Raw genomic sequence first — 144,179 nt, forward strand, 5'->3', positions numbered from 1 at the left:
CTCTTTCTATGTGTTTTACATTTTTGTTTCGTCGTTAAAAGTCATTGGCGTACGCAGCGGGGGGGGAGGGGGGGGGACAAATCCCCTCCCCCCAAAGCCAAAAAATGTAGATGCCGGATATATTTTTCAAAAATATTTTTGTTTAGAGTGTTGTGCAGATTTAGTTTAAACATTTCCATATTTTTTAATTCGTTTGTAAATAAAAATTTTAACTTTTAAAAATTGATAAGAATATATAAATATGTTATTTTAACAACTTTTTACAAGTCAAATAATTTTATTATCAAATAAATTAATAAATATGGAAATGTTTTGAATTAAATTTACACAGTACATATTAATTTATATTTGTTAATATTTATTCCTATCTCATATTAAATATATATTTAATTACATTTATTATCACATTCATAACTAAGTTTATCAATTAATTTCGATTTCAAGTTTTCCGGCATAATATTATCTTATTATTTTCAAATTTTTAGTGGCGTAATATTTATCTACCATTTTTAAATTTCTAGTCAAATAATAATTATTCTGAAATTGTCCAACGGGGAGAAAGAAATTGCAACCTTGTCTTACGAGATAGAGTCTCCGCCATCAAGCAGTAACAGCTTTTATGGAGTTAAAAGAGCCGATTATTTGCTATTACTGACATATCACAATGGCCTTAAAGAAATTTTTCCTTAGAAACAAGATAATTATTGGATTCAATGCTTATTCCAAATTATTTTTCTCATTAGAATGTACAACTATTTTATGTATTACTTTTCAAAAACATGATGACTTGATTAAGAAGATGAGAATAGCGGAGAGTTTTTTATTAGATTTCAAGGAAATTAGGGCTAATGTTTATGAAGAATTTCATGTTTTATATGTTATTGTTAAGTCAAAAGCAGAGCTATATGTGTTTAATATTTGCCTCACTCGACTTGCAGCAAGACAAGCTCATAGTTAAAATATTAATATAGGATCAGTAGAAGAGTATATCTTAGATACAAATACATTTATAAACCAAATAAATGAATGGTTTTTAATTCATTATGCAGCACTTACCAATCTGCAAATATTATTTCCATACCCAACCTTTTTCAGATGGTGATAGAAAAAAAATATTTGTTGGATTTTTATCATGAAGATGTTAAAGTATCTTATGATGCCTTATTAGCTGAATAACTATGTTTATAAGATTAACTATGGTTGATACAGTCCCAAAAAATGTTATGGATGCTCTGCATTATTTCAAATACATTTTAGATTATATTCCCAATGTATTAAAAGGGTTTATATATATTAGTAACTCTTCCCAATAGTAAACTAATGAGAGAACATTCTCTTTTTTAAGAAGAATAACAGAGCCCTGCAGAGGTACCATTTTCAGGGCACGACCCGGATTTTTTTAAAGATTTTTACTGCTAAGCTCAATTTTCAGGCCCGGCCCGGCCTTTTTTAAAATAAAATTTTCAGGCTCGACCCGGATTTTTTAAAAATAAATTATATTTATTTTTGATTTTTATAGTTAATAATAACGATTTCAAATATAGGCTGTTTTAAAATATACAGTCCGGCCCGGATCTTTTTTTAAAAAAAATTTTCAGGCCCGGCCTAGATGTTTTTTTTTAAATTCAGGCTCAGCCCTGGTGTTTTTTTTTAAATTTCGGGCCCGGCCATACGGTCCGGCCCGGGGGCCGGGCCTGCAGGTCTCTGAAAAACATACCAAGAAGTACAACTTTTGAAAGTAGATTGAAAGGTTTGGATCTTTTGAATATTCATAGGCATTTGACAACAAGCAAGGATGAGATAATTGAAAAATTAGCTCAATCCCAACGAAGATTGGATTTTACATTGTAAATATATAACATACAAAATACAATTATTCCCTAAGCTTTTTGTGTATTAATTTATATTTCTAACATTTAAATTTTTTATACTTTATATATAAATTTTAAAGCTCAAAAAAATCAAATTTCTATTTTGGGTCATTTAAGTGATTCTTTACGTATAATTTTTTTATAATTCACATTAATTTAAAATTGTGTATTAGAAATAGTTATTAGTCCTAATAAATTTGTGCTTGATATTTTTAAAAAACAATAATATTTCTTAAAAAATTTTATTATCCCCCCCCCCAGACCAAATTCCTGCGTACGCGTATGTTAAAAGTCGTTTAAGATTTTTGACAATACAAATACCAATCTTTCTTTGGCCTATTCATAGCAATACCAATTAATATTTCTCCTTTTTATATGAACACGTCGAATCTTCCTTTTCTTCACCCGTGGAACTCTTTCGTGGGGTCTATGCTCTGACTATATGAAACAATTTTCCATCTACTTCTTTTCATGACTCATTTACCTTTTATGGGATTAATCCGAGTCTAGATAACTGCTACACCATTTCTATGAGTCCTTGTACCGGTGCCATATCTAGCCTCTACCACCCTTAAGCAAGAATTTATACTCCAAATATATTAAATTACATGATTGTGCTATTATTATATAAAATTAATAAAAAAGACATAGATTTTATATATGGTCTCCCTAGATATTTTGTAAAAAAGTTTTGTAAATCCTCTAAGTTTAGGACAAACGCCAGTGCATAGGTGATAGTTGACCTCAAATGACTCTTATTAGTTTTAATTTTGAGAAACTTCTTTAAGCGTTTGCAATGGTTATTGGAATTGTTATATGTTGTATTTGGGTCCAGTATTGTTGCAACATATTTTAGAACAACTTGTGGTTCGCTATCTGGTTCAACAGGTTTTCAGAACAATTTCAGTTTCAAGAAGGTGTAACACATCAATATCCGGAGTATCACTGGCAGTTAATATAATTGCAAAATGTTTACAATATTGAGTAGCATTTTTTGTGTCCAGCCTAACAAGAAATGGCTATTTCTCGAAAACGTGAGACGCAAAAAACTGTAAATATTTTTTATATATATTCTAGAAAATCTAGAAATTAATATGAATAGATACTAAGGAAGAGGTTATTCCAATTGAGTTTTTAAAAATCACTAAGATGGAGATTTCTTAGATATTGCTAATTAACCCAAATGATAAATATTTAAAATATCTTCCCCATTTTTTATATATATAAATCTGATTTATATATTTTTTGGATGTTAAACTAGTCTTTAAACTAAAATTTACATATAATTTAATTAATGGAAAATAAAGGAAATATTATGAGAAAATTTTATTTAATTAATCAAAAAATTACACTATATATATGTTAAAATTTTAAATAATAAATTGCTTACTTCTAAATATCATTTTATAAAAATTCATTTCTAAAAATTATATAAAATTAGTGCTGTAACGTTACCTCAAAGAAGAAACGCGTTACCGTTACTAGTTACATTGGAAAAAAAAGAACGCGTTACCCTTACTCGTTACCTTTTTAAAAAAGGAACGCTCGTTACCTTTTTAAAAAAGGAACGCTCGTTACTGACTTTTCAAAAAAGTAACGTATTACTCGTTACTTAAAAAAATTAAATATTATATACAAAAATATATTTATTTTTTTTTACAATATATAATATAGACAAAACTATAAAAAATAATACATAAAATGATGAGATCTTATTATAAAAATTTTTCATATATAATATATAATCATAAGATAACATTTTTTTGTAATAATTTTTTATTTATTTTTAGCAATAATTGATTTTCAAAATTTTCATCAGACAAACAAGAGCGCTTAGTGTTCAACACAGCCTTCGCCGTGCTAAACACACGTTCAATTGGAGCAGAGGATGGGAGGGTGGTATTATATTTAATAAATAAAAATTTTAATTCGGGGAATTTATTAAAAATATTTAAAGAAGTATCTTTATTTTGAAAAAAATTTAATAAAACATCTTCACAAGGATTTTCATTAATTTCCTCATCAAAAAAAAATTTATCTTTATCAGAAAATATTTTGGTATTTGTTTTGGATAAGGGAATCAGGTCTGCTCTTTCTCTATCAAGATCTTTTCTCAAAATGGAAATAAGATCTTGCATTCTTTGTTTATTCATCTCTGATTTTATCCAGGGCCAGTCTAATTTAAAGAGTGGGTGAATCATTGCTGATAGTATATAGGGTTAAATTTTCTTCATCAGAAGAATCAACTATTATAGAGTTTGGCATATATTCTTAAAATAAATTATAATATAGAATAATAATATTAATATATACTTTGAGTTTTGATTGAATATTAGTTAGATTAAAATTTGATTGAAAATAACGAGCGAAAATTTAAATAAGAATGAAAGGAATGGTGGTTGATATGAATTAAAAACTCGGTTTATTATTTATATTAAAAATAAATAAAAGTAATTTTATAGCACAATAAAATATGTTTTTTTTATTAATATTTTTTTAAGAAAAAATTTAAAGTAACGAGTAACGTTTTGCGTTACCGTTACCCAAAAAAAAGAAACGCGTTACCGTTACTCGTTACTTCTAGAAAAAGGTAACGTATGATGTTCCTTTTCTTCAAAAAAAGGTAACGTCGTTACTTTTTTGACGTTACCGTACAGCACTATATAAAATACTTATTTCACATTTACATAATAATAATTTTCATGATCAGAATCAGAATCAGACGAAGTAATTATTATATAATATGATAACAATTTATTATAAAATTAAAAGATAGTAAATTTTATTTATATAAAAGGTTTTGGAGATAGAAATAATTTTTACATTTTTTTTAAAAATTCTTTCCTATCTTAAAATATGAATAAAAGAATAAACAAAAACAAGATGCCTTTTAAATGTATGATTGGATTAAAATAAAAAACGATAGCTTAAGTTTCTGGTTAAGCTATTTTTAATTATCTTATATTTTAAAAAATTTATAAAAAAAATCGGGAAAAAGCGTAAAATATCGGGAGAAAACGTTAATCAATAGATGGCATGTTTGGCATAAACTAAAGTAAAATAATAGGGTAATTATGCCAAAAGCGGGTGATCCGGCAACCCTGCTCATATCTAGGTTGTTAAACGGCTCAATCTTTATAAATGGCTAACCCAATATTTTAGCAAAAAAACTTAACGCATGCCTGGATATTTTGCTCATAGATGGCATATTATTTTGACTAAATCTTAATTTAGAATCGGCTAAATCGAACCGTTTAACAACACTATTTAGAAAAATTTTATGAGCTAACCAATCATCCAGCTTGTATTGTATTTTCTATAATATCCAAAATATTAATTTTCAAATTAATTATTAATATCGGCAATTTAAATAAAAGATTATAGCGTTGTTCATAATTATTCTAAAAAAAAAGTTATATTTTTTGTTGTAATAAACAACTATAATATGTAATATAAAATATCAAATTAATTAATAATTATATCCTATTTCTACCAAAATAATAGTGATTTAAAAAATAGACAAGGGGAAAATGTTTTAAAAAATATAGTATATAACAAAAAAATAAGTATTTTCGTGCTATTATAATTTTTTATAAAAGACAAATTCCTCTAAACAAGACTAAATATATTTAAGAAATATTAATGGATTTCATGATTAATATTTTATGAGTATTTTGAAGTAATTATGATGGCTTATTTTATTTTATTTTATTAGAAGATCATATCCTTTTTAGATATAATATATATATATATATATAGATAGATTAATGAATTATATATCCGCTGGCAATAGCACAGTGCCTATCAAGAAGACGATAAATATTTATATTTAACTTATAACATTTTTTATAAATGCTGGGCAATTTAGTTTTTATAAAATCGATGAAAATTAAATTACATTTTATTCATTTAAAGTTTAAAGTTTAACATCGAGATAGGAGAATTCAAGCCAGCCATCAAATTTGAAAACAAAAAGCGAATTACCTTTCAAATGAATTGAGGAGTAAAGATTTTATCGTTTCTATATTGTTCAAAATAAATATATTTATTGGATTGTTTTTATTAACATAACCTGGTTTGTTAGATAAAAAACTTTAAAAAAAAAGAAAAACAATTAGAAATGTTTTTGAAATTCAATAAGAAGAAGATTATCTTGTCTAAATTCTTCATTGCTATTTGTGAATAAGTAGTAATTACAATCTCAAAAATATAAAATGTGCAAACATATCATCTAAGTTGGAATCATCGGTCATTATAGTTTAGAAGTGAACAATAAATTGTTATAATATTTATCCATAATTTTTCTATTTTTACATTTTTTAAAGTAGTGGATAGGGTTGGTCTATATGAAATGCTTAATGATATATTAATATTAATTATAAATTTTAAAAAAATTAAATTTCTACCTAAAGAAGGTGTATAGAGTATGACTATAAATTCCTGATGTGAGTTAGGTTTGGTATATTTAAAAATTGCTTAAATTTTTCTAGAATATACGCTAAAGATAACAAGCTTATATTATATATTTTTCAAAAACCAAAATAAACATATTTAATATTATATGTTATTTTTAACCAAGGCTGCATCCTCGCTCGTCTTTTTTTTAAGTATCCTAAAAGGCTTACATAAATGTTAGGACTAAAAAATAAGATTAATTAACCCTTAAACAGCTTTTATTATTTAGTGAAAATTGTAGTATATTGAAATAATAATTATAAATTAATACCATATTTTGAATTTGCATCATATGTCAGTATCAATCAATGATTGTCAACTGTCAATATAAAATACAACTTATTTCTAGAATGAATTTTTTAGTTATTTCTAATTTTTATAACAAAAAGTTCAGAATACCTGACATAAATGTTCTGGACATAAAGACCCGGAGAGAGTACCCCTGGAAAAAAACACTAGACAAAAAGACATTGGAGAAATTTCTCAAATTTAGAAAAAAATTTAAATACTTAAAAATGACTAATTTAAAAAATTTACTCTTTAGCATTCATTGTAGGAATGTTTTATCGCTACATTTAAAATTATTTTTATTAAATCTAAATCTTTCTATTAAAAATATGAGGATACAATTCAATCATAAGTCAGGGATGGGCATAATTATAATCAAAAATTGTAATTAATTATAAATACTTCCTTTTCTAAAAACGGTAATTAATTTTTAATTACATGATCGTGATTTTCTAGAGTAATTAAAAATTCATAATAACAATTCCTTTTATAGTAAAATTAAAATAGCATTTGATTGAAAATATAAAAAATAATTATAAACTTTATTAAGTAGCATATAATTTTTTTATTTTTTGAAAAATAAAAAAGGATTATTCGTTAAATATAAAGTAGAGACCTGCAGAGGTACCTGCACGGGTGGCTTGGATTTTTTTTAAAAAGAATTTTTCGGCCCGGCTCAGGTTTTATATTTTCAAGCCAGATCCTGATTTTTTTATAATTAATAATGGCGATTTAAATTATTTGATTTTCAAATATTCTTCCCGGACAGATCCGGCTATTTTTTTTAAAAAAATTTTAGACCCAGGTCGGATATTTTAAAAAATAATTGTAGGATTGGCCCGGGTATATTTAACAAAATTAAAATAGAACCCGGCCCGTGTACCCGGGACGGGCTAGACTTATAGCCGAGCCTGCAGGCCTCTGATATCAATTATAATATCATAAGATATTTGCATATAAATATTATAAAATTATATTATGTTAAGAAATGCAATCAAATACAAGATGGAATATCATTTATGTATCTAAATATAAGATATTATGGGTGTTAACATTTGATAGCCGAGCCTGCAGGCCTCTGATATCAAGTATAATATCATAAGATATTTGCATATAAATATTATAAAATTATATTATGTTAAGAAATGCAATCAAATACAAGATGGAATATCATTTATGTATCTAAATATAAGATATTATGGGTGTTAACATTTGAAGAACTTTTTGTACCCTAATCAACAGATGATATTGAATTTATTTTTAACTAATATTTAAAAATAATGGTTTAATTTTTTTAAACAGTTAGCTATTTAAATGAGTTATTTTATACTTATTTAGCAAAGTTTCAAAACTAAATAGTCGTTATCAAAAACATTTTTTTATCGTTTTTTTAACATATTAATTAATATAACTTCTATCATCTTTTAGATAAGTAAGCACTTCAAGTTCAATATCATTTAATAAATTTAGGATAGGAATAAAAATACAAAATTTAAAGAAATTATCATATATATTTTTTTATAGAACTTTTAGATTTAGAAATGATTATTAAACTTAATGATTTAGAAGTGTTTATTAAACTTAATATTTTAAATCATCTTGTTTAGCTATTAATTCAACCCCTCTAAGCTAAAAATTTGGGTGTGAATAGTCGCTAGAAAACAGATTTGTTGCAATCAAACTCAAAATCTGAAAATTAATCTTTTATTAAATCCAATAATTATAGCCTTTAAAATGATTGCACTATGAGGTAGGGAAGAGTTTTGCTTCTTATATTTTTTTAGTACGAAATAATATTGGAACTAGCTCCCCATTAGCGAATCTCTAGGTTTACATAATATTATTTTAGCTAAAATCTTAATCGGGTCGTTTTTAAAAAATAACTCAAATCGGGATGGTTAATAACACTACTCCCCATAATAACAATCCTTTTTCCCCTGTAATTTATATATGGCAATTTTGTATATTTTTCTTTAACATAAAAATTGTATTAATATTGACAATTAGATTTATCTTCTTATGAATGTATAATCGTATTTGAAGAAAAAAAGTTATCATCAGAGGAATTCACTGTGTTTTCGTTTAAGGCCAAAAATATGAATAAATGATTGCAATTATTACGTGCTTTTCATAAAAATTAAATAATAAAAAATTATAAATTTAATTACGAATTATACATGCCAGAAAAAATGTAATTAATTATAATTACTACCTTAGTAGAATTAATTACAATTATTAATTATAAAAAAGGAATTTATAGAATTAATTACATATACTCATAGGTGATTTTTTATTATGAATTCTAATGATTGTGATATTTATTATTATTCCCATAAATTAATAGCTTAAGAATCCGATAAATAAATGGATTTATAATTTGTATTTTACAAGATCATGGGCAAAAGTCAACAAGGAAGGAAATAAACAGGATATATGGTAATAGGTAGAGATTAAATGGATTGCATTGACATAAATATATGGCAACTATCGGGAATTGAAAGCTACCAATATTTGGGTAACAAAAAATAGCACAATTGAAAAATAAATAAAATGAAACGATGATTAAGGTGGAGAAATTTATTAGGATTGCTCTTTGAAATTCCAAAGAAATTAAGGATAAAGATATACAGTTTCATAGTATTATCCTATATAGTTCAGAAACATGACCAGACAATGAATCAGGCGAAAGAGATTTACAAATAATGGAGATGAGAATTCTGCGGTGAGAGCTTAACCAAAAGTGATGAGACGAAGTATAAATATTCTAAGAAGTTAAAAGGTAATATACTCATAAAGCAAAAATTATTTTAAACTGACTAAAATAGTATGGATTTACAATGAGATGGCCTAAAAACTATATCAGTAACAAAGTTAGAAGTTTAAAGTGATGGGTAATGGGAAGAGAGGCAGGCCAAAACTTTAATGGACCCATAAAGTAAACGCCAATATCGCAAAATATAAATTAAATATGATGGATTGTATAAACTGTCGAATACGTGTATTGAAAAAGAAAAGTTAATTATAATTTTAAAGAAACAGTTAATTTGATATGTAAATTTTAGTATTAAAAATAGTATAATCGAAAATATATCAATTGAAGAAGGAAAAAGAAAGGAAACTTTTATAATTTTTTAGTTTGATTTTATATTTTTACGTTTAATTCATTGGCGTACGCAGCGAGGGGGACAAATCCGCCCCCCCCAAGCCAAAAAATGCAGATGCCGGATATATTTTTCAAAAATATTTTTGTTTAGAGTGTCGTGCATATTTAATTTAAACATTTCCATATTTTTTCATTCGTTTGTAAATAAAAATTTTAACTTGTAAAAATTGATAAGAATATATAAATATGTTATTTTAACAACTTTTTAAGTCAAATAATTTTATTTTCAAATAAATTAATAAATATGGAAATGTTTTGAATTAAATTTACACAGTATACATATTAATTTATATTTGTTAATATTTATTCCTATCTCATATTAAATATATATTTAATTACATTTATTATCACATTCATAACTAAGTTTATCAATTAATTTCGATTTCAAGTTTTCCGGCGTAATATTATCTTATTATTTTCAAATTTTTAGTGGCGTAATATTTATCTACCATTTTTAAATTTCTAGTCAAATAATAATTATTCTGAAATTGTCCAACAGGGAGAAAGAAATTGCAACCTTGTCCTACGAGATAAAGTCTCCGCCATCAAGCACTAACAGCTTTTATGGAGTTAGAAGAGCCGATTATTTGCTACTATTGACATATCACAATGGCCTTAAAGAAATTTTTTTTTAGAAGCAAGAAAATTATTGGATTCAATGCTTATTCCAAATTTTTTTTCTCATTAGAATGTACAACTATTTTATGTATTACTTTTCAAAAACATGATGACTTGATTAAGAAGATGAGAATAGCGGAGAGCATTTTATTAGAATACAAGGAAATTAGGGCTAATGTTTATGAAGAATTTTATGTTTTATATGTTATTGTTAAGTCAAAAGCAGAGCTATACGTGTTTAATATTTGTCTCGCTCGACTTGCAGCAAGGCAAGCTTATAGTTAAAACATTAATATAGGATCAGTAGAAGGGTATATCTTAGATATAAATACATTTATAAACCAAATAAATGAATGGTTTTTAATTCATTATGCAGCACTTACCAATCTGCAAATATTATTTCCATAAAAGCCTTCCCAACCTTTTTCAGATGGTGATAGAAAAAAAATATTTGTTGGATTTTTATCATGAAGATGTAAAAGTATTTTATGATGCCTTATTAGCTGAATATCTATGTTTATAAGATTAACTATGGTTGATACAGTCCCAAAAAATGCTATGGATGCTCTGCATTATTTCAAACACATTTTAGATTATATTCCCAATGTATTAAAAGGGCCTATATATATTAGCAACTCTTCCCTAAAGTAAACTAATGAGAGAACATTCTCTTTTTTAAGAAGAATAACAGAGCCCTGCAGAGGTACTATTTGCAGGGCACGACCCGGATTTTTTTAAAGATTTTTACTGCTAAGCTCAATTTTCAGGCCCGGCCCGGCCTTTTTTAAAATAAAATTTTCAGGCTCGACCCGGATTTTTTAAAAATAAATTATATTTATTTTTGATTTTTATAGTTAATAATAACGATTTCAAATATAGGCTGTTTTAAAATATACAGTCCGGCCCGGATATTTTTTTAAAAAAAATTTTCAGGCCCGGCCTAGATGTTTTTTTTTTAAATTCAGGCTCAGCCTGGGTGTTTTTTTTTAAAAATTTCGGGCCCGGCCATACGGTCCGGCCCAGGGGCCGGGCCTGCAGGTCTCTGAAAAACATATCAAGAAGTACAACTTTTGAAAGTAGATTGAAAGGTTTGGATCTTTTGAATATTCATAGGCATTTGACAACAAGCAAGGATGAGATAAATTGAAAAATTAGCTCAATCCCAACGAAGATTGGATCTTACATTGTAAATATATAACATACAAAATACAATTATTCCCTAAGCTTTTTGTGTATTAATTTATATTTCTAACATTTAAATTTTTATACTTTATATATAAATTTTAAAGCTCAAAAAATTCAAATTTCTATTTTGGGTCATTTAAATGATTCTTTACATATAATTTTTTTATAATTCACATTAATTTAAAATTGTGTATTAGAAATAGTTATTAGTCCTAATAAATTTATGCCTGATATTTTTAAAAAACAATAATATTTCTTAAAAAATTTTATTATCCCCCAGACCAAATTCCTGCGCACGCGTATGGTTTAATTTATTTATTATTATAGAATGATTTTGATTAACTATATATTTTAATAAATTAATTTGGGGTCTTCAATTCTGGATCTTAATAATCACTTGTGTGTTAAACATAAACAATATAAATTAGAAATAAACTCTGAAAGAGCTTATTGCCTTTGAAAAGGTGGTAGCTAAAATAGAAAAAAAAACTTAAATATCTGAAATACTTAATAATGATCTGCATCGGACCTAATTTTTCAAACCCGGTACGGCCCACAATTTTTCAAAGTTTTCCCAGCCCGACAAGAACTTTTTTTTAAAAATTTTTGCCGCCCGAACTCTAATTTATTTTTTATTAATCCCGAAATAAAAATTATTTGTCCGCCCGATAGAAATTAATTTTTTTTAGTTTTTTACTGTTAACTATTAGTTTATTTTTTATATATAATTTTGTGTTATAAATATCTCAATAGACAATTTATTTAGTATTTTATTTATTTAAAATACTACTATCCAAAATAACTATAAACAAATAAATAATTATAATATTAAATTACACAACTATAAATTAGCTTCATATTTATAATTATCATTTAAAAATAATAAAGCATCAACTGGTTACAATCTATTTCTTCTTTCTTCTAATAGTCTTTCAGTCTTTGAAAAGTTCGCTCGGAAGTTGTGGGCGTTGCTAGAATCTTTCCAGCCATTGTCATCTCTAGTAATATAATTTCATTTTTACTCCACCATTTTAATATATCCTTTTCCGGATCTATATTTTCTGTACTTTTATTTTCAATTCATATAAACTTCAAGCTCATCTGTTTCCTTATTTTGATATTCCTCCTCACTGTCCTCCTCTTTTTCATATTTATTATCTGATATATAAAAATAAGATAGATAGAATAATTTTAAATTAATGTACCTTTAGATCTTTTAGGAGATTCCACAATTTGAGAAACGCCTTGTATATCCAATTCTATAGTATCAATCAAAGATTTACAATATTCTTCAGAATTAATTATATTCTTTACTGAGTTCTCAACTTCTAATCTCTCCACATGATAACATTCTTAATTTTCTATATTTGGTAAAAATATTCCTATTTTATGCAAAATATCGATTTTAAATTTAGACAATAAAATATTTTTTAAATTGATTTTTATTTGTTTTATTTCATTGTTATGATAAAAAGTGTCATTTAAATCTTCGTGAAGAATATTATTAAGCAGTAATTTATATAAAGTAGGATTAATATCCTAGTTCTTTAGTAGCATTATCAAAAGGATGTAAAATATCTCAAAATTTTAAAATAGTTTTCTCCAAGTTTTCCATTTTATTAAAATCTCCCTTAGATGATAAAAAATTAACGATATCGTCATATTGGTTATAAATAGATTTCAACATATATGTTTATTCCATCTTGTTTCAATATCTTGCTGTAATGTTTTGTCTAAAAATTGATTCATCATGTTTTGTTTAATACATGGTTAATTTTTTAGCAGAAATAAGTGTTTGCTAAATATTAGGAGCGATAATTTTCAAGGATTAATCCTTACTATTTCGAAGAATTGTATTTAACAGATGTATGCTGCAATTTAATCTGGTATATTTTTCTAGGGATTTAATTATATTGGCTCCTTGATCAGATATAAATATATTTCACTTAATCGGGAATTATTCCAATTGCGGCAAAATTTTGTAGAATTTCTTTATGTATGTTCTCAGCGGTTTTTTTCTTTTCATTAAACTTATTAGTAAATAAAACATGTTTATATAAAGTTTCACCTTCGATATAATGAATAGAAACCATTAAATAGGAAATCTTTTTGAAGGAATTTGTCAACATATCAGTTTTAGCAGAGCAGTTTTATCAAATAGTGGGTCATTTGTTTTATTCAATAAATTTGTTTCAATCTGTCATAAATAACTATTACATTTCTTGATAAAGTGGTTGGACTGGGAATAATCTCACTAGTCAATATTACCATAAATAGAGCCAATTCGAATAAAATGTTGAGCTATTTATATAAAAGAATACCCAGTTATCGAGTCAAAAGCACGCATGTCCTTGGCGCAATAGTAGAACATGGTATCACATTTTTTTTAATAGAAGGAAATTTTTAGAATATACTGAGTTATTTTAGGAATAGATGAATCGTCATTTTTAACGCACTTGTGACGTCTTAAGTGAGAATTACCAGATATATTTTTATATTGTAATACACTTTTACATTTTTTATATTTAATAAAACATAGATTTTTATTTTTATCATCAAAAACATCTTCCAAATTTTCCTTGTATTTTGCTTCTGCCTAAATAGGGCATACAATTATATGTCCCATTCTTTGTGATTTTGAAATTTTGAAATTATATTTTAAATTTTATAAAAAAATATAATTCAAATTTTATAAAAAAAATTTTTTTAATTATTATACCCAAAATTAAATGTATATGTCATATGGCGCCGAGTTTCCAAATAAACAAAATTAAATATTTTTATTGAAGAAATAAAAAATGTTGGCGCTTTTTTTCTTAGAAAAATTAAAAAAGTTGAATGATATTATACCCAAATTAGAAGATACATGTCATATGGTGTCTAGTTCCTACAAATAAAATTAAATATTTTTATTTTACAAAAAAAATATTGAATTGATTAATTAGATTTAAAAATTCTTCCAAAACCTAACCCGGTAAAAAATTTTTAAAAATAGGTTGGGCTGGGTTAAGGCCGGGCCTACTTTGCAGATCTCTAATACTTAATACTCGTAATCGATTATGTCAAAAAGTCTTTTATATATTTTACAATATAGAAATAAATATAGTCTAATCCGCGAATCGAAAAAAATATAATTAATTTATTGATAGCAAGGAATTTATCAACAGATATTTTATTTTATTTAATACATATATATTTATTGCATGAAAAATTAGCAAAACTCTTACACAGACAAAATATTACAACTTTATTATGATGAATATGCTTATTAAATATTACCTTAATAATTTTATATAATAGTAAAGTATGCAATAAAGTGTAAATTTTGAAGTTTATTTTAGTTTTTTTTTATTTATAAGGTAAAATAAACCGTTTAAAGCACTTATATATACAAAGATCACACATCAAAAATATAAAATTTGAAAAAAAAACAGATTTAATAATGTTCTTTGTTTTAAAACATGAATCTAAAATTGTTTCATTTAATAAAAACCACTGTGAGATTTAAAAAAATAGCATACCATTAAACGATATCTTCATTGTTTGAAGAAAAATAATTAAAATAACTATCAGCAACTATCAACATAAGTAAATTTTAATCATAATGTTTACATAATGTGCTTTGTTAAGTATTCAAGCGATACTCCAGAGAGAATTATATATTATAATAATACTAGAAGATGATGATCATCATGAATTATGGGGGTTATTTTAAGTAAGAATATTATACTATAATCTATCTATATTGTATATTTATTAAGATATATTAATTTTTTAGGAAAAATTGCTTTCAAACCTTCTTTTAAACTTAGTGATCATTTCGATGATTATATGATTAACTGTTGGGTCTAGAGCAAACTTAACATAAACACTGAGAGCGTGATTAGCGTACCATAAGATATATACAATTGGCGCAATTTTATAGTTGGATTGAAGGGTAGGATTTTCGCTTAAATAATCATATTCACTGTTAAAATATTGGGAGCTATTAACATTGAACTTCGACATTAGTTGCAATGAGGGCACTTCTGCAAAATATATAGAATTGAATTTGAGTATTTGGAATAAGTTCGGAGGGGGGTAACCAATAAATATCGTGACAATCAATGGCATCATTAGCACGAAAAATTCAATACTTAGTCCTATCATTAAAAGAATGATTTTGAGATCTTTTGATTTCAATTGTTTAATACGACCATCGTTACTATTTCTGAATATCTTAATTTTGTTGAAATACAAATTTAGTTTGGGGAACGACCCAATTATAAAATTGCTCTTCAGTGAAGAGACAATTTGGCTAGAATAGGTGCTAGTTGAAGTTTCATAAGGTAAAATTGAATTTTCGGGTATAGGCGAATTATTTTTAATGATTTTGGGGTTTAAAGGTCTCTTATTTCTTACAAATGGGTTATTTGAGTGCAATTTAACACATTGTAATTCCACTTGATCACTGGCAGATGGTATATGGTGATTAGGACTAGAGTTATCAATAATTTCGCTTTTTGTTAAAGTATTTGACGGAAAAATTTTAAGATGTTTTAAGTTATTCTGTCTTAATATATATATAACACTCATATTAGCAAAAGTGGAAATCACCATTGGAAATATGAAGAACAATATATTTACTATTTTATTGAATATTTTAAAAGAATTAAAATTACCGACTATAACTATGGAATTGTAATATTTATGGAGATATGGAAGTGATATTAGTAAATCAAAACATTTTTGATTTAGATAAAATTTGTTCATTTTTTTGTTAAATTCAGGCATTCCTTCAACTAATAAACTTTCGCGAATGTTCAAGACATCATTCGTTAAAAAATATTCATCTGAAAATGGTAACAGAGTTTTAAAATACTCCAAATTGAAATAAAAATAGTTGAGAGGTATGAATATTAGAGTAAAACCAACAATGCCCGATACCAAAAATTTTGGATAATGATTTTTAGCAAATCTTTGATATATAAAGGGCCACGTCATAGCAGTTAGACGATCTATAGACATTGCCAATCTCAGGCTATTGCTACAGTAGATAAAAGTAGGTAACAAAGCATTTAATATTTGTAAAAATGAATATGATTTTGGATCGAAACATATATTATGCAATAAAGTTTCTTTTCTTAGATAATTGGATTGGGCATTTTCTAACGATTTACTATAATTACTTTGAAGTGATAAATTTACTAAAAATTTGTGCAAATTATCCTCGTCATAGGTTATTGTCGTATTATTATAACATCCATAACTAAGAAAATTGCTGGATATGGACCAATTTTTAAGCGCATATTTAGAATTTAGAGACTCCATGAGCTCAGAATTACATTTCCATATCCAAAAAGGAATGATTATCAAAGTAAAACAGACGAAAAAGTCCATAAGTGAAAGGGTTCTGACATATATAAAAATATTTACCCTATCTCGCATTTTCATTTTTATCGTACAAGCAAAGTAATATAAATTTCCTGTCAATCCTATAATGATTAAAAGAGGCAATATTACGCCATAGCATATCAATCCTATAATGTTTGGATGAATCAGTAACCTTAAGGTCCAAAATTTTGCGTTCTGCATTATAACGAATGACATTATTATTATTATGAGATAAAAATTTTATGTAGATTTTATGGTTAGAAAAAATATTGTCTTTTTTTCGATAACAATTATTGCAGTTGATAATATACTAAAATTACAATTGTAATAAAAGAACAGAGGAACAAAAAAAATGACAATGAATTTTTAACAATAATCGTCAAAAAAACAATATTTTATAAAAATATAATATAACGGTCTTAGGTAGAAATATTTATATGATTTTGGTGCGTTAAGTAAAAATTCATAACTTATGGATTTGTTATTATTACAATATTATATTGATTGTTTTATATAAAAAAGTATATATAATATTACTTTACATTACTAATAAATTTGAAGGATTCACCTTTCCATTTAAATGATAAAAAAGGATATGTGGAAATAATATTATGCTTGTTTTTTTTATTAAATTTAATTCGAAATACATGAAGTTATATAACCGAACGAAATAAAATTTTTAGAATGCACAGAAAATTTTGCTTAAATTATAGTTTGTTGTATTTGAACTGTAGAAAGTCTGGAATACATCAGCTTATATTTACTCCTATAACCCTCAAAATATTTTTTATATCCTACCTCCCATAAAGATTCACAAAGGCTAATAGCCATGTAGACTAGGCTATCCAATTCACAATTTTTCCACCGACCGATACTTTATTGTTTGTTAATGTTATAATTTTAATTTTATTTCAAAAAGAAAAAGAATATTTCCTTATTAACAGTGTTGTTAAACGTTACTTTTGAAGTAGCGCGCTACTGTAACCTTTCAGAAAATGTAGCACACTCCGCTATTTTTCAAAAGTAGTGATATAAAAGGTACAATTTTCAAACAATAGCTTTGATACTTTATAAAAAAAATTAAACTCGAAATTTGATTTTTTAAGCAATCATTGATTGAGAATTTTTTCCAATATTATACGAGAGCATTTTAAAAATTACTTATTATATTTCTTATAGGAAAAGACATAAAATTTACTTTTCCTTGCCTTTTATACTTTTTAAAAGTTGAGATGGAACAATGCTAAATTAATGCCAAAATTAATGCAGACTGTTTTCGAAAATAAAATATAATAAAAAAACGAACAGTTTTAAAAGCTGTTTTAAAATGTTAGGGTCTTTAAAACGCACCCTGTGTTTCCATATGGCTAGGATTTGGTCCCTATTAACTACAATTTTCTTATCGAACATGTCCTTGTAGATTTGAGAAATCCAAGTAGTAGCCTGCCTTTAGTTCAATAGCTGGTAACTTTAAGATCGAGAAACTGCCGATTCATTAGTTGAGTCAGTCCTTAAAACATGTCCATACCATATCAGTTTGCTCTCCTTTATCTTCCGACTGGAGGGCTATGCCCATCTTCGTTATAGGCTATCACTGGTCATAAGACCAAGTGGTGTACAGTAGGGTTCATCTAATCATTCACATTTTGATTACATCCAACATCTTGACAATTGTTTGATAGGCCCTATCTAAGATTAGCATGCAGTCAGATAGCACCCTGAATATGCTTTTCCATTTCACCAAACCCATCTGTAACCTAGCGTTGACCTCGTCATGACAATCTATACTTTGATGTATTGTAGACTAAATATAGTCTACACTTTTTTAACTTTAGAGTATGGAGCAAATTGCACAGTTCCTTGACAACGATCTGTAGCGTTTGTTGCCAGATATATTGTCTTAGAAGAGCTATCGCGAGGTAATATTCCTCAAACCCAACCACCAAGACACTGCCCACTGTGCAGCAATTTCTTTTTCCTCGAATGTTACGATGCCATCTGCATACAACATTGACCATGATACTCTGCAAGTCTCGATTCTAACGAGGATGAGTACGAAGAGAAAGGAGCTTAACGCTGGCCCTAGATGTAGCCCAACTTCTATGAAAATGTCCTGGCCAAAAGCCGTTTCTTATCATTGAAGCGGAATACTCGCACATACATCTAATGAGTTGCAGATAACTCTCCGAGATTCCTCTTTTGCGCATACACTGCCATATCAGATTTCTGGACATGGTATAGTAAACCTTTTCCAGGTAAATAAACACTATATGCAGCTCCTTTCTTATCTCTACAAATTTTTCTATCAGTGTTCTTAGGGAAAATATTAGATCAATGGTTAAACAGCCTTGTACAAAACCGAATTTCGGATACTGGCACTTCATCCCATAGTCTAATTGCAACGATTTTTCCAAAAATCTTCCAAGTATGGCTTATCAACTTTATCCCCTTATAAATCAATCATTCTTGGTGGATCATCTTTACAATTGTAGATGAGATTGATAATGCTTTCCCTCCAATCAGCTAAAATCTTGCCTTCCATCATGATTTTATTAAACAATCATGGAAAGGCTTCTATTCCTGCTCCTAACCATGCTTCAACCAATAACTTCACCCTTCTCTAGCTTTTGGATTATACTTCGTTGGCCATAAAACAGCTGATCATGTTGGGGAACCTTGGAAATGGAACTAACTATCTCTTAGATTTTAAACGTTTCGAACCGTCGCCACCTTTCGATCACCTCTTGCTGTTGATATTCACTTATGTTATCTTTCTTTTTAACGCTGCCAGGGATTTTATATTCCTACTTTTAGCTTATTTGTACAAACTTTATCCCCCCCCCTTTAAGTTCAATTTTTTAGCCATATAATCTCTGTTCTTTGCCATTTACTACTCTTACCCTTTTACACCCTGCTAAACTTTTCTGACGTTAGGGTCTTAATAAACTTACCGTACCTTGTACAGTCATTTCTTCTCGTTGACACAATTTAACCTTCTCATTCTACCATCCCAGATCTCTTTCTTCATCGCCTTGACTCCTTTAGTTTTACAAAATATTTACCTTTTATTTCCGATGCCATCTTGCTCCAAATATTGTTGCCAGTCAATTTTTCCATACAATATCCTTGCTGATGTGTGATAGAGGTTCTCCAATTTCTTACCCTTTAACAGGTGGAATTAGTGTTGTTAAACGGCTCGTTTTGAGCCGATTTTTAAAAACGGCTAACTCAATATTTCATCTAAAAAAATACCACGCAAACCTGAAGATTTTGCTCATAGAAGGAACAAAGGTCTAGACATACATTAACGAAATCTCGAGGCTTAGGCAATATTTTTCTGGCTAAAATATTGAGTTAGCCGTTTTAAAAAATCGGCTCAAAACGAGCCATTTAACAACACTGGGTGGAATTTTAAAAGAATGTTATTGGTAAGGTAAAAAAAAAAAATTTGCATCTTGTTAGAATAAAAAATATAAAATTAAATATTTCTAATATTTAGTGTCTTTTAATTCCTCAACCGCTTTGAGAACCCCTAAAAAAGAAACCGAGTTATCAAAATAATGAAAACTATAACTTCACCCTTTAAGCGTAAATTGAGTCAAGCTTTTGAAAAAATTAATTACATTGGAGGTTTCTTTTTTTCGATTGAAATTATTTTTGAATCTTATTTCTCTTGCGATTTTTATAATTATTTGTTCTTTCAATTTATTTAATAGATATAAAATCGAGTTAAATTTTCGAAAATTGAACATGGACACAGTGGCATCGCCAAGATTTATCTAAAAAAGGGAGGAGGGTGTAAAAGGTACCCCCATTACTAGCATGAAAAAAAATCAGATTAGATATTATTAATTATCGTGGTTGTTTTTATTTTGCTTTTTAAATGTATAATATATAATATCCTTATATCAACTCCGTTAAAGTTGGCTGAACAATTGGAATAACTAATTCTAAAATCTATACCAATGTTTCGTGCTTGTAGTGACTCTGAGTGCTTTGTCCTATACTAGTCAGTTGAAGAAAAAAATTATTAGTAACAAAATTTTTGCCAACCTTACGATTAAAAAGCGACGGAATGCATTCGGATATTACATCCATTTTTATTCGTTTGGTAGACAGTATTATAACGAATAAAAGATATTAGCAAAATATTTAAAAAAAACTACCAAAAGGGTATACCATGTTAGAATGAAAAATGTAATATCTGCTTTGCGCTTATATTTAGCGCCTAACTATCACATTTAATTTTCCAATCAATTTTGAGTATCACAAATAAATAACCGAATTATAAACAAAATGAAAACAAACTGTGTTGCTAGGTAAGTGAGCCAATTTTTGGAAGCATAAATTTCTTATACCAAACCAAAGGTGCTTTATTATTATATTTAAATGGCCTTATTCTGTTTGGTAGATGGGTAAATGGGAAATAAATTATTGTTAAAAATTTATTTTTTCATTATTTATCTCAGAGCCGTGAACCCGAATCCTGACATTTTATTGATCCAAAACACTTTTTAAATGTAGGGTTCAGGAATTTTTAAATTTTATTTCATTTTTTTAAATTATGAAAAATTTGAACAGCTTTAACAAAAATAACATGTAAAAACATATTAATATTTAAAACATCAGTTTTTTTTATTTTCAATATTTAAAACATCAGTTTTTTTTATTTTCAATATTAAAAACATTTGTGAAAATCATCTTCAATCGTTTTTTTATATTAGTTTATCCATTTTATGTAAATTAAAATTTTTCCGAACACCCCCTGAACCCAGAGATTTTTCATTCCCAACCCCGAACTCTTTTTCTTAGGAGGGTTAACTCTGATTACATTTAAATAATCGTTAATAATAATTGATTTTTATGTTTTATCTATTAGGAAATATTCTTAAAAAATTAATAGCATATATTTCCCACCCTCTGATATTATTAAAACTTTATTCATAACTGTGATATCAAAATTTAATTAACTCATAATATTTAAAAGCACGAAAGTTATGTTTAGTTATCACATATATTATAACTGTTTTGTTGTATACATAAGGTGTAAACCTGTGAATGCCGCTACATCATAAATTATATTAAGTTGATAGCTAGATAAATTATCAACAGTTACAAAAACGATTTTATATTGATCACCCTTTTAACCTTGAGGTAAAAAGGTACAGTTATTTATGAGGTCATTATTCATAAATACAAATTACATTTTTTAGTTGATGATAATTTTTATTCTGAAATTAATAGCAATATATAAATGAGTAACGTTATATTATTATAAATTATATTTCAAATTATACAAAGGTGTTAATAATTGTTTTTTTTAAAAAAGCTAATATTATGGAATTTTTTAAAATCGAAATCAGATTTTTTTAAAAAACAGTTTAATTTTATATGATCAAATCTTTAAACTTGGGGATTTATAAATTAAATTTTATAAGATCAAAGCTTTAAACTTGGGGATTTACGAAAAAATTTGTATTTATTCATATTGAAGAGGGAATACTTTCAAATTTTTATTTAAGTACACGAAAAAGAATATTTTAAGCATTTTATAAATATAAGAAAATTAAATTTAATAATCTGAAAAGAAGGTCTCATTTTAAATTAAAAAATGATTTTGATTGAACGGTCATAGATGTAGTTGTGAATAATGCATGATGATGAAGATGATAGGACCACTATTAGTATAAATTCTGATTTTGGTAATGTTTTAACTAATAGATACGCTTTGATATTATATATTTATTCGACTAATGATTTAGAAGTAATTTTAAAAATAATTTTATCAGGTCAGCGAAATTGTTATCGCGAAAGAATTTTAAGTAATGCCGAGTATATTAAGCAAAAAATCCCATGAAACATGTACAACGAAAACAATATTTAGAATTTATTTTAACGAAACCTTAACTGCCAACACCTTGAAGTGAATATATTTTAGTGAAACTTTTATCGCAAACCCATTTCAGCGAATCGTTTGGTTGCTATTTTCTGTAAATTTTGATATGCTGATGACGGTTAATTTATTTTAGTAAAACATTTTATAATATATCACATCCACATCTATTCGCAATTCGTTTGAAAAATATAAACTATTTATAAATTTTAAAAAATCTAATTTTTTAATTTTTTTTACCGGTCATGGGTTACTTTATTTGAATATTTACTGATAAACGATTTTATTATTCGATTCATACAAATAGCCAAATTATTTCAATCAAATATGAATAATAGAATTATTCGATTCGATTGGTTTTTTATAGGCCTAATTGATAATAGTTTTCTCTGAAATGCTTAAAATTTTCTCCTTATTTACTCAGAAATAAAAATATTTTTTATATTAAATAAATTTCCATTGTCGAATGTTAAAATGTAAATTATTTTACTAACGTCTAAAATGATATATTTTAAAACAAGTTTCGTAGAAATTTATTTTTATACCACTTTTTGCATACATTCCAGGTATTATTTTGTTTTTACATAGTGTACATCGATGCTGAAATAGTATACTCTAATTCATTTGAAGATTTTGGCAACACCACTCTTGCTTCTTTCTGTATTTCAATAAATAAGTGCAGGTATTTTACAAATATTCTATTGAATAAGATACAATTGTAATTGTTTATGAAGAAAGAGAGAATTTAGGATATTGTGAAAAATAAATCATTCAGTTATATTATTTTAAAAACATTCACATCGAATTATATATTCTAATATAAGTCCTTTAAAATAAGTGTTAAAATTTTTATGTAATACTTATAATATAATTTTTTAAATACAAACTTTTATGCGCCAAAAAAATATTTTTCAATTAAAATGGATGAATACATTGAATCGTTAAAAGTCATTTTATGATATCAATTTATTAATACTCTAAGAAATCATAAAGGGTTATTGTAAGGATTATAACCGAAAATCTCCTAAATAAAATTGTATTTTTTTAGAAATTTAATCGAATATAACCCAAATGACGAAATACCTTAAACATTAAAAATGATATTAAAACATTGATAAATAGATTATTTTATAAGCCATATTTATTCTTTTTATTAAGTTTAGAAAAAATAGAAAGTTAATGCTCTCTTTATGCGTAAAAAAGATTATAATATTATTTATAGAGCTCAATATTAATTGTATAAAAAGCTAAAAAAAATATATTATTCCACTCTAATAAGTTGTAATGAATGGAATCCGCGCGGATTCTGGATTTCTCAAGTATATAAATGATGGGCCAATCAGATTTTTTTAAATTTAAAAATCGTTTTCTTTAAAATTGAATGATTCCAAATCCTTATAGATTCCATTTATGACATTAAATACAATAATCATTTTTTATTGGGATTATAAATAATGACTATATTTATAAATTTAGCTAATTCTTGCATATACCCAGGCATGATAAAATTTAAATAACAATTCAAATTATTATACATAGCTTGAACAAAAAGGAAATAAATTATAAAAAAAGGATGGAAATGTATAAACTAATAAGAAAATTTAAGCTTCCGAGGGGTCATATAAGCTTTAACCATTTCATCTGTTATTTTGCTCCTTTTTTCTTGATGATCTTTAACAATATCTTGAATGATTTGAATTAATTGTTTCTTTATTTCACCGGATAACATTTTACCTATTGTATAATCCTGAAATAAATAATGAAGGGTAATTTATTTTAGATATCACGAAACAGTTAAATTGTTAAATATCATTTAGTAATAAATAGGGTTGGCATAATTATATCAAATTGATTTAAATTAATGATTTTAAAAAAATCACAATATAAATTTCCCGCCTAAATTCAATTAAAATAAGAAAAATCCTTTAGTCACATAATTTTTATCCCCTATTTTGTGATAGAATTAAAATTACATAAAATATTTCTAGATTTTCACGATAATATTGATATACAATATTAAAAATGATGCAATACTCTTTCAAACTTTACATACCTAAAATCATAATAAAAAAGTTTGATTACTTCTTTATTAGTTTATTTTTTATGAGGTGTGATAATTAAATTTGATTATATTATGTAATTAAGAGATAAAAATAAATAATCCATGACCGATAGATTGTCCATAGATATAATGTCACGTGATCTAATTTAAAAATATTTACATAACAAATGATCCATGACCTGTAAAATGGGAAATTAGTCTCAAAGATATAATGTATAGGACAATTTGTTCAATTAAAATACGCTTAATATAATATATCTTATTAAAAAAAATATTAAATTTAATTTTTTTTTAAAGTTGGTTTGATCGGATTATATCTGTATTTTATAGCAACAATAGATTTATTGAATCATTTCAGGCAGACCCAATATAAGTTTCATCTTTAGGAAGAATTGGTGTTAAAATTATTTTGATAATATTTATACATTACTTTATCATTAGAACTTTTTCCTATATTAAAAGGAAAAACATGCAAGATGAGTAAAAAAGATTTATTATTTTCACTAATAATATAAACAAGGCATTGGGGGTTAAATTTTTAACATAATCATCTATGGTAAAGACCTTACATATGTGAGCTAGGAGTGGTCTATATGAAATGGCTAAGGTTAAATTAATTTAATGAATAAATATTTTAATAATTCAAATTCTCAGGAATCTGAGCTCTCTTTGCTTTATACGTAGGGATGGGCATCACTTTTTAGCCAATGATACTTAAACCGATACTAACACAGAATCGGTCTATACTAACATGATAACAGTCTATACTTAATACCGATACCAAAAAGTAATAATGATGAATATTTATTTAAAAAAGCAAGGACATAATTAATTTATTAATATTATCATTTTTTTATATATTGATCATTTATAATCAATTTATGACATTCAAAAAACTAAAAGAAATAATGAATAGGATCGTGGATAATTTTCAAGCCCGAAATTATTTTTAAAAATTTGTCCGGCCCGCTCCTATCCCAAACGAATTTTTTTTAATTGTCACGAGATCCGAAATAAAAACTGGGCGGGTAAAAATTTTTTAAGAAAAGGCAGGCGGGTTAAAAAAAATTTTTAACAATGGGCCGGTGGGCGGGCGGGCTAAGAAATTTAAACAATGGGTGGGCGGGCGGGTTAAAAAAATTAAAAAATTTTATTTTAATTAATAAAAAAATTGTTCTTACAAACTTAAAAAATAAAAAGCCTTTTTCTGGTATAACTTTTTATAAAATAAATCAACTTTTTTCTTCAATTAAAAAAACTTTTTCTACAAATAAAAACAAACTTTTTTCTATAAACAAATTAAAATCTCCTTTTATGGTAATGAAATAAAACTTTTTTCTTTAAATATATAATTTTTTAGATATTGAAAATTAAAATTTCCTTTTTTGGAAATAGTGAAATTACTCCATTGTATTATTTTATTTTAGTAATGATTGTTTATCTTTATATTGCCCTTTTTATTTTCATTTTTATTTTCTTATATAATATGTTGTTGCGTTATTCCTTTATCTTATTTTTTGTTTTTTGCATTTGAACTTTTATTATTTTTGTTATAATCTAATTTTATTTTATAAACGGCGTAACCTTACTTTTTTAATATTATTTTACTTTTTTATATTTGTTTATATTCTAATTTATATTTTATAAAAACGTATAAATACTTTAAGAAAAGAAAAAGAAATTAGTCAATAAAGTTAATAAAATATATTTTTACTGACTCGAACCTCGCACCATATCGTCACCACCCATATTCTTTGCATGGTGCCCTTTGGGTGGTGGACTAGAAAAAGATGACTACCTAATCTGCTGAGATGACCATCTAATCTATGACGATTGCTTAATCCATTGAGATGACTCTATTTATATGACTACCTATTGTGATGATTGCTTAATCCATTGAGATGACTCTATTTAGACTACCTATTGTGACGATTGTTTAATCCATTGAGATGACTCTATTTATATGACTACCTATTGTGTTGATTGCTTAACCTATGGAGATGACTACCTATTATGACTCTACCTTGTGCTTAACCTATGGAGATGACTACCTATTATGACTACCTTATCTATTGTGATGTTATGACTACCTTATCTATTGTGACTACCTAAACTACTGAGATGACCAAGAATCAAACCTTAGTACGTTCTTTCATGCAAAAAGCTTCTTTCTTTATGGTGTCCCGGCTCTGGATGTTGGACTGGAATATAATAGCCAGCACCTAACCTAATGTGACAACCTAGGAAGAACTGATATGGAAGTTGAACGATAGGTTATGAATTCTATTTTGTGAGACCAATGATGGTTACTTATTATTCTAATCCACGTAAGAAGTATTATAAATTAAAATTTTATGCCAGGATAAAGGCATGTTATAAATTTTTAAAATTACTAAAATGTAAAATCATAATGGATAATATTGATATTTTTTGATTTCTTGAATGATGACCAATTGTTGTAAATTAACATAAACCTAAAGATGAATTCTTAAATATAATTAAAAATATTAAAAATCCTAAACAAGAAGATAAAACTTAATTTTAAATATGTTAAAATGTAATTTTTAAATCACATGATTGATTCAAATAACCCTTATAAGTAATACTTAATATGATAAAAAGTTTTTGAAATTACAAGCTTTGAAGACAAAAAGTTATGTAAAAAAACATTCATTTTAGAAAAATATATTTAAATTGTGAATTTTCAAAACATCTTATGAAGAATTTTTTTTTTTGAATTAAAATTAGGGTGTGAAATTTAAAATTTTATTTAAAGAGAGGGAAATGTGAATAATATATTATTTGCATATTTTAACCTGGGACATAGAAAATAAACAAAATTAATTAAACACGAAAAATTAAACGCTTATAAAATATAAAACGCTAAAAATATAAAACGCTAAAAGTATAAAACGCTATGATTAACTTAAAAATAATATAATAATTATGATTTATCGTTCCTTATTCTGGATTAAAATTTTATTCCTTATTCCATAAATTATCATTCCTTATTACATATTTTATTGTTCCGAAATTCAAAATGTTATTCGTGCATATTATTCATATATTTGATTTGATCAACTATTCCAAATTATATATTCCGATTTATTCCAAATTCCAATATTCGACTGGATTAATTATGAAATATGAGAAATACGATAAGGATATCAAGCTAACGATAACGTTCAACGATTTCATCAAACCTACGAGAACATTTGAGACTTATGCGCTAACCAAGAAGAAACCGAATACAATCGAAACGGGAAAAACTTCTAGAACAACAAACTTTCTCCGATGAAATTATCAGAAGAGGGAGAATGTTGCGTTATTCCTTTATCTTATTTTTTGTTTTTTGCATTTGAACTTTTATTATTTTTGTTATAATCTAATTTTATTTTATAAACGGCGTAACCTTACTTTTTTAATATTATTTTACTTTTTTATATTTGTTTATATTCTATAAAAAATAATTTTTATAAGATAAAAAACAATGAAGATAATAATAATAAACTTAAATCGCCAATGTGGAAACAATTTAAAATTATTTTTGATGAAAATGACAAAAAGCTAGATTGGATTCGCTGCAATGATTGCGAGTCCATCTTTAAATATAATAGCAAAAGTGGCATCTCCTTCTTCTTCATCTGCAAATTATGAAGATTTGATAGATAATAAAAAAATAACTGGATATTTTGAAAAAGACAATTCTCAATTAAACAAAACGATAAAATCTGGTCTATAGCGAATTTTGTAGAATATTGCGTTAGAGACATTAGGTATTTTAATTTAATAAATTATTCTTTTATCTTTTTTAGGCCATTTCAAGCAGTTCAAGGACCTGGATTTATAAATATTTTACAAAGATTTGCCGACTTAGGGGCAACATATGGTAAATTGGATGTTAATAAGATCATCCCTTGTGCTACAACAGTTAGCCGCAATGTATCCAAAGTTACTGAGGATCTTAAGGAAATATTATTTCCTAAAATTGTAGAAATGATAAAAAATTCCATTTGCTCATGTACTACTGATATGTGGTGTGAAGAATATACCAAAACCGATTACATATCTCTATCAATCCATTATATACAAAATTGGAAATTGGAAAAAAAAATTCTTTTTATTTCAAGATGAAAAAAAGACGGGAGAAAATATTCTTAAAGAATTATTAAAAAAATTTTAAAAATTGGTGTTCCCCGAGAATATTTTTCCAAGCTCATCTTTGTTACGGATCAAGGAGCAAATATTAAAAAAGCTTTGGAAGGGTATATTTTTTATTAAATAAAATTTAATTATTAGGTAGATATTATAATAATTTCTGAGAGATTTTGTATACACCTAAAGAAAAAACATTCATATTTAAAGAACTATATTTTCCTTTTATTTTTTCAAATATTAGGTTTAATAGACTAAACTGTTCAGCACATATACTGAACACAATACTTCGTAATACCTTCCAGTCAACTTTTATTTTAGAAAATGTTCCCGAGATTAATAATATTTTGTCATTGACGACTTATTTCAAACAAAGTGGCAACGTAAAATATCTAAGCAAGACGTTACTACAAAATATTGATATAAGATGGAATACAAAGCATAATATGCTACAAAGCATTTATATAATGTATGATGAGATTTTTTTATTCTTACAATCTCGTGATATGACTGAAAAAATGGGATCTATGGGAAAGGAAGATTTAAAAACACTGATAGATTATTTGGCATATAAAGATGCAACTAATGCGCTTGAGGGTGATTGCAGGCATACACTACAGAACGTTCTTATATGGTATGAAAATTAATATTTTGGGATTTATGCCCATTTTTTCTTTATTTATAAAAAAATTAGGTATAATCTTCTACATGAGCATAATGAAATAAATATGAATATAATGGAGAGAAAAACAAAATGCGAAAAAGAAATAGATATAATAAAGAAAAGAGCTAAAAATTTTATAATTTAAAAATTTTAAATTCATATGCTCCATAAAGTTTCAACATTTTTAATACCAAAGTTCCGACAAATGAGGATGTTGTCGTCGGAAGAAATTAATGAAGTAAAAAAACTTATTGAAAACTTGTTAGATTTGATTTGCATAGAAGAATGTAACATCGACGTTTGATTTTACCCATTTCCCCAAAAGCAAAGAGAATCCAATTAAAAGGTATTAATAAATTATAAATTCGTTTAGCTACTTATTAAATGTAATATTTGAAATAAATAGCATCCACATCAAAATTAAACCCCAACAGATGGGAGGATGAGGTTGTTACTGAGGATAGTACCGTACATAATGACATAACAAAATATTTAAATCTTAAAGTAACCATTTTTGATAAGTATAATTTAGCATAATTTTAAGATGCATATATTACAATTAATATAAATTTAAATTACTTTTATAAATTTATTATTGGTTCACTTTTATTTAAAAATTTCAATTGAGGAAGAGGATATACTTCAAAAGGATGTCCTACTTTGGTGGAAACGACAAGAAAAAGATTTGCCAAAGCTATCAAGATTAGCAAGAAAAATATTAGCAATTCCTGCAACTGGTGTTACTTCTGAAAGAGGATTTAGCATTGTCGGAAGGTTTTTAGAACAAAGAAGAACGTGTTTGAATCCCGAAAATGTGGATTCATTATTATTTTTGCATTATATTACTTATAATATTTATTTTATATTTATATTTTATAAATATTTTATTTGATAAAATAAATTATCCATGATTTAAATTGAATATTTTTTAAGCTTAATATAGTAATTTCCTAAATTATAAAACTTATAGAGATGTAATGTTGAAACTATTTTCATTAAATGCTTAAAATAGCGGGCTTGGGTAAAAATTTTTTTATAAATAATGGGCGGGCGGGTAAAAAATTTCTGACTAATGGGCGGGCGGGCAAGAAATTTTAGACTAATGAACGGGCGGGCGGGCGGATAAAAATTTTTAGATTAATGGGCGGGCGGGCATATTATTTTTGAAAACTATGGGCGAGCTAGGCGGGCGGGTTAAAAAATTTTTTAAACATTGAGTGGGCGGGCATATTATCCAAAAATCCGCCCAATGCAGACCTCTAGTGTAGGCCGATACCAATATCAATTATCGAAATTAAGTGCATCTCTACTCATAAGAAAAATAGATTCCACCCAAAATGGTGTTCAGTGCAGAAAAACAATGACTATGAGTTAGAACTTGTCATAATAAACATTTAAAAAAAATTGTAACTTGATAAATCTGCTCCAACTTCTTGTCATCTTCCATGAAAAACTTGAGATATTGATAAGGAATATCAATTGAACAGTCTCCACCCTTTTCTCGGTGTTCTTCGATCGTGTCCTTGCCACCAGAAAAGGCGAATTTATTGATCTTATATTGTATAAAATGCGATTTTCATAATTTTTTTAAATCTATGAATAGATGAATCGAATACTATCCTAATTTTAAAAAATATTAAAGAAAAGATCATTCAAATAGAAATCTTATATAAAAACTCTAAATAATTCAGGGAAATTTTTTTCCCCTTTAAATTGGTTATTAAAATTATTCTTAAATATTATATGGTTCGTCACTTATATTTCGCTTTCTAATGAATGGATTGAGTTAACTTTGTAATATCCCATTAAGGACATGTATATAGGCAGGCGACAGAATAAAATTTTATGGGTCAATTTTTACTCATTACCATTTATTTCTATCATATTTATTAGAAAATAAATAAAAACTTTCAGGACTCTAAAAAATGACTGTTGCACTAATGCAGCATAAAAACAACATGTTAAAATTGATAATTTTGACGATTTAATTAATATTTGCATAAAAGAAACATTGCCTACCTTAAATCTCATTCCAAATACATTATTCAACTCGCGTTATTTTAGTTTAAGGAGGATAATGAAAAGATATATTTTCAAAAATTTTCATTTTTGAATCATAATTATTTTCTAACACATTATAATTTAATCTTATTCAAATTAATCTATTAAATGATAAAAATTATCATTATAAAATTATTATATTGCATATTTTTTTATTTTCACCTCTTTTATTATACTCAATCTTAGTAATGAAATTATCACAACGCTCTAATTGTCTATCAGTACTAATTATGAAAACGTGTTACTTTAGGCATGGCTTTATATTTTTAAGATAATTATGGATTCAAAATAGAAATTAACATCTGAGGCTTGTTTTAAGTACATTTTTTTGCTTAGTAACTATAATTAATTATAACGACCTATTATTAGAAATGGTACTTTCAATTCTGCCATGCTTATATTAGAATTCCTTTAGATTATTTAGGGCTGCATATACTTTTTTCGATATTATTGTTAAAATTTATACCGGATATTTTAACAGTATGATTCGAATGAGGGTGATTATTATTTTAGAAATTTTTTTTCACCATTTGTAGATATCATTGATTTCGTACAATATTATTTGCAATTTTAATCCTCACTAATGATATTGAGAAGAGATAATTTTGCGTTTTTGTAAAAAATGACAAAAGATACATATGGTGTGGCAACGTCAAAATAAAATATATGACTTAAGAATGTGATCTATCAAGCAAATTGTGATTAACAAAATTTTTTTTTAAAAAATACAACTATAATTTTTTTTTAAATTTGACATCATAAACGTTATAATGGTGTGTGATTCCATAACAAATCAACAAAAAAAACACGATTTTCAACCCGACTATCTCAGATTTTTGTAGCTAGAGTTTGAATAGATTATAACTAAGAAAAAAATTTTAACCTTAAAAAGCGGCTGAGATACGGGCCTCTAAAGGTCGAAATAGAGCTTTTTGGGCAAATAACTCTCACTTTAATTTTAAATATCGGATATAATTGAGCTAAAAGCGTTATTTAAATTTCTTTATATAGACCTATGGTAGGCCTTTAAAGTTATATAATATTAAATATTGTTTAAAAATTATAATGTCAATAACCGGAAATAAAAAACCGAAGTATTTTTTTTTCTCTAAAATTTGTTTTTGCATAGATATAGAAATAATGAATAAATGAGCAATATGGCATTGTAATCATTAGTTTATTGCAAATATTCTTAACAAATTGATATTAAACATTATAAGTCAAAAGCTCTCAAATATTTTATGTTTAATATTTAAAAGAATAATTATTTATGATCTGGATTTTTTTTGGGAGAGGGGGGGATTTTCTCCTCATAAAATAACTAAACACAATTAATTTTTGATCGTAATTTACTAAGACAAAATTTAATTTTTATATATTATAAATTCAATAATTTCCACATTTTCCTTAAGTAGCATAAAAGAATGAAAGTTTTGTATTCCGAGACCGGGTTTGCCCAAGATATTTTTCCAATAATATTTATTTTTATAAAAATTAAATTAATCTAAGGTGTTTAATATTTGATACTTATATGGATGCTGAAGGTAGCTTTCAACCTTTTGGTAATGTTTGCCATGGGCTATTACGAAAAATATCACTTCACTTTGAAATTAAAGTTCATGATGGCTTAGATTATGAATTTTATTCATATATCAATTACTACAACAGAAAAAAATGCATTTATGATAAATTTTTAAATTTTGATTTTAAGAAAACTACAGGGATGTGAACCCTTCGACAAAAAAAAGGGTCCAGGTCCGGGTACAGTAATAAAATTTAAAAAGGGGTCCGGGTTTAAGGTACGGGTTCATAAAAAAATGACTCAAAATAAGGCCTTTTTTTTATCCATTTATTATTATACTTCAATATATACACATACATAATTTACAAATATTTAAAAATGAAATAATTTATATTTTAAATGTTTTATGCACAATCATAATATCCTAAAATATCATCCTTGAGATTTCCACGTAAATTAGACAATATATATTTCAAAGATGAGAATCCACATTCTACGCTGACCTAAAATAGATAGTTATCCCTATAACACATAAATTATTGTACTTGTGTCGCCGGTATAGCCATGCCGATTCTAGACAAGATATATATAATTCTGGATATATTGAAGAATTTTCTTCCTAGAATTTTAAAATATTTGTATCCTTATTTATTCTCTTAACACTGAGAAATTTTCTATTAAAGATTTAATAGGAATTTTTTGATCCTCCTTTCTATTTGATGATTATTTGATATTTTTCCTCTATCTAAAAGTAAAATTTCAAGATCATCAATGTTGCTATCATTATCATTATTACCACTACAACTAATAGATCATAGCCTCCAATATGTTGTAAATAATGGAGTTATGCGTATGACATAAATTCTTAAGACGGGTTTTAGCCATCTGTTTTTGCTCAATACTTAATAAATAAAACTTGATATCGAGAGTCTTAATATATAGAGGTGCATACAACACTATTTTGCAAATATTGTTGCTCTAGAATTTTCATGTTTTCTAATATTTTGTATGCAAAAGGATTAGTAAATCTATCTAAATCTAATCGGCATCTAATCCATAGGCCATAAAAATCATATAAACATAATTGTTCTGATTGTAATCTTAATGTTGTTATTTTTAAGAACTAATAAGGTCCTTTATTTGGCAACAATTATCTTCCGACAAAATGCACATGCTCCAATAATAAAATCATTACAGAAATTTTTCAGACTTAATAATCGTTCTAGCATCATATAAATTTAGGATCAACGTGTTGTGCAATCTAATATTACCATTGACCTTTTCATTGATTTTATTATTCTTACAATTGTGGGAGTTCTTAAATATTTTGCAACATCGAGTTTTAAAGTAAATGGAAGTCCAGGAAGAAAATTGAAAGAAAAGTATAGATAAAATAAATGATTCCACAAAAAAAGTTAATAAAATTTTAAAAAATTATATTATTTTTTATGACACCTAGAACCCTTGGACCCTCCTCTTTTAAAAAGGGTCAGGGTTCAAGTACAACCAAAATACGAGGGTTCAGGGTCCGGGTTCACATCACTGGAAAACTAATCATTTTAGTTAAGAAAAAAATAATTGGTCTTAAATCTGTAAATTTATTAAAGCTCACTTTTATATCTATATGAGTTTCCTAAAAATTAGAATTAAATTAGTATTTCCTTTAATTGATTTTCTCTTTTAACCTTTATTGATGAAAAACGGTTTTTATTTTACCAGGCATCATACAACTCTTTTAATATGAATTAAGAAATTTTCGAATAATATCTATAAATAATCTTGAAAATTACTTACAACCTTTATTATATTTGGATAGAATATAACTCCCTTTCCCTTGACCAATTATTTTTCTATCCTTGCCATAGATTCAGTCGTAGAAAATTATTCTTGTTTTGAAAGTCCAAGAATTTGGTAAACCGCCAATGTCTGAATTTTTTCATTTCGAGAATGAGTTGTTTCCAACTTGTTTTTCAATTGCTTAATGATTTCACATTCATCATTAATATTAAAATTGCCTTCTGAAAATATTTCTTAATTTTTTATGTCAGACAATGCAAATTTTATCGTTAATGATTTATTCTGGCTAATTATCCAAGGAAGTACATTTCTTATGCCTTCAAAACGTATTTATTTATCCAAATTGTGCGAATTTTAGAACGAAGTAAATACCAATAATAGCACACCCTCCTTCTAAGAGACCTGCAGGCCCGGCCCTAAACTCGGGTAAACGGGCCCTGCCGTGATTTAATTTATTTAAATATACCAGGGTCAGGCCTATAATTTTTTTAGAAACCGGACTGGGCTGAATATTTTAAATCATTATTAAAAAATCCAGAACGGGCTGTGAAAATGGTACCTCTGCAGGCCTCTGATTTAAATATCAAATATTTAAAATTTTAGCTTAAATATATTACAATTAATAATTTATCAAATATTTATTACAAATTTTTACAATTTACTAATGATTAAAATGCCATATCTTTTAAACCTGAGCTCGGCCCAACTTAAGATTTTGCACATTTATTATATAGTTATATACCTATATATAAAAAAAATTGAGAGAAAAAAATATCGATTTGATTTATGACATTTCCGGTTTCTTATATTTAAAAATTTAACAATGATTAACATTATATAAATTTAAAGGTGTACCATTAGGCTATATAAAAATATTTAAATGACGCTTCTAGCTATATATCCAAAGATATTTAAATTAAAGGGAGCGAATTTTGCCCAAAATGCCACACTCTTTCGACCTTTAGAGGCTCGTATCTCAGACGCTGTTTGGAGTTGGAGGCTAAAATTTTATTTTTTTCTTAGTTATACTTAACTTATAATATATGCAAACTCAAGTAAAAATTTTATAAAAATCTGAGTGGGTCGGGTTGAAATCATGTTGATTTGTCATGGAATTCACCATATATGTCCTAAGCTGGGTTTAAATTTGTAAAGTGATGATGTAATATAAAACTCATAGAATAAATATAAACTATATAACATCACTAACGACGCCACTAGGTTAAATATTTTATGAAAAAAATACTTTGTTCTTGATTTGGTTAGGAGTATCTGTTAAATATATAGAGGTCATTTCCTCACTAGCACTCATTTTCGTCTGAGCCCCTTGGAGGGAAGGTATAAAGGACGAGTATATCATAGCGGGCTTGGCGTAACCTAATTTCGGAGCTACGTCACGGGTCATACGGAAGTAGGGGTCCTGATTTAAATTAATAAGGGTAAAATTATGAAAGAAAGCTAAATAAATGGGAAAATTTAAGAATAGATCGATGACATATTACTAACTAGACTGATGAATTATTTATTAAAATGTATCTAAATATGGTTCTTATATAATAAGTGAAATTTAAAATTTATGAAAATTTTAAAAATCAGTTTTATTTAATAATGAATTTTTCTTATATGGGTAACAAAAATGGCGTCTCAACAGTTGATTTATATTTAATGACTCTTAAAAATTCATAGGTCATAGGTCATTATATAGATGGGGTATGTAGCAGTTTCAAGAATCTTAAGAGAATAGCTTAATTTCATGAAAATTTTTTGATGCAATCGCTTCAAGAAGGGGGTAAAATTTTAATTTACTTTATTAAAATTATTTCCTTCAACACTGTGTTACAATTGAACTGATACCATTTTTGTTTTAGTAATAGATTTATCAATTATAAGAATAATTTAATAAAATTTTAATCGAGAGAAAGATATATTATTAATGTTTTCTGCAAATTTTATTAAATTCTATCAACAGGGTCTAATATGCACATACAAAGTTGTACAACAAAATTCGAACTTACCCACATTAAAAATTTATTAAATTCTACATTTAAGTTGACGACGATTTAAAAAAAGGTTATCAGTAAAGATGACCTGAGTTTATTTAAAATTTTAAGACAAGAAAAACATTATAGAGCCAAAACGTTTTTGAAGGAAAAACTGGTCTATAGCAGCCTTGATGCAAAATTTGATGTTATTGGATGAGCAGAAAAACAGTATGGTGTTGGCAGACCACACACAGCTCGCACTATGGATAGTTTTGATTCTGTTACCGACTTGACATTCACAGAACAACTCGTCATGTATCCCAAGAAACTGGTATTTGGCAAACTTCAGTACATCAGATTATTCATAAAAAAATGTAGCTGAAATGTTTAAAAAGAAAAACGCCCAGTATCTAACCGATGCGAATAAGATTGCTTCTCTGGTACATACCAAACAATTTATACGAAAAAATACTCAGAAGTTAGTTAGTTTCATATGGTTCACGGATGAAAAGCTGTTTAAAGTAACTCCACCAGTAAAAAAAACAAATTGCCGTCAATCGATTGCTAGGACAACAACTCAAATTAATTTAAAATGTTAATGTTTACATTTTGTCGAATTATAAAGTTTAATAAACAATTAACTTTTACATCTTAAAAAGTTCATATTTTGTTTGTCAAACTTTGAATGTGCATAAATTTGAACCCCGTTTTGAATTTAAATAAATTTGCAGGAAACATGTAGTTTATCCCATAAAATTATATCGAATTATTTTTAAACATTAAAAATTTGGGATATACAGTTCCTTTTAAAAGTAATCCAACAAGGAATACAATATTATTTAATATATAAAATTCTATAATTCTCTTATATTATGGACCTTAAATTTTTTTACCTGATCAATGGCGCATGGTATGAGACACCTCATTTCCTTAGTTTTTGCATTTTCAACACCGAATATATGAGGGAATGAACCGGTGAAGCATGGTGCCGCCTCGACAGCCGGGAACTGAATTTTACCTATGGAATCCGATTCACCTAGCCCGAAGATCGATTTGATTTGATTAAAATTAACAAGTTTTTGGATACGCAATATATGGGAATAGAAGGCCCGGCTTTGGCTTTAACATTTGATTATTTTAAAAAAAATAGTAATTAAAGTATCGAAATAATAAAATAAATATTTATTAAACAATCCTATAATTTTAATTAAAAGAAACGTAACAATACTTAATTTGATAAATAAATTAAATTAAATATATTAAAAAAACATCTAGCAATATTATTTTAATTTCTTTTTCAACTTGTCACGTTCCGAGAAATTAAGATTTACGATCATTGGAGCATTATTGATTTTAAAGGAACCGGAACAGAAGAGATACGCAATTGTGTTCCAGGTTCCTGATGTAATACAATAAAATGTTTATAAAAAGGTAGTATTTAAAGGCACTGTAAAAATTAGTAGTTTATACCTAATATAATCAAGATCACTAAAAATGAAAGTTTTATCGAGCTCGAACCCACAAGCAATTATATCTTTAGCGTTTTCTATGGCTAATGTGTGAGTTTGCTCCAAGGTTAAATCTTTCCAAAAAAATTTTTCGTCATCTGTCATTTGAATTACCATGGGAACATCAAATATGTCCTGTAACCATCTTTATAAGATTTTAAGGTTAATTTTTTATTTATTTTAAAAATGTTTTAAAGAAATATTTGGCAAAATCATTAAAAAAAAGTAGATTTAGAATTAATATTCTGGTTTAGCTAATTATCCAGGTAGAACTTATTTAAAAAATTAACAAGAAGTTACCTGATTTATATATAACTTCTAATTCATAGAAATCAATTAGTAAATAAATCATGCTCTTTAACAAAAACTATAAGATATAATTAATTAAATATATTTGGCATATCTATTTTTTTTTTAAATTATTACAATATTTTTTCTAAAGCAAGATTTTAAAAAAGTGCAAAAAGAACCTGTAATAGAAACAATTAGCCTCAAAGGCAATTAAATATATGATGAATTTTAAATATATATTATTATTAATTGTGTACGACGATTAATTGTTTGTTTTGTAAAAGATATATATACTGCGGTACAAAATATAAAAAATAGTTAAAATTATAATAAAATTTGGTATCACTACAATGGCGCAGTCGTTTCAAATGGAGAAATATAATATAAAGGAGTGCAATATGGAATTTTATTTATCAAAGATGGAATTCATATTTAAAATCGCAAAAATAGAAGACAAAAAATCATTTTTATTAGCGAAAATAGGATTAGAGGTTTATTCTAAATTATTTAATTTGTGTTTGCCAAAGACATTAGAGGAAATATCATATGATGATATAATTAAACTTTTAAAAAATTATTATATGAAGAAGACGAATTTCATGTTAGAAAGATATTATTTTTTTAAAATGGAACAAGAAAAAGATGAAACCATCGTAGAGTATATTAATAAATTAAAGATAAAGGCAAAGACGTGTGAATTTAAAGATATGTATAATACAGTATTGCGGGACAAATTAGTGTCAGGAATTAATAATGGAAAAATATTAATGAAATTAATTAACACGCAGGACTTGACATGGGAAAGTGCAATACAAATCGCGACCGCAATGGAGACTACAGAAATGATGTCGTATGAAAAATTATCTGCAGGGAAGGAGATAAATAAAATCTCAAAAACAGTAACAAGGGAGCAGTATGACAAGTACAAACCAGTATCAAAAATTATTTGCTATTGTTGTGGATTAGGAGATCACATAAAACCTAAGTGCCCTAATTTGAATGCCATCTGCCATAATTGTGGGATAAAAGGACATTTACAAAAAGTATGCAGAAGGAATCGTGGGAAGAAAGAATATATTCGAACGATAGATGTTCCAGAAAATGAGCGAGAAAGTTTTGAGGATTGGGAATTTCCAGAGGAGTCTCGAGAAAAATTTGAGGTGAAATTATTGATAGATAAAATTTATATTAAATTTTTAATTGACACAGGATCGGCAGTCTCCATTTTGAATATAGAAGACGTTTACCGTTTAAAAATACCAGTAACAAAAACGGATATTATTTTAAAATCTTAAAAATAATGTAATGATCAATATTAAAGGTAAATGTATATTACCCGTTAATCATGAATTTATTATTGTAAACAATGGGATTAATTTGATAGGTAGAAACCTAATAAACAAATTAAAATTAATAAAAATAAATCAATGTAATAGTTAATGAGGTTTGGGAGAATAATATTGTACATAAATTTTCCTTATTATTTACTAAAAAATTAGGTTTACTAAGAGGGTTTAAGGCCAGTTTAGCGGTAAAATCCAACCCTCAGTTTCAATGTATGAAAAGTAGACCGATACCATTTGCGTGGAAGGCAAAACTCGAAACGGAATTACAACGACTGGAATCCATGGGAGTTTTAGAAAGACTAAAATACTCGAATATAGCTTCTCCAATTGTGCCCGTATTGAAGAAAGATGGATCGAATTTGCGGTGATTTCAGACAAACGGTTAATGCAAATATTTTGATAGATAAATATCCTTTACCCAGAATTAATGAATTATTAGCCACACTAGGTAATGGGTGTAAATATACAGTATTAGATTTATCCGAAGCGTATTTTCAAATAGAGCTAGATGAGGAGGCAAAAAAGCTGTTAGTAATCAACACGCCTAGTGGATTGTATCGCTTCACAAGACTTCCGTTTGGGGTAGCCTCAGCGCCAGCGATTTTTCAACAAGCAATGGATTCATTATTAAAGATTACCTGGAGTAGAGGTATATTTGGACAATATAATAATTACGGGGGAATCAATTGAGAGTCATAAGAAAAATTTAATAAATGTATTAAAGATGTTAGAAATAAACGGTATGAAATTAAATATAAAAAAATGTGATTTTTTTAAAGAAAAGATTGAATTCTTAGGTCATACCGTTAGCGAAGAGGGAATTACGACAACAAATAAGAATGTCAATGCAATTTTAGACGCACCGTTACCTAAAAACGTTAAAGAATTACAAGCTTTTATCGGTATAATAAATTATTATCAAAAATTTATAAACAATTTTTCGACTATTGCCGCTCCATTATATAGGCTTTTAAGGAAAGATGTGCCATGGAAATGGACAAATAATGAAACAATTGTAATTAATAAATTTAAAAAATTAATATCAGAAGCACCAATTTTAACACATTATAATCCGGAAAAACCGATAATTCTAGCTGCTGATGCGTCTCAACATGGAATAGGATCAGTTATATCTCATATCATTAACAACGAGGAAAAACCGATTGGATACGCGTCTCGAACATTAAATGCTGCCGAACGAAATTAGAGTAAGATAGAGCGTGAGGCTTTAGCAATTATATTTGGATTAATTAAATTTAAACAATATTTAATTGGCAGACATTTCATTATCATTACTGACCATAAACCCCTAATATCGTTACTTAATCCATATAAAAGAATAACAGATATGTCATCCAGATTAGTAAGATGGTCATTACTACTAGCAAATTATGATTATGAATTGCAACTTCGAGGGACAAAAAAAAATAGTAATGCGGATATGCTTTCCCGGTTTCCAATTGTCGGTAAACCATCTGCTTGGGAAGAGTTAGATATTAATTTAATAGTATCGGATGCTCCACAATTTATTTCAGCGTTAGATATAAAAGCACACACAAGAAATGACCCGGTATTATCAAAGGTTTCACGTTACCTTACAACTGGATGGCCAAAGATAATAGAGGAAAATATAAAACCGTTTTTCAGCGCCGAAATGAACTCACGATGGAGGCAGGGTGTATATTATGGGGATTAAGAACCATAATTCCAAAAAAATTACAAGTAAATATTTTGTCTTTTTTACATATGGGGCATCAGGGTTATACTAAAACAAAATTATTGGCACAAGAGAACGTTTGGTGGCCGAATATTAACGAAAATATCGAATTACACGGTAAGAATTGTGAATTATGTCAAACAAATAATCCTGGCAATAAAACGTTCATAGGGAAATGGCCCTCCGTAAATAAACCATAGGGAAGAATTCATTTAGATTTTGCCGGACCAATTAACGGAGATATATATCTAGTAATAATAGTTTTAGTAAATGGCCTGAAACACAAAAAATGACGACGAATAATTTTACTGAAGTAAGAAAATTGTTGTTAAGACTTTTTGCTATTTTCGGTTACCCCAATACGATTGTTACGGATAATGGCCCCCCATTTCAAAGTAGAGAATTTAATTTATTTTGCAAACAATTATCAATTAAAAATGTATATAGTGCCCCATACCACCCTAGAACCAAGGGAGAGGCGGAGCGGTTAGTACAAACTTTTAAAATTTTTTTAAAAAAACATAATGATTATAATAAAATACAAGATTTTTTGTTTAATTATCGAAATACGCCACAAATAACCACAAAACAATCACCAAGTTCAATTATGCTTAAATTTCAACCCATAGGACCTTTACAATTATTAAAACCAATTTATCCTCATCCATATATACCTCAGTTACCAGGTTTTTTTAATATAAATGAAAAAATATATGCAAAACATTTTAAAAAAGATAATTGGATACCAGGTATCATCGTTAAAAGAACAGGACCAATGACGTTTTTAGTTGAAACTAAATTAGGGGTAAGGAGAAGGCATATTAATCAGTTAAAACATAGGTACGACAACTCCGATTTAAAAAATAAAGAGGAGGGAAGAGAAGAAGAAACGATGCAAACGATCATATACAAAATTCGATAGCAAAAGACATTGAGCCTATACAAAACTCAATGACCAAAGACATTGATCCTATACACGAATTGGTGACCAAAGACATTGACCCAATACAAGACTCAATAAACAAAAACACCATCATAAATGATAAGATGAAAATCGACAGTAATGAGCAAACGGTGGTAGAGAACGAAAGTACAAGCAGCCGTTATCCAAAACGGATAAGAAAACAATTTATACCGTTTCAAATCGAGAGCCCAAAAAAGGAGAGAATAGATGTAATAGAAACAATTAGCCTCAAAGGCAATTAAATATATGATGAATTTTAAATATATATATTATTAATTGTGTACGACGATTAATTGTTTGTTCTGTAAAAGATATATATACTGCGGTACAAAATATAAAAAATAGTTAAAATTATAATAAATTTGGTATCACTACAGAACCTTATAATCAAATTTGTTGATTGGAGTGAAAAAGCGTTAAGGTTCATACCGCTAGTAAAGACATAATTTCGTGAGTAGGCCGCATTACAAAAAGCTAGAAATATAAGTTAAATATAATCTAAAAATGAAAAATTAAGTAAAATCATAGGGGTGGGATGGGGGCAGAGTATAAGAGTCAATCAAAAGGGGGGAAAGAATAAAAATAGAATCATTAAAATAACTTAAAAATTAGAGATACAAGTTAAGGTAAAAATTAAGACACAGGGTTTCCCATCCAAAAAAAGTGTCAATCATAAAAGGAAAAGGTCCGATCAGAAAAGGAAAAGAATCAATCAAAAATGCAAAAGTACCAAAGACTTAGAAAAAAGTCTGATTAAAAAAGGAAGTAAAGAGGTTTAGGAAAATTGTCATTATAATCAATTTTTTTTTTGTTGTCAATTTTTCTTAAATTTTTGATATTTTTAAATTTTCCTTATTATTTTATTTCTAACTTTTAGCGATCTCTTTAAGTCATTTTTAATTTTTATTTTTCTTCTCATTTTTGATCATTCTTTTTTGTCATTTTAAAAATAATTTGTTTATTTCCCCTGTCATTTTTTTTCAATTCTCTATTTTTATAGCATTTTTAATTATTCTTTTTCCTATTTTTTTAACCCTGCATAACAATTTTTTGACTTTTCATTATATTTTCTTCTAACAAAAAAATAACTCGTTTATTTATATTATTATATATTCATTATAAATATTAATTTTGGTTAATTGCTAATATTGTATAGAAAGAATGTTAAAATTAATAGTTATTTATATAAAATCTATTATAATAATTATTTATAATTGTAATCAAAATATGTTGCTATATGAGTGAATATAATAACTAATGTTATAAATTATTAATTATAAATTTAGGGGAAAAATCAATTTAACTCATACAGAAATTTATATTTGAAAAAAGAATTTTTTTTTTATATATCAGAATCCCGAATATAAATGAGAAAGAAAGGTACATATATATCTTAATTTGAGAAGAAGAAAAATGATTCTAAACAATGAATGGAAGGGGAAAAGATCTAGATCATTCCGGCTGATCGGAAAATGAACCCATAAAGAATATGAAATTAGATTTTATAATTTGAATTTATATGCGTTGACCTAAGTAGACGTCTTCTTTTGGGTCTCCTGATTTAATCCTTATGGCTCTGCCAGAGCCTGGTTTCCAAAGGATGTTAAGGTTGTAGTGACAACTGGCACGAATTTATATTCATCAGGAATACAGAGATATTTGTTCGTTTTAAAATCTTCCGTGTATTTTAAGATGTCCTTATTGATGTTGGAGGGTGAGATGGGGTCAACACAGGAGCAGTTGGCCAGGTTTGAGTAAAAAATTTTTAAATTATAATAGGTCGGGCTGGGCTTGGAAAATATTTTTATAAATTGTATTGGGCTGGGCTTTTCAAATTATTATCAGCGTGGACTCTTGGGAATTTTTTTAATATTAACTATGGATCAAACATTGACCTATAACAAATTTTTTTTGCAGGCCTGGGCTCGGCCTGATCAAAAAACCAAGGCCCATATTTTATTCCAATTCTCAACTACCAAAATTATTATTATCTTTGGTTTGGGTTGGGGAAATTTTTTCAAAATTATTATGGCCTTGGACCTTGCTAGGAATTCGTTCAATATTAAATATTAGGCATAAGTGATCAGAAATATTTTAACAAATAATATTGATATTCAAGTGAAAGCTTTAAATATATTTAAATCAAAGCATAGCATTTACACTTAGCTTTAATGGATTGGACACGGCCTTTATGGGGGGGGGGGGGGGTTTATAAAGAATAAAAATTGGAAATTATTTTTAAATAACAGGTAACAACTATCATAAAAGTAAGGAAAATTCTCGTACCCCGTCCTTTTTGACGGGCTCTGCAAAGCTGACTAACGGGAGCTCTGGTACTCTTAGTTATTATATTATTCATTTTGCCCATCAAGAAAGACGGGTCATCATACTTTAAATTAGGGCTGTGGTGATCCACATATTTTTCACCGATCCGATATTTTTCGATATTGGTTTAAAACCGATCCGATATTTATATTGATTTTTCACCACCCTCTTTGAACCAAATGTAATTAAGAAATCAATATTTTTTATGAAAAAAATCGAATTATGCAATTAATTTAATTTTTTTATTTCTAGAATAATTTTTAAAAGTTTACGGATATTGGTAGTATTAAATAAATTTTTCATTATTCCCACCCGTGAAATTAGAATTCCGCAGATAACGCATTTTGCAAAATTATCTTTGTCTTTTGTAAAATATATCCATAATCCAGATAACATATTTAAAAAAATTCTTTTATTTAAAGTATAAATAATAATATTGGCATTATTTTAAAAAATTTAAAATAAATAATTGGGTGTTCCTTTATATTTTTATAAAAAAACTTTTAAAATACTATAAATCTATTTTAAAAAATAAATAAAATTTAAGAGGTGTTGTGCATTTGCATTGTTTAAAAATGATTATTAAGAAAATATTATTAATAAATATACATAAAATAACAAAAAAAGAAAAGTAAAAAGATCGGATCGGATTTTTACGAGTATCGGCCGGATCCGATATTTTTAGAAAACTCGAGATATCGGTGCCGCTCCGACCCGATATTTAATATCAGCACAGCCCTACTTTAAATTAAGAATATCTTATGATGTGTGATTCACAAATTTACCTATTTTTCTCCTAAATTTTAATATTTTTATAAGATACATTAAGGACCACCATATGCACAAACTAATTTAATCACCCTTCAACCCCGTCATTCTTGAAGGGTTATTAGGTAGTTTTTTAATATTTATGATAATTGATTAAAATTGTAATTTAAATTTTATTTAAAAAATAACGACTTTTGCAAACGCTAAATTATATGTAATTGCAAAAGAGAAATTATTATTGTATATATATTACATAAAACTTTAGACATGAAATTGAATGAACTAAATCTTTTAATTTAAAATCAAAAAAATATTCCATAGTTTAAATATTTGTCTAGATTGTTTATAAATTAAATTAACATTTAATTTTAATTCTTATCAAACAATTCAAATATTATCTTTTGAAATATTTAAGAAAACAAATTGAATAATATATTATTTGCATTCAGTGTGGAGTATATATAATACAATATTCATATTAGTTTCAAAAATTAACAATGACCAATTTCAAGTAATATTAGTTGATTAGTCAGCTTAAAATTAAATGTAGAGTGGGAAAAAAGCATAACCCAGCACACATTAGCTAATTAAGATTTGAAAAAGAGCTTTAGGTCACGTAACTTTTTTGAAGGAAGAAAAAATAAAATTCCGAGCAAGTCCAGCCTGTAAAAAATAATTTGCACAAGTGGCTCAGCCTGAAAAAAATTTGTCATAAATTTCCCAGCCCTAAAATAAATCTCTGAACCAGACAATATAATAATATTGTATTATTTCAATATTTTAGCCAGAAAGATATTGCCTAAGCCTTAAGATTTCGCTAATAGATCTCCAAACACTTGTGCCAAATATGAGTAAAATATTTAGGTGTGTAATATTTCTCAATATAAAATACAGAGTTAGCCGTTTATAAAAATCGGCTCAAATGAATCGTTGCTCATTATTATGTCTCTGCTGCACTTAGGCAAGAATTTTTTTGCCAACTCTTACAAAAAAAATAACATAAATATTTTGCTATATTTATTGTATATAATTAATGAGAAGAGATAGATTTATATATTGACTTTCCTAGATTTAATTTTGTTTCAAAGTTGTGGTCAAAATTTTCTAAATTTAATGTTATAAATTTTACAGATAACATAAAATGCATAGGCAATTTTCATGGTTGGCCTCAAATTTAGTTTTACCATTGAAAAACTTATTTCAATACCTGCCATAGTTACTGATAAATTTTCTAAAAGAAAATTCCCAGTATTTTTTGTAAATAATTCTTAGAGCAAACAATTTTAGTTCCTCATAAAGATGGTAGTTCCTTTTCAAAAATGTGAAGTGCAAAAATTTGGGAATATTTCTCACATATTATAGAAATATTAATGATAATACTTATATTTCAATCAAGTTTTAAAAAAATAGCTAAAAATAGATATTATTTCAATAAAAAATCTACCCCATTTTTAATAAACACTTAGAAATTCAATTAAAATAAAAGCCTCACCTTCCCTAACAGATATCAATTAATATTATTATTAGATTTTCCAGAATATATAAAAAATATTCATAGTTATTATTATTAAATTTTTTTATTGACCTCTCATGGCAAAATTTAAATTTTATAAAAAAAATACTTCAGATTATACTCTTTTTTGTGAGATGACCTGTTTGAAAGTCAAGCCAGTGAGCTGGGCCAGACAATTTAAAAAAATTATAATGGGTAGGGAAAAAAATTAATGGTCATGTTGGTCTAAGTAATTCATAATAAAAGATGAATAGACCAAGCTATTCATATAAAAAATATGAATTTTTATAAGATAATGGACTAACTGGAAAATTTAAAATTTTGATATATTTTCTTGAATTTCAAGCTAATAATTTGATTAATATTAATACCATTTGAAAATAAATTACGATATACTTATTTCTTTAAATTTTAAGAGTTGTCAAACTAAAATGTGAAATTAAATAAAATAGTATTCACAAAAAAATGAACAAGTTATTTATGCTAATGCAATTACAAATCAGAATACAGATATCAAAAAACATAATTGATTTATAGAATAGTTGTTATTAGATTAGTATAGAGTAGATATAAATGCCTTAATTCTTATTCTCCATTTAATGGCGATTTCCAGGTTTACCCAGGTTGGCTAGTTTTCCCTCTGATTTAATAATTAGGAAATTTTGTAGCAAAGTTTTTACACTAGGATGCCCTTCCTGATATCAACCCCTCTAGGTGGTTTTTACACCCCATCGAGGAGGCAGTGAACCTATTCTAGACCCAGACCTACCTTTTAGACCTCCATTAGCTGCCAAAAGACGTTGCTACTTCCTGTCAGCACAGTTTAAATTAACTGCCCAGGTTGGGCCTGATTTTCATAAAATGTTAATGGGCAGCCAGGAAATTAGTAAATAAAATAATGGGGCATAGGCTAGAAAAATATTTAAATAATGGGCTGGTCAACTAGTGGAAAACATCTTAGTGGCCAGACTAGGTTTATAGGGAGTTCTAATATTTATTATATATATATTGAATATATTTTGTTTTGTATATAAAAAAAGTAAAGTACACACAATAAAAAAAATCAAGATATGTGTCACCAGCCTCATTTATAATAAGCATGAAATACCATAATGTTGCTGAAGCAATGCATAATTCAGTACTAAACAATCATGGTTGTATATTTTGAACATTAAGATAGTTGTATAATTTAGCATTATGCATTTTGAACTATAGCAAACTGGATTATTTAGCTAATGTATTTTGAACTTTAATGTAGCTGTATTAATTAGCATAATATATTTTGAACAATGATGTAGCTGTAAAATTTAACAGTATGTAATATATTAATACATTGCTTGAGTAACATGGTAGCATTTTGAATTTACAAAAAACAAGTCTTTATGCAATGTCTAAGGTAGGCCATAGAGATGGAACTGATAAGAATATATGTATATACTTGGTAAATATAAAGGGAATTAAATGTCCAAGATGCATTGCTTCTGAAGATGGGCCTCTTCCAGTATATAAAAAGAATGGCTTTTTCTGTACATACATATCTAATATGATATCAAAATCTCTGCAAATATAATATTTTTAAAAATTAATTTTTCTAAAAATAAATACCTATGAGCAAAGAATATCCCTCTTGTCAATAAATGATGAGGGTCTTTATTGATTATAGACTTAACCTTTTTAATAAGTTCACTTGTAATTTTAGTGCAACCAAATTTTTCTTTATATTATTGAATTGATTGTAAAATAAAATCCGTTACTTGTTAACTTCTCGTAATCGACACCAGTGGCACGTGTTGAAGATACATTCCATGGATTTACTATATCTACATCTTCCGTTTTATTTATAATAACCCCGTTAAGTCCCTCCGTTAAAATTTCATCATACATTTCACACATGCTTACAAATTTTAAAATGGTATTAAATGCGTCTTACAGAATATAATATTTCTTCGTTCAATTTCATCACCCACCAGGAGTTATAGCGTGCACCATGTATATTCACTAATATATATATCCTATACGTAGACATGTGGGACGCCGGTCAAATGCGCCGCCGCCGATGATTTTAACCACGCCGACGCCGCGCGCCAAAAAATTGTCGTCGCTCAACACGCCGCCGCCGATGTAAAAATTCGGCGGCGTGGCGGCGTGATACATATTTTTTATTATTTATTTTATATATTACTTATGAATATAAGAAAAATATTAAATATTTTTTGAATTATTAAAAAATGCGATTTTATTTTTTAAAATTAATAAATATTATTTGATATAAATTTGATTTGTAACAATCCTTATTCGCTCACTTTGGGCAAGTTTGTGACCAACGTGCTAGATAAAATAAGATTAGGACATTAAATTTGAAAAGGTAAATCTATATTTTATTCTTTTATTTTGATTCAAATAATTTACAACTCGTTATATAAAATTTATTTTTTATCATAATAGAAATTTTATTTAATGATTTTTATTTTGTTGCCATTATAACATATATAAAAATACCAGGACTAAAACAATTATAATGGATGCAGCATTGCAATACCTTGTAACAAAATATAGTATATCCTTGCAAGCAAAACCTTCTTTTGCATGGAAACATTTTGGATCCTTAATATTAAAAATGACACAAATAATAAGAGAACCAGTGTTGCTACAGATAAAGTCTTTTGTAATATATGCTTGCAAATAGCACTTGATAAAGATGGTGAGGATGAAAATAATTCTTCATTTTCAGAGTAAATTTTTTGATTATTTTATAAATATTAGTAAATTTTTTAATTAGTTATCCAATCAAATCTTTTTCAAAAAATATCAGCACATCAAATATAATAAAACATTTACTTGACAAACATGATTTATCATGTAAAGAAGAAATATCTAAACAAAATTTAAAGTTATTTTTCAAACCCATTGTAAAAGATACAACTGACCTTATAAAAGATAAAAAAAATGGATTCTGGTAAGGAATTATGTTCTCATTTGTTGCAAGGATTTAATGCCATTCTCTTCTATAAATAATACTGGATGCAAGATTTTCTAAAGGTTATTTGTAAAATCATTATAATTTTTTATAGGGCAATCTTAATTTTTATTTGTTAAGATATTTAATTATTTTATAACATCCCACATTTAGAATTTTTTATGGCATAATATTTTATTATTAACTTTTTATTATGTAGAAATATGGCATTATTTCAGATGCCAAAGAATTACCTGACAGAACTACACTTAGCCGGAGTGGATTAGATGATGTTTATTTATCAATGAAAGCATACATATGCCAACAAATTAATGTAGGTCCTAAATTTTGGGCTATAACTTTTGATATGTGGACAGACAAATATAGACGGCGAAATTATATCACCTTTACTTTTCACGAAATAAATAATAATTTTAATCTTGTATTTTATACATTGGCGACACATCATGTCACCCAAAAACATACCGCTGAAACTATTCTTTCCGAAATAGAAAAAGTTGAAAATGAATTTGATTTAGGGTCCAAGAAAATTCAAATGGTTACGGATGCAGGACCCAATATAAAGAAAAGTCTTTGTCTAGGAGAATATGATCAGCATTTATGTTTGGAGCATGGATTACATAATCTAGTGACAGTCGATGGAATAAAAAAAGTTAATAAAATTGAAAATCTCATTAAAAAAGTTAGAGAAGTTATAGTTGCCTTAAGATTCAAAACAGTGGATTTTGAAAATATAAACGATATAGAAAATAGAAAATGTTTTGAATCGATATCATATACATCGGATATTTTAGATTTGGATGATAATGATCCTTTTTATGAAGATCGTTTGGGGTATGATGATGATAGTGAAAATCAAAAATCATATGAAAAAAAACATAAAACCTTAAAATTAAATGTGCCTACACGTTGGCATAGTATTTTAATAATGCTGGAAAGTGTGACTGGCAATAACAAAAATCCTATAAATATTCTATTAAATATAATGGAGAAACCGGATCTCAAATTATTTAACTCCGATTGGGACTTGGTGTATGAACTTTTAAATTTTCTTAAAACCTTCAAATAAACTGTTAATTTTTATCTGTCCAAAAAGGAGTTACTATAAATTTAGCCTTATTATTTCGTAGTGAAATTAAAAATCATATAATTGTAAAAGAAAATGATAGTCCACCCATAGCATCCCTTAAACAAAATATGCTTACTAAATTTGATCATAGATTTCCAATAACCGATCTTCAGGTAGTATTTTAAAATACATAAATTATTTTTTATACATTATTCTTTCTTTTATTTTTTTTACTTAGGTATTAGGAGCACTTTTGGATCCTCGTTTTCAATCAATAAACATAGTAAATGAATATTTAAAGGAAAAAAATATTACTCCGGTTGAATTTTTATGTCAACACGCTACCTCTCTACGGTCTTACACGGACGAATTAAACGAATGTAAAACGACGGAAGTTGCTTCAAAACTCGATTATCTTAAGTCATTGGCTACGAAGCATTCATCTATTCAAAACAATAACCTGGAACAACAACACTATTTAACTAGTTTAGAAAAAGAGTGTTATTCATTATTTTCGCCTTATAATTTGGAGATAAAAGATGTCTTAGATTTTTGGAAGATAATAGCATTGGATCTTCCTAAACTTTCAATATTAGCTAGAAAGGTCCTGTGCGTTCCAGCTACAAGCACACCCAGCGAGCGTGTATTTTCTATAGCTGGGCTCACTCTGAACTCTAAAAGATCATTATTATGTCCTTTAAATCTTAATAAAATAATATTTATTCATGATAATTATAACTTAATAAAATCATTAAATTATAGTTATAAACATAATAAAGTATAAATTTTATTTTAAAAGTGTTTCCAATGAATTTATAAATTTACTTAAAAAAATTTAAGTTAGAAAAATATTTGACGCCGCCGCCGATTTTTGTGGCGGCGTCTAAATCGATTCGCCGCCGCCAGCCAATCATTTTAAAAAAAGAAACGTCGCCGCCGAAAATGCTGTCGGCGCACATGTCTACCTATACGTAATATATACCCGATTTATTATAGTGGACGGCACAACTATGTAGTCAGCTAGCATAGTGAAGAAGAGAGGAGTAAGAAAGAGGTGATCTATTATTTATTAGGGGCAAAATAATGTTAAAAAATTGTAAGGCTATATAATACAACAATAACAATATTAATAAATGAATCTGACACCTTGTTAGAAAGTTTAAGAGAGAAAAAAAATAAGTTTTATGTCCGGTAAACATATCCTTGGAATATAACGCTATGTCTATATAGTAGCGTGTTATGTTACAGAGGCATCAAAGTTCCTCAAAGTTGGTCCCTAAAAACCATTATCCTAAGAAGCTTATTATCGTTTATTTATTTTTTCCTTCATTACTCTTTGTCATCTTTTGGAGTCAATATAGTGTTTCCCCATAAATCCTTGTCTCTGTACTATGCAAGCGATGATCGGAATCAACTATCTTACAGAGTCCGTTTTATAAGAATAGAGAACACACACGGTGATAAATTGAATATATAAGAATTGTAAAAAAATAGATTAAACTGAAATAGATATTTAAAAATTTAATGAATATTATATGATACCAACCAGTGGCGTCGCTAGGGGAAGGGGGGCGCGGGGGCTTGGGCCTCCTGAAAAATTTGAATAACCCTTGAAGCAAAAAAATTTTTTTAATGACTCCTTAATCCCCTTGAACTAAAAACAAATAGTTTTAATTGCTCCCTGAACAATTTCTTTTATAATTCTATTGAGTAATATATAGATTTGATTTTATTATTTAAAAATTAATAAGACTACATAAATTTTTATATAATGGATACTATTTTAAATATTAGATTAGATTAGATTAGATTAAATTAGATTAGATTAGATTAGATTAGCTTAGATTAGATTAGATTAGATTAGATTAGATTAGATTAGATTAGATTAGATTAATACATATAAATTATATTTTCACTATGTCAGCTTGCGATCAAATTCTATGTTAAAAATATATCAATATCACTCACTAAATATTAATTTAGCAATAACAGTTTGACTTTTATTATTTAAATTATTATATAACCCTAATTAAATTAATATAATCATTTATTAATTGAAAATTAACAAATTTAATTGTATTTTGCCGAGTTTAATATGACTAATCAACTATTATTGATTTTTAATGTCTCTTTCTAAAATTATTTTCAAAGTCCAAATTCAAATAAGCATAAGAGATTTATTTATAAAAAGTTAGTAGACTAGACATGTAGTTTATAATCCTCTATTCTATTATATAAAATTATTTATAAAATATTAGGTAAAATTCCACTTTTGCAGACTTATTTGACAGTTATATATTAGCTAATATTTTTATAATTTTACTACAATGCTTTTGATAATAAATATAAGAAACAACTTGCATTATCTATTTATTAAAATATTATTATAATTAAACATCTTATTATTTATCCCACAATGGAATAAATTATATATCTTTTCTTCTCTTTTTTACGTGTTTTTAGGAAAACTATTTTTTTCTTCTTCGAAAACAGTTTTGAGTTAAATTTTTAATACGAATATATTTTAGATATTCTTACAAATTTCTATTATTTTAAGATATAATATACCAACTAGAGATGGTGCGACAATAATATATAAAATTTTAATTGCTTTCATGATATCACTCTGGTTTTTATTTTTTACATGTTTCATTTCTAATATTTCATCCTTGCCGTGTAAAAACTCAAGCATAGGCGTAGCCAGGGGGGGAAGGGCAAGGGGAAATCCCCCCCTTCAGAAAATTATCACTTTTTGTGAATATCATTTTAGGCTAATAAAAAATATCCCATTTAGTCCTCCCCCTACTTCCTGACCCTTAAAAATGTATGCATATAACTTAAACAATAATTTGAAAGAAAGAATATAATAATATTTTTTTATAAAAATATTCAACATAATTTATACATTTTTGGAAAAAGCATATATATATATATATAAGTTAACCAAGAATGCCATTTAAGAAATGGAATATAAGATAAGTCTTAAGACAAAAGTGAAATGTATTATAATTATTAATTATTAATAATAGATCCATAAAATTACTAAATAATATAATATATCAAATATAATTTTTTATAAAGTGAGTAATTTTAATTTATTTATCTTGTTAAAAGTAAAATATATTTATAAAACTTTTGATAAAATTTTATAAATAAAAAAAAAAATTAAAGGACAATACAAAGAGTGGAATATTTTTTGTCGTAGATTTACAGTATATTTAATTTTATCAATTATCATATGACAATCAAATTTTTACCAATATAGCGAATTATATATTTTACATAAAACTATAAAATATTGATAAGGACATCAGAAAATATCTTTTAAAGACATTATGAAATAAATAATATGAAAATAAAATTTTATCTTTTATTTAAAGTAATTAGATGGCGTTAAATATTTGACAAATTGTAGCTATATTTATTATCAAGAGCATTGATTAGTAAAATTTGTTTAAATATTAACTGTAATATATTCTATAACTGTCAAATATGTTTGTAAAAGTGGAATTTTGCCTAGTATTTTGTAACTAATGCTATATAATAGAGGAATATCAACTATATGCCTCAATGATATCATTGTTATGCCTACTTACATTTTCTAAATAAATTTATTCGCATGCTTTTATTTTAATGTATATACAAGTAATTTATTATATTTTATATAAACTAATAAAAATATATATCATATGTGTTCCAGGCTTATTTTTTTTATTAAAATTAACCTACTATCTTGATAAAATATTTTATGACTATATATAGACTATGGTAACCCTAGTCAAAGGCCGGACAAATGCGGGCCGAAGGCCCACCCAAAAGTGGGTCTGGGGGCGAAGCCCCAGTAATTTTTAATTACCCCCCCCCCCCACTTAGGAAAATCCTAGCCGCGCCTAACTCAAGGCTTCAATATATTTGCATAATTTCTTCTAAAGATTTTTAGTATTTTTGTTTCATCAATTCTAGCATGATAAATTCTGATATGGGTTATCATTACCATCGTGAGTGTCATGGCTAGGACTGTAAACCAGCATCTATTATTCGTGTTGCTATGAAATTAAAGATTATTACTACAGCTGCTAAGAGCATATGATTGCATATTTTAGATACGCAATAATGGTCAACTGTGTACTCATTTATATATTATGGTAATAGGAATAAAAACCCCCGGAAAAAACCCCATGGAAAAAAACCCACAGAAAAAACCCCCATGGAAAAAATTTAAAAAAAAAAGAAAATCGTTATTTTTTAAAAAAATTTTCTCATCAATTATTCTTAAATTTTTTTCTCAATTTATTATTTCCTTCCCATTTTTGCTTTAAGTCATTGTTAATCTTTATTTTTCTGACCTTTTTTCAATTTTTTTCTTATCAATTTTCACTAAAATTTTTAGTATAACCTAGAAATAATTAATATTGATAAATAATTTTATAAGCGAATGCCACAATCATTATCAGCTTTAAACTCAAAAAAAAAGACAAAATACTTACGAAAAAATATTCGAAGTACAAATAATGTCTAAATGTCAAGAACGGGATTTATTTCCTGATGCATTATATATATAAATGGATTTCGAAAAGTCTGCTATGAGCGCGGTTAAAACTGTCATTGCTATGATTATTAATATGTTAAATAATTTATATTTATTTTTTCAATTAGGGGATGACTCATAATCAGAGGATGCTTTTACCATATGTGTCAAAGTACCCATAGAAAAAATCAAAAGCTATGATAGAACCAGTGGCGAAGCTAGGAATTTTCCTTAGAAAGGATCCATACATGTAAAAACCTGGGGGGGCTTCGCCCCCCAGACCCCCTTAAACGGGCCTTTGGCCGGGTTTATCCTAAAAATCATAACCATATCTTCGATAATATATAATAAATATATTTTTTAAATGCATAAATAATATGTTATTATAATTTAGTAGATTATTCTCAAAGACTTTATAATAATACTATCCAGAATAACTTCAATAGTAATATAATATCCTTCCACAGACATCAAAACCAGAAAAATATAAATATTAATGGTATTTATTTGATATAAAGTCACTTTTAAGTCTTTTGAACGTATAATCTAAAAAAATTGCTCTGGGAGGGGTCCAAACCCGAAAACCACCCCCGTAGCTACGCCACTGGATAAAACCGATGAAGCCCTATCTTTTGTGGCATGATGGACGGCTTGGCATTTGTTCCTTTATGTGATATGGGCAATGCAATGGCATTCCTTAGATCGGTTATTCCGAGCAATGGTCAGTATATTCTTGAATATTTCGATAAAAATTACATCAATGGAGTATCAAGGGAGGTCACAAGAAGCAATTCTCAATCCCAGACAGGTCGAATTGGGCCTCGATTTTCTCCAGAAACTTGAATCAGAGCACTCTATCCAACGAATAACTCATAAAAATATCCCAGTAAAATAACCCATGTATTACTTATTTTCGTAAAAAATTTTGCAATAAATACAATATCCATCCTTAATTACTCTATTAAGTAGACTAAATTTGACAAAATTTGCAATAAGATGTTTATTTTATTGATAAATCATTATATGTACATAATTTATTATTAAATTATATTTTTATAATATTTTTTCTAAAATACTAATTTGTCTATACCTTATTAAATCCAAATAAAAATATACCAATATTATTAGATCTTAAGTAAATTCGAAAAAAAGTTTCGGGTTTTTTTTCCTGGGGGTTTTTTTCGGGGTTTTTTTTCCCGGGATTCATATATTATATATCATTTAAAATGAATGATAATCTTTTAGAAATTTAATATCTCATAATAATTTTCTCGTTTACTTATCTAGCTACCATCATGTCATCTAAAAGGAAGCTCTAACCACTTAATAGTTTTATGATTTGTATTGGTCGTATATACTCTCTTCTTCAAGAATTGTTGATTTGGTTTAGGCCTATAAATTTTTCCTTATTAGTCCATTATATAAATGTGCAAAATGGTAACAGAGAGTTATATTAGTTTGATAACCTTTTGTCAATGTAAGTTGCTAAGAATTATATTATTGCATTATGTGGTTTTTAAAAAGTATCATCTTGAGGCATATGTATGAAATAATTAATCTTTTTTATCACTTGTAATTCTTTAGACGCAAATTTTTTTTATATCAGCAATCGAAAATATTTTATACTGTAATAAATAGATTTTGTATTAAAAAATTTTAGCTTTAGAAATGTCTTGTATTGTTTTAATTATTTATATGTCAGTTTATTTTGTATACATAATATAATAAATGAGAAAATTAAAATTCAGAATAATTCATCAGAGTTAACAAATTTAAAAAAAGTATAATATATTAAAATAAAACCCGGCTGAGGGCTGGGCAAAAGCGGGCCGAAGGCCCCCATAATTTTTTTTAGTTGAGCCTCCTGAGATTGTAAAGGCTAGCGACGCCCCTGATACCAACTAATTTGTTTTCTAGTATTTAAAGTTTGTTAGAGAGAGAGTGTATAACATTTTTCCAGGGAGAGACGAAAAGTTTTTATCAAAAATAAAATTTTAATTTTTTTTTATATATAAATTAATTATTATTAATGAAAAATAATTAACAAAACATTTATATATAATTTTCATTACTATTATATAAAATAAATATAGGATAAAGAATTTAGGATCATAATAATTTACGTGATACGTGATATATAGCTCTTTTGCCTTCTAGCGTTGAAGGTTCAACAGAGCTACGCTAGATTTTCCTCATTACCATCTAAGAGCTAATTTAATTTACGTGTAAAAGTAAAATTATGGGGAGCCCTCCACACGTTTGTGGGCAAGCCTCACGTACTTGTAGGCGGAACATTTCGAAAAATGTTACTTAATCCTCTATAGGCTTATTAAAAAAGGAGTGGGGCAGAAAAAGAGCCTATACCCGAGAACTACAGTATAATTTAATTACTTTAAGGGTGGGTGGTGGCTGATTTTAAGTTTAAATTCTGTATAAAGATTGTTATCAATATTGAGATTTAATGTTCATAGAGAATCTTTAAGATATAATTTAATAAAAAAATTTCCTGATCAGTATGATATAGTATTATTTTTTATATTAATGATTCAACCCATACAATACAGTACTATCACTTCAAAATTTTTGCACCTGATGAAACCGCCTAAATTGAGGATTTAAAAGCGGGCAACAAAAAACCTATTTTAATGTCTTATACAACTTGTTATCAATATTTGTATTTATATATTTAGAGCTTATTATAATTTATAATTTTGGTTATTGTAAAGTTATTAGGTTATCCCGCCCTTAATTTTCCCCCCCTTATTATTGTTTTACTTATATATTTTTATTAATCATTTCCTTTTCCATAGTCTTCTATTAAAATAAAAATTTTGTAAAGTTTTACTTTTATTTTTTTATACGCTAAGCTGTATTTTATTTCCCTTCAAATTTTAAATCTTTTCTATTATAATGTCTATGTCAACTCGTTTTCTAAATGTGCACAGAGATATGGAGGTAAATTTTCTCTATACAGTTTTAAATTTTATTTGTTTTTCTGTATTAAACAATCTTTATCTTTATCTTTTTCGTTTTTTATTTATTTTTTTTCTCTTTAAGTTTTTAGGTGACCTCATCTTCCAAAATTTTGGTCTCTTTTATATTAAATTAGTCCTAGGAAACTCTTTCATAATTTTATTTATTCATTTTTTTATTTTTTCGATTGGCTCTCCTTTAGGTAACATATATTTTCCTTTATCGAAATTCCCAAGAAATTTCCTTTACACTATTCCTTCCCTAACATATGTTTTCCTTTTTTATCGGAATTCCCAAGAAATTTCCTTTATACTATTCCTTTCCTAACATATGTTTTCCTTTTATCGGAATTCCCTAGAAATTTCCTTTACACTATTCCTTTAGGTAATTAAGACAATATCCTTTTAAAACCGATAAACCCACAATCACTTTCTACCCCCTTGTTTTGGCATTGCTTTTGAATTACCTCACTTTGTTTCTACTCTTTATCTTCCGAGTTGGTTTAAAGCCTACAGACATCCTTGTCAATTTTTTTTCCTTTTTCTTTTTAAACAGAACTGTAAGAAATAATATCTATACTATGACCACTTGCAATAAATCATGTTATACATATATCCTTTTTATCTGATAGCGCCCGAGTGGTTTGAAAGGAAATTTTATCATGTCCTCGCTTAATATTAATGGTTTAATGTATAAATTAACGATTTTTCTAAGGCTCATGGTCGACGAAAAAATGGATGTGATTGCGATACAGGAGACCCACTCAAAAGATAATAATATGGCTACCTTTAATAACTTTAAAATGTATAGTTCTGGCACCACTTCCAATAATTGGTCGGGGGTTGCTTTCTTTATCAGCAAAAGATTATGCGAATACGTGGATAAATTTGTGCCCATTTTGGAGAGATGCTGTTTACTATACCTGAATACCTGCTTCAGGCAAACAATCTTAGTTAATGTCTATGCCCCGCCTAGAAGAAACGAACGGCTCGCATTCCTTGATGACCTCGAAAACATTGTAAACTCTCTTCCTAGGAGTCGTAATTTGATAATCCTTGGGGATTTAAATACTAGGATCGGAAAAGATGACTCCTTTATTAGAGATGGGGTAATTGGGAATGCAGCGCTCTCTCAATTAAACAGTGATGACAGTAGGAAGTTATTGGAGATGTGCAGGAGTATAAACCTCAAGGTTGAAAATACTTTCTTTTCACACAGCGAATCGAACACCCTAACCTTCAGAAGAAATAATATCAAATCTCAGATCGATTTTATCATCTCGAACATTCATAGCTGGTTCATCGATGTAAAAGTAATGCCTAATATTAATATTTCTGATCATAACTTAATCAGAGCCAGTATTACTGTGAGAAATTTATGGGGAAACTCTCGGCGTCCTTCTCTTCAACCCCAGCCTAGATACCTGTCCTGGAAGAGGAATGCAACACACCTGCAACGTCCTGCAGTCAAACTACAGCTCGATCTAATCTTAAATGATAGGGAGGCAACTTTCTTATCCTCATCGGAGTCTCAATCTGTCGAAAAATGTTGGGTGTCTTTCAAAAACAACTTGTTTGATGCCTGCAATCATCTCCCTAACATCAACAATTCTCCACCAAGACAGGAATGGCTATCTGATGACACCATTCGCATAACGAACAGATGGCGTTATGGCTGGACCACTATATTGGAGTCTTTGATTCTAGGAGGCCTACCTTAATCCCATCCACTAGTCAAAGTGTTGGACAATTGGACGCAAACTTTTCATTGGCTGAAATTGTGGCCGCTATTAAGAAGCTTAGGAATAATAAATCTCCGGGTACGGATAACATTACAGGAGAACACCTGAAAGCAGCTCCCTTAGCGATCTCTCGGTTCTTACTGCATTTGTTTAACAAGATATGGTTGACTGGGATGATGCCAGCGGATTGGAATAAGACTATCTTTTGCAACTTCCCGAAAATTCCAAATCCATCTAAATCCAAGGATTATAGAGCCATCGCTCTCACGTCTGTTGCATCAAAAGTTTTTATGGTTCTTTTAAAAAACCGCATTCTTTCCTCTACACCAAACCTTTTGTCTAAATACATTTGTGCTTACCGTCCAGGTAGAAATATAAACGAACCAATATTAGCTTTAAAGATTATAATGCAGAAATGTCAGAAGTATAAATGACCTTTTTACTATATTTTTATCGACTTTAAACGTGCTTTTGATAATGTTAACCATGATGCGCTTTGGAAGATTTTAACCGAATGTGACATTGACTCTAATATTATAAGGATCCTTAAAACACATTATAGTAGTCTTTTTGCCTCTTTAAAAATCAATAATAAGGTTTCTCCATCTTTTAGGACAAAGAAAGGGGTAAAACAAGGATGTGTTCTTTCCCCGCTATTGTTTAATATACTTATGAATAAAATCATAGTAGATACGCTTGCTACTGCGAATCTCTTAGAATTAAGATCCAGTCAGTCTTTTTTCTTGGAAAATAGGGTGATATGTTATGCTGACGACATAGTTTTGATAACAAAAAGTTTGGAAGAAACCCAAAATTTGATCTCTATATTAAACTCCTTTAGTCTTAAGGTTGGCTTGGATATTAACTTTGATAAAACAGTGATAATGCCCTCGTCTCAGGCGCCTCTTCTGAATAATTTGGTGGTTGGGGGAAAGTTGGTTAAGGTGGTGAAATCCTTTAAATATCTAGGTGTAACCATTGACAATAAAGGTAGTTGCAAAGAAGAACTAAAAATTCGTTTACAAAATGCTAGGGCGGCTTTTTATAAATTTTTTAAACTGTGGAAAGCTAGAGAGATATCCGTTTTCACAAGACTCCGTATTTTCAACTCAACCATCATCCCGATTCTGTTTTATAGCGGTGATACATGGGACAGGGGGGTGGCGAGGTTTGTAAATATGTTTGTTGGTAGAGTCTTTCCGTGAGTGATAGACTATCATATAACAATCAAGCCATAACGCCTTTTGTTAATCCTGGCCAACAATTACTTTTTTATTTCCTAAAACTTACGGAGCTGGTTCCTATTTCTGCGTCATAGTTTCCTTTCTCTCATATCTTTATCATTATCAAAGACCTTTTTCGCTATATAATCTATCTATCACTCCATAGAGTTTTTTTAATAAAAAAACCTTTGTTGTGTGGTGTTCGTTGCTGGATAGTCATAAACCGATTACTGACTAGTTTTTGCCTATTCACTGGAATCTTCACCTATTTAAACAATTTGCGGTAAACCCATTAGCTTTTTCTTATTTTCAAGAATAAATTCTAATCTCAATTGATATGAACACATTCTCAATTATTGTTAGTAACCATCAAGGCTTACATTAGATGTTAAACTTAAAATTAGCCACCACCCACCCTTAAAGTAATTAAATTATTTTTGCAGTTCATGGGTATAGGCTTTTGTTTTGCCCATTTCTTTTTGTTTATTAGCCTATAGACGTTTAAGCAACAGTTCTCGGACTGTTGCGCGTATAAGTACGTGCGGCTTGCCCACAAACGTGTGAGGGCTCCTCATTTTTTCTCCCCTTAATTAACTATCCAGTTTGATGGATTTTTGAGGAAAACCTAGCGTAGCTCTGTTGTATCCACAACCAGAGGGCGAAAACGCTTTTATCACGTATCACGTATCACGTATTCAGCAATTATTAAGCACACATGTTTTGGGATAAACGCAATTTTCTCAATGTCAAAATTGAACTCTCTAAAAACTTGCCTGAATTCCATAACCATAACTAATAATTTTTCTAAGGGATTTTATGATGATTTTAAGAGAAAACATGATTATCTTCGTATTAGTGTAATCGATAAATGCAATTTTAAATGTAAGTTCCAATTATAATTTTACATATATGTTTACTTGATTATGATTGTTTATATTTAGTTTATTATTAGTATCTTATATTAATTTTAAATAAGTTAAATTGATATTTTTTTAAAATAAAGCCTCCTTTTAATAGTTGCATTAATTACAATAGCTATAATATATTTTTAATTTCTAATTTTTAGGTTATTTAATATTAGCTCAATGACATAATTTTCTCAAGCTTGTTTAAAATTTTTTTTTTTTAGCCCTGCTTGTAATTGTGAAAAAACATATTTATATTAAACTCCAGGGTGGCCAGTCCTAATAGCCTGGCATAAAAATATTTTATCTAAGTTACCTATCCTATATTTATTTTAGTTTTCTAATAATCCTAACACAATATGTTTTTAGGTTGATATCATTTAGCACAATGATATTTATAATTTATTATATTTTTTTAGACATATTTTAAATTTTAAAAAGTAATTTGTAATACTAGATTTTGGAGATTAATATATAATGAGTCCCAATTTAAAAAATAATCAGTTTTTTTAAATTAATTTTTTATATTTTACAAAAAAGGGCTTTTATTAACCCTTTATAATTTCCCAATAATTAAAAAATAAAACTACAGGTAACTCAAAATCAACTAAAGTGAATGTAAAAATACTTGTTTAACCATAAAATGTTTAAATCCATTAAAAAAACAATCCTATAATATAGTGAATCAAATTTAAATTTTTTCAAGAGTATTTTTACCAAAATTTTCCTAAATGCCACCATCCTAGTATGCAGGATTGGGCACATAGTTTCAAAAAATTAATGGTGATAACTGTAGTCAATACATGTAATGGTTACGTTACCACTTTCTGGGGCAAAAAAAGATTACAGTTGCCATTATTTAAAAAAATGTTATGGAAGGCTCTTTGTTCATAAGTGTTTTGCGATAAAATAATAAATGAAAAATAAAATAAAAATGATAACTCATTGTGTGTGAAATTGAAATTTTATGTATGCAGAGTGTTAAAAATCCTATTATGTCAATTTTTTAAAATTACCCAATTAAGAATTTAGCCAAAATAATATTATGTGAGACTTGACAACTCCCAAACCTTTTTGCCATCTATGAGAAAAATCTCTAGGTTTATATAATATTATTTTTGCAAAAATCTTAATTGGTTTGCTTTTAAAAATTGACCCAAATCAGGTTTTTTAACAATCCTACATATATCTCTAGTTAGTTTCTTTTTCGATGAATCGTTATGAGAAAAAAAATTCAGATATTTGTGACCCGTTTTAATTGTGTTAAAAATCTATAAGAACATATAATGTTTTAATTTAAAAACTGTAATTATGGAGACAAAAATTACTATAATATGGATAAAAATATTAATATAATATGAATTTATAATTTTTAATTTAAATGAATTAAATGCTAGATTTTGTGTTATTTCTTTTTCATAAGTCATAAATACTAAATTTTGTTTACGTTGATCTTTTATCGATTCTCAAGTGCTCAGAATTCTTTTTATTATAGAGAACGAGATCTCACGAGAAGCTGTTGATACCCCATTGATGAAGGCTGTTGGGTAGCATTACAATTCTTTAAATATGATTTTCTATGCATAATATTTATGATATTTTTAAAATTATGTGTTTTTATAACTTCTATAGCTTATAATCCTTTTGCAATTTCATTTCATTAAGTAACTTCTCCCAATTTAAATAATAATTCTAATGGTTTTTTTTATCTGATATATAATAATCAGGGGTAATGGGGACAATGTATTATAACATGATAGAAGATTATAATCATCTTGTGTAAATCTATCTAAAAAATGATCTACAATAATTTCATAATAATTCTTTTTTAATGAATTCTAGTTGGAGTCCTATTCAAAATCAAGTTGCAATTTGGTATCGCTTAAAAAATCTTGAAGATTTGTAGGTTTATTGTACCCTTGGTTTGACGGGTGAGAATATCATCCACTATATTAATACATATTGATTGTAGATTCTTATTTAGTGGATCTATTGTTATTAATAATAAAGACAAGCGGGAAAGGTCTTGTCCTGTATAATGTTAAAAATCTTGTCCTGATAATTGTTAAATGGGGAAATTTGCTTGTAGAATGAGAATTAGTTGTAGGGATTTAGCTCAATTCAAATATAAGGATGTACATAAGAATTAAATCTGCAAAATGGTATATTTATTTAATAAAACAAGTATAAAATCAATACGATTAAAGTAAAACTGATTGTATTTTTTAATATAAGATCTCTTTTTAAATCAAAAGTAAATTAATTATGTAAATATATATCATAAAATAACGTTTTCTATATCCAATTTACATAATATAAAAGTTTAATTTAATATATCACACGATCGCCTTAAACCTTCATTATCTATAATGGAAAAATATATTAACGCTTAACACAATAAAAAATAAATCGTTACGAATATGTAACAAATACTACATAAATTATACAATATAATATAATTTATATAAACGCATTGAGATAAAAGACTAGAGGCTTCTACTGAATCATGAGGGGAAGCCTATGAGTTAAGAATTCTATTAGAAAAATAAAATAATCCTTCATAGAGAGCCTCAGGATTCTTTTAAATGATACGAGATTCTAAATGACCTGTCCAATTCTGGGCTAAAAGATTATTAAGAGTATGCTGAAAAAGGATACATTAAAAGGCCTAAAAAATTATATAATGCATGATATAAATTAAAAAGATTAGAAATGATGGCAATATTATTATATTAAGGCACATTTTTATTAATTTTTTTGAAGCAGGGTTGGTACTCCTCCATTTCGGATAGACATGAAGTTTGCACCATCATATGTCGGGCTTATTACATACGATGAATTAATATTTAATTCATTAATGTGCTTTAAAAACAATTAATTATGCTTTCAGCAAAAAGATGTAAATTAATGATTACTATTAAATTTTCTTAAACCACAAAAAATAACTAATAATTAGCCAGGTTTAATTAGATGCGTCTTTTATCTCATCAACCTTAAGACACTTTTGTTATATTTTTCTGATTTATATTCCAGCACTATATCTGCCATAATAGATTAGACTTCTTTTTGATTTTGGGGTAGTGTTGTTAAAAAGCCCGATTCGGGTCCATTGTGGTTTTAAAAAACGACCCGATTAAGATAATAACCGAAATAACATTATGGAAGCCTAAAGATTTTGCTCATACCTGGGCAGAACTGTTTGAACATTTATTTGCCAAATTATAATATTATTTTTTCTAAAATCTTAATCGGGGCCGTTTTGAAAAATCGACCTAAATCGGGCTTTTTAACAACACTAATTTGGGGTGACGTTTATTGTGCATTTTTGGGTAATCATTTTATAATTTTATTTAATTCCGGATCTTTTTTAGATGGTTCAATATATATAGTCCAGAAGAATAACTTATGTTTTCATCTTTTCCAGCATCGGTAATTTTTGTTGAACTAGCTCCACGAAAAGGTAATTTCTGCATGCTAAGAAATAGCATTAAATCAAATATTGATTTAAGATGATAACGATTACGATTAATTTACTGGCTTACCAGAATTGTTGTTATCTTAGTATCCTTATTTAAATTAAGATTTTTATCATGCCATATTGTTGTCGACTTTAAATGAGCTTTCATGTTATAAGTCCCTTCTTTGCAGCTAGCGCTTTTTTCCAATTGCTGAATCTTTTTTGTCAAAATATGTATAAATTAAAAAAATAATATTTTTCTAAATATTTTGTTGTATTTTCATTTAGATTTGATTGTTAATTATGAATTAAAATTTAATAAATAATGATCTTTTTAAATTTGGGGGCCTGAACCTGAAAAATTTTGGGGGGCCAAAAATTTTTTCGAGTGGCCAGGTTTGTGGACCAATTTTTTTTTGGTTGATTAAGGTATTAAAACCAAACCCTTTGTCAATGTTAAATATTAGTTTGATTAACTAAAAACTAAATTAATTTGATTAAATTTTATATTTATAACTAAGTCAGTATAATTGATAATTATGGGAAAAACGAAAATAAAAATATTCTTTATACATTTTAAAATTACTTATCTCCAGATGAAAGTTTGAAATTCAATTTTCAATCGAAATTTTTTTCCTCCTGATCCTTTACTATTTTTTTTTGATAATTTCTTCAATAATTATTCGACTTCTTAATTTCTTCCAAAAATATCACAATTATTCATTTATTAAAAACATATAAATGGCGCTATATAAACGTTTCGATACAATAAAGGGTCTTGTTTTATTGTTTATAACTATTTTAGGCAATAATTGATTTAAAAGTATTATCAATGTTATATTTTAAAAATATTTATAAATTTTTTTTGATCCTTAATATGGCTTAAGAAAGTTTTTTTTATCAATATGCATGATTTATTATAAATCAATTATAAGCCTTAAAATATTTTTGAACGATAAAGAAGTCTAGTCTTTATTACATTAAAAAGCTCATTATTATTTATTGAGAAAAATAAATAGTATACAAGCAATAGTAAAAAAATTGGAGCTCCTAATCATTTTTTTGAACTTTCAGATGACATGAATAACATAAAATTTTTTCCCCCTGATGATCAATTATTGACTTGTTTATAAATCCAAAATTTTATATTTAAATTGAGTTTTTAATCTAACTTTAATATATAAGACATGCTTTATTGAAACTGAAAAAGGTCATAAGGTGTTTTATTTGACATTGTATAGCCTTGTTAAATTTTTGATGAAATAGGGCAGGGAAAATTGATATTTAAATTAGTTTTATTCATTATTTTTAAGCACGTGTAGTTATTAAACCTCTCGATTTGAGTCGATTTTAAAAAACGGCTAACTCAATGTTTTCGCCAGTAAAATATTGCCTAAGCCTCGAGATTTCTCTAATAGATTTCCAAACCTTTGTTGAATATTTTTCCGGATAAAATATTGAGTTAGCCGTTTTTAAAAATTGGCTCAACTCGAGCTGTTTAACAACACTAAGCATGAGTTTGCTTAAAATTTTAAATTAATTTGAGACCTAAGCATTGCCTAAATTTTTGTTTAGTTTTATGCCTTTTAATTGAAAAAAAATATATTTACAGCCGTTGTTTTCATGCAGAAACTCTCACAAAATACTTAACATTTTTTATATTTTGTTCTCATTCAATTTGAACATTAGAAAAAAATATAAGAAAAATGATTCCATTATACCCATATTTTTACCATTCCTTCGAACACATTCCCATTTAAAAGAGCATATTAAAAATATATAACTTTTTTATAAAAAAAATTCAAAAAAGTTCAAAAATAACGATTATGACAATTGTCACTTTTCTAGTACATCTTCACTGAAATTTTAATTTAACTTGTTTACAATATATATTTTTAGCTATTTATTTTAAAAAAGTTCAAAAATAACGATTATGACAATTGTCACTTTTCTATGTACATCTTCACTGAAATTTTAATTTAACTTGTTTACAATATATATTTTTAGCTATTTATTTTAAAAAATTCAAAAAAGTTCAAAAATAACGATTATGACAATTGTCACTTTTCTATGGTACATCTTCACTGAAATTTTAATTTAACTTGTTTACAATATATATTTTTAGCTATTTATTTTAAAAAAATTCATAAAAGTTCAAAAATAACGATTATGACAATTGTCACTTTTCTATGGTACATCTTCACTGAAATTTTAATTTAACTTGTTTACAATATATATTTTTAGCTATTTATTTTAAAAACATTCAAATAAGTTCAAAAATAACGATTATGACAATTGTCACTTTCCTATGGTACATCTTCACTGAAATTATTTAGCTTGTTTACAATATATATCAGGGTTGGCAAGTCGGTCAATCGACCAGTCAAATTCAGTCAATTAACCGGAGGAGTATTTGACCTGTCAAATACGGTCAAATACTCTAAAAAATTTAAAGGAAAAATAAATTAAAAATATGTATAAAAAAGGGAAAAACGATGTAAATACATGTGATCACAATGTTTGCTTATTTTTGTGTCCACAATATCAAGAGGAGAACTCACTAGGAGTGAAATTAATGAAGTATGTGATAGGTAGTGATGACCAAAATATTTTAAGTGATATAATTAATTTCAGAAGCAAAAACAGCATGTTTAATATAGCAAATTATGTGGAAAGTAGTAATTTCCAGAAACAATCAATTCATCTTAAGTTAATAGATTAAACTTTGTCCACCCTGCCCATTAAGAGACTAACAATTCATAGTTCTACTTCTTCTTTAGAAAGAAATAGGACGATTTGGGTTAATATTCTTATGAAAATAGAAATCGATTGAAGATCTAAGACATCAGGAAAATTGATTAAAAAATATTAAAGAAAATGATAATATTGAATATGAATCAGAACAAGACTCTGCTACAGATAGCTACACGTTAGTTATTGAATGACAATGAATTTAAAAAATTAATATAGATTCATTTTACTATTATATTCAAAATAAAGTTAATATTAGCTTAAAAAAACATATATTTGAATTTGACGATATTTGACTGGTCAAATATCGGTCAATTGACCGAAACGTATTTGACCGGTCAAATGCACAACCCTGATATATATATTTAGCTATTTATTTTAAAAAAGTTCAAAAATAACGATTATGACAATTGTCACTTTTCTATGATACATCTTCACTGAAATTTTAATTTAACTTGTTTACAATATATATTTTTAGCTATTTATTCTAAAAAAGTTCAAAAATAACGATTATGAGAATTGTCACTTTTCTATGGTACATCTTCACTGAAATTTTAATTTAACTTGTTTACAATATATATTTTTGGTTCCACGTCTTTATAGAGAAACCATTATAGAGAATGTATTTTATAGAGAAACATTTATAGAGAAAACAATTATAGAGAATGCATTTATAGAGAATTGTTTTATAGAGAATGTAATTTATAGAGAATGATTTTAAAGAGAATTATTCTATAGAGAATGTCCTTTATAGAGAATGACTTTAAAGAGAATGATTTTATAGAGAATGCCGTTTATAGAGAATGGTTTTATAGAGAATGCCGTTTATAGAGAATGGTTTTATAGAGAATGTAATTTATAGAGAATGATTTTAAAGAGAATTATTTTATAGAGAATGTCCTTTATAGAGAATGACTTCAAAGAGAATGATTTTATAGAGAATGTTGTTTATAGAGAATGATTTTATTAGAATTACTTTTATAGAGAATTATTTTGTGGAGAATTATATTGTAGAAAATTACATTGTAGAGAATTATTTTGTAGAGAATTATTTGTAGATCTTGATTTTATAGAGAAATATTATATATGGGACAATTATAGAGTTCAAAAATTTTATGCAGGATTTGAAAAAAACACCCCCCCCCCCCCATTTCAACAGAAAAGTTTGAATAAATAATTAGTCCTAATGATACGAAGAAATTTAAATATTAATGATAATTATACTTGCTTATAACCAGATCTATCTACCAATAATAAAAGGACACTTAACCATTCAAACAATGTTAAACAGGACCTTTTACCACAGGGTAAGGGGTTATAATTCAAGTTAGACATTGAAATTAAAAGGGGTAGTTTGTATTTGGAATTCCGTTATGTTTAACAAGTGCAAAAACCCTATAAAAAACATTTTAAACTTTTTGATTCATCTTTCTCTAAACTGATTAGGAGTTTACGGCTTGTAATAAGAATTTTCATTTTACTAAAATCAATTTAGAGAAAAAGGTGTATTATTTTAAATTTTGTCGATGTATAATTTTTAGGTAAGAGTTTGAACTATCATTTTGTATTTTGTAAATTCAGATACAACTATTTTCTGACCTATGATGATTTCGACAGAAATTGATCCAACCCAGTGGCGTAGCTACGGGGGTGGTTTTCGAGTTTGGACCCCTCCCAGAGCAAAAATTATTTTTAGATTATACGTTTAAAAGACTTAAAAGTGATTTTATATGAATTATATTTTTCTGTTTTGATGTTTGTGGGAGGATATTATATTACTATTGAAATTATTCTGGATAGTATTATTATAAAGTCATTGAGAATAATCTACTAAATTATAATATAACATATTATTGATGCATTTAAAAAATATATTTATTATATATTATCGAAGATATGGTTATGATTTGTATGATAAACCCGGCCGAAGGCCAGGCAAAAGGGCCGAAGGCCCGTTAAAGGAAGTCTGGGGGGCGAAGCCCCCCAGCTTTTATATGTATGGACCCCCTCTAAGAAAAATTCCTAGCTACGCCACTGATCCAACCACCCCCTAGTGTTCCCTCCTACCATGTGAATACTAGACAGTACTCTAGTGATCTTAACTTAATTTTGGTAAGGCGATAGTTTGATGGGTCTTGTTTTATTTTTTGTTGTTATTTGCATTTAATATCATTAATTGAGTGCGTTTTTTAAATTTAAAATCTGATTTTGCAAGAAATGCACCTGAATAAGTGTAACATACCCACCCTTAATGTTGCGCAATCGGTTAATTTTAGGCAATTCCAAAACGGTTAGCCAAGTTTTTAGGCCAAAAAATCGGCTAAGCATAATTAGGCTTAGCATAAAAATAGGCGAAAACGAATAGTCAAAAATTAGGCATCGGCTAAGGAGCTCGGTTAATCACTCGTCATATATCGTTACATAATAAATTTATAAAATAATTTTAATAAAGGCTAGGCTTAGTGTTGCATAACGCAGACGGGCGATTAGCCTAGCTCCCAATCCCTACATTTTGTCTAATTAGTTTTAGGCGATTTTTCGGTTAAGCCAAATTAGGTTTAGCTGATTTTTAGGCTACTAACATTACTTATAAATTTCAGATTAATGTAAATTAAAATTTCTTCAGAAGTTCAATATAAAATCTTCTGAAATTTATAGGTGGGTATTCTACACATATTGGAATGCATTTTCGGCAAAATCAGATTTAAAATTTAATAAAACGCGCTCAAAAAAATGCAAAAAATAGAACAAAATACCCATCAAACTATCGCCCTTACCTTAATTTTTACAAAATTATATAGATTTTCATTATAAATTATTAAATACAAAAAATTTTGGCGAAATCGTATGAAATTCCCAGGGTAGATTCTCTTCGGAATAGATTTGGTAAAATCAGATTTATCAGGGAAATTAGAAACGAGCACTATAAATCAGAGACCTACAGGCCCTTTAAATCCGGCCCGGATACACGGACTGGGCTGTATTTTAATTTTTTTAAAATATACCCGGGCCGAGCCTAAAATTTTATTTTTTTAAATGCACGGGCCGGGTCAAAAAAGCTTTTTTTTTAAAAACCCGGGCCAGGCCATATATTTTAAAACCAAATATTTTAAATCACCATTATTTTCTAGGCAAAAATATATATTATATTTTTAAAAAATCGGGGCCGGGCCATGCAGATTAAAATAATGCACAAAGCAACTAAATATTGACAAAATTTTCTAAAAAAATTGGCGTAAGGCTGGCTTTGTTGCTAATAGTTTTTTTTAAAAATTGCTACTCTACTAGTTAAAGCAAAGCACTAATAGAAACTAATGCATATATACATTGTATATAAATATAAATTTAATTATATAATTTAAAAATATAATTTAAACATTTAAATTAATATTGTGAGACAATGCCCTTAGGTAATCTAACATGGGCCTTGAATAGTAATCTTCGACTATTCTATACACCCGTTGAGCTCTTTCTATTAAAAATATATTTAAGGATATTTATTTGGAAAATCTACTCAATAAGAGGCTAAGGATATTTAATCTGGAAAATCTACTCAATTAGAGGCTAAGGATATTAAATCTGGAAAATCTACTCAATAAGAGGCGATAAAGAAGGGAATATTTTCATAATTTTAACATCACTACTTCTAATTGTTCAGCGTATTTTAAAAAAAAATAACAACAGGAAACTTAAAAATATTATCATAATTATTCATAAGCAATTACAAATCAGGAACGTGAATAATTTTTTTTAAGATTATTTTTTCCTTTTTTTTATTCAAGGGTTCCGAGAATTTATATGACGGCATCTGTCTTGTTTTTTTTATGTAAAAATATAAAACATAGAAAATATGGACAAATATAATTCTTGTTCAGAAAAAAAAATCTAAAAATAAAATGGAAATAAAAAAAAATTTATATTTGATTGAGATTTGCTCTATGAAAATACAAATAAATAAAAATTATAATAAAAGTTTTGGAAAATCTACTCAATAAGAGGCTAAGGATATTTAATCTGGAAAATCTACTCAATAAGAGGCTAAGGATATTTAATCTGGAAAATCTACTCAATAAGAGGCGATAAAGAAGGAAATATTTTCATAATTTTAACATTACTACTTCTAATTGTTCAGCGTATTTTAAAAAAAATAACAACAGGAAACTTAAAAATATTATCATAATTATTCATAAGAAATTGCAAATCAGGAACGTGAATAATTTTTTTTAAGATTATTTTTTACTATTTTTTTATTCAAGGGTTCCGAGAATTTATATGACGGCGTCTGTCTTGTTTTTTTTTATGTAAAAATATAAAACATAGAAAATATGGACAAATATAATTCTTGTTGAGAAAAAAAAATCTAAAAATAAAATGGAAATAAAAAATTTTTATATTTGATTGAAATTTGCTCTATGAAAATACAAATAAATAAAAATTATAATAAAAGTTTAAACTTACAATTATTTAAGTTTTATTTTATATATAATAGGATTTAAGAAAAATTATCATTAATTTTGAAATCTAAATTTTTTTTAAAGAACTTATAAATTTTAATGGCTGAATTTATTTTAAGCAGTCAAAACAATCAATTACTAATTTTTGAATCATTTATATTTCAACGAGAAAAGCTTATTATACAAGTTATTGGCGTTGTGTTAAATTCCACTTGGAGGAGTGCAATGGAAGGGCAAGGACAAAATCTGGAGTTATATTTCATAATCAAATGCATAATCATGTTCCAGACATTGCCGAAATTGAAGCAAGGAAAGAAATAAATCAAATAAAGGAAAAGGCAACTACCTCGCAAACTCTACCCAATAATATAATAATATCTACAGCAGCTATGGGGAGAATGCCAAGTTGTTCCTTAATCAAAAGAACAATTCAAAGAAAACGACGCCTAGTAGGAAGGGCGCCTACTGTTCCTGTTAATTTAATTGACCTAATAATCCCTATTGAATATCAAATAAATAATAACGGGCAACAATTTTTATTATATGATAGCGGTCACCATGATCATCGATGCCTAATATTTTCAACAGTGAAAAATATACAGTTCCTATCAACGTGCGACAAATGGTACGCAGATGGCACCTTCAAAACATGCCCTCCACTCTTTCAACAAATCTATACCATCCATGGGATGAAATACGACACGATTATTCCTGCCGTTTATATCCTTATGGCGTCGCGTCGCCATCAAGATTATTTAAATATTTTCGAAAAAATTAAAAATTTCGAAATTCATCTTGATCCTAGGTCTATAATGACAGACTTTGAATTGGCAGCCATATCAGCTTTCAACCAATCTTTTCCGTTGGCTGATAACCGTGGATGTTTCTTCCACATGTCTCAATGCATATGGCGCGCCGTTCAAAAAAATTCAATAATTTGTATGTCATATATGACAGAGCCTAATTTTGCTTTACAAATTAAGATGTTATTATCACTGGCATATGTGCCAGTGGATGACATAATCCATGGATTCGAGGTGCTGGTTGGTTCCGAATTCTATCAAGAAAGGCGGGATATTCTCCAACCTTTGATAGAATACTTCGAGGAGACATGGATAGGCAAAATGATAGCAATGAGATCCCCATTGTTTAGTATTTCATTATGGAATTGCTATGATTCCACTCTGTTGCGAGCTCCAAATACCAACAATGCAGTAGAAGGTTGGCACCGGAGTTTTTCTTCCCATATAAGTTCCCATCATCCAACCATTTGGAAATTTATCAAAAGTATGAAATATATATTATATTAAAATATTTTAAAAATCTTATTTAATTTTTAGCTCTCAAAGATGAAGATAGCCTTAATTGCTATAAATTAGAGCAATATTCTTTGGGACTATTGGCTCCACTCTCAAAGAAACAATATCGGGAAAGAGCTCAACGGGTATATAGAATAGTCGAAGATTACTATTCAAGGCCCATGTTAGATTACCTAAGGGCATTGTCTCACAATAATAATTTAAATGTTTAAATTATATTTTTAAATTATATAATTAAATTTATATTTATAATGTATATATGCATTTGTTATGAATAAAAATTATATATTTTGGATTATGGAACTATTTTGAATTAATTTTATTTGATCGAAAAAATTTGAATAAAGAATTTATGCAATAAAATATTAAGTTATTAAGATTATTACTAACTTAGTAATTATTTATTTTTGTGAATAACTTAATTTTTCTAACTTATCTTATTGCTTTCCAAGTGATGGTGTAGGACATTGCTTTTTTGGAAATTTTTCTTAAGCTTGATGTTTTCCTTTTCTAAATGTATTTGATATTTCGCATCAAATATATATAATAATAAAATATTCTACATTGTAATTAAAAAAAAACTCAAAGCCTCTTATTGAGTAGATTTTCCAGATTAAATATCCTTAGCCTCTTATTGAGTAGATTTTCCAGATTAAATATCCTTAGCTTCTTATTGAGTAGATTTTCCAAATAAATATCCTTAAATATATTTTTAATAAATTATATTAGATTAAATCTGATTTAATAAGTGCCAAAAAAAAGAATTAGACGGTAAATGGTCATATTTGAGAAAATTTATTTCTAAAATAATTCATTTTCTATAAAATCATTCTCTGTAAAATTCTTCAATATAAAATTATTAATCCTTCCCTATAAAATAATTCGCACTAAAACAATTCTCTGTAAAATAATTCTCTGTAAAATAATTCTCTGTAAAATAATTCTCTGTAAAACAATTCTCTGCAAAAATATTATCTATAAAATCATTCTCTATAAAAGAGATTCTCTATAAAATCATTCTCTGTAAATGAGATTCTCTATAAACGACATTCTCTATAATTGTTTTCTCTTTAAAAGTTTCTCTATAAAATAAATTCTCTATAAAATCATTCTCTATAAACGAGATTCTCTACAAAATCATTCTCTGTAAACGAGATTCTCTACAAAATCATTCTCTATAAATGAGATTCTCTATAAACGACATTCTCTATAATTGTTTTCTCTTTAAAAGTTTCTCTATAAAATAAATTCTCTATAAAATCATTCTCTATAAACGATATTCTTTATAAACGACATTCTCTACAATTGTTTTCTCTCTAAAGGTTTCTCTATATTTGCATTCTCTATAAAAGATTCTCTGTAAAGACGGGATACCAAATTTTTATATATCATGTTTATATTTTTACTTAAAAAATTAGCGATCAAAAGATATATCAGAAAAAAATACGTAAAAATAATATTAAAAATTAGCGATCAAAAGATAAATCAGGAAAAAATACGTAAAAAATAATATTAAAAAATATTAAAAATTAGCGATCAAAAATCATTTTATAAAAATATTATATTTAAAACAAATTATATTATCTAAAAAAAATTATAAATTAAGTAAAATAATAATCTTAAAAAATTATTAATAATATAATATTACAAAAATAATACATTGCCTAAATAACTAATTCACCCTGCCTACCATCGTAACACATTGCCTAAAATAATCAGGCAATGTGTACATTGCCGAAAATAACACATTGACGCTAACATATACAAAAGAATTACAAATAAAATTCATTATTGTTTTTAAAACAATCGATTTAATAGCAGGTTTATAAGCAATACTTAAATGTAGGACAGCTATCCTTTCCTCCGATATCTTACATTTTAATCAAATGTCATAATCATGTTTTTAAAACAACAAATTTTAATTATTTTGGATCATTTTATAAATTTTTGAAATAGAGAAACATCTTTCGTGTGAGGCTGGAAAAAAAACAAAAAAATAAGCTAGAAATTATTCTATTTTAGCTTGGCGCTCGAAAAAAATATTTCTACGATTATTTTTATTCGCTCTGATAGATACCACACTGGCTAACTATTAGATCCGATCCTCATATAATATCTAATCAGAAATATTAAAGCTATGAAAAAAAAATTCAATTCTTCTGTGAATAATTGTTAACAGTATTTTCATTTCTTAAGATATTTCAGCAGAGTTTTTAAAAATAAGTTCAAAAATTTTTTATTTTAAAAAAGATTTCTGACAAATCTTACCTAAAAATGTCAAATATTTTTTGTAAAAAACTTTTATTAGTAAATATCTTGTAATTTGCATACATAAAAAAATCTTTCCATATGAAATCAATTTTTTTTTTTAAAAACTTTCTAAATAAATTTTAAGATTTTTTTCAAATGTATTTCATAAACTGGTAGTTTGTTATCTTGATTAAATTAGGCGATAAAATAGCTGAAGTAGATTAATATTTCGAAGCAAAAATTTTTCAATTCCTTATCTTTATTTTCATCCTCTACTGTAAAATCTAATTAATTTTTTATAAGGAATATGAATCAACTATTGATGCGAAAGAAAGTCTAAAATAGCATCCTACTAATATTAACAATATTTAACTGCTATATTAGTTTATCTGTTTACCTTTTACTTTTTAATCTAATTAATATTTTTGAAATGACATAGAAAATACATTTGACCATAGCATATTAATATCCAGGATTATATAAATATGAGTTATGCAAAATATTTTCAATCAATCACTTAACAAAAGCACATAATAACTAGAAAAGTATTTAACGCCATCTATCAAATTAAATAATTATATTTTATCAGTTACATTATTTAATTAGTGTTTAACATAATTAACTTGATTTTTTTTTTAAACTTAATATTATTTTAAATTTACATTTTTCTAGGTTGGATAGTATTATCTACTTGTATTTAAAACGTTCATTCTCAAAGTGAAACCGAAAAAATAATTTTTTTTAAAGATGATGATAGATCTAGAAGATTTAGATTCTATTCAAACCAAGTTATGATTATCATGTTAAGATGTCTTTAGCAGAGTATCTGGAAAATCCTCCACATTCCCTACATGTATTTTAACCAGGGATCCAAACCGAAACGAATATCGGTTCGGGTTCAGGTTTGGATAAAAATAACGATTCAAGGTTCAGGTTCGGTTCGTAAAAATTAAAATATCGGTTCAGTTCGAACCACTAAAAACCGGTTTGAACACTTTTGTATTCAAAGCTACATTCGAATTATGTATAGAGAAAATATTTTTTTATTTTATCATTAATTTAAAACACATATAAAACCTACAATTTTTATTAATTGCACATTATAAAATAAAATTTAATTTATAAATATAAAAATAAATATCAATGATTAATTTTAATATGAACAATATTTTACTTTTTTTTATTAAAATTTTTTTTTATTTAGCCACACAATTAATATATTTTCAAAATTCGTCCCACTCAAATTACATCTATAAGGAGATAGTATAAAAATTGTTGAAAAACATCTTTCCATAGTCAACACTAACTCTGGTAGCCGGCACTGCCAATATGATATCAGATTTGATATGTGATTTATAATATTATTTTGGATTTAATTTTTCTCTAAGCATTATAATTTATAAGCTTAGAGGAAAATGTTGTTAAATGACAATTTACTAAAGTTTACAAAAATTATGACCGACACTTATCAATCAAACGTGATTGATGATAATCTTTAAAATAATTAGAATATAATTGAATTTTTTTCAATATACTAATAATAACTTACATATTATTTTATAAGCATAAAATCATGAAGCTTGAACCGGTTCAGAGGCATTTTAGCGGTTCGGTTCAGGTTCGATTTGAACGATATTATGTGTAAGCTACTTCAAAATATCTTCCTTTATCAATAGTAAAATAAAAGCCCAATGAATTAATTGAAAGTGTTTTTCATATGTTTGTTCTATAATTCTGTGATATAATTCTAAAATAAAAATACCTGTAAATTTTTCTATACGATATTATTATTTACACAATTTTTAGTTGATTATATACATAAATAAAATTGTCACTGGTGATATAAAAATTATTCTTCAAATATTTGTATTAAATCAAAGATCTGCGATATTTTTTGATTAGTTTATTTTTAGCCCGTTAAGATTTTTTGCACAAGTTGCATGGCCCTCCCGTTATTTAGATGCTTGTCCCACCCGTCCAGGCCAGATAATTTTTTTTACCAATTTCCCCCCTCCTTCATTTAATATGAAAAGTCCGGCCCGAACCTTTTAATACTCTATCCAATTTTTCACAGGGTCAAATAAGGCTCTTATACTTATTTATGACTATTTGTTTCTATAACGGCAGTTTTATAAATCAATTTTGTAATTGAATAATATCAATCATAAATAACTCCCTTAATTTTTTATATACTCAATATTTTATTTATATATTTAATATTATTTTGTAAAGAAATTAGCATATTGTAATTTATTTTCATACTCCATAACCGCTCCTTTGATTTTCATTTTTTTAGAAGGTATACGAAACAAAATCATATTTTTATATATATTAAATGATTCATCAAAATATTTATAACCTTTTATTAGCTTTTAAAAGTAATAAATTTTCAAAATTAGAATCTAACAAACATCCACGCCTATACCCTAAGACCTCTTTTGCAATACTAAATTTATAGCTCCACAGGAGCTATAGAGGAAAGCTGGGTATTGTATTTTATAAAGATATTTTTGAATTCAGGGAATTTAAAAATAGTAATTTTGGTATCAATATTTAAAAAATGTTTGTCCAATATATTACCTTCCTGGTGATTAATTTCATGGAATCCAAAAAAATCTTTCAAATCATTTTGTATTTAAAAGAAAGATTTTTTAAATTTAGATGCTTTTTTAGATTGAAGCTGCTCACTTTTGAAAATTAAATAGTTTTATTTAAACACAAAAGGCATTTTGCCCTTAAATTTGTTTGATCATTTGGATCAACATCTTTTAGAAGTTTAAAACATTTTTTGTATGATGGAAATGGAAATTCGATTTCTTCATCTATGATCTCTAAATCCATAATATCTAAAACTATTTTTTATTATATATCTATGAAATAAATATTAATATGACCTACAATATTTTCCAAAAAATTTTCAATATAAAAAGGAAAAACTTGATGTTTAATATTTAAAATGATTAGATGAAAAATCAATATAAAACTCGGCTAAATATTTAATAATGAAATTTAAATAAAATAAAATAAAATTTCATTTTTATTGAATTTTAATTAACAAATATTTTTAATATTTAAAAAATAATTTTATTTATACATTAAATTTAAAGGAGCATTGGAGCTGCGCTCTTCCACTCCAGCCCTAAAAGGAGCTAGCCCCCGCTCCGCATTTTTAAAATTGAAAATATTTTGCGGCACTCCTATAGCGCCCGCTACTTAACAACTCTGATTTTTATATTTGAATACGTTTGTTTGAAAATTTGCCCAACCCTGATCTTACTAGTAGATTTTATAAGTTTGATTCTTCGAAATTAAATTTATATATTTACAAAGGTAAATACTGCTATCCGCAAACATCAAAATTTATCGCAACACCAATGTCTCAATTATTGGGTTACCAAGAGATCCTAAAATTAATAGATATTTTTGAACGTCACGGAGATATCAAAAAAATTAGACTGACTGGAGGAGAACCCCTAATGAGAAAGGATACTATCCGTATAATCGGTTTATTATGAGTTTTATGAAGATATTGACAATTATATTAAATATACATTCTATCATATTTTTCTTTGTTTTCGAACAGAAACTTACATTATGAGTGCACAAAATTTGTACGCAACATTTAAAAATAAATATCCTTATTCAATTCGAACATTTATTAGATAAGAATTATTTAAAAAATGTCAAAATTTCTAATATCTCAACCCTATTTTACAGTGTTTTCGAAAAAGTCCATTTTAAATCGAACATTTTTTTAAAAAAAATCGAATTCTTATTTTTTTTAAATAAATTTCATTTAATAAAATTATAATTACAATTTTTTTTAACTGTTAAACACTTAATTAATATTAAAATCAGGCCTCCACGCATAATAGGATTTTTCTTATAGATATAATAAAAATTATTAAAATCGCACCATGGGTTGAGTTGTACAACCTGGAAAAAAATTACAATTAAATGAGAAAGAAAATTGAAATTTTCTACCAACCCTTTTCAATTTCGATGAAATTTTATATAGATCAAAACAAAATTTTAGCCCATTAGGTTACAAAAATCGACCATTATTTTTTTTTACCCTTTGTCGATGTAATTAAAAACTAAATTAATTTGCTTAAATTTTATATGGGGAAAAAATAAAAATGAAGCATTTGGGTTAGAGGTCTGCATTGGGCGGGGTTTCGGCCCGCTAGCCCATCTAAGTAAAATTTTTAAGAATGGGCAGCGGGAGCGGGTTAAAAAATTTTAAACTCTGGGCGGGTGGGTGGGCGGTTTAAGAAATTTAAACAATGGGCGGGCGGGATAAAAAAAATAAACATCATTTATGTAAATATTATTAAAAAATTGATCCTATGAACTCTTTTGGATATTAAAAATTAAAATGTTTTTTTGGTATCATAAAAACTTTTTTCTTTAGAATAAATAAACTTTTTTGTATATTTAAAACTACTTTGGAGGAAACGACAAGAAAGAGAATTGCTAAAGCTATCAAGATTAGCTAGAAAAATAGTGGCAATTCCTGCAACTAGTGTTTCATCTGAACGAGGATTTACCATTGCTGGAAGGTTTATGGAACAAAGAAGAACGTGTTTGAATCCAGAAAATGTCGATTCATTATTATTTTTGCATTATTAATTACATATAATATCAATTTTATATTATTTTCATAAATATTTTATTTGATTAAATAAATTATCCATAATTTAAATTGAATATTTTTTATGATATAGTAATTTCCTAAAAACTTTTTGTAGAGGTTAATGCTGATATTTTTTTTTATTAGATGCTTAAAAAATTGAAAGAATTGCCATAAGTAAATTTTATAACAGCAGGCTTGGGTTAAAGATTTTTTTATAAATAATGGGTGGGCTGGTAAAAAATTTTAGACTAATGGGCAAGCGGGCAGGTATATTTTTATTGAAAACTATGGGCGGGCGGGTTAAATTGTTTTTAAAACATTGAATGGTCAGGCTTATGGTTCAAAACCCGCCCAATGCAGACCTCTAATTTGGATACATTGTAATCTTATGTTCAGTTGAAACCTTAAAATTTAATTCTCAATCTAATTTTTTTCATACTGCTCGATTGCATAATTTCCTTCGAAAATATCATAATTAATTTATAAAAAACTATAAATGGCGCTATATATAAACGTTTGTATTTCAATACAATAAAGAGAGAGCCTTTTTTAGGCAAAATATTGATTTAAAAGTAATATGTATATTTAAAAAATTTTTTTTTATTCTTATTGATTAAAAAAGATTTTTTTAAAATCAATATCCATGATATTATTCATAAATCAATTACAATGCCTTAACATGGTTTTGAAACTTAAAAAAATCTTTTAAAACGTTCATATATACTTTTTATACATTATTGGCTTATTTTTTGATAAAATTAAGCAACCCCACTAATTATAGAATTATTAAAAAAACATAAGCAAACATTAGGAAAAAAATGTGCACCTAGTTATTTTGAAAACTAAATTTTAAACCTTTAAATGGACATAAAATTGTCATGCAAATCAACAATGATTTATCTTTAAAAAATAAACTATCACTTCAATTATTTAAGAAAATTCATCTAAAATGGCATTTTATCGGATCGAAAAATTTAATAATATTGGCCGATAACCGATATTTATAAAAAGACAAAAATTGGTTCGATCCGATAGAAAAATATCGATATATTCTTACCTATCAGTTTAAAATTAAGTTTTGAGTGATCATTTTTTTTCATTATAATATTAAAAATTAACTATTTTTTTTCTTACAGACCACATAACAAAACACACCGGAATAAAAATAGTGGGATTGACAACAAATGGATACTATTTAGACCAAAAGGTAGGTGATTTAAAGGAGGCGGGGCTTACAAATCTAAACATCAGCTTAGACACGCTAGACCCTGATAAGTTTTCCTATATTACTGGTAGATAAATAATAAAAGTGCCCCATTCCAAAAAATGGAAAAGGTTCAATCAAAGAAGTATAAGTTTGTTATATAAATAACAGTATATAATAAAAAAAAACAATGCAAGAGTTTTAAAGGAAAAGATTCAAACGAAAAATTTTGTTTATATAGCTAAGTTATCCAATTAATATTTTATTTTAAAAAGGTCAAAAATTGAAGGTCAAAACAACCAAAACTATTCATACACTTAACTCAACCGAACGTTTCGAAAAAGTTTATAATACGATGTTATCCTGCGTTCAAAATAAAGATTTTCCGGTTATCAAAGTATTTTTTTAAAAAACAAGTTATAATTATATATAGCCTTAGAGATTTTTATATCCTATATTTTATTCATAATTTAGGAAAATACTTTTACATGAAATGTAATACATTATTTTTTAAGTAACGTTGACAGCGCTAGGCCGTATTTTAATCTTTATATACCCAGGCTTGCTCTAAATTGAAAATTGATATAATATTAAGGCCGGGCCTGAAAATTTGAAAAATTCGGGAGCCTGAATATATAAAACCTGGGCCTGGCCATGCAAATGGTACCTCTGCTGGTCTCTGATATAAATTATGATATTATTTTGTATATTTATAACATCAACAGATTAATTGCGTAATCATGAAAGACTTCAATGAAACTGAGATAATCGATTTTGTGAATTTGACCAAATATCACGTAAGTATGAAATAGATATGGTTTTAAATTATATTTTTATAAAGTTGTATAAAATTTTGAAAAACTGGATATTGTTATTTGACTTGACACTCTAAAGTGCTACAGAATCTAACAAATTTGTTTTTTAAATAAAAAGAAAACTTTTCTGCTGTGTCCTTGCCGTCCTTTTTTTTAAACTGAATTGCTTTCTGAATAGAATGTTGTCTTTAGAAAATGAATAAATAAATTTTAAATTAAGAATATATATTTTTTTAACCAATTTATAGATGATGAATAAACATATTCTAATATCATCTTTTATCAAAAATATTCATTTTATCAAATAATTCTCAACGATCATAAAAATCAGATATAAAACTTAACATATAAAAGCAAATAAACTAAATATAATATGAAAATTAGTATTTACATGATTAATAAATTATTATACATAATCAGAGTTTATAACCTGGACTAGAGTTCTGGTTTCAGTTCTAAATATTTTTTTTACAAATAGATTCCGATTCAAATATTTTACTCGGTTCTACATATGGTTCCAAATTCTGTTATTTAATTTTTTTAAAAATACAATAAATAAATATATAAACCCCATAAAATGAGTCACACATGACATTTTAAAACAATATATATATAATTTATTGCCCTTTTCTTAAAACTGGTTCATGGAAATTTTTAAATGGGTTGTGCTTTATAGATTTATCCAGGTTTCGGCTCAGGTATTAAACTCTACATAATATGTGAGGTAGTGTTGTTAAGTTAAGTTAATTCGAACATAAGTTTTTATTTATCTATCCCCTTTAATCGGACTATAACTCCTGTGGGTTAGGTCTCTTGAAGATTTTCAAACTTGATCCTCTTTATTAATGTACCTCCGAATCTTCTATTGTGTAGTTGGCCTAGGTTATTAAAATCGACTGAAAACTATCTTCATGAACTGATTGACATGTTTTTCTCATAATTTTATTCTTTACCTAAATATGACAATATGAATCTTTTCTATCAATGATTTTCCCAGTCACGCAACTCCTACCATTAATCCCCTTCACACACACGCTTATTTATTTCCAAATTTTTCTTTGCAAAATGTCGTAAATGTTTATGCGATCACAACATCTCTTGAATTTATTCTCAAGGAATAACGGTTCTAATATTTTCAGATGTACCAATATCACTTTTTAGCCGTTACCAAAAATAATAATATAATATTTATTTGGGGGGGGGGGGATATATCATCAATATCATTTATTTTTTATAATTAATTTCTAAAATTTATACAGGGTTAAGATGTGATTTTTATAATACACATTTAAAAAAATAAGACAATGTGTGTTTATATTTTTGCATATTACTTAATTACGATTCGTATATTATATAATAAAACAGATATAAAATTTACATCAAATTTTATATCAATATGGTTAAAATTTTAATATATAATTTTTACATCTGTTTTGTTATATATTATATACGAATCGTCATTTATTTTGTAAGTGCAAATAAACACACATTGTCTTATTTTTTTAAAATTGTTTATTACAAAAATCATATCTTAGCCTGTATAATAGGGGTGTACCGATACCACTTTTTGGAGGCCGATCCGATCCGATATTTCAGATATTGAATTGATATCGGCCGATAACCGATCCGATATCATATCTAATTTTGTATTCTGCAAAGATACCTGTTTTAATTTTTAATATACTTTTTATTAATACAACATCTATAATTTTACTATACCATAACATGTCATTTAAATATATTATAATGGTCAGTTATACTTTATATTCAATTCAATTGCTATTATTTATATAATAAGTAATAACATTAATCTATTTACATAATTAGTAATAAAAAAATATATTATGAAATTTGAAATTAATATTTAAAATTAATATATCAAGATTTCTTTTTAGAAATGCCAAAATTTTCATGATATCAGAGATATGTCTGCGGTGATGGGGACTGTTAATATCACTAGCATCACTAAAAACAGATACTGAAGAGATTAATGAACACTTTTTTAAACAGAATGCGAAAAAAATAACTATATTGCAGAATGTTTATTAACTAATTATTACTATTAAAATAATTAAACATAAAAATATATTTCGATTTTATTTATAAAAATAAATGGTTTTTTAGATATAACTTTTTTTAAATTTTGTTAAAAGCGCCATTTTATATCTGATCGGATCGGAAAATTTTATAATATTTGCCAATAACCGATATTTTAAAATGGGTGAAATATCGGCACATCCCTACTGTATAATATTAATTAGATTTAAAATTAAAAAAATAGGATAAAACATTAACAGTATATTTTCTTTCTTTTTTATATGTATGTATTGTTTATTTATTTTTTTATAAATTGATGGATGTAGGGTAGGCTAAAAAATTTTTTTAATTGATGAAGGTTAATTATTGTTTTTGGGTATTTGTCACTAATATCAGTTAAAATTGATTATATTGGCCCGATATTGATACTTTCAGTGGCGCACATCTGAATATTTCTCCCAAAAATTATTTTGGATGGTGATTTATTTATCATTTCATGCAGTTTTCTATAAATAACTAATTAAAATTTGTAATGATTCTAATTCTTTATTGATCTTATTCTGATACGTCCTCGCGAAATAACGGGATGGGACAAAATTTTAATATTTCTCTCTAAACAGCCATTCGTTTAATGATTTGAGGGGAATTTATGACGTGATTTGCTAGAAAATGAATTCAGTAGAAGTTATGGTCGCAACACATTATAACTTTAGTCTTATCATCAAAGATTGTGGGGGAAGAGAACTAATGTTTAGGGTCGGGGGCCTGGGAAAGCCAGTAATAAATTTTTTTTGTTATGTTCAGATAGAGGAAACATGCCTATCAGTTAAAATAGAAAGTTAATCGGGTTTTTCAAAATCTGCATTTGTAATTAAAATCTTAACATCTCGACCACATCGTTGAAGTTGTATCTCGATTTCATACATGATTCTTTTAATTTGTAATTAAAATCTTAACATCTCGACCACATCGTTGAAGTTGTATCTCGATTTCATACATGATTCTTTTAATTTTTTCAGAGTTTGAAAAAAAATCTTTATTTGAAAGATTTCAGTATTTTCAAATTGACCAAAAATTATTGTAAGATTTTTTAAATTCATTCTAGTTTATTTACATAATCTCTAATGATCTCTTTTTCATTTAAAAGTTCCATTCTATTTTTAAAAGGTTTTAGGACTTCTAAAATAAAATTATTTTATTTTAAATGCTCAAACGCTCGGTCTTCCATTAATTTTGGATATAAATTATTTATTAATTAAAATGAGATTCGTTTTAAATAATTGCGATTTAATTAAAATAGTTTATAATACAAGTTTTTATATAAAAATTTAATTTTTAGGGAGATCAAGATCTAATATAAATTACATAGATACAGTGTTGTTAAAAGTACTTTTAAAAGTAGCACGCTATCGCTACTGCTAGCGTATTCAAAAATGTATCACATTTTTACGCTATTTTATAATATTTTTTTACCTATTTCCACAAATAAATAATATGACTAATCAAATATATATAATTTATTTATTTTTTATTTCATCTCAATAATTATAACATTTTCATTAAAGATGTGCAACGGGTCTATTTTTTAAAATAATAACAGTTTGGGCTGGTTGGAGCCTAATATTTTTTTTAAAAAGATCGGGTTGGGCTTAAATGTTTAAATATGATATCATTACATTTTGTCAAATAAAATTGATACATTTTAAAATTCTCGCCAGAAAAAAGACGCTAATATTTTTTAATATTTAAATAAATTTGGACCAGGCCAGGTGGTCAAATAATCTGGGTCGGACTTTTCAGGACAAATAAATAAAAATTTCGTTCGGGATCGGGCCGGTAAGCTATGACTAATTAATCGTTCAACACTAGCATTGCAGTATTAAATTTAATATACATATTTTTTATATAAGAAAATCATCAAAAATATTCTTTTTAGTATTTCCAGATCATGTATCTAAAGAATTTTCAATTGTAATATTATTTATTTCAAAAAAATTATCCATAGTAGATGGCATTTTTGATCTGGCTAGGGTCAGTCCAAAATTATAATAGTTATAGTCAGAATAAAAATTATGTAACGGATAAGTAGATGGCCAGGTTTGCCAACTGGTCAAGCTATCACCCTTTAACTTTTTATCTATTGAACCAATTTCTCTCAAAATTGTTTAAATGTGAATGGATTGAAATAAGTATTTTTTGTTTTGATAATATTTATAAATATTTAGATAGATGAGTGGTTAATGTTTAACATTCAGATAATAATTTATAAAATATTATTAAATAGATGAGTCTGATTAAAATGAAATGTTATTATTAATTATTTAATGTAATTCTTGATTTATCTTATGGCCAGCTGAATTATACCTTGTTTTGACTTGGCCAGAAAATAAAATTTCACATAGCTCAAAATCTATTGTAGATACATCTTTAATTCAAATTTTATTTTAAAGATTAAGGATTGGGCTACACATTGATATTAAATTTGTTGAATATATTACTTTTAAATCTTGTTTGATGATAAAACTTTCCGACAATAAAATTTATACCCTGTGCTAATTTTTTTTAAAAAATATTTTGCGAATATAGGAAAAGGAAATTCCATATTATCATCATTTTCCAGTGAAATTACTTTGTCGATATGATTTTTACCAAAATTTTCTTCAATATCAATCTATCGTCGACATTTAAAATTTTTAATTATTTTGAAAACTAGATTTATAATGCAGATATTTTTATCAAGTTCAAAACTAAATAAAAAGGTTATTTTAGAATTAATTATAAATATATTTTCATAATTATTATTGTATTTTTATATAAAATATAAATTAGTAGCAGGCTACCGCTATCGCTATTTTTTAAATATCACGCTACTTTAACACTGCATATATAGCTTATTGCCAAATCGCTTATGTAATATTATTCTGGCTGAAATCTAATCCTGCCGTTTTAACACTAAATGTAATGATATCTTCTTTGATTTTATAAATTCTCAACACTTTCATCAACAATAAATTTTTTATTTTCAGGTAAAAAATAAATTTATGTTTTGATATGATTAGTCTAAAAATTAATTGTTATCTTATGATTCGGTTGCGGCTACTATGTATTTATCATTTTTATTAAAAATATTTCTTATTAATTCAGTTATATATTTTTTTTGAGATTTAAATTAAATATATTAAATTCATTCTTTATCTTACTATTAAAAATTTCAAAACTTAGCAGGATATTTTTACATTTGCTTTGGGTATTATATTTGTTGTGAATATGATGTTGTATCTCATTGTAGGAGTAAATTTCTATAATTTTTATTTCTTTATTCTGAACAAATTTACTTTCACTCAGAAATAAATACTAGTCAAAGTTCGATTTTAAACCAAAGAATAAATATATAATTCTAAAAACATAAATATTTTTAAAAATGGGTTTTTAGAATTTTAAGAATTCTATAAAGAATTAGCTCAAGCCCACTAAAACAAACCAAAAATTGTTTAAGCTACTTTTCTGAATAGATTGCTTTCGGAATTAAAAACAAAAATTAAGAACCTCGGTTTTTTTAGAATATTTTTATATATAGGAGACGACTAATTTGGGTTATTATACTGAGATATATTATTCTAAAGTAAACATAATTCCTTTTTTTTGTCTTTCGACTTTTGAAATATTATATTATATCTATGTTTAATATTTTACGATATTTAAAAAAAGATTAGGATATAAGTGTTCGATTTATAGAATACATGCCTTTCCTTGACAATGGATGGGATAGATCCGTATTCATCCCTTACTTTCAAATGATCGATATGATCAAATTATCATACCCTTCCCTTATCAAATACGAAGGAAGTTTAGCCAAGGAGACCGCCAAGGTTTGTGTGCTCATGAAAAATAAAGTTTTTATGGCCTATACAAATATAATTATTCTGGTTTAATGATGTGTACTTAGTTTCCCCTGGTAGGCCACTTCACTATTCTCCACCTTCCATGATCCTTTCTATTATGTAGGATATATTCTTTCCATGCCATTCTCTATCGAAGGATATTTAGATCATGGGTAGGCTGTAAATTTTTCCCCAAAACCAGAGTCGGACTTGTTTATAAAAATGTTCTCTGATTACAATATATAAGGGATGAGAATCTAAAAATGAGGAAAAATTAATTACATATAAGGGGGTGGGGTTGGTTATTAATTAATTAAAGCAATTTTTTGCCTTAATAATATTTTTTAATATTATAGAATTTCTTTAGTCACATATTGTCATTTTTCTGACTCGTTGATAATGAAAAAGGAAAATATACCTTTAAAAAATGGCACAATTTTACTAAAAACTTTAATTTATAAGTAACAATATTTTAAATAACACATATAAAATAGTTTTGTTATTGTAAGGGGATGATTTTATTCTCTATAAAATTTAAGAGTTATGGTTTCGGTTCCAAACTGCTATGCTACAAATATACAGAATCAGAAGTAAAACTTTTAATTATTTTTTTTTAACTTTATTTTAATTTTTGCTTGTTCGTGTTGCCAAAGCTTTACAAAATACCAGGGTTTATAGGAACTATCGGGTTTATAACGACCATGAGTCAAAATTTTTGCGGTGACTGTAACAGATTAAGGCTGACTGCGAATGGCAAGCTTAAGGTATAATAACTACAGTATAATTTGTTGTGCCTAGAGCCTACATTTCCATAAATAGTTATTATAAAAATGGCTATTATTACATAATATAGGCTTTTTTCTATCAGAGTGGCTTTCATTTATATTTAATTCAATTTTCAATACGAAATGCTCATATTAAATTACTTAATGTTTATTTTTAAAAATAAGTTTTCAATCGATGAAGGATATTAATCAATTGAAGAATGATAAAAAAAATGTTATCCAATAAGGATATATTTAAAATTAAAATATTATACACTGGGAGAGGTGTGGGTAAAATATTTCTATTTGTTTGACCCTCCTAAATATTTTTTGACCTATTAATATGTATTATTATATTTGATATTAGAATTGTATATTTGGCGACAATTCATTGGATTTGAAATCTTTATTAAGGAATGACACTTTAAAAGACGATGATTTTGAATTAACTATCGTTGATCATATTAAGCGTTTTTTAAAGACAAAGAAAGAATATCACACAGAAAGTTACAAATTTATTTATTTTTTTATGTATTTTAAGTTCTGACTATATGTCATAAATTGACTAATCAAAACGTTTAAATTAGTTCAAATTATACAAGTATCATATGCATGTTTTGTTAAATTATTTTTTCCTTAATTGAATAACCTTAATCAATTTAGAGCAATTTGAATTATTCTAATAAAAGGTTCTTGAATCAAAATGTCTAGCTTCTATACCTTTGTCTTCAGTAGCAATTTATAATGAACATATTCACTCATATTTTCGCAAATTTTTGTAATCAATATTAACAAACATGAGTGTCTTAGCAAATATTTATGCATTTTTTTAATTGTTTGCGAAGACAAAGATTATATTTTTTATAAAAGGTCCATTTTGGTAACTAGGGCTGGCTTACATTATCAATGCAATACTGGTATTGGTTTGAACAATCGTACTTAAAAAATAATTAATATTTTTATTATAAAACTCTTGATTGTGTTAAAAACAAACATCATCATTTTCAAAAAGAGTTTAAGTTGGATGATTGCCCTCGTTCATTATCGTTAAATGAATGCATTCATTCAAAAATATCGCTATTACAGATTCTCAACTTACATGACAACATAGAAAAAAGAACGATATTATTTAATCTTTCTAAAATGATAAATATTGCAGTACTATATTTTGCGTTAAATTAAAATATAACTTGATAAATTGGACATAAATATATATTTTTAACGTTCTCCACGAAATAAAGCCAAAAATTTATTAATTATATAAGATAAGATATTTGCTCTAATGAATTTTTGAATAATAATGATATTGCTACTGCTTTTACACCAATGTATCATTATTTATCATCTATATGCCACTGAGTAGTGTTAGTAAAAACCTACGATATCTGATTTTTTATTGTAATGGTAAAACACCAAGAAAATATTCGTAATGTTGCCCCTACTGAGGATTCATATAAATGAACTTGTTTATATTAACGATATTTAATATTTCCTTTGATTGCGGTTTATAAAATTTACTATTCGCACAATTTATCGATCAACATTGCTTATTTACAGATATATTTTACTTACAATATGTGTATTTAAAGTTAATTATATATATTTTAGATGAGAACAGATCGCAAAGTTTACCGATGATTCAATTGGGTGGATAAAATTTATAATTCTGGTAAATTTATATGGTTATTTAGTAATTAATTAATTTTTAATTCGCCCTAATAAATTTTAAAATATTTCATTTTTATTTAATTAAGAATATTTTATTGCAATATTATATTACGCACTTATAATATTTCTCATGAGACCCAGAAATTTAAATGCCAAAAGTGCGAAAATATTATTACTATAAACCTTATATTATATTTTTATGAATCTTAGGTTCCCTGACCTTTTACATCCATCATCCATTATGTGAATTTTTGGAGCTAAAAAAAATTATATTTTATTATATATATATGTATACTCACTATATACGTAATGATCATAATTTCGTGTTAATTTTATTTCAAATTGTAATATATAGAGTTGACATTTTGATTATGTATAATCTAAATAAATTCAAATATTTTATTTTTGAAAATTTTAAAATCAATTTTCTCATTTTGAATGAAAACATAAAAGTAAGTACTATTACATTTGCGATATATTGAATATGTGGTTTTATAAGTGCAATTATGGTAATATAATAAATATAATAAAAGAAATCGTGCAAAATATTAAAAATATATTTAAATCAAGGTTTGGTAGACTAGCCTTCGCTTTTTATCACAATTGGGTTAAATATAAAACATTGTACATTATATTTCCTTCACAGTTTTGTAGAATTCTAACGATTCAACCATCGATTCTTTGAAGTTAAACAATGGGGTATAACCCAAAACTTTTTTACTTTTTTGCCAATTGACAACATGACTAGAGTAAAGGTAAATCAGGGAAGAGAGGGTTATTGGAAAATATTTTTGACAGAAAGGCACGTACTTAAATAGGTAATAGCAAAGTTTTGATAGCGCGCGAATGAATATTTTAGGCACGGCTCTTGGATATAGTTCAATCTTCTTAGCGTCGAAAAAGGGTTTGACCAAGTCATAAATGTTCATTATGGGTGTATCGTCGGCGATAAAAAATGTATTTCCGCCTGTTTTTTTATATATTAATATTTTGTGTTTTTTTTATATCTGCCTGTCATTCAAAATATAATTAGCAATCTTTGACCCTTAGAAATATTGATCTCTCTTTACGTCCTTGATTCAGTGGTTTGGTTTTTTATATTGAGAACTTCTTGGCTATCTACGTTCACCCAATTTTTCATAAATAAAGATTGCTTTAATTCTTACGATTTATATTAATATGATTTAAATTTGCGAACTCAGATCTTATCAGGCCAGATGAGTCGGACTTTATTCATTCTAACACATATGTGGCAAAAGCGTGTGATTTGGTAACACTCGAAATTAGGGGTTAGAAGAGTAGGAATAAAATAAAATATATGGACTAAATTTAGTGAAAATTATAAAATCATGATTGGTATTAAATTTATAACTCATATATAGTTTATTTTCTAAGGATTTATTCTTTGATCGAATAATAGAACATAAATAAGTTGGATGGATAATGGCGAACTCGTGAGGATTCATATAAGATTATATATCACCAAGCTAATTGAATAAATCCACCGCCAATGATTATAAGCAGTTTCTAAACAATTATAGGTTGGATGTGATATAAAAAGTAGAGGTAGAACGTAATATGAAAGAAGATTAAAGTTCGTATGACTAGCTATTTATATAAATATTATAATTAAACACATTTATTTTAATAGTATACTATATGTAATTTGACCTAAAACATGAAATATCTTTTGCCAAAACGAAAGTATATAAAATAGAATAAATTTCCATTGTCGATATTTAATTTAAATAAATTAACCTATTTGACTATTTCCCATTTTCATTGACTCCACTGCAATTAAATGGGCCCAAGCAATGTTACCAACGTATGCCGCTTGAATTTTAGCATTCCCTATGTTTAACCTCGGAAACCTATATTTTACTTCCATATCTTTTTTCTTTTTCCACCAAAAGTATGGTTCATTTCCTCTCAAACCAATCCTTATAAATTTTTTATAAACGATGAATCAAACCAATTTTGATATTTGAAAATCAAGATAGTGAAATATTCTTTTAAACAAAATTGCCTCAACTTTTTTTAAAAAAAGAATTTTTGTTCATTTTTTAAAAATCAAAACGATATTTTAAAAATACTACATTAACCTAATAAAATTTTAACAGTTAAGAAATTCTTTACTAAACATCCTTCTAATCATAAATTAGAACTCATACTTAACCCGAACCAAACTTTATTCAAAGGTATAAGATGAGATAATAACAAGTATATTATACCGTATAGACTCAGTTATAAAATAGGGGTCGAGTGGTCCATATATAGCGCAAGGTCTTAGGCAAACTGTCCTCATTACATGGTTATTAGTATTCATAGTATCCACATTCTGTAGACTTTGGCCATCGGCTTTTAAGACACTTAATTCCGCTTCTAACTTAGACCCTCCATAGTTAGGGAATAAATGAATTTCTGGATAGCTCTGAGTTTCGTCTAAATCAGTTTGAATCGATAATTTCATTCCCACACAAACGTCAACCGTACTCGTGTATATTAGTATGCTTATCCCTTGTTGCAAACACGCCCTGATCACATTTTTAGTTCCTTTCAAAAATATGTGTTATAAGAGATGAATGCCAAATAGTTGAAAAATTAGGAATACAGATTATTTAATAATAAATCGGCCCGGTCCCGTCAGTTAATTTTTAGAATTATTTTATAATGTTTTTGAATAAATATATACGATGTTAATATTAATTAGATCAAAGATTTTTTTAAAAAGAAAAAAAAATTTCCAATTTTATTTTTAATGCTATTCCCAAGCAAGTTTAAAAAACGTGCGTTATACTGCTATAGTATTTTTTATAGGATTACTAATTTGAAATATAATTAAAAATATGTATAAGGCTAAGAATACCGTCTGAGATACCTGACCCATTACGTTTTTTGTTAAATATTATGTTGTATAAAAAAATTAATTCGACTAATATCCTAATTGCTGGAGACATGCCTCCAAAACCAGTTTGAAGATATGCCTAATGTATTTTAAAACTGAAAAAACGTTCTGTCTGGAAATGACCTAGTATATTTATTTTCTAATTAAAAAGTCGATTATAATGGTGATTACTGTGTATAATAAAAAAGATAACTAATGAATAAATATATTTAACTTGCCAAATTTGATGATGTAAAAATTCAAAATTACATGTGATATCCACCTTATAATTATTATCTCCCTATAATGATTAGATTTAAGTAAGAATCCAGGTCTAATCAACGCATCCTGATGTTTATTACAACGGCATGCTCACTCTGATACATTGGTCTCTATGAGGAAATATTCGCACAAATGAAGTTAGAAAGAAGGAAAAAATATCATTTCTCCCTAAATCTTTAGGATGAGCACCATCTTATAGTGATCAACTTTTTAGAATGAGTAGCTTAAATAGTAAGTCAGGAAGTGGTCATGGTCATTATAAGTAGGTGATAAGTATAAGATGGTGACTATAAGCTGATCATAAATTTTTTGAGATTTTACCTCTTCATCCCTTTCACCTCCCCCCCCCCCCCCTCTTGTAAAAATTAAAATTTTCTTCAACTTTTAAGATGTACCTCTCCTTATTAGTACATATATTTAGAGTGTAGGCATATCCAAGATTTTCTTATGAAGGGGGGCAAGCACTCTTAGATGGATTTCCGCTATAAATTTTACTTGTGGTTTTCAGGTCCACTTATTATTAGCCTTTGGCAATGTTATATTTAATTTTGTTTATTGACCTATTTTTGATAAAAGTGCTTTTTTTTAAATTTTGAATTTATAGTCATTATTTTAAAAGAAATATTAACTTTTAATTATTTTTATTTCAAATTATTGTTCTTAGTGATATATTGTATACATTTTTTATGGAGGGTGGGGATTTTCTTAGCTTAAAATAATATTTACGAGAACAGGCTAATTTCCCACTTTCCAACCTCTTGATTACATACAGGGATCCAAACCCAACCTGAACCATTAAACCGCTAAAAACAGGTATTTTTTATCGAACCTAAACCGCTAAAAAAATTTCTGTAATGCCTGAACTGATTCGAGCCTCGTGATTTTATGCTTATAAAATAATGTGTAAGTTATTACTATTTAATTATATTCGAATCGTTTTAAAGATTATTATCAATCACATTTGATTTATAAGTATCAGTCATAATTTTTATAAACTTTGGTATATTGCCATTTTACAACATTTTTTAAAAATTTTAATGCCTAGAGAAAAATTAAGTCCAATATATAAATTATATACATATAATATTATAAATGACACATCAAAATGTAAAATTACTGATTATCAAATAAATATGAAAGGCCATCATGGAGTAAATCTTGAGCATCACATAAAAAGAAACCACCCTCTAGAATTCGATAAAATTAATAAAATATCACAACAAAACCTAATAAAATAAAAAAAATTTAAGATGTCATCAAGACAACAGACGATAGAAGAAGTAAAAGAACAAACAATATCAGTTAAACTAAATAAAAATAAAATAATCTATGTACTGAGTTGGTTACATTTAAAAGCAGACCATTCAAATTAATCGATGATAGCGGTTTTAAAAAAAATTCTTGATCATATATTAGAAGGCATGGGTAATATTAAAATAAATTCTTAAAATATTCAATCTAATGTTGCAGAATTAGCCTTAAGTATTTGGCAAAATATAATCAAAGAATTATCTCTAAAAATTAACTGTGTTACTTGTCTAGACAGTCCGTTATTAGGATTAATTTTCAGTATATTCAAAAACAAAAATTGTTCTGAGAACATTAGCAATGAAAGAAATTCTTGAAGGCCCACTGCAGAAAATTTAAAACTCCTTTCAATAAAGGTATTAAATGATTAAAAAATCAAAACATCAAAAATATACACTATAACAACTGACAAGAGGGCAAATCTTATTAAGATGGTAAATATTTATGGAGGATAGTGATGATCACAATCAAATGTCTGAAAATGATGAAGAACAAATGCAAGATATAGATAATTTGAATGATGTTTCCACTGGTTTCACAAATATACATGATGAATTAACAAGCAATCTTAATGATCCTCTATATAATATTATAAATATAATCTCATACTTTACAACTTATGGTAGATCATGTATTAAAAAATTGCTCAGTTTCTAATATTATCATTAAAGATCATACTGCCTGCAAGAAACTAAGGACAAAATCTATATCAATCATACTAAAAAAAAATAAACTTAAAAAGACCTATATTGGATTGTCACAGATGGTTATTCCTATAACATGCTAGAGAGATTGAATGAATTAAAAGATATGTGTGAGGAATTATCAGCATCATACAGTTTTTACAGCTTTAGAATGGGAAGCAATTATAGGGTTGATAAATATCATAAAAACAATTAAAGTAGCTAACAAGTACTTACAACTTGAGCAGCTTACTTTAGGGAATTTTTATGGCATATGGATAAAAGCTAAATTAGAAATTTCCAGAGTTGTTAAAAGATACTTTTTAAATGGATCTAGATACAGATACATTTTTTATAATGCTCTTATATTTGCATAAACCTAAATTAATATTATATTGTGAAAATTCATGAAATGAGCTAAAAAATTTATTGACGCGATATAACATTTATCAGAATATAACTAAAATAATGATTTTAATATAATATATGAAAATATATGATTAAATAATTATAAATAATTATTAGATTTCAGTAATAAAATATTTTCAAAATTTTGATCATTTTGGCATCCTCGTTTATCTGTAAAGACATTTTTAGCAACACTAAATAGTCTTTCCACAGGGGCGCTTGAAGGAATTGTAGTGTTATATTTAATAAATAACAATTTTATATCAGGGTATTCTTTAAAAATGCTAAAATCTCTACATTCATTTTTGAAAAAATTATTTAAAATTTGTTGATTATCAAAATTTAAATCCTTATTAGAAATTATATCTGCTGTAGGGTACTGAAAAAAATCTGAAATTAAATTATTTGTTTTTTTTGGCAGGTTATTTGCTTGCAGTCAGTTGATGACTTTGATAATTCACCAGCTAATCTTTGTATCAATTGTTATCTTTTATTAAGATTTTCTTCCATTTGCAACCATGTCCAATCAAGTTTAAAAAAAGGGTGGAGCATGGTTGCTATAATATTATCATATTCAAATAAGGTCACAATAAACCTAGAATTATTAAATATTTTTAATTTATTATATTAATTTACCTATCCTCAATCCCTTTAAGTAAGGCATCTAAGAGTGGTAAACAGAATCTCAGGTTCATTTCTTTAAAATTCTTTAATTTGATAATAAGTTGTGAAATAGTTGCACAGTAATAAGCTGTGTACATATACTTATCTCCCTGCAAAATATCAAGGGAATTAGCTATTGGCTTCATTAGCTAATTTAAAATAATGCTATATATATAAATATTATTTATAACTTACTAAACAATATTCATGAATAAAATCACATTCATTAGGTAAAAACCTAGGTAGTTTTATTCCATCACATATCTTGTCCACTTTGTCAGATTTATCTTTTATAATTTCTGACATTAATTGTAAGGCATTATAGGTGGAGTTCCATCTAATTATATTAGGACATATAAAATAACGACCAATATATTCCTTCTTAATAATCTCAGATGAAATAGGAGACTTATTTTGCCTATTCCATATATTTTGGCATTTATGTAGTGTTGTGCTATATATCTAATGAAGAAAATATTACTTATTTAATTAAAATTAGTTTTACCCTCTGATATTGTTTACACTGCATGGCTCTATTGGCATCCACAGTGGCTATAAGATTCAATGTGTGACTGGCACAACATTGGTGATGAGGTAAGCTAAATGATTCTGATAATTCAGAATCCCGTGGAGTATTATAAAGATTTGATATAGAAATTGGCACAACTGCTTCATCTTCCAGATCATCAATTGATTCACTTGTATTATTTTCAATTGGCTTGAAAACTCTTTAATAAATTAAGTAATCAATCATATATTATGTTTATATTTATTTATAATAAAATAAACCTAAAACATTTTATAAAATTTTTGGCATTATCTGTAATGGTCTTTGAAATTTTATTTTGAATGCAATAATCCTTAGCTATATCTTGTAAATTTTTTGCTATTTTATCATATGTATGACTACCAGTCATTCTTTTACAAGCCAACGCTATATTTTTTCTTTCCAAACTTATTGGATTTATATAGTGAGCGGTTACTTCTATGTATGAACTAAAAATTAAAATTTCATAAAATTGCTGAAATAATTTATTCTTAATTAATTATTATACAAATTGAAATGTTAGCTATACCGGCGATAGGCACTCCAACAATCTGCTGTTGTGCATATTAATGATGGTTCTATAAGACTTTTAATTATTTCTTTCTTTTCATTTTCCCATCTTTGGGAAATTCTACCAACAACTGTCTGTCGGCAAATTATATTTTTGTGTGGAGCCAAAGTGTTGATCATTTTTTTAAAAGAAGGATTTTCAACAATTGAAAATGGCTGCATGCCATCTATAATAAAAGCAATAATTAAATCATCTAAAGTGCCTTGAGTTAAAGTCAAAGGTCTTTTAGCAAAAATATTATTGGAGGATGAGCCTTGTCCAATATTTTCTTTAGTAGTTTTATTTTCCTTCCCCTTTTTCATTTTTGTTAACAAGGTTGGATGTTTTCTGACACGGCAAACATTTTACCATCAGAGAATTGTTTTCTTTGTTTTGAGATATTATTTTAAAATAGACTCTATAAATTGGCCATGGTAAAGCAATAGAACTTGTTGTTGCTTCCTCTTCTTCATCGATATAGATCTAAATAAATATATAAACTTAAAAATTTAGTTATAAAATAAAATTTACCATTTCTATATTGTAATATTAAAATTTGTATGGTTTATTGATAAACTCGGACATAATATTTAAATTAATGAATATTTATATATATTTTTTATATATAAGTTTTAATATTTTATGTATATATAATTCTTTATTATAGTATTAATAAATATTAATATATAATATATATATATTTATTTATTTCATAGCTCATATAAAATAAAATAAATTTTACAGTCAAATATTTTTATTTATAATAAAAAAAGGGGTATATAAAATGTTTCTTAAAAAGTATCTAAAAACAGATACCTCTAAAATAATATCTAGATACAGATACCTTTCTAAAAAATCTATCTGGATACAGATACTACATTTTTATATCTAGATACAGTATCTAGATACTTGTATCTTGATACTTTAACAACTCTGGAAATTTCTATTGTTATTTTACCCTTTGCTGGTTCATTTAAAAAAGAAACTACTTTTAAATAACAATGCCTTTTTGTCATGCATATATCTAAATTTAAGGTATGTTTTAAAAATATTATATTATATATCTTATATAAATTTAATTAATAATTTTATTTACCTTATCTAATAATTTTATTTTACTTTTATTTTTCTATATTCATAAAAAATAATAAGATTTTTTTATTTTTATCAAGTGCTTTTGACTGAAGAAGAAAAAACAAATGGAAATGTTTACCACCCGGAGATTAAAGCTAAATTTAAAAAAAAATGTTAATATTTCTTTTATTGTTAAGGGGTATTTAAAACGAATTATTAGTTATTTGATTCGATTCGTTACGAATAACAAAATTAAATCGAAAATAAAAAACTTTATTCGTAGAATAATATCCTTCCATTATTTGATTAAATTATTCATAAATATTAGATTCTAAGTATTCAAAATGTTTTTGAAAATTTTTACCTTTATTAATTTATTTCCACATAATAATCCTCTTTTTATTAATTTTTTTCACTAATAAAGTGACTTTAGAATTATTCTATTTGATTTTTATTTTCACCCCATGTAAAGATGACAAACAAATCTAAAAAAATTTTTTTACCTTGTACATTTACTTTTATCAAATAATCTCTGTCGGCAATCAACAGACTAGCGCAATGAATGACTATCGTGCCATCTTTGAAACTCTCGGCGAGTTCTTCGTAATTAAGGATATCGATTTTCCGTTTTGTTATAGGAATTTTGATGGCTTTTTTCATTATATTTTTTTCGACATCGATGGTCAGATTTTCTTCTCCATAATTACTGTTTTTAATATTTTTATCAATTATTCTAACTTCCTTGATTTTTCTAACTTTATTAGCTGCGAATTTTGTATTGTTATCGAAATCGGTATATTGGGGTCCATTCATAACACCTTTTGAGCGGTAGTCATAATGAGAGGAAGTTTTTAGATACTTTGGTAAATTTTGTATGATATGATGCCCTAAGAACCCGTTTCCTCCTATGACAATTATAACGTCACCCATAGTTTATGAAGAGCTAAATAATTTTTTTTAAAAGTTTAATATGAATTTTTATATTCAAAAGGTCATGCTCAGTCTAATTCATTATAATATATAATTCAGTCTCCATTATTTATTAGATCTGCATTAAAAAATGTTATGCACAATATAGTGGAGGCCACAGTCGGTCTTTGATCTGGAGGATACTTGGAAAACCATTGATAAAAACCTGGTTTAAACTGGTTTTTTTATGGTTTCATTTTTTTATATTTAATTTTAAAATATCGTATTTCTTATATACATAATTATTATAAATGATATTAAATAAATTCTGATATCCTTCTTCCTAAGGTGCTTAGATTTGAATAAGAGATTTTATAAGGTGAAGATATTTATTCCAGTTTTATATCATATTGTCTTAAGCCCCTTTATCTTTTTGTATTGCTTTGGGAAATGTTTGTTTAGATGTTGCTTGTTTAATATTTATTATATATACTAAACTCTGTTGCGGTTAATATATAGCTATTTAACAAGTTAATTAAAATATTAATAAAAGACCGGTCCGGATTAAGGACCATAGTTTATTAGCACAATTCTTTTATTAGCGTCACTAGATCCAATGCGGGAATCACAATTGCGGTAAACTTTTTTTAAATATTGGAAATGGTTCTAAAAAATTGAATTCTTTTTACCCAAATTAAAATATAATATATCAGAAGGAAATCTAAAGAAGTTAATTTTTAACATTTATTCCAATTCATTAAATTTATATCGTAAACGGGTTATTCCATGTCAAATGAGCAAAAAAATCAAGATTTTCGGCCGACCCCTTTCAATTTCGATAAAAAGTTGTAGACTGGTTATATATGTTCCCATTAGATTATAAACAAAATTTTAGCGCATTAGCAACTATATTAGCCGAGATAATCGGGGTTAAAGGTCCAAAAAACGTCTTTTTTTGCTTTTTACTGATGTCAAATAATTAGTTTTTAATTTAAAACTAAATATGATCAAATATTGAATCTAATACCAATAGCTAAGTTAATAATTTATGATTATGACAAAAACATCAAAATTAATTTTTTATAAAATATGGGTCATCTTATGGTCAGTTGAAAACTTGAAATTAATATTTCGAAATGTATATGATCTCCGATTTTTAATTTTTTTAAGAAATATTATCCGTTTACTATTTTTTTAATAATTTCTTCAACAATTAGCATGGCTGGATATTTATTTTAAAAAATATTGCGATTTTTATACTTTAAAAAAAATAGATGGCGCTATATATAATAGTTTTAATATGTTAAAATTTATTTTTTTATTGATTAAAAATATTTTAATGTATAATATATCATAAAATTAGATTATATAACTTTGTAAACCTTATTCCCTTGAGATATTCGCAGGATAAAAAATTTTAATAATTTTTATAATATTTCAATGTAAATTAAAAATAATTAAAAAATCCGACTAACATGCGAACAAAAAAGCAGGATTAAAGGAGTGCAGGTAAATTATTAAGGGAAAAATCGAAAATCATATAATTACCCGGCCTACCCCCCACCCCCACTCCAGACTAAGTCATACCCATCAAGACCAAGAATGTTATAAAATTGTCATTAACCAGAAAATTTCAAAGATTTTTAAAAAAATTTTAAGCGATATAATTAACAAAAAATTAACTAGTTATAAAATTTTGGGTATCAAATGAATTTGAGCATTCTCTATAAAATTTTTGATCAAAGTCTTTGAATTTTGAGCATATGTTTAACACTGAAAAAATTAATAAAAGTAAGTCAGCTGTTTTTATCTTTTCTTAAAATTATTAAAAATAAACTGATTAGCAAAATTAATTAGCGAATTTAATCAATAAATCACAGTTGCTAAAAATACAAATTGATTTCTTTAATATTTTTTCACAAACACCGATTCATATCTTTTACATATAAATATTTTTACTTGTCATTTAAAAATAAATAAATTTTTTTAAATGAAACCCTTAAAAGATAAGATAAAATGTTGCAATCCACTGAATAAAGTTAATCATAAAAATTTTAAAAAAAATTTAAGATCAGTTCTTCCATGGATGCTTTATATAAATAATCATTTATATCTTCAACAAAAAATATGTAATTCGTGCCGATACCAGTTAAGTAAAATTGGTCCACATATTCCCGAAGAATTTATATCCCCAATAACCCATAATCAGGATGCCTTTGAATCGATTAATGAAACATTACACAATATTGGAGAATCACCAATTAAAAGAAAACGTTTAATGGAGAAAAAATATCCTAAAAATAAAATTCAAAAGATTGAAAAAGCAATAAAGAGTAAGGTTTTAGAAATATCTGATTCCGAGATTGATAGTCCAATGAAAGAGGAAATTCTTATTATATTAAAGGATAACTTTGATAAATTATCAAAAAAATCAACAATATCAAATTCTTACAATTTTGCCTCAAGGATGGAGTGTAAATAAAATTCAAAAGGAATTCAACGTAACATCATACATGGCAAGAAAATCTAAAATGATGGTAAAAGAAAGTGGAATTCTTTCATTTCCAAAACATAAGGCAGGAAAGACACTAAACGAAAAAACATTTAAACTCGTCAAGGATTTTTATAGTTCTGATGAAATAAGCCGACTCATGCCAGGAATAAAAGATTGTGTATCTGTTAAAGGCGAGAAAGAACCAGTTCAAAAAAGACTTATATTAAATAATCTTAAAGAAATATTCAAGATGTTTAAGGAAGAATACCCAAATATATCAATTGGATTCTCTAAATTTGCCGAACTTAGACCAAAAAACTGTATTTTAGTTGGAGCTAGTGGCACACACACTGTTTGTGTCTGCGCTATTCATCAGAATGTGAAATTAATGACAAATGTAATAGTTGAAATTACAGCAGGAGAAGATTACTGTATAAATTCTTACAACTATCTATTGGCGCAAATTATTTGTAATCCATCTCAGCCAAAATGTTATTTAACAAATTGTGATCAATGCCCTGGTATAGAATCTCTTAAGGGACAATTATACCAATTGTTTCAGAGAAATCGTATAGAATATGTCACGTTTAAACAATGGATCACGGTGGATAGAACAAATCTTGAAACTATTATAAAGTCCGTTGATGATTTCATCGATTATTTATTAGAAAAAGTTCAAATTTTACTGCGTCACTCGTTTATAGCTAAACAACAAAGTTTATTTTTGAAGAATTCCAAAGAAAATTTAAAAGATGGGGAATTTTTAACAATTCTAGATTATTCTGAAAATTATTCCTTCATTTTACAAGATGAAGTTCAGGGATTTCATTGGAACAACGTGCAGGCCACTATACATCCATTTGTAGCATATTATAAATCTGGAGAAGATTTAAAAAATATAAATTTTGTTATTATATCCGAATCATTAAACCATAATACTAGTGCAGTCCACCTTTACCAAAAAAAATTTCTTAATTTCTTAACAGCCAAATTTAATTCTAAACCAGAAAAAATAATATATTTTTCAGATGGAGCCGCGTCTCAATACAAGAATCGCAAAAATTTTCTGAACATATGCCTTCATAAATACGATTTTAATATTCCTGCCGAATAGCATTTCTTTGCCACTGCTCACGGCAAAAATGCATGTGACGGTATCGGGGGAACTGTCAAAAGATTAGTTGCCAGAGCTAGTCTTCAAAGGCCAAATAAAAATCAAATCCTAACCCCATTAGAATTATATAATTATGCTAAAGAAAATATTAATGGAATTCAATTTGAATATATATCCAATCAAGAATATATCAAAGGGGAGTTAGCCCTTCGCAAAAGATTTAATTCTGCACTGCCCATACATGGGACCTTAAAAATTCACGTGGTTATTCCCATTGATCAAAATAGACTAAAAACCAAAATATATTCAAATTCTAAAAAATATAATATAAAACAAGTTTCGTTTTTAAATGAAAAAATTATATTTAAAAATATTAATGGATATGTAACATGTGTATATGATGATAAATGGTGGTTAGGATATATAATCGATAAATATGATACAAATGAAGAAGTAAAAATCCGATTTTTATACCCTTGTGGACCTTCAGCCTCATTTAAATTTCCCCTGAAAGATGATATTTTAGTGTTACCTAAATCTCATATTCTTTCGCTGGTCAATCCTTCTACTCCCACCGGTCGAACATATATATTATCTCCTGAAGAAATCTCACAAGCTAGCCAGGCTTTGTGTTCCTTTAGATGAAGTAAGATTTAATTAATTTATAAACTATCTTAATTAGGCTAAATTTGTGAAGATTTTAAAAATTTATGATCTGAATTACAAATAAATATATATAATGGACATTGTAATCGATTTAGTATGATATATATACATTAAAATATTTTTAATCAATAAAAAAATGAATTTTAACATATTAAAACTATTATATATAGCGCCATCTATTTTTTTTAAAGTATAAAAATCGCAATATTTTTTAAAATAAATATCCAGCCATGCTAATTGTTGAAGAAATTATTAAAAAAATAGTAAGCGGATAATATTTCTTAAAAAAATTAAAAATCGGAGATCATATACATTTCGAAATATTAATTTCAAGTTTTCAACTGACCATAAGATGACCCATATTTTATCAAAAATTAATTTTGATGTTTTTGCCATAATCATAAATTATTAACTTAGCTATTGATATTATATTCAATATTTGATCATATTTAGTTTAAAATTAAAAACTAGTTATTTAACATCAGTAAAAAGCAAAAAAAGACGTTTTTTAGACCTTTAACCCCGAATATCTCCGCTAATATAGTTGCTCATCCGCTAAAATTTTATTTCTAATCTAATGGGAACATATATAACCAGCCTACGATTTTTCATCAAAATCGAAAGGGGTCGGCCGAAAAGTGATTGATTTGACATGGAATGACCCAAACAGCGTATAGAATGTAATTAGGAAAAAAGATACATTATTTTAAAAATATCGTCATGGTTATAGAAAGGTTTTACAAAAAGAAGGCGACTTTTTTATCTAGATGGGGTGGGGCTCTTTTCCTACCCGTCACCATATTTACTCTACAATTAAATTTAGACGTTCTTTGAGTGATCTGCATCGAGCCTAATTTTTCAAGCCCAGCCAGTCCAAATTTTTTTTAAAAAATTTGTCTTGCCCACCCGATTTCGTTTTTTTTTATTTGTCCCGAAAAGCCCGACCCGAAATAAAAATACCGTCGTGCCTGCCCGAATTTATTTAAATATAAAAATTTAATTTTTTTTTTGATTGCAAAAAAAATTTATTTACAAATAAAAAATATTTGCACCTTGTTTCTTGCAATAATTTTAAAATTTATTTCACAAAATGTAATGATATCTTAATTAAAAATTTTAACCCTACACGGCCCGGCCCGAGATTTTTTAAAAAATATTATACCCAATCCAAAATAATTTCCAAAAAATAGCCCTAGGACCGGTCTCTAGCCGGGTACGGCTGGGCCGTGATCTGCAGATCTCTACTTTGAGCACCTTATTGCCTGTTCTCCGACACCTCTGTTCTGTTATAAATATAAGATATATAATTATATTACTTGCCAATTGATAGGAATTATTATTGGTTGATAATGGGAAAGAGTAATAATAGGATTTGTTTAATCAAAAAAACCTGAATTTTAAATTCCATATCATTTAGAGAAACGAGCTAACTATTCACTAAAAAGTAAAATTACTATAAAATATGCCATGTTATTTTGTTATTATAATATAAATAATATAATTTTAATGCCAACAAGAATAACAAAAACGTATATTTTGTTATTATTTTTAAAGCGCTTATAAATGTAAATAATCCAATATCATTAAATTATCCTATTTTTTAACAACTTTTTTATAGCGATTATGACATCGTGAACATTAAAACTGTTTATATAGTCATAATAATAATAATAATAATAATAAAATAATAATAATATATATTTGATTTAAAAAAACACAATTCATTTTAAATATCCTAGTCAGTCATAATAATAATAGAAATGATTAATATATTTGATTTAAAAATAACATATAGCTTGGTCAGATTTAATAAAATAAGTTATATATATGTTGTATTCCATATTAAATCAACCAAAAAAAGTCGATTCTCAACCCGACCCCCTTCGATTTTTTTAAAAATTTGCATGTTGGTAGTATATACACTAACTAATAAAAATGTATACTAGCTAATAACCCAGTGGCGTAAACAAGGGCCTCCGAAAAATTTTTTTTAATTTCAAAATAAAATTTTCTTATTGCGAATAATTTTATTTAAAAATCGCTTTCAATTTATAAATAAAATAATATATATACGATATCAAAATGAAATATATTTAAAAAAATAAATAAGAATTTTAAATTATAACATGGTTTATTAAATATATATTAAAAAATATATGTAAAATATTATATAACAATAAAAATATATTGTAAATTTTTTCTGGCATAGTTAAATTAGATATTTATAAATTTAATAATAAAATTTGTATTGTTAAACTAATTAGATAGTTTTAAAATTTTAATTAATTTTTTTATAATTTTTAAATAAAAGAAAAATCATTTAATTTGGTAAGAATAAGGAGAAAGTAAAGGTGATCGCTAGTATGTTTGAATTTTAAACCTAGAGTAGCTTCTAGATAGTTCAATCGCTTAAATATTGATGCATCTACGATTGAGGATTTTTATAAAATAAATATTTTTATTCCCCTTATTGATATTTTAATTTCAATTAAGGGTATTAGTCACAATTATTTTAAACAGCTTTTATTTTCTTTTGTCAGATGGGTCTGAATACACTTGAAACGCGAGTGGATAATAAGAAAATCTCAGAGTTTTATTCTGATGAATTATCAGGATCGTATGATAAGTTACTTTGTGATGTCGAATTTTGGTATAAAAATTTTGACAGAATAGAGTAATCTTTGAGACCAAAAAATGCTTTGCAGTTCATTTCCATATGTAATTTCACTTTAGATTCCCTGCTTAATATCAAAATATTGTTTTTTATTTTAGTTACCTTACCGATTAGAACCTGCATTGAAAGGTCTTTTTCAACTTTGAAAAGGTAAAAACCTATTTGAGAAATAGCACCAATGGATTCGTAATATTAAATATTTTTAAGGAGATTATTCAAGATAAAAATTTGCTTTTAGATAAATTAGCCAAATCTCAGAGAAAAGTAGACCTATTTTTATAAATTCAAATCATAAAATTGTTATATGATTATAATATGTTCTTAGTCATAAAATTTTTATATTCTAAACGTAATTATAATGAATTCTTAGTCATAATATTTATATATTATACTATTTTTAATAAAAATATTGCATTTGCAATAAGAGTTAGTGATTTGTATCGGACCTAATTTTTCAAACCCGGCCAGGCTCGAAATTATTTTAAAAACTTTTGCCGGTCCGGCCCGAATTTATTTAAATATAGAAATTCATTTTTATAATTACTCAAATTAAAAGATATATATTATATGGCGTTTAGTTTTAATAAATAAAATCAAAATTTTTTATTTTACACAAAAAATTCAATATAAAATTGATAAATTTAGATATATTTAGAAAAATTTCCATGGACCGACCTGACCCGGCCCATTTTTTTAAAAAATATTGGGCCCGGCAGGACCCGAACCCGATTATTTTAAATAGAATTAGGGTCTTGACCTCCTTTTCCTCTCTTGGCTACATCTATGATTATATTGTTATAAATCTGTTTTGAAAAAATATATAGCTAATGCTAGTATTTACTTATATAAGGTAATTGGGAGCAATTCCATATCTTCCAAGAGCAGTGGTGTAGCCATTTATCCAAGGGTAGGGAGTTAATAAAAAAATTGGGGTTTTCCCTAGACCCCATTTGCGCCTTCGACCAGGTTCCCCTTATGATAAATTCTGATTATGTATTTATGATTTCTCCGTGGTTATTTTTTAAATATTTAATGGGTTTATAATCTATGTCAATTTTTATGCTTAATTAGTACCTGTAAGTGTTATAATCAGTATCGTAGCCAAAAAAATTAAGAGCAACAAACTACTGGTCAATCTTACGATTAAAAAGAGACTGAAAGCATTTATTCTGAAAATTTTATTAATGTTTAGTGTTTAATTTATACTATTTTAATCTGTGTGGTAGACACTAGCGGGCCTAAAGTTTCAAGTCCGGCCCGGAAAATCAAATATTTTTATTTTACATAAAATTGATATATTTAAGATATATTTAAAAAAATTTCCAAGGCCCAATCCAACCCGGCCCGAATTTTTTTTAAAAATATTAGGCCAGACCCAGCCCGAACTCGATTTTCCTACTTTTGCAGATCTCTAATAAGAATTATTTATGTTTTGTTAATATACTCATTTGTATTAATTATAATTTTTAAATTAGATATTTTTTAAATACCGTACAAGAATTGTAATTTTTTTTTTTAAAATAAAGTTATCTACAATAAATTTTTAATATAATCTGTATAAAATTTCTACATTTTGAAATTTATTTTATTGTATATTATCATTAAAATAAATATAGAATTAATAATAAATAAAGTCTATAATGAAATTCTCTGCAAAATTTTGTTATATGCAAAAATTTAATTAAAATAATTATTTTTAACATAGAATAAGATATATTGGGTGATCATAAAAAATGGGAGGTTTGGGGGGGGGGGCGATTTTTTTCTTCTTTCTACACCGAATGGATTGAATTAATTTACAATTGACTAAACATTGATAAAATTTTCAGAATAATGCTTTCAGTCGCTATTATTCATAAATTTGGCCAATATTTTGTGATTAAATTTTAAAAACCCCCCTCCATAGATCTATCCTGGTTACGCCACTGTAATAACCCGTCAAGAATGACGGTGTTTAGGGGTAATTAGTTTGTGTATATGGTACTAAATTTACTTTATTAATATATGATAAAAATATTAAAATTTAGGCGAAAAAAGAGGTAAATTTATGAATCACACTTCATAAGATATTCTTAATTTCTGATTCATCTATAATCGAATAAGAAAGAAAAGTATGATGACTTCTCTTTCTTAAAGGGCAAAATGAAAAATATATAACTAAGAGTACTAGAGAAGAGCTCCCGTTAGTCACCATTGTTGACTACGTCAAAAATGACAGGGAATGAGAATTTTCTCCTTACTCTTATGATAGTTGTTGCCTCTTATTTGAAAATAATATCCAATTTTTATTCTTTATAACCCCTTCCCACCTTCAGGTCAGGTCCAATCCATTAAAACTAAGTTTAAATGCTATATTTTGAGTCAAAATATATTTAAAGCTTTTATTGATACCCATATCAATATTATTTGTTAAAATATTAATGATTATTCATGCCTAATATTTAATATTGAAAAAATTCCCAGCAAGGTCTAAGGCCATAATAATTTTAAAAAAATTTCCCCAACCCCATAATAATTTTGGTAGTTGAGAACTGGAATAAAATATTTTAAAAAATCATAATGAATTTAAAAATACAATCAAAATCAGATTTTATAGGACTTGGTTTATATGTTTTAGGTCAATGTCTGATCCATAGTTAATAATAAAAAAATTCCCAAGCGTCCAAGCTGAAAATAATTTTAAAAGTTTTGCCCAAGAGTAGCCCAATATAATTTATAAAAATATTTTCCATGCCTAGCCCGACCCATTATTATTGTAAAAAATTTTTCTTAAACATGGCCAACAGATAATAATTTTGTCCAGCCCGACCCATTATAATTTTTAAAAAAATTTTCTCAAACCTGGCCAACCGATAATAATTTTGAAATTGTTTTCCCGAGCCTGGATATTTCATTAAACAAGATAAATATTGATATAAATTACTTTATCATAATATAGTTTCATACATAAGAAGAATTATATTACAAAATTTAATATAGAAGGGGGGTGACTGAACCTTTATCTATCGAACGTTAAGTCAGTGGTTCGAATCTCGTTGATGTGTAAAAAAAAAATATTTTTAAGTTTTCTTTTTTTTAAAAAGAATAATTTAACATTAGAGGTATTTAGTCTCCTTCGATTTATTTAATATTGAGATATAGGAAAGTTGATACCAAAAATAAAAATTGACATTGATTACGGCCATTATATATATAAGATAATGAAAATATGTTTTATAATTTAGCTGCTTTTAGACGTTTATATAATGCTTGAAAATTTTGATAGATAAAAAGCAGCCATTTTGTATGACCGTTCAGTATGATTGTTAGGTGAAATGTGCCATCTATTGTATATTCCTTACCATATAAAAAAGCATAAATGCCACCTTAATAATATTATCATAAAAAGAGTAAATCTTTTAGATATTTTATATCTTGTATTATAATTACAACCGAATCAAACTTTTATTTTTTCTCCTTATTTAATCAAACACCTTGAATTTGATTAAATTCCAAATTAAAAATTATCATTTTAAGAAAGTAAATTATATGAAAAAAATAATATATAATATTTCTAAATAAAATCCCATTTAATACAAGGTAGAGGTCTGCATTGGGCGGGTTTTTAGACCATAAGCAGCCCACCCAATGTTTTAAAAAAATTTTAACCACCCGCTCAGCCCGCCCATAGTTTTCAAAAAAATATAACAGCCCGCCCGCCCATTAGTCTAAAATTCCTTACCCGCCCGCCCATTAGTCTAAAATTTTTTACCCGCCCACCCATTATTTATAAAAAAATTTTACCCCTTGCCTGCTATTTTATGTTTATGGCCATTCTTTCAATTTTTTAAGCATATAATAAAAAAACAAAAAGTTTTTAGGAAATTACTATATTTAAGCATAAAAAAATATTCAATTTAAATTATGGATAATTTATTTGATCAATAAAATATTTATGAAAATAATATAAATATAAAATTGATATTATATGTAATTAATAATGCAAAAATAATAATGAATCGATATTTTCTGGATTCAAACACCTTCTCTGTTCTAAAAACCTTCCAGCAATGCTAAATCTTCATTCAGAAAAAGCAGTAGTTGCAGGAATTGCCAATATTTTTTTGCTAATCTTGATAGCTTTGGCAAATCTCTTTCTTGTCGTTTCCACCAAAGTAATTTTAATATACAAAAAAGTTTATTAATTTTAAGAAAAAAAGTTTTTATAATACCAAAATGGGACATTTTAATTTTTGATATCCAAAAAAGTTCATTGGAACAATTTTTTATTAATATTTACTTAAATGATTTAAAATTTATTAATCGGCCGGCTCATTGTTTAAATTTCTTACCTCTCCCACCCATCCGCCAACTTAGATGGGCGGGCGGGCCGAAACCCCGCCCAATGCAGACCTCTAATATAAGGTCAGACTCAGGTGTTAATACCTAAAAACAAACACCATTAATTAAATGGTATATTAAATGTTTTTGAAATATCAAAACAATACAAGTCCCTCATATATGTAATATTTTTTTAAAAAACCGTGAATTTGTGCATTTTATAAAATTTATATTATGCATTAAAAATTTTTTATTCTACCAATTAAAATAATATTCATTTTAGAGCAATGCATCGGTCCTATATTTTTTAGGTTCCATCCAATCCGAGAAAAGATTTAAAAAATTTTACCCGGCCGATCTTATTCGAGTTTTTTTCAAGAATCCGTGTTCAATCCTAAATTTTACTATAGAATAAATCCGATATGAATTTTTTTTTTATATTTGAATGTTGAAAAAGAACAATATTTTAACGAACTCGGGATCATTGTAAAGGATAGTAAACCATTTTGTGGTTATTATCTTAGAAAATGATTTTCATAAAACACATAAGGTCCTTTGCCTATATAGACATACACAATGTAAAACGATTATCTTTCAAAATTAATTCGTTTATAAATTGTGTAATAATCCTTCGGACCATGGCAAAATTTTCCCAGGACTAACCTTTATCATAACAAGGCAATAGCCAGGCCCCCCTTCCCAAGACCTCCCCATAAATCAACGTTGGTAAGGGTGATAACCTTGAAGAGGCCGCCAACATTATAACTTACGCGATAGCATATGACATTATATATTAGGCGACAATGTTTTACCTTTTAATGTATACCTCTGTGGATATGATAATACTCCAAGGCGATATTAACATACGTCATAGTCGCTATAGCTTATTATATTGTATATATATGCATTTAATTTGTAAACAGCTGTGTATGTGATAATATACCAGACGCCATATTCGATATGTATCTTATTGATAATAAAACTTAATAAGGGGCCCCACAAATAATAATGCTTCGGACCATCGTAAAATTGTAAAATCGAGGGTCGAATCAGACCTTGTCCACTAAAATGTCTGTCCGAGTCAGAACAAACCTAGTTGGGTCGGATCCATAGATTATTGAATATTTTATTTTTTCTATATATTTTATACAATAATCTAATAACTACAAGTACAACCACAATATGATTTAATATAAGATAAAAATAATAATTTAGGTATAAACGTAGTTATTTTGAAAGAAAATATTATATAAGATTCGTATTCTCCCTCGAATCTTAATAAATTGGTATCTTTAACCATTCTTAAATCATATAGATAATTTATAAAAGTTTGTTAAAACATATGTTTAATATAATATAGTGTTAAGTTATATATAATTCCTAAAAAAATAATAAAAAATATACAATTAAACTTTTTTAATTGAGGGACTTTCATTTTTTATATTTTAAACACATTTAATATACCGCTTCTTAAATGGTCTTTGTTTTCAAGGTTTTAATTTTTTATTTTATAACTAGTTGAATTACAGTGTTGTGAAGATTTAATGAAACATATTGACGATTTAATTAAAACACATGCATATATAATTATAATATTTACAAATGTACAACAAAAGAAATAATAAAAGAAATTTCAATAATACTTTGTCTATATTTTAATTATTTTTGCAAATATTATCATTTTATATGAATGGGTTTGAATTTAATCGTCAATATGTTTCATTAATCATCACAACACTGTATATGAAAAGGCCATTAAAAAATTTCGATAATTTATTTAAATATTTTTAAAATTGAAACTCATCTTTCTTCAGAAGTGGGAATGGGTATTGATAATCTATTTATTAGCTAGCATCCATCTAATTTTTAACTAACTATATGAGTCATCATTTGGGGGAAGAAAATAATATTAAATTTTAGCATTCTCATAAAAATTACAATCATAAAATAAATATATGCTAAATTATTCCGTTACCAAATAATTGTTGGCATATTAAAATATATTTTGTTAAAATATCTAATATAATTTATTTCATAATCGTATCTATTAAAATATATTTTATAGACTACAACTCACCATAGAACGTAAAATTAGGAATTAGTGTTGTTAAACGGCTAAGCCGAGTCGACTTAGCTACGACTCGAGCCTAGTTTCTAGTCGATAAAACGGCTCAGACTCGAGTCGACTAAATGAGCCGCATTAGTCGACTCATTTAGTCGGCTCACTTAGTCGGCTAGCTTAGTCGGCTCACTTAGTCGGCTCGCTTAGTTGGCTCACTTAGTCGGCTCACTTAGTCGGCTCACTTAGTCGGCTCGCTTAGTCGGCTCACTTAGTCGGCTCGCTTAGTCGGCTCGCTTAGTCGGCTCACTTAGTCGGCTCACTTAGTGGACTCAGAGGTTAGCTTGAGTTTAATTTAAATTTAGAGTCAAAATTTATTTTTATGTTATTAGATATTTTAAATAATAATGTAGAATTTTATTTATTTATTTTTAGTGAAATAATTTATTTTTGTTAATATTTTATTATTAGCAAACAAAAAATTTTTTTAAATTTTATTTCAAATATGTTTTGATCTTATAATAAAAATGGATTTATTTATTTGATTTTTTTTAAATAAAAAAAAATTCATATTTTCGAGCTAAAAATTTTAAGCAAAAAATAATTTTTGAACAAAAATATTGAAACATATTTTGTTGATTTTTTTAATAAATTTTTAACTTTTTTAAGAAATACTTTTGTTAATTTTATCATAAATAAATAATCTTTTAGGTCAAATCTTCTATAGTTTTTTTATATTATTTTTATAAATATATCTATATTTTAAGTTTATTTTATTATAAGAGGTGGTTTTTCTAAATAATTTTTTTATTAATATATCTATATTTTAAGAATATATACTGGTTTTTCTTTTTCTAAATAATTTTTTTTATAAATATATCTATATTTTAAGTATATTAAAAGAGGTGGTTTTTCTAAATTATTTTTTTATTAATATTTATGTCAAACTTTTTTTAATGCGACAATTGTCATATGCGTTATTTTTTAAGATTTTTGAAATTTTTGGACACAAAAGGGTTATAATATAATTTATATTGTAAAGATATTATATTATAAATTCAATGAAGATGTTCCCTGGAAAAATGATAATTATCATAATAGGTAGGTATTTTTGAACATATAAGATTTTTTTGTGACGCTAATGGGTAAAAATATGTTTCTTTAACAGGTAAAATTTTAGTGAAGATGTAAGATAGATAAGTGACAATTGTCATTATCGTTGTTTTTAAAGTTTTTCGAATTTTTTTGACGTAAATGGGCTAAAATAAGCATTGCTAACATGATTAAATAAAATTTTAGTGGAGATGTACCATAGATAAGTGACAATTGTCATAATCGTTGTTTTTAAAGTTTTTCGAATTTTTTTGACGTAAATGGACTAAAATAAGCATTGCTAACATGATTAAATAAAATTTTAGTGGAGATGTACCATAGATAAGTGACAATTGTCATAATCGTTGTTTTTAAAGTTTTTCGAATTTTTTTGACGTAAATGGGCTAAAATAAGCATTGCTAACATGTTAAAATAAAATTTAAGTGAAGATGTACCCTAGATAAGTGACAATTGTCATAATCGTTGTTTTTAAAGTTTTTCGAATTTCTTTGACGTAAATGGGCTAAAATAAGCATTGCTAACATGTTTAAATAAAATTTAAGTGAAGATGTACCCTAGATAAGTGACAATTGTCATAATCGTTGTTTTTAAAGTTTTTCGAATTTTTTTGACGTAAATGGGCTAAAATAAGCATTGCTAACATGTTTAAATAATATTTTAGTGGAGATGTACCATATAGATAAGTGACATTTGTCATAATCGTTGTTTTTAAAGTTTTTCGAATTTTTTTGACGTAAATGGGCTAAAATAAGCATTGCTAACATGTTTAAATAAAATTTAAGTGAAGATGTACCTTAGATAAGTGACAATTGTCATAATCGTTGTTTTAAAGTTTTTCGAATTTTTTTGACGTAAATGGGCTAAAATAAGCATTGCTAACATGTTAAAATAAAATTTAAGTGAAGATGTACCCTAGATAAGTGACAATTGTCATAATCGTTGTTTTTAAAGTTTTTCGAATTTTTTTGACGTAAATGGGCTAAAATAAGCATTGCTAACATGTTAAAATAAAATTTAAGTGAAGATGTACCCTAGAAAAGTAACAATTGTCATAATCGTTGTTTTTAAAGTTTTTCGAATTTTTTTGACGTAAATGGGCTAAAATAAGCATTGCTAACATGTTAAAATAAAATTTAAGTGAAGATGTACCCTAGATAAGTGACAATTGTCATAATCGTTGTTTTTAAAGTTTTTCGAATTTCTTTGACGTAAATGGGCTAAAATAAGCATTGCTAACATGTTTAAATAAAATTTAAGTGAAGATGTACCATAGATAAGTATCAATTGTCATAATCGTTGTTAATAAGGTTTTTTTGAATATTTTTGTTGCAAATGGGTTAAAATATAGATTGTAAACATGCTAAATTAAAATTTCATGAAGATATACCATTGAAAAGTGACTTATAATCGTTAATTTTAAAGTTCTTTGATCTAAATGGGTTACCCTGAATTCAGACTCAGCACTATTTTTCCACGAGTATACAAAAATATTTGCGTACTGTGAATGCAAGGTTATACTAGCATTAAAATTTATTAATTAAAGGAATAAGATTGTGAATCCATATCTTAAAAGTTTAGAATTTAACATAGGTTACAGCTATCTTTAATAATCACTTTGCATATTTTTATGAAATTTTAAGCAGGATAAAAGGAACAAGATGATGATGAAAATATCGATTTGTTATATTGTTTGGATTGAAATTTTATTTTAACATGTTAGCAATTTATATTTTAGCCTATTTGCTTCAAAAAATTTAAAAACTTTTAAAAATAGCGATTATGACAATTGTCACTTTTATATGATACATCTTCATGAAATTTTAATTTTAGATTTTTATGTATCAAAAAATTTCAAAAAACTTCAAAAACAACGATTATGACAATTGTCACTTATCTAGGGTACATCTTCACTTAAATTTTATTTTAACATGTTAGCAATGCTTATTTTAGCCCATTTACGTCAAAAAAATTCGAAAAACTTTAAAAACAACGATTATGACAATTGTCACTTATCTAGGGTACATCTTCACTTAAATTTTATTTAAACATGTTAGCAATGCTTATTTTAGCCCATTTACGTCAAAAAAATTTGAAAAACTTTAAAAACAACGATTATGACAATTGTCACTTATCTATCGTACATCTTCACTAAAATTTTATTTAAACATGTTAGCAATGCTTATTTTAGCCCATTTACGTCAAAAAAATTCGAAAAACTTTAAAAACAACGATTATGACAATTGTCACTTATCTAGGGTACATCTTCACTTAAATTTTATTTAAACATGTTAGCAATGCTTATTTTAGCCCATTTACGTCAAAAAAATTCGAAAAACTTTAAAAACAACGATTATGACAATTGTCACTTATCTAGGGTACATCTTCACTTAAATTTTATTTAAACATGTTAGCAATGCTTATTTTAGCCCATTTACGTCAAAGAAATTCGAAAAACTTTAAAAACAACGATTATGACAATTGTCACTTATCTAGGGTACATCTTCACTTAAATTTTATTTTAACATGTTAGCAATGCTTATTTTAGCCCATTTACGTCAAAAAAATTCGAAAAACTTTAAAAACAACGATTATGACAATTGTTACTTTTCTAGGGTACATCTTCACTTAAATTTTATTTTAACATGTTAGCAATGCTTATTTTAGCCCATTTACGTCAAAAAAATTCGAAAAACTTTAAAAACAACGATTATGACAATTGTCACTTATCTAGGGTACATCTTCACTTAAATTTTATTTAAACATGTTAGCAATGCTTATTTTAGCCCATTTACGTCAAAGAAATTCGAAAAACTTTAAAAACAACGATTATGATAATTGTCACTTATCTAGGGTACATCTTCACTTAAATTTTATTTTAACATGTTAGCAATGCTTATTTTAGCCCATTTACGTCAAAAAAATTCGAAAAACTTTAAAAACAACGATTATGACAATTGTTACTTTTCTAGGGTACATCTTCACTGAAGTTTTATTTAGACATTAGCAGTACTTATTTTAGCCTATTTACGTCAAAAAAATTTAAAAAACTTTAAAAATAACTATTATGACAATTGTCATTTATCTAGGGTACATCTACATTAAATTTCACCTGTTAAAGAAACATATTTATGCCCATTAGCGTCACAAAAAAATCTTATATGTTCAAAAATATACCTACCTATTATGATAATTATCATTTTTCCAGGGAACATCTTCATTGAATTTATAATATAATATCTTTACAATATAAATTATATTATAACCCTTTTTCGTCCAAAAATTTCAAAAATCTTAAAAAATAACGCATATGACAATTGTCGCATTAAAAAAAAGTTTGACATAAATATTAATAAAAAAATAATTTAGAAAAACCACCTCTTTTAATATACTTAAAATATAGATATATTTTAAAAAAAAACTATTTAGAAAAAGAAAAACCATCTCTTTTAATATTCTTAAAATATAAATATATTTATTAAAAAAATATTTAGAAAAAGCCACCTCTAAAACTTAAAATATAGATATATTTATAAAAATAATATAAAAAAAACTATAGAAGATTTGACCTAAAAGATTATTTATTTATGATATAATTAAAAAAAGAATAAAATTTTATGATAAAACAAAAGATTAAAATTTCTTCAAAAAATCAGCAAAATATGTTTCAAAAATATTTTTTGCTTAAAATTTTTAGCTCAAAAATATTAATTTTTTTTTATTTAAAAAAAAATCTAATAAATAAATCCATTTTTATTATAATCAAATCAAAACATATTATTTGCATTAAATAAAATATAAATAAAATAAATTATTTTACTAAAAATAAATAAATAAAATTCTACTATTATTTAAAATTTCTCAATAACATAAAAATAATTTTTGGCTCTAAATTTAAAATAAACTCAAGCTACCCTCTGAGCCCACTAAGTGAGCCGACTAAGTGAGCCGACTAAGTGAGCCGACTAAGCGAGCCGACTAAGCGAGCCGACTAAGCGAGCCGACTAAGCGAGCCGACTAAGCGAGCCGACTAAGCGAGCCGACTAAGCGAGCCGACTAAGCGAGCCGACTAAGCGAGCCGACTAAGCGAGCCGACTAAGTGAGCCGACTAACGAGCCGACTAAGTGAGCCGACTCATGCGGCTCCTTGATCGGCTTGAGTCGGAGCCGTTTTTTACGACTACGACTCGAGTCGCAAGTCGTAAGAACTCGACTTTTTAACAACACTATATTAGACAAATATTATTTAAAACGATAGTTATAATTTATTGAAGGACTAAAGCCTTTTTAGCCTTTGTTATTTTTCTACGCTTCCTTTTTGTAGCTTATTGGGGTTGTTTTCGTCTCATTATACAATCAGTGTTATCACGCTACTTTTTCCAGTAGCGGTAGCTTTAGTGCACTACTTTTTAGAAAAATAACGATAGCGGTAGCTCGGTACTAATCTAGAAAGGAAGTAGTTCAATTTTATATAATAAATACATAAACATAATAATTATTAAAATTTAAAATCAATTCTAAAATCATAATTTTTTTTATTTGTTTTAATTTTAAAATTTATATTTAAAAATCATAAACCTAGTTTATAAAATAATTTATAATGTCGACGATAGAGATTGATATTGAAGATAATTTTGGTACAGATCATATCGACTAATTAATTTCCCTGGTAAATGATCATAATATGGAATTTCCTTTTCCTGAATTAGCAGAATATTTTGACCTCGATAAAAAAAAATTAACACAGAGTTAGTTTCATTGTAAGACGTGATGGAAGGTTTTATCATAAAACAAGACACTCGAGGAAACATTTAAAAGCATTATATCAATCAAATTTAATATAAACGTGTAGCTCCAATTCTTAATCTTTAAAATAAATTTTTTTTGAGCTGATAAGTTTACGTGAGGGTTGATTTTCTGTGGTCAGTTAACAAACAACCACCCACTTATTCACTACATAATTTTTATTCTAACTATTATTATTATTTAGTATGACTCTAACCAGATCAAAAACGCCACTTACTATAAATAAATTAAATAAATAATTATATTATTGAAAATTCATTAGACGCATTTTTTCTAAATCTAAAAATACTCAAATAAATATTTTAAATGATTTTTCTTATAAAAAATATGTATATTCAATTTAATACGCTTTGAGTGCTATATTTGGTCATAGCGTATATTTTTTAATCGTCAATCTAAACTTAGGGAAGACCATATGGAAATGTTATTATTATTATTATGCAATAAAAAATAAATAAATTATATATATTTGAAATTTTAGTCATATTTTTTATTTGTGGAAATAGAGTTATTTAAAAAATATTATAATGCCGCGTTTTTTAAAGTAGCTAATAAAAAGTAGCATTTAACAAGGCAATGTATAAATATTGCACCTAATAGCTATTACTATATATTTTTTTTAAATTGTACGAGCAAGAGCCCGTCATTTAGTATTCGTGATTGAAATTATTTCATTCACGTTGGATTGGGTGCATCTTTTTAAAATTTATCATATATAATACATGTTTTATTTTTTAAATTCTCCTCTGTATAAATATATCCATCCCAGTAATATAAAATTAAAAATATAGTAAAAAATGTGTAATGGAAGCTAAAAATAAAGATATGATAACAAATATAATTTTTTTAAATATTTAATAGAAAAATCATGCTTTTATTATTAAACCTATTTTTACATTTATAGTAACAAGTTTTTACTCTAAATATTTGTTATTGATTATGAGGCTTCATGGCAGAGTTTTTAAAATATCCAGATATAAAAATGCGGCACCTGTATCTAGATATACTTTTATAAAAAGTATCTTTTTATGAATATCTTTTTTTTAGATATATTTTCATATTACGTTTTTTTTTAAAAAATTATTTTTATTTTACGTAAATTTAAAAAGAAAAATACTCAGCATCAGAATTTTCTTGGCAGGGCCATAGCCAGGAATTTTTAGCTAGGGGGACCAGCTGCTTACTTGTGGGGGCCACTATTTTTTTTAAATAAAACAAATAATTAAGCATTCATATAAATTTTTTGCTATTTTTATTAAAAATTTATTAATGTAATATGAATACAAAATAATACTATAATATGGATATACAAAATAATACTATAATATAATACGACGATTTTTATTTTTAAATTTTAACTTAAATGAATTAAAGGATAAATTTTATGTTATTTTTTTTCATAAGCCATCAATACTAAGTTTTACTTACGTTGATCTTTCATCTAGTGGCCCCTAGACTTTCTAAGCGAATGAAGCAGAATACCCCCCTGAAAAGTACCCCTCCCCCCTCGAAAAAATGATAATTATTTTATGACACCCATAAATTCCAAAAATAATTTTTATTGCATCAATTTTTAATATATATAAATATGCAAAAAAAATATACTTTAAAAATATTATTTTAAAATTAATAATTTAGATAAATTAGGGGAAGAGAAAGCGAATTTATAATTTCATCAATATTATAAATTTTTTTCCATTGATAATATGATTAAATTATTGAAAAATGAATCTTTCATGGTACTACGAAGTCTTGTTTTAATTAATTCAATTTTACTCATGATTCTTTCGGCAGTACATGAGGTTGTAGGAAGTGCAGCATATAACACACCTATTTTAAAGTTAAAAAAAATTTCTATATTTAATGATGAAAGTATATATACCTCTCCTTTTTGGAATGTAATGTTTGAAGTCTAGAATTTTCAAAATCAAAAGGTAGATTTCTCTCCTTCATAAAATCTTGTGCCTTTGAAAAAACATCCAAATTCAGTGTTATTATCTATTAGATTAAAAAATAATCAAGACAATAATTTATATTATACTTCTCAAATTAATCAAGCAATCTATTGCCAATTGAATTTGATTTATTGCAAACCCTATATCCTTTGAAATGGTTTGCAATTTTGTACAAGCCAAACTTGTTATCAAAAATATTTTATCCAAAACACAAAGTGATAAGATAAAATCAAATTTTTCTATTCTAAAGACTATATCACTAGCCATAGTGGAAGTGGCAGGATCTTCAGAATCCTTTAAATTTGTTAAAGCTGCCCTCAACTCATCTAGTATTCCTAGAACATTTCGAAGTTCTTTAATTGATTGGCATAATTGAACAATGATTAAATTTAATCAATGACAATAACACCAAATAAAAGCTGCCTTTGGCGCCTCTGCTCTAATCAAGGCCTGCACACCATTGATTCTTTCAATCATGTTTGAGGCGCCATCATAACTTCGCCCAACTAGAAATTCAAGGGATAAATTCATCGAGCCGAGTTGTGATATTATATTAAGCTTAATATCGAGACCCGTTGTATTTCCCGTACAATATATGTCAATCAGTCTTTCAACAGGCTTCGGCGTCTCACTATTTTCAACTTATGTTACTATCAAAGCTATTGCTTCTGATCTCGAATCAACTATGATTGAAAAGCACCTGTTAAATGTAATCTCATTTTGAATTTTTTTTATAACCATATTTTTCATGGTTTCAAATGAGAATATTTATGTTATTATATGATAATAGATTTGAATATAATTTCGTTTTTAATCCCTTATTTTTTTTATCCCTTTTTCTTTCTTCATTTTGTTGTATATACATTTTTAATACAGGTTCAGAATCTGCAATAAGCTTAATAAGGGCCATCATATTGTCTTCTTGTTGCCTGTTCCCCCAGAAGGCTTGGTTACGAGATATTAAATAATCTAAACATCTTATTATAATTCTTATGATAGAACGGTTATTATCTACACATTCTTTATGGGGTGTTATAAATTTTAATATGGAATTTTTATTGTGAGAAAGCTAATCAGCCATCATATGTACCTGTGAAGATTCATGCAGAATAATATCACGATTAATATTCTGTCATTTATCTAGGCCTTCACATGTCCATTTTGAATTTGCGTGTGGACCTCCAAATAAGAGACATGTTAAGCAAAAAACTATTCATTTTAATACTATAAGTTATCCAATTTCTAGCAATTTTGCTATTGTTTTTCCATAAAAGCTTTTATTAAAGGATCTGTTTCTATAATTATTACCTTTGGGGAATAAATAATGTGTAGGTTGAAAAGCTCCTAATTCATTTATCAATTATAAATTTGTCAATTCTTTTTCCAACAATATTGATGGGATTATTTGATTCCTAAGAAAAGGGAGGGAGGGAGGGAAGATAAGATATTTAAATTAAAATATGAATACTACTATCTATTCATATTATGCTTAAAAAAAATTAGAAAAATTCCGTCAATATATATTAAATTAAATATTAAGTGGGGGGGGGGGTATCTTATTATTACATTTATAAACCAGAAATAACTTGATCATGATGGATGTAACAAAACAGTAAAAGAATTAAATAACAAAAAAAATTAAAAAAAAAATGTTTTAAAAAAAAATTAAAAATTTTTTTTTTATTTAAAAAAAAGTATCCCCACTCAAATTTACTGAAGCAGTTGCTTCGGACCCCCCCCCCCACCTCCCCCCCCCCCCCCCACGTTGTAGGGGCCACTGCTTTCATAAACTCTCTAATGTTTGATTGAACTCTCTTTATTGTAGAGAAAGAGGCCGCACAAGAAGCCGTTGGTTCCCTAATGATGATGGCTGCTGTGAAGCGTTTATACTATTCTTTAAATGCACGAGGATACTATTTTATACATAATATTTAAGATATTTCCAAAATTATGTGTTTCTTTAACTTCTGCAGCTAATAATCCAGCTATTTTCATTTCATGATGTAACGTTTCCATATTTAAGTTTAATAATGATTCTATTAAATAATCAGGGTCAAAGGGGGGCAATGTATTAAAACATGATAGAAGATTATAGTCATCTTGAGTAAATCTATCTAAAAAACAATCAACACAAAGTAATCAATAATTTCATAATAATTCCTTTTTAAAGAATTACAACTGGAGTCTTTTTCACAATCAAATTGTAATTTGGTTTCGACTAAAAAATCTTGAAAATTTATAGGCGTTTTACAAACGCTTGATGATTTTTAGGGAGTGAGATTAAATTTTACTAAAGGTTTTTCAGCCTTAATTCTAATCAAATCAATAGAATTATCGTTTATATTATTTTTTAATATATTGATCGTGGAATCAATACAATTTTTAGCATCCATTAGATAAGTACCTACTGACTGTAGATACTTATATAGTAAATCTATTGTTATTAATATCTCTAAATTATAATGGCTAATATAACGTAATTTATATTAACGCATTGAGATAAAAGACCAGAGGCTTCGACTGAATCATGAGTGAAAACCTCTGAATTAAGAGTTCTATTAGGAAAGTAAAATACTTCACCAATAGCCTCAAAATTCTCATAAATGAAGCGGGATGCTACTAAATGACCAGTCCACCTCTGATCTAAAAGTCTCTTAAGAGTATGACCTGCATATTTACAGGATACATTAAAGCGCCTAAATTATACAACGCATGGATAAATTAAAAAAATTAGAAATGATAACAATATTATTATGTATAAAAGGAACTTTTTTATTAATTTTTTTTTGAACTAGGGTTTGCACTCCTTAATTTCTGCGAGAAATAAGGTTTGTCCCATCATATGCCTGGCTTATTATATTCGTTGAATTAATATTTAACTCTGCTATAAAATTAAATCAGTAATGCTTTCAGCAAAAAGACACTTTAAATTAATAATTTCTATTAAATTTTCTTGGACTTCTCCAGAAAAAATATAGCGAATAATTATGTTCAGGTTTTCACAACCTTATCTTTTGTCTCATCAAGACATTGGCGTACGCAGCGGGGGGAGGGGAAAGGGGACAACCCCCCCCCCCCCCCCCCCCCCCCAAAAGCCAAAAAATGCAGATGTCGGATTATATTTTTCAAAAATATTGTTAATATTAATTTATATTTGTTAATATTTATTCCTATCTCATATATATATATATATTTAATTACATTTATTTATCACATTCATCTACTAAGTTATTTTATCAATCAATTTCGATTTCAAGTTTTCCTTTTACCTATTATTTTCAAATTTTAGTGGCGTAATATTTATCTAAATTTTTAGTCAAATAATAATTATCTCTCAATCTCCTTGTCCAACATGGAGAAAGGAATTGCAAGCTTGTCCAACGAGTTCGAGTCTCCGCCACAGTAACAGCTATTATGGAGTTAGAAGAGCCGATTATTAATGCTATTACTGAAATTTCACAATGGCTTAAAAGAAATATTTCCTCAGAAGCAAGAAAATTATTGGATTCAATACTTATTCCAAATTTTTTTTCTCATTAGAATGTATTATTTAATTATAGTACAGCTATTTTATGTAATACTTTTCAAAAACATAACATTGACTTGATTAAGAAGATGAGAATAGCGGAGAGCATTTTATTAGAACTCAGAAATAGAGCTAATGTTGTTGAAGAATTTCATATTTTATATGTTATTGTTGAGTCAAAAGCAGAGCTATACGTGTTAAATATTTGTTCTCCTCGACTTGCAGCAAGCAAGCTCATCATCAAAACATTAATATAGAATCAGTATAAGAGTATTATAAAACAAATGTCCCTTCTCCCAACCTTTTTCATATGGTGATAGAAAAAAAATATAAATATTTGTTAGATTTTTATCATGAAGATGAAAATATCTTATGATGTCTTATTAGCTGAATAGCTATGATTAAAAGATTAACTATGGTTGATACAGTCCCAAAAAATGCTATGGATGCTTTTTATTTCAAACACATTTTAGATTATACTCCCAATTATTAAAATGGTTATATATATATTAGCAGCTCTTTAGTAAACTAATGAGAGAACATTCACTTTTTTAAGAAGAATAACAGAGCCTTGCAGAGATACCATTTGCAGGACACGGCCCAGATTTTTTTTAAAAATTTTTTCCGACCCGGGTTTTTTTTAAAAAAATTTTCAGGCCCGGCCCGAATTTTTTAAAATAAATTATATTTATTTTTGATTTTTATAGCTAATAATGGCGATTTAAAATATTTGGTTTTAAAATAAACAGCTCGGCCAGGATATTTTTTCTAAAAAAATTTTCAGGCATAGCCCGGGTGGTTTTTAAAAAAAAAATTACGAGCCCGGCCCAGGTATATTTAAAAAAATTAAAATACGGTCCGGCTCAGGGGCCGGGCCTGCAAGACTGTGAAAAACATACCTATGAAATACAACATCTGAAAGTAGATTGAATGATTTGGATCTTTTGAATATTCATAGACATTTAACGCCAAGCAAGGATTGATAATTGAAAAATTAGCTCAAAACATACAAAATACAATTATTCCTAAGAAACTTTTTGTGTATTAATTTATATTTCCAACATTTAAATTTTTATACTTTATATATTTTAAAAGCTCAAAAAATTCAAATTTCAATTTTGGGTCATTTAAGTGATTCATATCGTGGGTTATATTCACTTTATATTTTATAATTCACATTTATTTTATAGTTTTTCAATGCCGGTTTATATATATAATTTTTTTAATTCACATTAGTTTAAAATTGTATATTAGAAAAGTTATTAATCCTAATAAATTTATGCTTAGTATTTTTAATTAACAATATTATTTCTTAAAAAAAATTTATTATCCCCCCCCCCCCCCCAGACCAAATTCCTGCGTACGCGCCTGCATCAAGACAAATAAAAGGCATCTCACTTTTGTTATATTTATCTGAAATATATTCAAGCACCATATCTGCCAGATTAACCCTAACCCATATCCATATAAAAATATATAATTAAAAGAAGAGAAATTAAAAAAATAATTTATAATATAATATATTTAGGTATGGTCGACGGGGCTTAATGACCCATGTATGGATATGAAGTTGGATAGACAAATTTTAATTAATATTCTTTGTCGAAGGTAAAAGCCTTCTTTTGAATCACCTGTGATTTAACCTCATTACGGTAAATTTGTTGGCTTACCAATGTTGTTATCTCAATATTTTCTTCATAATTTTAAAATATTCACCGGTGTTTTAAATAACTTGTAATATTATAATAATAATTGTGATTGAACCATAATAAATAAAATAATTATCATTGAAATAAGTACAATTTAAACGTGATTAAGCGTCTAAATAATGTCATACACAAATACACATGAAAATGATAAAATGAATGAATGATGATTTATTATTGGATACAAATAAAACAGGATAAAAAAGAAATTTACAAACTAGACATGTTTTTCGAATAAATATTTTAAATTTATTTTAAAAATATAAAAATAATATTACAAAAATTATTTTTAAATTTGGAAGGCTAGAAAAATTTATGGGGGCTATTTTTGGAGGCCAAAAATTTTTTTTTTGGGGGGAGGATGACCCCCCGTGGCTACCGGCCCTGTTTTTTGGCCTATTTATAAAGTCTATATTAATATTTATCCTTATTTCAAACTTGATTGGACTTAGATACAAATGGGATATAATTTAAATAAAAAAATTGTAACGATGTCTTCTGAAAAAAGTCAAATAATTTAATATCAGATTTCTTTTACAACTCCATAGAAAATGTTATTATGAATAATGATAAAATTTTTATTTAAGGATTATCCCAATATAAAATTGTTATTCATAAAGTATAACACCACATTGTCGTCAAGTACTCCGGTATAGACTTTTTAATATGGCTAAGAATGTCTTTATAAAACGTGGATGCCTTAATAATAATTATTTTAAAAGTATTGTCATTACATTACTGAATAACAATTATCATTTATTAACATTTAATTATATATTATATATATATATATTACTAAAATCAAACAATTATTATTTATCATTTAATTATATGTATATAAATGAGATATCAACACCAAAAATTTTCTAGATCACTTAAATAATAAAAACTGTATCTGTATTTAGATACATGTGTATCTATATTTTGTGACGACATATTTGTATCTGTATCAGAGGTCTGCAAATTGCAAAATTTTCAGGTCTGGTTGGAATGTCATATTTCGTTCAAGTTTGTACCCGGACCTATTCTAATTTTTTACTAAGGTTTCCCAGCCCTTTTGAACCAGAAATGTATCTTATGGAAAAATAACACCTAATGATGAGGATTTTGGTTTCATAATTTTATTATTAAAGCAATAAATAAAAAATTTAGGAAACGGGATTTATGAATGTTCATAGTATTAGTTTTTTAATCATTAAAATTATAATTTAAATAAAAATATTAATTCAACAAAATTAGACTTTAGAATATTTTTGTTTTTATTCTCTAATAAGCACGCTGGGCAACTTTAAATTTTGCCTGGCCTGTCCGTTAATTCATTTGCCCTACCTGTTCCAGATATTTTTTAAGATTTTATCTAACGCCATAAGGTATCCTAGCAAAATAATTAATATTTTATTATAATTTATCCATCGTTCACTTCTAGGTCATGTATCAAGTATCTAATAAAAGTATAATTAGTTAAGCTAAAATTAAATGATTACTCTATGATTACTAAAAGGGAGCTCTCCCATTTAATATTTTATTTAAGACAGAATATTTTATTACCAGATTATTAAAATACAATACACTATAAGATATGTTTGTTATATCAAACGTTAGTATCGATATTTTCAAATTTACGATATATGTAATTTTATTGAGGTACATTCGATATCAAAAAATCATACTCCTTAACTTTGTTTTTTTCTATCTTAAATGATAGTTTTATCTATACCAATTAAGAAATAAATATTTAATTACAACTCTGTTTGATTATTATAGGATTATATCTCCATTTTGGTTCAAAAATGAGTTCTCGATTTTTAATCAAAAATGAATTATAGTTAAAATATAATTCTTAAGGGCCCCTTTTCGATTATAAAAACCAAAAACTTAAATTTAAAAATTTTAGTAAAAAATATATATCTTCTTTTGACTAATGTTTTATTGGCTTAGCCAGAATTTTATAAGGAGGAGGGAGCGCCGTATTAGGTTGGTATTAATTTATTGGAGGTCTTTAAGTAAACACATTGCAGTACATAACAAGATATTCACTCCCCCCCCCCTCCACCTCAAAAACCTGAGTTGTAGGATTTTTTAGTGGGGTTGCCTCTTGTGAATATCTTGTAATCTAGATGGTGCCCCCACATACAATACAGCATTATTAACAATAATATCAAAGAAAAATAAGTAAAGTTAATAATAAATATTAAATAAAAAAAGGTGAAAAACTAAAATTATTATTGTACAAATTTAACAATAGGTCTACAATTAATAGATCTAAAAACTTCTAATAACGTAATGACATAAAACCCCACCTAATAGTTTTTCCCCTTATAGGAAAATCTTGGATAGGACTATGATATCTATAAAAGTAAGTCACTAACCTGTGTAAAATTATTAGGATAAATAAAGAGATATTTTTTTGTAATAAATAAAATCTTAGGTAAATATCATTAGCTTTGTTTTATGTCTACCTGAGAAAGATGGGGGAGGGGGGGATATCTTTTAGGGAAAGGAGTAGGCTCCTGGGAGGGGGTGGGGTGATAATCATAAACAGGTATTTTCTTCAAATCTTTTTCTTACACGAAATTAAGATTTAAATTTAATTATAGAATTCTTTCACAACAATGTAAGATCTTTATTATAATTTATATTTCTATAAAAAAAATAGAATTGAAAATATTTACGAATCAAAATAATAATATTTATAAAATATATTTTAAGAAAAACCTAATTGTGTTCCTAGATTGGTACAATAGAATAAGAATTCACCTTGTTCAAGGTTTGTATTTTTATTTTGTGAGCTAAATTTTATAAGGTGTAAGTACCGATTGGCGAGAATATAAAATTGACAAGGTTTTTATATTTGTTTTACTTAACAGGGATCCACACCTAACCTGAACCGAGCCATTAAACAGATAAAACTCGGTATTTTTTATCAAACCTAAACCGTTAAAAAATTCTTTCCGAACCTAAACCTAACCGCTAAAATGCCTCTCAGCCGGTTCGAGTCTCATGATTTTATGCTTATAAAAAGAATACTGCAAAAATTTTAATTAAATTCGAATTGTTTTAAAGATTAATATCAATCACATTTGATTGAATAGTGTCAGTCATAATTTTTATAAACTATAGTATATTGCCATTTTACAACATTTTTAAATATTTTAATCTTATAAATTATAATGCCTAGAGAAAAATTAAATCCAATATATAAATTATTTATATATAGTATTATAAACGACACATCAAAATGTAATATTACTGATTGTCAAATAAATATGAAAGACCACCATGGAGCAAAATTTGAGCGTCACATATTAACAAAATATCACAATAAAAGCCTAATAAAATAAAAAAGTTAGATCTCATCAAGTCAACAAAGAATAGAAAAAGCATTAAAAGAACAAACAATATCAATAAAAAATAATAATCGATGCTTGTACTCAGTTGGTAACTTCTAATGGCGGATCATACAAGTATCATAGTGAACTTGATTTTACAGCTTTGGAATGGGAAGCAATTAAAGAGTTGATAAATATCCTAAAATCAATTAAAGTAGCTACAAAGAACTTACAACTTGAGCAGCTAACTTTAAGGGATTTTTATGGGGTATGGCTAAAAGCTAAATTAAAAATTTCTTTTTTTAATTCACCACTTGCAGGTTCAATAATAGATGTATAGGCCATGAATTAATTATAAAGAGAAACAACTTGTATTGTCATGCCTATATCTAGATTTAAGGTATGTTTTAAATATATTATATCTTATATAAATTTAATTAATAATTTTATTTTACTTTATATTTTCTATATATTTATAAAAAATAATAAGATTTTTTTTAATGTTTAATTTTTTATATAGATATCAAATGCTTCTGACTGAAGAAGAAAAAACCAGGCTAGACAGCGTATTATTAAAATATGGCATAACATTTAATTAAATTTTGTTATAAGAGTAGAAGATTCTAGTAAAGATGAATCAACCCCGATTAATATATCTTCATCAGAGAATTTAGTAGAAAGTCTTCTCAAATAACAAACAAAATCTGTTACAAAAATCGGAAATTATTAGAAAAACTTTAGTTAATTTTTCTAAAGAATCTAGGATTTTAAACTATTGGAAAAATCAAAGTAATTGATACCCAGAATTATGTAAATTGTCTGATATCATAGTGGCATTGCCGTCTTTTCAACAGAGGCGTCGCTAGCCTTTACAATCTCAGGGGGCTTAACTTAAAATTTTTTTAAGTAGGGGGTTCGCTTCCCATGCCCTCCAATTTGCCAGGCCTTCGACCGGGTTAAAAATTATTATATTATACTTTTTTTAAATTTGCTCACTCTGAACAATTATTGTGAATTTCGTATTTTGTCATTTATTATATTATGCATACAAAATAAACTGGCATATAAATAATTAAAACAATACAAGACATTTCTAAAAATAATATTTTTTAATACAAAATATATTTATTACAGTATACAATATTTTCGATTGTTGATATAAATAAATTTTGCTAAGAGTTGTACAAAAGATCTTCTTTGAAGATTTTTGAGCCAGATCTCGCTCAAAAATTTGAGCAAGATCTTTGAAGATCTAAAAATGTGAAGATCTTTTACTTTTAAAAAATTTTGAGCAACGATCTTTGAAGATCTTTTATTTAAAAATATTTTAGATCAACGATCTTCATATTTTATAATGTGTTAATTGTGTTTGTTTATTCAAATTTGTGAAATAATTTATTTTGATGTTAATTGAGTATTAATTTAAATATCTATTGAAATGTTTTAGTATATATACCAGTTGATTATTATACATATTATTATTATTATTATTTGATTTTTTAAAAGTAGAAATTAAATTTGTTTAAAACAAAAATAACTTGTTTCTTTCTTGTTTCTTTCATGGTGCCCCGGCACGTTTTTGTTAAAAAAAAAAAATTTAAACATACAAAATTTGCCTTAAATTTAAAACAAAAAAGTAAAAAAAAGTAAATTCGAAGGACATGACTTGTCTTTTTCTTTTTTTTAAAAAAAAATATATATAGTAAAATATTATTCTGACATATACATATACAAAAGGTAAAAGTTAAAACTTACAATTTTACGCCAATTTATATTTTGATACGCTTATTATGCTACAAATTATAGTATATAAATTGAATACGAATTACACATTTTTTCATGTTATAGTATTTTCTGATCTATTTTGATAATTTAAATATAAAGACATAATATTATCTGATTTTCTTTTATAACTTAAAATTAAAGATTTAGAATAATCTAGTTTTCTTTAAAAACTTAAATTTAATGAATTATTCAATTTCCTTAGACGACTTAAAATTCAACGAGATTGAATCTAATTTCCTTTGACGACTCAAAATTAAAACATAGGATTTTTTTTTTTGATTTGCTTTGACGATATAAAATTTAAAGACATTGAATTATTTAATTCCGTTTGACGATGAACATAATTTTTTTTTGTTCGATATGAAATTCTTAAAAATTTCTATTATGGACAATAAACTTAATGCTAATTATGGACAATAAACTTACTGCTATATGCGATCCTTATCTCAGATTTCCAAAACTTATTGGAGAGATGACGGACATATACCTTGATATGGTTGAGACATACTTTGAGGATTACATTGCGTCTGACGCATCTAAGGCTAGGACCTTATTAGGTAACTTATCAATTGACACTTATGACAAAATCACACCGTGTGTTCAAAGGCACAGTTAAAAGATTATAAGGTTATTTTTAATAAACTCAAGTTATTAATTCCGAGGGAAGATATAAATTTATGTATAAAAAATTTTAACTTAGCGGTACAACGTGAAGACGAGTCTTTTTATACATTTTTCTATAGAATACATAAATTACATAAGAAGTGCAATTTCATAGATGACAGTAGAATTAAGGAGAAATTGATAATGTCTACTTTAAATGATCATATCAGAAGGAAGCTGAATAAGCATAAGGACTTGACTGTAGATGAGATGATGAAATTAGGAGTTGAGTTAGACGGTAGTAATATTAAACCAGACGTTAGCGATACAAATTTAGACAATGATAAAAAATTGGATAAAAATAAAAAAATATCTAATTCAAATATTGATAAAATACCATGCAAAAGTACTTTTAGTAATAATGAGAATAATTTTAATGATAATGAACGTAATAATTTTAGAGAAAATAATTTTAATTATAATGGACGTAACACTCGTAGAAAATTATGATTTTAAGAAGAGGAATTATAATGATTTTAGGCCTAATGATAATGCTAGCCGAAACTATCAAAACAATAATTTTCGAGACAGTGAGGGTAACTCTAGAAATTTTCGTAATAACCAATCTTCGAACAACAATTCAAACTATTGCGGAAGAAACTCCATGTGGCACAATAACAATAATGCAAACAATTATGATAGAAACAATGTCTGGCAAAACAACAACAATTCAAACTATAACGGAAGAAACTCCAGGTGGCACGATAATAGCAATTCAAACAATTATGATAGAAATAATGCCTGGCAAAACAATAATAATTTTAGGAGAAACATCTCCTGTACAACAACCAAAGAAATCAGAATCAATATGATGATAGAAATGGTAACCGATATGAATCCTACAATCATAACAATAATAGTGATGGAGGAAACAATACATGGAAAAACTATAATCTAAGAAAACAAATACAATATCATGATCAGAGCCAAAGTAATAGCAACAATTGCAATATGAATATTGAAGAGATTGTGGAAAATAAAAATGATGTTATACAAAATAATAATGATAGTGATTTTAATGTCAACAATTTAACCGAGCATAAACTCAATGACAATGCATTTATGACTTCCTTAAAAATAAACGATGTTACCGTTACTATGCAAGTCGATACTGGATCTAAATTCACAATTATACCTCATGAAATGGCTAAACAAATAGGTATTAAAGATCTTAAAAAGTCCACTCTACAACTCTCAGCTTATGATGGAAACTTAATTGAAATTATCGGCGTAACTCAAGTTAAAGTAAGCTACGATGGTATCGCCAAACACTTGCTAGCAGTGATCGTAAAGTCTAATAAAAATGCATTATTGGGACCAATGTGGATCAATGCCTTTAGTAATATTTTGAACAAGTTTATAGCAAACATCGATATCAATTATGAAGAGGGAATAAATAAATTAATAAAAGATTGTGAATTTAAACTACTACCAAACCAATCAACAAAGTTAACGTCAAGATACATTTATGAAATGATGCCAAACCTAAGATAATACCACCAAGGCGTATACCTTATTCAAAAATAGATGCTGTAACTAAAGAACTTATGAGATGGATAAACGAGGGAGTCATTGAGCCGGTGACGGATGTTCGATGGGCAAGTCCTATGACCGCTGTCTACAAAGAAAATGGGAGCGTTAGGGTTTGCGCCGATTTCAACGACACTGTTAATCCTGCACTTGATTTAAGATACCCACCTCCAAGAATAAACGATCTTATAGCTAAGCTCAAGGAGGGGAATAAATTCAGCAAGATCGATTTCAAAGACGCGTTATTACAAATCCCTATCGACATAAATTGCAGAAACATTTTAACCATATCTACACATAGGGGATACTACCGGTTTACTAGACTTCCTTATGGGTTAAAGACTTCTTCTGCAGTTTTTCAACAGATTATGGATCAAATTTTCGGTGACATGAAAGATGTCATCTTTTATATTGATGACCTATTAATAACGGGAAGTAGTGACGAAGCTCATTTCAACAACATAAAAAGAGTTTTTGAAAGAATATTATCTTATGGCTTAGTGCCTAATTTTGCAAAAAGCTTATTCTTCAAAAAAAGTCTGAGGTTCTTAGGACACGATATCGACGCCAATGGGATCCACGCCAACCATGACAAGATCGAGGCGATCGTTAATATGCCGGAACCTAAATCAGTTGCTGAATTGTCAACGTTTCTGGGTATGGCGGGTACTACAGAAAATTTTTGAACAACTTTGCTGAAATAGCTGATCTTTTATACAATATTGTCAACAAGGAAAAATGGGAGTGGAATTTAGAAAACTCCAAAAGTTTTGATGATATTAAGACGTTGATTAGCCTTCCTCCAGCTTTGACTTACTTTAATCCTGAATTACCCATCGGAATTGCGACTGATGCATCTAAAAGAGGTTTAGGAGCTGTTTTGTTTCACACCGAAAAAGATGGCAAAGAAAAGCCAATAGCTTTTGCCTCGAGAACGTTAGCAAAGTCCGAGATAAATTATACCAACATTGAGCGTGAAGCTCTGGCCATTATGTTTGCTATCAAGAGATTTCAAGAATACTTGATAGGGACTAAGTTCACTATTGTAACGGACCACAAGCCGCTAATCCATATTTTCACCAAAGGGCTCAAAGATTATAGCACCATGTCATTAAGGTTACAGAAGTGGAGTATAATTTTTGGGGGTTACGACTTTAACATCAGATATAAAGCTGGTAAATACAATGTTATTCCTGATTGCCTCTCAAGACTACCACAAGTAATTGATGATGACATTATTGATGATATTGCAATTATAAATGACTTTGGCGATATACCTCTTAGTTTTGACCGAATACGTGATGAAACGTCCAAAGATTTTGAATTATCTCAAGTAATTAATGATATAAGAAATAATGTGCCTATTAAAAACAATACTTATGAAAATATTGAATATGAACTTAGTATTATTAAAAATTGTCTGTACAAAAGCAACAAAATAATAATTCCAACAAGTCTGAGAAAGAACATATTAAAGGCACTTCATGAAGGTCACATGGGAGCAGGCAAAATTAAATCCTTAGCCAAAGATCGCATGTGGTGGTCTGGTATGGTCAACGACATTGATTTGGAAGTTAGAGTTGCGACGATTGTAATATTTTTCACGACAATCCAAAGAAAATACAAAATCCATGGGTATTGGCGACTAAACCTTTTGAAAGGATTCACGTAGATTATGCGGGTCCATTTTTTACAAAAAATTGGTTAATAATCGTCGATGCCTATAGTAAATTCCCAATTATAGTTCCTGTAAAAAACATCACGACTGAATTCACGTTGAAAGAAATTTTTAAAACCATTTCACTATTTGGCATACCTGAAACCATTGTTACAGATAACGGTACCAACTTTACAAGCAAAGACTTTGAGATATTTTGTAGTAACTATGGAATAAAACATGTACTAACATCCGCCTACCATCAGCAATCTAATGGACAAGCTGAACGTATGGTGAGAACATTCAAAGCTCACATGAAAAGAAACATAAAAATTGACTTAGAAACTGCACTGGACAGATTCATGTTTAACTACAGAAACACTCCGAATGATACTACAGGTGTCACACCATCCAAAAGAGTGTTTAACCGCGATATTAGAACGAAGTGGGACTTATTGAAACCATTGGAGGATAAAATTGACAAAGTCAACATATCGCTACCGAGAAATCGAATCTTTAATGTAGGAGACTTCGTTTGGTACAAGAAACAGAGTGACGACACGTGGTGCAAAGGCAACATCACGCATAAAGAGAGTGACACCATGTTCCAAGTTAATACGGATAAAGGTGTAGTAAGGAGACATATAGTTCAGTTACGAAAAAGGGAATGTTATAATAGATTTAAATATTATGAAAGGGACCCTAAGAATTCTTGTAAGGAGGGAAGTGTAGATATAAGTGAAAATAGTAAGATACCTTTCAGACCATTAAGAATTAAACAAAAACCTTCTTATTTAAAAGATTTTATAACTTAAATTATTAAAATAAAACGCACAATTAAAAAAAAACGCGAAATATAATAATCTTTTTTGATTTATCATTCTTACGGAATTCTACATATTTATCATTCCATATTCCAAAATTTTTATTCCAAATTCTTTTTTTCCAAATTTTATTCCGTATTCCATATATTCAAATTTGATCAATTATTCCTTATGATAATGATAACGTACAGCAACTTTTCAAACCTACGAAAACGTATGGACTCACGCGACTCAAATATAGACTTATGCGCCCACCGAGCAGCAACTTGATGCTTTGTTGAGGAGGGGAATGTTAATTGTGTTGTTTATTCAAATTTGTGAAATAATTTATTTTGATGTTAATTGAGTATTATTTTAAATATCTATTGAAATGTTTTAGTATATATACCAGTTGATTATTATACATATTATTATTATTATTTGATTTATTAAAAGTAGAAATAAAATTTGTTTAAAACAAAAATAACTTGTTTCTTTCTTGTTTCTTTCGTAATGTTATAGTAAATTATTATTTTTTTGATATTATTTTTTGAAGTAAATGGGTTAGTAAGCATGTTAAATTAAAATAAAATTTCAATAAAGATATACCGACAATTTTCATAATCGTTATTTTTTTTAAAACTTTTTTTGACATATATGGGTAAAAAAATTTATATTAAAAAAAATTTATATTAAGATTTCAATGAAGATGTAATAGAAGTAACACAAAAAAGTGACAATTGCAATAGTCGTTATTTTTAACTTATTTGATTTATTGTGTCGTAAATAGGTTATAATTTTTATTATTAAGATGTAAAAATAAAATTCAATGAAGTTGTATCATAGAAAAGTGACGTCATAATCGTTATTTTTGAAATTTTTTTTGAAGCATAGATATTGTTAACATGTTAAATTAAAATTTCAGTGTAGATGTATCAAGGAAAGTGAATTGTCATAATCGTTATTTTTGAACTTTTTTGAATTTTTTTAAAGCAAATGGGTAAAAATAGATATTGTTAACCTGTTAGATTAAAATTTCAGTGAAGATGTACCACAGGAAAGTGACAATAGTCATAATCGTTATTTTTAAACTTTTTTTGAATTTATTTAAGGCAAGGATAAAATTAATTACTGTTAACATGATAAATTAACATTTCAGTGAAGATGTACTACTGGAAAGTGACAATTGTCATAATCGTTATTATTGAACTTTTTTGAATTTTTTTAAGGCAAATGGGTAAAAATAGATATTGTTAACATATTAAAAAATTTCAGTGAAGATGTACCACAGGAAAGTGACAATTGTCATAATCGTTATTTTTGAACTTTTTTTAAGGCAAATGGATAAAAATAGTTATTATTGCTAACTAAATTAAAATTTCAGTGAAGATGTACTACAGGAAAGTGACAATTGTCATAATCGTTATTATTGAACTTTTTTGAATTTTTTTAAAGCAAATGGGTAAAAATAGATATTGTTAATATGTTAAATGAAAATTTAAGTGAAGATGTACCACAGGAAAGTGATAATTGTCATAATCGTTATTTTTGAACATTTTTGAATTTTTTTAAGGCAAATGGATAATAGTTATTATTGTTAACATGTTAAATTAAAATTTCAGTGAAGATGTACCACAGGAAAGTGACAATCGTCACAATCGATATTTTTGAACTTTTTTGATTTTTTTATATATATAACATAGAAAACTGACGTCATATGTAATATTTTTAAACTTTTTTAAAATATAAACAAGGATAAAATAAAGATATTTTGAAAATTATTGAAAAAATATATTGTTAACCAGGTTTGTTGTTAGAAAGGTCCTACCCCATCTAATTTTAAAAAATAACCGTCCCCAATCTAATTTTTTTTTAATATAAAATATTGACTCAGCATGTTTCTTAAATCTTTGATGGCTTTAGATTATAAAATATTAAAAAGTGGTGCCTTCTAACTTCTATAATTTGAGCGTTATTTAAGTAAAGTCGTGCTTTTACAATGTACAATGATATTAAACAGCAAGCCTTTGCGAGCTATAAGGCATAGCTCAAATTGTCCAGATTTTTTAAATATATTTATGGATTGTCAAATTCTTGGTTTTGACGAAATAATAAACCTGACCTAACTTATTGGGTAGATCTAGTTTTTTTTATTCTGAAAATATTTTATATTTTTTTTATTTTACTCTATCAATTCGAGTAGCGAAAGGCAGTTTTAATTATGAATATTTATTGTAAACCTAACAAATAGTTCAATATTAACATCGAAATATTTCTCCTTTTATAATTCAACCCATACTTTTTGATCCTTCCTTAAATACAAAGGTTGGGTCTATTTTATCCCAAATTTTGATTAGCTATATCTCAGAACATATTAAAATTTGAGATCTACAATTTTGAATATATATTAAAATATTATTGGAAATAATAAATACAAAATCTTATATTAATAGTTACTTCTAAAAAAAGTTATGCAATTTTTACTAAGGTTGCTGAAATAAATTTTTTTTTCTGAGACCTTCCTTTAATTATAGTTTTATCACCAAAAAAAATTTAAAAAATGCAAATTTTATTATATATTTTAAAAAATCAATGTTGAATATAGATAATTATATAAATTTTATAAAAAGATATCAAATATTAAAAAAAATATTAATCATCAAATATCATGTAAATTTTTGTACTAACATTCACGACAAAATGTATGCATATGATCTTTACAAATGAATTTTGAACAATTTAAACAAATAAATGTTGTTTTTAGGTCCGTCACTCTTGGACAATCATAACATCTTCTCTTTTTATTTGATGGAATATTTTTCATCAGTTATATTGAGAACATCCCAAATGTTGTTATGTAATAATCTACATATACTAGGGTTCTCAGATCTTCCGATCATATATGGTGTTATCAGTTCCATTGCTAATAATTTTATAAATTATATTCGATAAATTATTAGCTTTATAAACTATTAGTACATTTATTATTGATATATTTACTATAGTATAAAAAATGGTCAATGTCCATCTATTGGATTTCTTGGATATATAATATATGGAGGATAGTTGATCAACTGTATCAACTCCAGTTTTTGTTAAATTATAAAACGTTATAATTTCTGGTTTTTTAAACTCACCAGTTGATGCATCAATTTTGTTATCATAATGTAGTGTGTAGAAAGCAACACTATATTCTTATACTTTTTTGGTATATATGAAACTAACAGTTCTATTTTCCCTAAATGCAAATAAATTAAATTTATATCTCTAATAATCACCTGACTCACAATCTACATAAAATGTTATAACTATTAAATAGACAATACTTCCAGAACTTGATGATATTAAATTTTCCATGTGCATCTTTTATAGTATTTAGCTCACAAGAAAAAAAATTAGTATTAAATTTTAAAATTTTGGGTTACAATACAACATTGAAAAATTTTAAAATAAAATTTTTTTTTCAATTTTATATATTCGTATGTCACGATTTAGCCGTGATTCTCACGATTTCATACCTAATTTTTTACTTACCCACGTTTTCTCACACTTAACGCTTTTCTCACGTTTTTTGAGTAAATTAAAATATTCACTTAGTCTCACACTTAGTCTCACACTTTTTCTCACATTTTAATTTTTTCAATATATTTTTAAATTTTTTAAAAATATTTTTAAAAATAAATATAAAATTTTAAATATTTTTTATTTTAAAATATTTAAAAAATTGTAGTATTTGTTAATAGTCCAACTAACCAATCATATTCATTGATCAATTACCCACAACAGAAATTCAATTTTTAGAAAGTTTATCAAGTATAATTATAATATGAATTTAAATAACTATACATTTCTTTTATGGATTTTATAAATCTTATATTGAAACTCGTAAAATTTTAAATGAATTTAATTAAGGGCAAATTATAAAAGTTCTAAAAAACAATCATCCGTTTTCAATACTAACGGGTGCATAGAATAAAGGTAATAATGATGGGGGATTATAAAAATTTTTTAAATATATAATTCTTTTTATAATAAAAAGAAAAACTTCACCCTTCGCCTTCTATTTTATTTGAAATGCACAGGCGATTTTGAAATTTATTTTATTTATATATTATTTCTTTTCTACCTCCCCTTCCCCTCCCTGCCTTGTTGAAAGAAAAAAACAATATATTATTAACTTTTCGTTTTATTTAACTTTTTTTCCCTTCAAAAATAATCACCACATTATATATTTAAAGTACTTACCATCTTTTATATATGCATTACAACATACACAAAAATTGCACAAAACAAAATACTTAATTTTTGGTATTTATTTATTTATTTTTAAAAATAGTACTCATTTTCTTCTAAAAGTTTATTCTACAAATAAAACCACTCTTAGCAAATAGATTATTTCGGCATGTTAAACCTTAATTTTTATGTAAGCCTTAAGATTGTGGTCATAGATGGCACAAAAGTTTGGATATTTATCAGCGAAATGTCGAGGTTTAGGTAATAACAATAGTTAAAATAATTCCCCGAAAAGTTAATTTTTTTCTTTCAAATATATTTAGTATTTTTCTTTATTAAATTTAGCCCTTTTTGAAAATTGAGCAGTTTAGCACTTATATTTATATAAAATTCACAAAAACATGAATTAAAAAAACAAATTTATCTTTCATCAAAGGAAAGGTGGGACTATGAAGACCTCAGTCATTTTAAAAATTTCAGTACTTAAAACAAGTATTTGTGTGTAAAGTAAAACTAATTTTGATTTTTTTCAGTACTTCAAGAATTTTGTGCTTCAATTATTCGTCATTTTTTAATTAGTATTTAAAATGATTTTATTTATTTAAATAATACATGATATATATAAATATAATAAAAATCAAAATATAACGTTATTTAATAAACTTTTATTAAGTTTAATTAATAAAATATCATTTAATATAGATTTCTCTAATCTTGTTCGTAACGGTGTAAGGATCAATCCCAGAGCACTGAATGATCTTTCAACAGATACTTGAGAGCAAGGATCAGCTAGAACTACTCGCGAGAAGGCATATAATTCCGAATCCTGAAATTTTTTTGATTGCCAATATTGCAAAATATTTTGATCAGATGGCAATTTTTGACCATATATTAAACCATTAATTTTGGTGTTGATATCAATGCTTTCAATATTTGGTATATTGGAGCAGTTTCAAAATTTCGAGGCATAGTCAATATATTTCTGGCGAAAATATTGAATTAGCCGTTTTTAAAAACGGCTCAAAACGAGCTGTTTAACAACATTAGCTAATATACTTATTGAATGATAATACTCACCGAAAAATATGATAAAATACCGAATAGGTAAATTTTTGTATATGTCAGGTCGAATATAATTTTAAAAAATTCCGAGCAGGGCCCAAAAAATTTTTTTGAAAAAAAATATGGGCCGGGGAGTGCAAATGGTACCTCTGCAAGGTGTCTGATATATATTTAAAAATATTAAGACTACTATAATAAAAAATCATATATATGAAATATTAAAACTTATTAAGTGCCATAATTGACGTTTATGGTTTATCAAGCTCCATATAAATTAACAATGATTGAAATAATATGTAGATATAATAAATACTCATAACTTTCCCATATTATAGAAGAGTGTTTAAACTTTGCTACAAAATTTAATTTACATATAAAATCAGAGGGAAAAAAACTGGCAATAAAAATTAATAATCTGTCATGATAAAATCCTTTGAAAATTTTATCAAAATTTTATTTCATAAATAAATTTTTAATAATTAATTATTTCAAAAGATTTTTAATATTATATCATTAATAGTGATCTGCATAGGTCATAGTATTTCAAACCCGACCCGAAATATTTTGAAATAGATTTTGCCGGACCGGCTCGGTCTAAATTTATTTAAATATTGAAATAAATTTTTATAATTACTCAAAATAATAGACATGTTATATGGCGTCTAGTTTCTATAAATAAAATTCATTACAAAATTGATAAATTTAGATATATTTAAAAAAATTCCATGTACTTAATATTAAATAGTGCTCAAATTATAGAAGTTAGAAGATATCATTTTTTTAATAAAATTTAAATCAAAAAGTATGTGTTGAATTTTAAAAGGTGAAATATTTCTATGTTAATATTGAACTATTTGCTAGGTTTACAATAAATATTCATAATTAAAACTGCCTTTCGCGACTCGAATTGATAGAGTAAAATAAAAAAAATATAAAATATTTTCAGAATAAAAAAAACTAGATCTACCCAATTGAATAAGTTAGGTCTGGTTTATTATTTCGTCAAAACCAAGAATTTGACAATCCATTTATATATTTAAAAAATCTGGACTCGTAATATAAATTTGAGCCATGCCTTATAGCTTGCAAAGGCTTGCTGTTTAATGTCGTTGTACATTGTAAAAGCACGACTTTACTTAAATAACGCTCAAATTATAGAAGTTAGAAGGTACCACTTTTTAATATTTTATAATCCTATCAAAGATT

At 26.7% G+C, this 144,179-nt stretch overlaps 3 protein-coding genes across 7 annotated transcripts; 1 reads left to right on the forward strand and 2 right to left on the reverse strand.

Annotated features, from left to right (window-relative positions):
• Nucleotides 1–23,991: 23,991 nt before the first annotated feature.
• On the reverse strand, nt 23,992–49,581 carry LOC135925269 (tryptophan--tRNA ligase, cytoplasmic-like). Its single transcript, XM_065460505.1, has 8 exons — nt 49,276–49,581; nt 49,127–49,235; nt 48,960–49,079; nt 38,560–38,742; nt 37,983–38,208; nt 36,354–36,527; nt 31,139–31,279; nt 23,992–24,593 (listed from the first exon to the last, which is right to left on the reverse strand). The coding sequence occupies exons 1-8, from the start codon at nt 49,412–49,414 to the stop codon at nt 24,435–24,437; spliced, it is 1,251 nt and encodes a 416-aa protein (XP_065316577.1). The 5' UTR covers nt 49,415–49,581; the 3' UTR covers nt 23,992–24,434.
• A 13,207-nt stretch (nt 49,582–62,788) lies between these two features.
• On the forward strand, nt 62,789–92,523 carry LOC135925572 (molybdenum cofactor biosynthesis protein 1-like). Its single transcript, XM_065460969.1, has 11 exons — nt 62,789–62,914; nt 80,499–80,672; nt 82,941–83,096; nt 83,284–83,405; nt 83,734–83,805; nt 89,574–89,729; nt 90,281–90,331; nt 90,395–90,505; nt 90,873–91,011; nt 92,114–92,174; nt 92,384–92,523. The coding sequence occupies exons 2-10, from the start codon at nt 80,543–80,545 to the stop codon at nt 92,158–92,160; spliced, it is 984 nt and encodes a 327-aa protein (XP_065317041.1). The 5' UTR covers nt 62,789–62,914; nt 80,499–80,542; the 3' UTR covers nt 92,161–92,174; nt 92,384–92,523.
• LOC135925571 (3 beta-hydroxysteroid dehydrogenase/Delta 5-->4-isomerase type 1-like) lies at nt 92,516–107,214 on the reverse strand. 5 transcript variants are annotated; one of them, XM_065460965.1, is made up of 5 exons: nt 107,076–107,187; nt 101,076–101,515; nt 94,405–94,726; nt 93,932–94,113; nt 92,516–93,140 (listed from the first exon to the last, which is right to left on the reverse strand). In XM_065460965.1, the coding sequence occupies exons 2-5, from the start codon at nt 101,500–101,502 to the stop codon at nt 92,803–92,805; spliced, it is 1,269 nt and encodes a 422-aa protein (XP_065317037.1). In that variant the 5' UTR covers nt 101,503–101,515; nt 107,076–107,187; the 3' UTR covers nt 92,516–92,802. The 5 variants fall into 5 exon arrangements, with proteins under 5 accessions (XP_065317037.1, XP_065317036.1, XP_065317039.1 ...); XM_065460964.1 differs by having other exon boundaries at nt 92,517–93,140; nt 107,072–107,214; XM_065460967.1 differs by lacking the exon at nt 92,516–93,140 and adding an exon at nt 93,169–93,292 and having other exon boundaries at nt 107,072–107,214.
• Between the last annotated feature and the right edge of the window lie 36,965 nt (nt 107,215–144,179).

Source organism: Gordionus sp. m RMFG-2023, chromosome 2 (assembly GCF_954871325.1).
Source record: "Gordionus sp. m RMFG-2023 chromosome 2, tfGorSpeb1-WG-v2, whole genome shotgun sequence".
Lineage (NCBI taxonomy): Eukaryota > Metazoa > Nematomorpha > Gordioida > Chordodea > Parachordodidae > Gordionus > Gordionus sp. m RMFG-2023.

Bases quoted from the DNA above. Each gene is read 5' to 3' on its own strand.
- LOC135925269 (XM_065460505.1), bottom strand. From the start codon at position 49,414: ATGTGTGAAATGTATGATGAAATTTTAACGGAGGGACTTAACGGGGTT. The intron at 36,528-37,982 runs GTAAAAAAATTT...AATTTAAATCAG, and splicing joins TACCATGCGCCATTGATCAG to GACCCCTACTTCCGTATGAC. The intron at 24,594-31,138 runs GTTACAATTTTT...TATTTATTTCAG, and splicing joins AGTTGGAGCAGATTTATCAA to GATTATACAATAGGTAAAAT.
- LOC135925572 (XM_065460969.1), top strand. From the start codon at position 80,543: ATGTCTCAATTATTGGGTTACCAAGAGATCCTAAAATTAATAGATATT. The intron at 83,406-83,733 runs GTATTTTTTTAA...TAACATCAACAG, and splicing joins AAGATTTTCCGGTTATCAAA to ATTAATTGCGTAATCATGAA. The intron at 90,332-90,394 runs GTAAAACTTTTA...GTGTTGCCAAAG, and splicing joins ACAAATATACAGAATCAGAA to CTTTACAAAATACCAGGGTT.
- LOC135925571 (XM_065460965.1), bottom strand. From the start codon at position 101,502: ATGGGTGACGTTATAATTGTCATAGGAGGAAACGGGTTCTTAGGGCAT. The intron at 94,114-94,404 runs GTATAATATACT...AAAATTTATAAG, and splicing joins TTTATAACTGAGTCTATACG to GATTGGTTTGAGAGGAAATG. The intron at 93,141-93,931 runs GTTAATTTATTT...ATAAAAAAACAG, and splicing joins AATGGGAAATAGTCAAATAG to GCGGAAATACATTTTTTATC.